Source organism: Phaethon aethereus, assembly GCF_964289735.1.
Source record: "Phaethon aethereus genome assembly, chromosome: 13".
Lineage (NCBI taxonomy): Eukaryota > Metazoa > Chordata > Aves > Phaethontiformes > Phaethontidae > Phaethon > Phaethon aethereus.
The window spans coordinates 11,660,026-11,804,204 of NC_138589.1; positions in this window are offsets into that span (position 1 = coordinate 11,660,026).

Here is a 144,179-nt window from a genome sequence, read left to right on the forward strand (position 1 = left end):
GTGTGCATTGCTTTCTGACTGCATTTTGAAAGAGTGGGGTCTTCTGATTGCTGTCAGGCATGGCTGAGACCATCTGGCAAGTCGAGAGGCTTTGATGGGCGGGCACTGAATTCTTGCATCCTGATCCAGATCAGTGTTGTATAGGCACTGAGCAGAACTCAAGGAACAAGATGATATGGTAAAAATTAAGGGTTCCTCTGGAATTAGGGCATATCCAGATGAGGTATCAGGTTTTTGTATCATAGTTTTGTACTAAGGTACCTACATTTCTCCTAAATGATACTGTAAAAGGTCTGCATCTTTCATGAGAGTTAATCCTTGTATCCCTATACATTTTTTGTAAAGTGGCCTGTTATTCAGAATGCTTTTATCTACTGCTTTGATTTACTTCAGTTGCATTAGAATGTGCACAGGACACAAAATACCTTATACTTTCAACTTAGTTATTGCAAAGTCTTGAGTAACAGGCTATTGGTAGCGTTGTGCCATGTCAGAAAGGCGGTGTGAAAAAATACAAGATGATGATAGTGCAGTCCCTGAACGTTGGCTGTCAGAATCCTGAGAGAAGCATGTTCAGCTACTGTACATGACAGCATGTTAACATTGTTCCACTGGTGCTTAAGGGTAAATTTTATAGGATTTCTTGTGCTGTCTGAACCGATTTGAGACTCTACAGAACTGAAATATGCAGAATAAGTTAGTGTGAGACTTCTTTACCCTGAATTAGGTGCTATGACAGATCCCACAAATAAAACGCAGAAGGTTTCATTTTGTTGGCAACAGGAGATCTGAGCAGAGCAAAGGCCTTACAGAATAGTGTGATAACCGCTGGAGAATCCTTGGTCAGAGAGGACCAATGTGCTGATTCATGCTCTGGCACTCAGAGCAATTGTGCTGTTTGTTGGGAATCACTTCATTGTATCAGTGGAACTGAGGTGGAAAAAGTCTAGGAATTCATTCTGGCTCTTCATTAGACTTCATGACTCCTGGCTCTATTTTACATTGCAGTATCTTTCTTCTGCCAGAGAAGGTCTGAAAGAACCGTGTGGCAATGTTCCCTGCCAGGAGTGAGCCTGATACTAGATTGCTGGTGGGCTTCTATCCCATCTCCTCAAAAACACAGATGACCTTCAGTTCCCCTTTCTTTAGTAATTCCAGGCAAGTTAATGGTTGCTACTGGAGGTTAATTAAAAGGTGGAAAGACGCCAAGAGAATGGAAGGAATGTAGTCCTGGTGAATAAGTCATGGAACAGGAAATATGAGAAGACCTGGGTTCCAGTACCAGCTCTTTGGCAGAGTTGGTATCTGTTTGCTGTCTGTCTTTTTGCTTGTTTGTGACATAAAGCTAAAAGTTTTTCCTCTGCTTTGAAGTATTTGATGTTTATGGATGAAAAAGTCTACGTAACTGCTAAGCAAATCTTATAAATTGCTTTTCATATTGTGGGACCATCTCACTTCAGATATAAGCTCTGAAAGTCCATCAAAAAAATCTTCACACTTCAGGTGAAATTGTTTGGAAATGAGTAGGAGGATTTCAGATGCAGTGAAGCTATAGCAATATTACAGTGCTGTTGTGTTTCAGTTCCTCAATCATTGTATGAAGAGAGGCCTTAATTTTGAAAATTGCCGGGGGTTGCTAGACAGCAGAAACAAATGAAAACATTATTACAATTAATGGAGGTAACATTATTAAAAGTAATGGGCAATATGATTGTACAACTAGTACTTATGTATTTATCCTTAGTTGTGTCTTTTTTGCTGAGAGGTGGTAAGGGGAGGTATAATGGCTCAGCAGCTAGGTAGAAAAGTACTTTTCTGAGAGTTTTGTCTGATAGTGGAAGCAAAAGCCACATATAATACCAAAGCGTGAGAGGAGGATGAGTTTCAAGCTGGTCCACTGTGTTCCAGCAGCAGTTTAAATTGATATCTGCTATAGTTCTGCTAGGAAAGGGTTCCAACTCTGCTCAAATTATATATTTATTTATATATATATATATTAAAAAAATAAGATGTATTTTAGTAAGCTCATCTTCTGTTTATCTAACCACAAAGATGTGGGTTTCTTTTGCTTGACAGTCAGCGATTAGCTATCTTTGCTGACATGGATTATCCTATTTGAGATTTTTTTTTTCATTGTTTAGTTTGTTTAGCTTTAAAATCTTTTATGCTCAAGTTACCTTAAGGAAAACCTTAAGACAGCAAGTAAATAAATCCCAAATGCTATGAATTCTGTGATGTGTGCTCCAAATCCCAGATGGGAATGTGTCAGGAGGAAAGAGATCAGCCATGAGTGTTTGTATATGAACATTCAAACATGTCTCTTTCCTGTCGACTTTGTTGTCTTCCAGTTAAAGGTTTTCTGCTTGGTATCCTCAAGCAGATAAAGGGCTAAGTATGACAAGGAGAGTAGGCAATTCCTTCTCAGCAGCTTGGAGCTGCTGTGTCACATCAGCCCTGTGACTGCTGGTGTCAAGGAGGAGGTTCTTGAGCTCTGGTGCTAGCATGTCTTGTACCATCTGAGCACTGTTTTATCTTTTGCTCTCTGTGAAGTTTTTCCATCACTGCCAGCAGGGCATGAACCTGCTGAAGTTCCAGTTGAGGGCCAATGTGAGACAAACATCCTCTGAGACCCACGCTACTAGATCCCTGTTGATCTCAACCTGTACTGCTGATTTTCCTTTGCCCCAGTGAAAAGAATCCACACGAAGTCAGTCTGGCTTGTCCTGAACTAGGTTTCCTAGGGCAGTTGCAATTTAGTGTTACTTCTTGGCATCCTTCACCTCCAACTTGAAAAAAGTATGTCTTGGTGATTAGATTTTTTTTTTTTTTAAGCTTTTGAGACTTGCCTAGATAGAAAGGTGATAATAACTGAATGTTGCTAAGGCAATTTCCATTGTTTTAATTACTTCTTTTCCTCTTTCACAGTAAATCCCTGGAAGTTCAGTTTGGCATTAGAGTGAAGAAACACATTAAAAATTCAGTAGTTTAATAGCTCATGCAATAAATAATTAAAACAGATATACCTCTGAATTTCTTATGCAAACATTGTGTGATAGTATATGAATTGGGTACTGTATGTATCTTTGTGTACCTGTCTATGCAAGTACCTTTATTGTACTTGTCCCTGCAAGTAATCTTATCCATATGCAGTATTTGTGTATGCCAATTTGTTCTTTGCACAGAAAGCATTCTTCATTGTCTGGAAGTTTTGCCCAAACTGTACTCTCACTTTCAATGCTTTCATTGAAGATTGTAGAATAGTGAAAGGTAAAGAATTGCTCCAGGAATTCATATTCAGAAAATGCATTAAGATGCAGGCAAAACTTGCATTTTTGTGTATGTGTTAGGAGAAAAGAAAATCTCAACTGTAAAAGTCTGAAGGCAAGAAGCATGTGTATTCAGGAGGGTAATGCTGGTCTGCTGTGGAAGATACACATCTAGCCAGCTGGAGAATAAAACTGTAGCCAGTGCCAGTAGTGTGAGGACAGGGGACAGATCTCAGCTAGCAGAGCTGTGCTGTTCCAACATGTTCAGCATGTCTGCACCTCCTCCAGTAACACAGCACTTGCCTTTGTTGGCTTCCTTCTCAGTTTGTATGATACCCTCCAGGCCAGTCCCTGACAGACGCGCAGCCAGACTGAACTGGACTGTCAGCTGCAGAAAGCATCAACAGAAAGGATCTGATTCTGCAGAACAGGCAACAGCAGTTGTGATGTTGCAGAAGGTGACCCAAATGTGTTTCATGACTTCTGTCCTCATGAGATTTATCTGTCCTTATTTAAAAGTCACTAGTGATAAAATCCCAAAAGGCAGGATGACAAAAATCAAATGACTGGTGTTCTTGCAGGGGTGATGTGTGGCCTGATCTACTTGTATATATCATGTATTGCTTACACCACCATGATGACTGGTTTCAGTGGTACAGGCAAGAAGGGTTAATGTCGCCCTTTGGCAATGGTACAATTCTTAAATCCCACGTAAGGTCCATTTAGAGAGTTTCAGTGAGACTTCAGCAGTGCGTAAGACCTGCCAAGAGTTTTTGCGCTGGAGGAGTACGGGTTGGCAGGATCAGCCCTAACACGTTAAGTGCTGTTTATGATATTATTATTGCTTTGTGAATTCATTTCCCGCAGAGACAGACTAGAGATGCAATGTTCAGATTCAAACTTCCTCTGTGCTCTGGGGTGTCAGCTCCATGGTTTAGATTTGGGCATATGTCAAACTTCTAGTTACTAACAGCAATACTCAGTATTGTGTTTATAGACTATATTATAAACTGTATGGAGAATGCAGACAGTTGATTTTCATGAAAAGGCTAGGAAGATGCTATTTTCAAGAGTAAAGGAAACATAATCACCCTTCATAGGTAAGATATGTTATTTACACTATGGGGATTCATGTCAGTACATTTTAAGTAAGTTGCTTGGCTGAACTTGTTATCTAGCTGCCAAGAACGGAAGTGAGAGAGAAGAGCCAGTGAGAATTATTGGGCTCTACGCTCCAAACTTACATCATGTAAACATTTACAACATGACTTTTATTTTCAGCATTGACCATTCCGGTGGGGGCCTCTGTTGCTTTATTACTGGCAGACTGCTTTTGATGGCACTTTTTGGCTTATTTGTGAGGATGCAGCAAGCCAACAGACCTGGAACTACATGATATTTGCAACATGTACAACGAAAACTTGTAGTCATCCCTTTCTCTCTCCAGGTTCCCAGCCACAGCCAGCTGCTTGGGTTTTTAAGCATTTCCTTATGCCCCTGCTGTTAACGCTGACTTGCAGTGACCGATGGTCCCACCCTGCTTTCTCAGCATATAGTGGTGAAATCGATAATCATGCATGAGAGAGAGAGAAGGAGGCTGACTTTTCCATTTCTCCTTAGTCTCACGGTTACAAAAAAGGATATAAATTCCGAGTATGTTACTTTCCATTAAAGAATAGCAAGAGATAACAACTTGCAGTATACCTGGTGACATTTACCTCTGGACACGAAACAGTCTTTCATTACAGTCCAGCCTTCCTGCTGCTATCAGTAGTGCTTTCCTCTCTCATGGTATCAGGATGTGTTCTTCTGAAATAACTTAAGTTCATGTCGAGCGTGCAATGCATAATTCAGATAAGTTACCAGTTTCTTTCAGATGCATGTTGTCTGTAAAACAACACAGAGCAATGCAGACCAGTGGGGAAGAGGAGAATAATTCATGTTTCTTCCTGCAATGCAGTTTTCAGATTTCTGATGATGCTAGAAGTATCTGACCCAGTGCAGTTATGTGGGTGAACTCCATAAGTTTTTCTTAACATTTGTTGCAGTTCATCAGTTTGTACCGTTCAGTCTGTAGCCACAGCTCAGTTTATACACAAGTTTTGTTTGTTGTTGTTGTTTTCAGAGCCCCTTAATGCTCCTCACTGACCCTTTTATAAGCTATAACTTTTGCTCACACTCCATAAGTCAGGGAGTCTTTAGTAAGAGAGCCTATCAAGAAAAAAAATCTGGGATGCTTTCCAGGGAAAGGCATGTATAATAGAGAATTCTGGCAGTTTTTCATCTGGCACTAATTTATTATTTCAAGCTGGCTTGTTCTTTAGACTATAATAAACAGTATTTTACATCTAACAAATCACTCTTAATATCTCTGACCTTGACAATGGGTATCTAGTATGGGTTTAAAAGAAAAACCTCTAACCAGAAATACAGTGGGTCACAAACTGATGTAATCATAGTTCTTCTTTAAGTTTCAGCATTTCTAGTGAAACGAAAGACATGTGGAAGAATAGGTTGTTTTAATAAACATCTACTATCTCCAGCTATGCCATAGATGCTAAGTTTCGGAGAGTACAGCCTTTATGTTTAGTCTAAAAGGATTTAAACGACGTAATCATGGAAGAAGATATTGGATTCAATTAAGTGAAGGCAGCATTTTGCTGAAGTCAGGAGGCTGCTGTTTGTGTACCCTTAAGAAATCAAAGAAATATTGTATCAACACACTTAAACTGTGTTTAGATGGAAGTTGCATTCATTCTTAAGTTCCTTATTATCTCAAAGAGAAAAGGATTGTTCTTCCTTTTACTAAAAAGTACACATAAACCCCAAAAGAGAACAGTGTCAAAAGGTTCTCTGCACCACTGGGACATGTTGCATTTCTCTTTAAAGACATGTGGTATCTAGGGAGTTGCTTGTCAGGTCCCTGGATGGGAGAAAGAATGAGAAGTTGAAACACATCTTGATTAAAGAGCAGAAGATGGCTTGCTTCATGATCCAAGCAACAATTTGACTCTGACTCTTTCCTGTTCCTTACTACTAAGTGTCTCCCTTGAATACTTCAGATTTATTGAACCATGATACTGGTCACTAGGCAGAGGTTTTTCATCTTTTTCCAGTTTACATAATCTGCATTTTTTAAGTCCTAAACTAATTAGGGTAAATGTAACACAGGTAGATGCTTTGCATAATGTACAAGCAGTTGCTACACAGGCACACACATACACGGAGCCACACACAAAGTGTGTCAGTTTACATTGTGATTTGGATTGTCTTAATCACTTCATTGATAAAAGAAAGCTGTAAGCCCTAGCTAGTTATGACCATTCAGGTTGTAAAGAAATGACTTCTTATTTGTGTAATACTATTAGTAAACCTGCTCCCGGGAATGCTAACCCACTGTTTCTCTTAATAGCCTGCACCTGACTTCAAAGCTCACTGAAATTAAGCTTATTAGTTCTACTCATGTTGTTATTATGCAGACACCTGTTCAATGATAGTTCTTGTACTCTTCTCCCTCTCTCTTCCCGCCCCCCCTTCCTTCCCTCTCCAACCCTTAAGGTGAAACTTGGCTTTGCTGTGAACTCTTTTGATTTCAAAAGTTAGGAATTGCTAGTTCTGTTTCTACCCTGCACTACTGGTATTTTTCTAGGGCATGAAGATGGCAAGTGGTTCTGAAAATAAATGGTAAATGTTTGTTGCAGAATATTAGGCAGCCCTTTCTATGATGTTAATGCTTTAGTGATTAGATTAGTTTGGTATTGCTACTCCTTAGCATTTTCTTCCAACAGCTTAAATGTGTGTGCATGTGTATTTAAAATAATGTTTGCAAAGATGTTTTTGATAGCAAACCTGCATGACATAAGAAGGTATCCTTGTTTTATAATTCTGGAGGGTAAATAGAGCTTTCTAACAGTGTAAATTTAAGGTTGTCTGGATGTGGTATTATTAGATTTTAAGATGACAAGAAAAGAGAAGTTGTGACAGTTGGTAATAGCTTTCCAACTATTAACCATTTTCTACTTAACCTGTGTAACAGAGAACTAGCTGACCTTTTCAAGCTCTGATATAGAGGCCTCAAAAGTCTTGCTCCAGCAACTCTGTAGTCAGGGATGTGTGCACAATATGAACACACTCAGAGAATTTAAAGAGCAGTCTATTATGATTTTTTTTTTTAATATGGATGTTGGATAAATCCTGTGTGTCTCATTCATGCACACACTCCTTTGAAGCCAGAAGATTGATTGTATGAGCAGAAATTGGTTGAATGTATACAAAATGTCATGTAAATTTACAGTGTTAAATAGAAGAATTAGAATAATTGTAAAATGTGCAGACATCCAGTCACGTTGGGTAGCCCCAGTCTGGTCATTGCAGCAACAAAATTAGCTTTCTGTCTCAGCTGTTGAGCTAAACTTAGTCAAACACTTGTGGTATCTGAATGCATGGAAAAAAAAATAGCTTTTTAAAGAAACAGTTTAGCTAAAAATGTGCCAGATGTTCAGATTAAAATACCAGTTATCCAATTTTCTTGTGAAAAGTTAATCTCCTCTTACATTTAAACCATGCTGTGTTATGTGAGGTTATACTGGAGTACAACATGAAGGGATGGAGCATGCCATATTGTCAGAAATACAATGGAATAGCTTATATTTGAATGGAGAAACACATTTTCAGATTTGTTGCCAGGAAGATTTGCACATTTTATGTTTCATCGGGTAAGTCGACCAGATTTCACAAGCCGTGCTGTTGAAGAACAAATTAACACTGACTGAGGCCAATGCTGTAATATTTTCCCTCAAAGTACAGCCTACATATTAATTAACATTTGTAAAGCACTTTGAGGTGCTGGATGAAAGGCAACGTAGAGTACAAAGTTGTTGCTATGATTAATTAGTTATCACATTGGACATGTGAAGTGCTATATTAGAGTGTTGCAGACTATTATTTATTAATTGTTGCTTTTGCCTGTGGCTGCCTTTGTTCCATCCTTTACCTACTGTGTTACTGCCCTTATTAATCACATTCTTTGGCCTGGAAGGGAATGCTTTGACCTGCATGGCAAAGGCCATAGACTTTCAACAAGCGATACCTGCAGGAAACCGGTATCTTCTACTTGGGTACCAAAACATCTGACCTTGATGTAAAGACTCCAGTATCACATCCTGAACAACTTGGTTAATCACCTGCACTATTAAAAATGCATGGCATGTATTTTCCCTGTCTAAAACTCCTGCTTCCATTATGTCCTTTTATGCGTTTGTCTGTACTTCTATGGTAATACCCAGTTAAAACATAAGAAGCAAATTTTCCAATTTTTCAAGTGGGTCCCCATGTGAATGCAACTGGTCATCAAGGGGGTAATAATCTGCTTTGTATGGATGAGATTGGATCTCATTGCTAAGAACAGGGAGCATATTCATTGAAATACAGCCCATTCCCATGACCCTTGATCTCCACACTAGAAAACCTCTCAGTAGCTCAGTTCAGCATGTTTTCTTGGCTTTTCAGGAAACTAGATTATGGATAGAAAAGCCCAGTCTATGTTCCCATTAGGCCTATAGTTTTTCTGAAATGACCTTTGGCAGAAATCAAATCCAGAGTGTGGCTTGGTGTTTTCAGGGCTATGAAGTAAATACTGCTACTTGTTTTGTCCAGTGTCACTGGAAGTTGAGAGTGGGTACTTGCTTCTCTTTCTCCCTTACTTATTTCTGTGGTTTGAACAATAAAAATAGAAAACCTGTATGCACTAAGATCATTGATTAAAAAAAAAAAAAAATTTGGCCCGGAAAGGTCCTTTTGTTGCTATTCCTCCTCCAAGACAGAATCAGATCTGCCTAAAACGTTCAGAGAGCATCTTCTGTAAATGGTCTCCAAGGTACTCTAGTGCTCCAAGGTCACTCTGTTCCCCTGCTACTCTATGTTAGAGAGCACTATCTATTAGTGAGCTGCAACGTTGCTTGATACTTGTCCAAGCAGAAACCTTTTACATACTTGAAAACTCCTTACCTAGTACTTGATTTTTTTTCTTGCTTGGAGACAGCTTTAGTTCTCTTGTTTTGTCTGCCACAAATCACAATTTCTAGCTCACTGAATTCCCTCTTTGCTCCACATCTGAGCAGAGCACTCTAAGGCTACCAGTTGCCCCGTGGAAGGAAGTAACTTTGTCTTCTATGTGTAGTACTCCTCCTCACTTCTCAACCTGATGATTTCTCACTTTGCAACAGCAGAGCATCGTTCAGACTCCCCTTCAGCCTGCTCTTCGCAGGTCTTTCTCTTCTGTGTCTAACAGTCATTGTCACATGTCACCCATCTTGTCCTTCTGGAGTTCCTGACACTTGCAAAATATTAATTGAAGATGCTGTGTAACAGTAAGCCTCTCTTTTGAATAACAGCTTCATTTTCTAATGTTTTTGACCAACACAAGCCTCAACAGAAAAGAATTTCCTTGTGGTAGTGAGTGCTTGGCAGACTGTGGCAGCAATGGGCATAAAAGTCTTGAATTTACACAGTATTTTTTTGTCTTAAGCAATCCGTTATTACCTTACTAGGTCATTTGACTTATACACAATTTTAGCAGTGATATTTTTATAAAAAGGGGATCCATACACTAGATTTTCGGTATGAATGGCCATCTCATTGCCTTTGACTATGCTATCAGTTGACAGAAAAGGTATGGTTTTATTTTTCTTCCGTTGCTAAGTTAGTATTGCCAGTTCGCTTGGGAGTTCACAGTAAATATACATTCCGAGTAAACAGATGAGTAATGGGTTGCTCCCGAGTTCTGTTATGGACATATTGCATTATAGATGCACACTACAATTAATAGTGACTGAATTATTTGTTCAGTATGGGTTGATTTTTATAGCTTACACTATGAATTTATCTTAAAAACAGTTCTTAGGCTAAACAATTGTAATACAACCTAGTGTAGTTTGAGCTGAAAAGAGGCAAGCTTAATGAAGTATTATTAATTTGTATTATTTGAAATAAATGTGTGTTAATTCAATTAAAATGAAAATATAGCAAAAGCAAAAAATCCATTAGTGCCAACAGTATTAAAAAAACTTATATCCTGTCACAAAAACTTATTTCTTGAAGAGATGGGATAAAGTTGTTTCCTATTTTTTAAGCTTGATTAAGGGTAAAATTCCATTGGAAGGAAACAACACTGATTCAGTGCTGCAGAAATGCCACTTTCAAATTGTCTAAATGGATTGCAGCTGACAGTCAAAAGAAGTCCATGTGCCTACTATGGTCACTATATCAGCACCAAATATGAAATACGGGGGCTGGCTGTAGCAGACTTGCTTTGTCTGGGTTCTCTTAAATCTCTCCTGCACTGAGGGCAGGCTTCCATTGCCCAGTTGTTCCTTACCTGTTCCTAGCCACTCTTTGACCCACCGAAGAGACTTCGAGAGATTAATTTAATTGAGAAATGATTTATTATTAGTGTCTGATAGGCTTCTGTCAATACTTACTTTCTTTGTAGTACTCGTCCTTCATTGTATGTCATGTCTGCATACTTAAGCCTGATGAACCTTTAGGACCATTGAGACCCTTCTACACAGACCCTTTGGTGTACGCTCCTCTTTGTAGATGTACTGAAGGTCATCAAATCAGTTACCTTTTTTTACCTGCTGATTCAAAGGCTTTTCCAAAGTCTGATTTCTCTGATAATTAGAAATGGTCTTTCAAATATCAGTTGACATTATTCCAGGCCAGTTTATGTTCATTTGTCAATGGGTAAACACTGTTTATGTGTTTAAATAGATTTTCCTTCTTTAGAGCTTACTCCTGTGGCTGTACTCATAAACAATGATTTTGTCCCCTCTTAGCTTTTGCCAGGCAAGCCAGCTATTTTGCTTTCCTTTTTGTGAGGCTTTCTCTTTGCACCTTTTGTCCTTGTGACCTTCTCTGCACACACATCCTAGTTTCAAATGACATATTGAACAAGAGGGACTGGAAACTAGAGATTTTTACATGGCGCTGGTGTTTTCCTAACTGCTGGAAGAGCCTTTTTTGATCCATTCTGGAAATACAGTTGCCTTTTTAATTTTGGCATCGTGTCATTGCTTCATAATCATTCCATGGGCCAGGTCCTAATCTTTGTTGTTGCAAACTGATAAGCTCCTGATTTATTTCTTTGGTTATTGACCCAGTACTGCATGGCTGGGCCTTTTATGACTTCCAGATACAAGATTTTTAATAGAGTATTCTGTGACCTGAGGAAGTAAAATGGAAAAATAGAATATACCAACTCTCAAAGAAGACTTATCTGAGGCATGAATACCATGTCATTTATTATGCTCCATGTTCCTAGAAATGACCAGAATACATTATGGTGGTGATGTCTTACATGTGCCAGGCAGTTAGTACACTACACTACACTGAATATTTTAAAATATTTTCTTTAGAAGTAATTGGTTTTTGTTTGCAGATTACTATGGCCTTTTTTGAATACATTGTTCTTGATATGTGAAAGCTACTTACCTAACCTGCAAGTTTTGGACAACCTATGCCTCTGCCTTGTGTGTATATGAATCAATAGGAGAGATCCGTACAGAATACAGATTTGTATACAGAGTATCATTAGAGAGAATAGGAGATGGAGGAGAATAGTACAAAGATTTTTACTGGCATCTACTTGAGACCATTGGTATTACTCACTCTTCAACCGTTATGAGACTGTGTGGCTCTCGCAAGCTCATGCTGATAAAAACCTCATACCATTCCATAGTATCTGATAGTTACTGTGTCTACACCAGGTATTATAAATACAGACAGAGAAGAGAAAAAACAATGCAGTGCTAAAAGATTAAACAATGGCATAATTAATTAGTTGCAACTGATGAATTTGATCATGCCTACAAACACCTTTAATTCCTTAAAAGCTGTTACACAGACAGATGTAAAAGCTCAACCTGTGGAAATGGAGAAAATTCTTGGATTGCCTCACCCTTGCATACATCTTCAAAAGCTATTTCTAATCTTACACAGGCTGTTAATGTGGAGATAGTAGCAGTTATGAAACCTGGGCTAGATTCCAGATATGTTGTATCAAAGTGTAGAATGAAACGGAAATCAATAGTCACTCTTCAAGGAAAGTTATGCCAGAATTGTCCAGTATGGTCTAGATTAATCAAAGCCATAACAGCTTTTTTTCATTAGTAGAACATTAACAAGTAAACAACATTCCTGTTTTGTTATTTAGTTATACTAACCTTTTTCAACAGCTAGGGCCAGTGATAAGTTTGGATTTTCTCTGTTTATAGAAAACTGGTACATCAGCAGATAATAGTGCAACTCAATATTTATGGAGTGCTGGCTTTCTGGAAATGGAGGAAACTGGAAGTTATTACTAGAAGAGTTCATTAAAATGTAAACAGGAGTGAGGAGACAGCACTGACAATATTTATTTATATATTTCTTTATTTTTGCTATTGTCTGGTTATACAACAATGTCATGGCTATGGTGTGAAAGTGGGAATTGTTTCAGGCAGAAGCTTTTCTGCTGACCCCCTGAAAGGAGGTGAATGCCAGCAGTGTGTAACATCTCTGATTCAGTGATGTATTGGTGTACAGATGTGATGTAACACATCACAGCATCTGCTTGAGCAGGACTTGTTTTCTGATTATGATATATATCTGTATTAAAATTAGAACTGTTCTATTCTTGTGGTATCTGTTGTGGTATTTTAAAAAAGTTATGACAATGGAGAGGCTGAACAATGTGTTTTGTAAATGACTGGGAGAGTTCCTATCGAGTTGAACACTTCAAGGTTACTTTGATTTAATTGACTAATAGCTGGTTCTTTCTGAATACCAAATAGACAAGTATATTTTAGCTGTTATGTAAGCCTAACAATACATATATTAGAAGATGACAAACTACTTGGCCCATAACAGTGCGGGGAAAAAAAAAACAATACTTGTTCTACAGAGTTTATTATCTCAATAAGTGAGAGAGATCTTATTCATAATTAGATAGTAAGCCATGTGTATTTCAGTTACCGTTTTTAAAATTAACTTCCTCTGAGTTGTGTTGCTCAAGCCTCTGTGAGGAAGGATTTGAATGAGCAGAAGATGGCAGAACAGCACAGATAAGCAAGAAGTGGGAAAGTAAAGCTGTTCTTAGCATAAGGGGGCAGCATGGAAGTGATAAAGGCAAAGACTGGGAAAGGTGTGCAACTCAGTTGATTCAGAAGTTTGCGTATTCTTAAACAGAATTGAAGCATCAAATGTGATATCTAGCATTCTGTATTAACATACTTGTAAGATATAGCAAGATTACATTCTTCCAACTAAGAGAAATGCAAAGTTTCAGCTTGCTCATTGTTAAGGTAGAGCCTCTCTCTGCTTTTATAAGAATTTTAAAAGTCCTGTGGTACTTTTCCTCTATGGCAGGGGTTGCCTTGGTGCCAGTGGCTGAGAGCTTTTATCCCTATCTGCTGAGTGCTTCCTGGGACTGGGAGTTCTTGCCCCAGGATTCTAGAGCTTACAGCATTTCTTTGGTATTCTTTGCATACAGCTTTCAAAGTGCTTTTGGATGAAAAGTACTATGCAAATATGAAAGATTAATAATTAAGATTGTGTTAATGTGTAGTAATTGTGCATAATGCTGTACACCACAGGAATGCCTCTTTTGGGCTGTCTGACTGGTCTATCTTTTTTTTTAAGATACAAGTTAATTATGAGATTCATAACTGTAACTGTGCAATTATCACAGGATAGGCAATCCTATTGACATGCATTAAAATTATTTAATTAATCACAATGACCTTTGGCTTATTTAACCCATCATGAAAACTCAACACAAATGTTGTGTTTCATAAGTTTGTACTTCCCATGGGTCACCACAGAAGTGACATGAATATAACGTACTGCAAAGGGCTCAAACCATTCCTCAGCTGTGTGGTTGTTACTGGTGATGCTCTGTGATATGTTTCAAGAGAGCACATTAAAACACATTAAGGATAAATAACTAGAAAAATCCCAATTTTCTACTGGTGATGTAAAAGAAGCAAGAGATGGTTTAAAGCAATTAATGAGCTATATATTTTATATTTGCTATATAACACAGACAACTTGAAGTCCTGAAGACATTACTATGTTTACTTTGCACACAGGAGCTCCACTGTGCTAAAGATGTAAAGATCCACACTCTCACACAACTGGTCCTCTTGAACTACCTGAGCTGCTCATGTGCATAAGGCTAAATGGGCCTGGGTCCTCAGAATGTTTCTCTGTCCCTCAGTTGAAGTGTTCTTGATTATTAGACAGAGAACTGTACTTTCACACTGAGAGTCACGACTTGCTCAGCCTAGCCTTTGAGTACTTTTCAAGTAAACTAAACTATACTGGGAAAAAAAAAAATCAAAAGAACTGCAAGTCAGTGTGGCTCATGATTGAACTGTTAGAAATATTAGGTGTGTTGTTTTTATACACATTAAGAACTTAAAAAGTGGGCCAAAAATTGTAAAGAAGATCCTGAAGTTAACAACTAAAGTATTTTCTGAGTGATATTTCACTGCAAAGTCCCTGAATGGTTTTACTATTACAATTACTTAGACTGAATGATTTTGAACTTACGTATGGATGAAGAATGAGATGAATGAATGAAATCATGCTTGCATCTGCCTAACTATTTTTTTTATTTTGTAAAAGAGAACTACATATTTTTATACACAGTTGTGATGGAATAACTGAGCAGTGCTGAAGAACCTGCTTAACCTAAGAGTATGCTCACAGTTTGAACAGGGTTTATGCAGACATCTTCAGATCTGGTTCAGGATCAAAGCAAACCCTGGTAACCCCAGCACATTCAGACTGAAATGAGGGAGGGACAAGAAAATATTGCCAAGAGAGAAAATCTGAATTCTGGCAATTCTGAATCTTAAATGTAGGTGGCAGGTGGTAGATAAGAAGAAGGTGTGGTAGAAATCAAGTGAGTCCTCCTACTCCTGCAATACAGTGGAAGAAATCATGTGTCATTTAGTCTGGATGCATGTGGTGCCAGAAAGAATAGGGTGGGGTTAACTCTTCCTCTTTGTATCTTATTTTCCTTTTTCAGCTTTCTTGCCTTTGATTTTGGCTGCTCTTTGCAGCTTCCCCACTGCTGGTGCCCAAATTCTCCTGAAAATTCCTGTGTCTCACAGCCAAAAGACCACTGTTTCTGTTCCTGTCTCTCTTTTTTGGATCTGTACAAGAAATAAATTTTTGGCTTGGTCACCAAGCTAAACAACAACAACAATAATAGTAATAATAATAAAAATAATTCCTGCAAACCATTAAATTACAGTTTTTCTTTACCAAATTGAAAACCACATGAATCATTGCTGTTTGTCAGGTGAAATTCTCTTTTTGTTCCAAACATTTCAAACAGGTTTTTTGTAAGCTTTTTTTATCCAGTTGCCTAGCAGTTAAAGAAGTTGCTCTGGATTACAGATGTTTCATTCCCATTCTGCCTGAGATGATTGGAAGCAACATCCTCTGAGAGCAAGCAGCTGCCCTCACTGGGATGTGAGTCCGGGCTCCTTTGATTGTTCTCAATCTGTCCTTTGGTCACTGTCCCACTTTGCAAAAATTCTTAAATACACACTATTCAGCAACTTCAACCTTTTCATCTATCTTGTCAACAACCAGGTAATGGAGTAATTTTCTCCTTACTCCCTCATCCTTCACACATGCTGAATAGAAGTATTTAATACAGAGTGAAATAGCATTAACATGAGAGACTGCCCCATCTTTCTCTCCCTGCTCAGTACACCCCTCCAAATGCCCTAGGGCAAGGCAATTCCAGAAATGTTGGTTCAGATGCTGTGAGCCAGAAAAGGCAACTGATCCCACACAACCTGAGTGAGCATGCTGACAGCCAAGCTTTTGGCGATAGGGGGTTGACACTACCACTTCCTCAGGCGGTTTTGTGAATCTACTCCCCCTCTGTCCCTGCTAATTCTCTCCAGATGAAACCAGTTGACCACTTACCAGTTTCAGGATGACTAAAGCAGCATTTCCCAGTAAATTCACCCTCCTCCACTCTACTGCTGACCTTGCTCCTTTGTGGCATTCTTGTTTCTTCAACATGTCTCTCCATTCTTTCTTCCTCCTCTTTATATTCCCTTTTCCTGGCTATGCTCTTCCCCATTTGTGTGCTCTTTTGAGTTGCCTGTTCAATGTGAGACTGCTTTTTTTTTTTTTTTTTTTTAAGTTCCCACTATCATGGCCCAAGTCACTATCATGGCCCAAGTCACTATCATGGCCCAAGTCACTAGGACACACAGCACTTCAGGGTTGGGCCCATAATACCTGAGAGATCTCCGAATGAACACCTTTAGTGATAGAAAACATTCCGTGTAGGCCACTTAGCAGTTAAATTTACCTGGGAAGATCATTTTCCTGTCATGACTGTTCTGTTTTGCATTTAGCTAACATCACACCTGCCTGGCTCTGTGATGATAGTGTGGTAATAGTACCCTCAGTGGCTCTGTGATGTAGTACTTAGACATGGATTCTGTGGGGAAGATACAGCCTGACATCTAATTCCTTCTATTGTCTTCTCCAGAGTGGTTCATGGGGAATACTGTCAAACAATTTCAGTGTATTAATAAGAACAAACAATGGTACTGCAATGTTGTCTTCCCTTTCAACACTGGCTGTTCAGGTTGCCCAGACCTGTCTCTGCTTAAGTGTGTTATAGTGAAAAGTGATTCTTGTGCTGTCAGAATAACATACGTGAATATGCTCCCCCAAAGTAACTAATTCTTAGGTTCAGCTTGAGCAAGGAAACAGCTAATGCTGTCATCTGAGCTTACTCTGGTGCTGAGCTGTTGCAGTCCCTGGGTTATCTAAGGTCCTGCTTGTGTAAGGCAGAGCATCTTGTGACACTGCAGTGAATGAAGAGTGCACATATTGGGCCTGCAGTAGTTTTAAAAGATACGTTCCCTCTTCTCCCTGCTCATTCCCTACCCATGCTGAGAAACGTGCAACTCGGCAGTCATTTTGCATTTCAGAATGTTCAGGTGCTGCCCTCAGGAACGATGAAATACTTAACACTAGTTGTCAATACAAAGTTGGCATAAAAATTATTTGAGGCTTTTCAATTCTTTCCTGAATTGTCTTTAAAATGTTGTTTTAAAATTGGTTCTAGGTTTGGGCTTTGGAGAGCAAGGGTAAAACATACCTATTTTAAAGTCAGAGTTACTATGTGGTTTTGGAAAACAAAACAAAAGCAAAGGATCCGTTCAAAAATGTTCTCCTTTAATCTGTGCCAGCAGTAAGGAGTCAATTCCAAGTTGTACAAAGCAGGAAGAACAAATATCTTGCTATTGATGTATTAGCTGATCTTGCAGTGATACCCTCCCATCAACAGCACATGTTGTAGAAGTTAAAGATGAACAAGCAGAGCTCAAGTCTGCTAGAATTATTCTATCCATTTCATTAATTAACTCCTGTAGGCTGGGATTATTTTTCTTTTGTATCTGAACAGAGCCCAAAACAATCGGGTCTATTTCATAACATGTGCTGTCAGAATACAAACATGAATGAATAGAATTAAGAATTTATTTCACTTTGTTAGCTTTCTAGGTACCCTAACCAACCTATTTTAAGGGAAATTACCAAGCTTGAGGTGAGAATTTTGCTGAATAATACAGACTTCCTTTCTTCCCCATGGTATTAAGTGTCCAGGCTTTCTCAGTCTTACAGATTTGAAAGTTTAAGTTTTACTGGCTAGCAGAATACCATTAGATTTAACATATTTTGCACAGCCTCCTTTCTATATGGCATTGGGAGGACTGGAATCTTAAAACTAATGTATAAATGAGCACAGTTTCTGGGGAAAGAAGAAAACACACAGAAGGAGCTTTAGACTTCATTTGCTATTTCCCTTATTTCTTGCACAACTAAAATAATGACATGAAATTATTTAGCAGTCTGTGATTACTACAAACAATGGAAGGAGATTGTTTATCTGCTTGTTTCTACAATGAAATGTCAATGCTATGCAGCTGACTACTCTGATGCTAACAGCCATGAAATCACTTCTCCCTTACTCTGTTCAAGTCATTTACTAAGGGAAATTTTTCTAGTTTAAAATTTCAGCTTTTTTTCCCCAGTTTAAAAATCATAAATCACTCTAATCAAATTTATGACCAGTTAATAGTTTTTAATTCAATAGGAACAAAAAATACAGAAGTAACTTTTACGATTTTTAGTGACTACTGCTGTCCCTGAAGATTCTGCCTCAGCCCCTTTCTTCAGCTCCCTCTTCCCTGTGCCCTGTCTCTGTGGGAAGAGAGATTCTCTCTCTATGCAGCCAGAAGCAGGTGCTGAGGGAAGAGAGAAAATGCAGGCAAATACAGGTGTTGCCCTCCAGATCCCCTCCTGCCTCCAGCTGTTCGCAGCTCAGCAGCTTCCACCATTCTTCCCCGGGAGCTCTCCTGCAGAATTAATTCTGCACACTGCAATCTCTATCCCTCTCCTTCAAAACTGTCACCTATGAATTCTGATATATATAAATTGAAAGCCATAACCAGGCAATTTTCACATATTAGTGACCCCAAATGAGACAAGTCCAATTTTCATGAGCTTGATCTGTTTAGCACTCATGGCATTACTCCTGGGATGTTTCTAGTATCCTGGTATAATCTAATGACCATTAAGAGGAGAGTTTGACGCATGGACAGACTTACCAGGCATGGTAATGACACAGATACTAGCTAGCTGCTCATCTCTCTTTTGTTTAAGCTTTTTCACCATCTCAATTCTACCACTGAAGGGAAGTGAAAATGTAACAATTCCCTGCAAGCAAGCGAAGGTGATTGCGATAAAGGCAAACAAATTTCAGGCTGGGTGTTTCTGTAAGCCAGTGCTGGCAGCAGAGCATATGAGAGTTGTCTTCCTTTATCTTTTTTTCCTTCTTCTCTATGCTAGTTCCACTTGTCAGTGAAAGAAAATAGGTATGGGGGTGGTGGTCATTTCGATATCTGCATCACAGGCCTTGCTGCAGTAGGAAGGTAGTCAACTGATGCGTGCGATACTTCAGAGCGGGAGGTGCAATCTGAGCCAAAGGTGCATCAGGGTGAGGGTACCTCTTTGTAAGACCGTCCTTATTACACCCAGGTGTTGAGCTGCTGCAGCTGTCAGTGTATAGCGGTCTGAGGCACAGAATCTGCACTGAGGCTTGTAACTTGCAGATACGATCTGTTCACTGCCATGGGATTTGTAAGGGAAGTAGCAGAGGGTGGCTTAGTCCCATCTTGTACTAAGTATGTGCTGCCAAGGGAAGAATGGGGGACAAACATCTCTCTTTTTAAGCCAAGAGATTATGTCCTGGCTATCTGCATTCAATCCAAGTCCAGCATTGCTTGAAATGGAAAAAACCCCTTCGTGCCAGGGAGATGGTGTCATATCTCCTGGTACATATCTAATCCTGCTGCTAGGCCCCTTGGGTTTTGTTTCAAATTGTTAATGAAATCAAAGCATATCCTGGGCCTATCCAGGGAGTGGCTTAGTTTGTGTAGCTGAAGAACAATCACAAGACAATTTTCTAAAAACAATAGGAGATGAAAGAGGAAGTTTAAACCACTTCCCAGTTGAGAAAACATAATTCTGCTGATTCACATCTGTGCAGAATGATAGCTTTTTTTCTTTTGCCCAGTTGTTCTCAGATTGCCAAGATTATATTAATATGAGAGTGCAATAGGACACTCCCAGATGGAAAGCCCAGTAATCAAACACAAATTCTTTAACTATAATTATCGCTTCAAATTTCATCTTAGGTTTCAGTTTTTAGCTTCCCTTCCTGCCATATTCTTTATACAAAACCCCTGGTGTTATTCAAGGATGCTTGGGCAGAAAAAACACATTTACTGATGCACCACAGATTCTGAAAGGGTGTATCAACAATAGCACGGATACCATTCATAGTTCAGAAATTCACCCTGTGCAGGATGTGAATGTTTAACTGAAATAACCTATTAGCTAGGTAAATTGAACACTGCCACTGTGAACAGAGGGATGTTATAGCCTTTATAAGTTAGCCCTTGAGTCCTTCATAAAAGCAACTGCTGGCCAACCCTTGCCCTTTTAACCTAAGACGACAGATCACAAAAAGAGAGTTCAAGATGCAATGAAAGCAGCACTTCTTGTACAACATATACCCTCCATAAAGAGGAACTTCAGACATTTTCACTGTCCAGTTTCATAATACTAAAGGAGATGAGAAAAAAATTTCAAATACATGTGACCTATATAAAGGAACTGAGATAATATATAAGCTTTTAAGTAACATTAAGTAACATTAATTGACCACTTAGTATTTGATGTGTATAGTTTGGAAGAAAATGCAATCACATACGTTGGATTTGCCTTCATTGAAATCAAAAGTAAAAATCGCGTTTGCTCTGTAGGGCACTGTTACTTAGTTTGAATGAAGCGCTTGCTCAGCTCCTGCTATGACTGGTGCAGTACCAAGAAACAACACAGAACAGAAACACGTACTGTGTGTCCTGTTTGCCAGGAATGGCAAGAGTCTGGACAAGGAATCCTGAGGAGCAGCTGAGTTACTTCAGCAATGGTGGTTGTCTCCAAGCAGGACAAAGTACCTCTTGGATTTCCTCCGAGTAAGAAAGAGACTCTTGTATAGACACTGTCTTGATCATCTCCCATGTTTTGCATGCTTATTTAAGTAGGAGTTGAGCCACTCTTCCATAGCTGACAGAGCACGAGCTCATAATAATGACTGTTGTTTTGCACAGGTCTCATAAATAGTCTAGGATTAATGGCATAGTGCAGTTTCCTGAGTCACTGGACAGACTTTTGACTTCTCCACAACCATTTTGTGATGTGAGAATGATCACAGACCTTAATCCTGTCCCTAGATGTGTCCTCTCTTAGGTGCTTCCACAGTAGGACACGTGTATCTGGCTTTCTCTCAGCACAGGGGGAACATGGGAAGAAGAGTGGCAGGATGGACTCCCACTGTAGTGCTCAGGACAAGATTAGGGGGATCTTCTTCCAATCAAAAAGACCATCCAAACAGGCCAAATACATAAAGCTTCAAAGTGATCACTGGCTGTCATTAGTATTCTAGCTTTAGCTTAATGTTTCACTATTTTTCACTGAAAGTCAGGGCTATTTCCACGAACAGATCATGGCAGTAATAATTTGTTAAAAAAAACAGTTAGACTTCTCATTACTTACTGGGATCTCAGGTTCTTAAAAGACACAATTTTTGAGAATTTTTCTGTTTTTATTCAAATTACCAAGTAAATTAGAAAAAGTCTTAATTTATTTTTGTTCATCTACATCTTCATTATTCTGAAAAAATCAGGTTTTATAGCTTACTACTCTACTATTTCTATAGCTGTTAGCTATAGAATAGCCCCACATGCAGTGCACTTGACTTGCACCTCCATTGCACGCGCGAGCTTTCTGTATGGATGCTAATCCAGATGCCAATGCAGAAATACAGACTGTGACCTATCCATTAAGATCTTTGTTTGCGTGAGTGTATATACCTCTGCTGTTTTTTTAAAAATACAGTTGCAAATTAGTTGAAATGGGTTAAAGATTAAAACTTCTTCATGTTAAAAATGGTCTTTTAAAATATTAACTTTTTCATCTCCTGCTTTCTGTTTTCTTTTCCCATGATACCATGACTGCAGAGATGTGGAAACAAAAGGGAGTAGGAGGGCCCAGAAATTAAGCAATGGAAAAGTTGAGAGTACCAAAGTGATTGGTTGGCTTTAAATATTTACATTGTAAATAATTCTATTGCAATTTTAAGTAAAATACTATATTTAAATTCACTTATAATTTTTTGTCATGTTTTGGACAAGTTCTTACTAGTGTGCATATAATATTTAAAAAGGATTATTTTAACATAACATTATTATAAAATTTGAAACCTGTTTGGATAGCATCATTGAACATCAGAACACCTCAGCAATTACTGAAAATCTACAGAGACTGAAAGATGGGACTTGAATAGTCCTTTCTAAGAAGCAGATTTGAAAGCCATTGTATTGGTTTCCATGGGGACTAGCAACAAAAATATTGGCAATGAACCTATCAGGGGAGTTTATGGGAAACACTTGATATAATGGACATGACTTCCTTTTTTTTTTCTTAATAATTGCAAAAGCAAAGCATAAAAATACATATCTCATGATGAACAATAAAAGAAACTGTTTGCATTTATTTTAAGTTACATTATTGACTAAAAGGACTTCAACAGTCACTGCAGGAACTTAAGAGTTTGTAAAGCTGCTACTTTTGTAGGCGTTTCTTAATATAGCTGTCACAGCTAATATTAACGTTGAGGGTAAACATGAATCAGATTATGCAGCAGAGAATAAAAGTCTTCATTAACTTGCAACATTTCATTCAGAAAGAATTTTTTTGGTTCATATCAATAGGAATTACAGTAAATCTCCAAGATGTGTAATATTACAACCCTGGAACATTATACAAGCTTGTAAATTCTTATACCCAATACTCAGAATAAAAGACCAATTGCATTGTTAGTTACTACTGTGCACTCAGCACAAACTCTCTGTGTTTCAATGCTGCCAGATTGTACAGTATTGTGACATAAATAGGGCCAAACTGAAGGTACAGCTTTTACAAAACTCAGATTTGGGAATACTTAATTCTCCAGGAGTTCTGTAGAAGTTGAAGGAGCCAAAATAATTTCTGGCAACATAGATTCATCCTGACATAGAAATGATGTCATTAGCTTGAGTCCTGGGAGAGATTCTGTGCTCCATGCTCTACTATTCCTGAGATTCCTTTACAGATACCAGTTGTGCAGAGAGCCAGGAAAACACAATTTAGAACAACTTGGGTCCTCCTTTTGCCTCAAAATATGTGTCTCTCGGGGGATATACATACATGTCACAGATGTTAATCAAGATTTTTTAATGCAAAAGGCTATTTGCAGGATCCTTTGAAGGTTTCCAGTGTGTGTGTAACTTTTCTGTATCTCTGTGCTTCATTATCCAGGCATTATTCTTCCTTTCTTCACTGAATTCCTACATAATGGTATGGGCTGCTGCTAGTCCTTACTGTCCCTTTTCCTCCCCAGTGTTTATCAAAGCTCATGAGTCCTGTGCAATTTGAGTTGAAAGATGGGAAGCGTTCTAGTGACTCAGTTGGTGTCCTGCTACAGCCAAACTTCATACACATCCCAGGAGTGAAAATCAGCAGTTGTTGATCTTCTCAGGAGGCAGAAAATTCTGCATCTTTTCCTGGGTGAGATAACTGTTTTTTGTGTGACGTTTTGCTATTTCAAAGAGAGCGCGTTTTTATAACCTATCTTATCTAATGCTAGTATTAGCTGACTAGCCCTAACCTAACTAATAATTTGTGTGGCATTAGGGTAGAATATTTTATTTTTTGAGAGTCTTTCAATATGATATCCTGAAAATAATACGTGAATCGTATTATATATTTTATTGTGAGTGAAATATTGTGTTGTTGTGTCCTTATTGTAGAAGCAGATTTCTTTTTTTTTTTTTAAAGAAATAGGAAGCTGTAATTTTTCTGGTGAAATTCTTTGGGTAGATACCCTGGTTTAAAATAGGATTTTTATTTACTTTTTTTAAAACTACTTGGATATATCTTGGCTCTTATGAAGGCCTTCCAGACTGACAGATCTGGAGAGCAGGGCAATGCAGGCATTGTCCACCACACTACCCATCCCATTTGCACCCCACCTGTGTTGGGAAAGACTTCCAGTCAGTAAGAGACTCTTGCACCCATTGAAACCTTGGAGTAATGGTGTTTGTTCAAACTGGCCCAAAAGACTGCAACTGAATAGTGGCTTTGCGAGAGATGCTCAGGAGGATCCAAGCTCAGCAACACAGAGGTTCACAATGTTTTTCAAAGGAGCTTATCCTATCTGAGCAATTGAACTAGAGTAACCTTAGCTCACTCAGTGTTTATACAGCACCAACACCCCTGGAGACGACTCTGTGTGTGTCTATGAATATCTACTTAGAATAGTAATGTAAAGTCCAAAGCTTTTGAGTTTGGATAACCAGATTGTTTTTCTTACCCAGCTATGAGATATAGTGGATTCTCTCCTATTATGGCATGGATTCCCATGCTTGCTCTAAAACTCTTTGGCAATACTGCTCTTAAAAGGCTCCGACTACCTAACTGGAGTATCTGAGCTGGAAGGCAATTGACTCTTCAGCACAAAGAAAGAGCCTGTTGCAGGAAGTGATTCCAACTTAGAGGAGGTTGAATTGTCCATAGATATGTCTGTCTCTTGTCACTGGTTTTTTAAATGTCTCCATTTTAGAATGGCTCTTTTCAACTCCTCTACCTCTGCTTTGAGTACAAAAAGTTTGGGCTTTAATCCTAATGGTTTCCTGTTTGGACAAATCACTTGTCCTGTGCACATTTCGTTTTGCTTTTTGGTTTTCTGCCTTGTTTTCTCATTTGTAAGCAGTGCATGTTTATCTCCAAATGGTACTCTTCAAAGTGTAAAGAAATTTCGGTTTCTCAGATGAAAGATCCTATATAATCTTCAAGGATTGTATTTAGCAATTAATAAAGTCCACAGACAGGAAAACAACTTTAAACTTTTGTATGTGTAGTTTCATATAGCTGTTGTAAGCCCTGCATTTAAAACAATGGGAACTTCTTAGTTACTCTGCCATTGATTTTATTTGAATCTAATCAAATCCCAAAAGGTGTTCGTAGCTCACTTACCAATGTTTTCATACTTTCCCCTAGTTGCATCTCAGCTTTCCAAGCTCCTGTGATCTGCAAACTGAAACTGTAATTCTCTAAATAGAAGTGCTTTGTGTTCCCATGTGGTCTGGAAACTGTGCGAAAACTGTGCAATATTTCAAGCTTTTTGCAAAGACACTTAGTAGAAACACTCGAAACCCTAGTAAAATTTCTTATTGTGATCTGCTCGCTGTCTCCACCTCAGCCTTAGTTCTTGAATTCGGAGCTCAGGCAGTAAGTCCTGCTGTCCTTACGTGCACTTTGTCCAGGACCAATTCCTACTCACAGCAATGACCCTTTTGCTTGCAGAAGGGCTGAGGGACAAAGTGTTAAAGCCATGAGAGAGATCTGGTTTGCAATGACATTTTTATGGATCCTGGCACTTTGTGACAGCAGGTCACACTGCTTGGGCTCTGCAGATGTATATTCTACATCCTACCGTTGTACGGCAGTTTAACAAAGCTCACATAAGTTTGGCAGTGAGATTGTTGTCATTGCTTAGATGATACGCCGTATCTTTCTGCACACCCCAGTTCTTTGGGAAGCATAGATTTCCCTTCACTGATGTTCTAGGACTAGGGAGAAAAAGAGTAAAAATGCTGGAGAATGCCTAAGCCCTGGTTTAGATCAGTGCAATGTTCACTAACTTTCTGGTCTAATCCAGGAGAGGGAGCTAACTTTCTAGCCATCACAACGGGCACACTGTGCCGGAGGAGGTTTTTTCACAGCTGATATCCCATGTCTGACTGATTATTCACATATGCTGTCCCCGAAGGAGAGTCATCTTGGGAGTGCAAAACCACCCTCTCAAAACATTTGGTTACCTCTGTTCAGTGCAGTAAATATAATTACATGACATATTCTTGACAGGGGAGTATTTATTGTTAATGTACTTTACTATAATTTAAACACTGTTACATATTGTTTGCTCTCTTCCCCCACTCTTCTGCCTTTCGCCTATTAAGGAATATTAACAGGATCTGAATTTAATAGTTTCTCCACTGCGGTAAATGCTGCTCCCTGTTGCACTGCGGGAAAGCAGGGCAATAACACTCCGCAACATGGCAGCGGGTGTGTTTGCAAGCTGCTATGCGTGTAGCTTGCTGCCAGCCTTGGTTAGTGTCCCAGGCACAGGGCAAAATGTGCGTGAAGCAAAGGGCGCTCGCACCAGCCCCCTTCCAGCGAAGGAAGCTGGAAGCAGCTTTATGTGGTCCAGCCAAAAGAGCGTGTCCATGCTGCTAGGCCCTCCTGCCCTGCGCCTCCTCGCAGGCTCCTCTCTGCAAAGCTTCTGCCTTGGTCAGCTGTCACTGCAGCACCCAGACTGGGCTGACGCAGGGCAAAAAAACCGCGTATTTGTTGAAATAAGTTAATGAGTTAGAGAAGAGCACAAAAGATAGAAGGGAGATGGGCCGCAGTGTTTTAATGGGCCCACAGAGGGGAAATGTGCAGGCAGTTGTGCAGAACATCTGCCCGTGGGCTCTCCTGGGGAGTCGGCCCCAGGCGTGCGCCTTGTGCCTGTGCACCTCCCACAGCCACATGTCCCCAAAAAATGGGAAAGCATGAGGCTGAGCTCGCTGCCTGGGCACGCTGGGGCACTCTGCCAGGCGCTGGCCCAGCCACCCATCTCTGGCCTTGGTACCCCAGTCCCCTCCGGGGCAAGGAATACCTGCTGAGTCAGCAGTCCCATGGCTTGCTTTCTCTCTCCCTGTCTTTCTTTCTCCCCTATTGCTCTTGGGCTCTCTTTCTCTCTTTGTGTCTTCTCTCTCACACACGAGTTTTAAGCTGTAATTGTTAAGCAGACGACTTTGAAAATCTGCCATGTGTATAATGGAAAAGTTCAGACCCTAGAAAGAAAATGGAAACTAAAGCACTGGGGTTTTTTGTGTCTGGATGACTTGATGAGTTTGATTAATAATAATAATTAGTTTGAATCTAGCCTTGTGATTTTGGGTGCTTGAGGTTGAGAAAATTTGGACTGGGAAGAGTAGCTCTGAAGCACTCTATTTGCTCTCTGCACAAAGCCCAGCATCTCTGAAGGCATAAACAACTGAGTGCAGAGCAGATGGAATAATTTTTCTGTGTTAGTTATTTTAATAAAAAGGAACACAGGGAAATTAATATGGAAAATTAAAAAATAAATTTACCGCATATTTAAAATGAACAGAAGATGAAAGTTCAAGAGAAAGGGAAAGAACTGCTTAAATCTTTGAACATTTTTCTTGTTTGTTTCACAATAGGCTGATGTTAGTAAACAAGAAAAAACAAAGGCAAGAGAAATTCTCCATGGCATGTTATCTAGCAAGAAGTTTTGATCTAGTTTAACGAGGAGTAAGTAAACACTGTGGGCTTGAATATGACAGGGTGGTATATTAGCACAGAGGTGTGCGTAAGTTAAGTTGATAACATAACCTTGAGCTATCTGCGGTGAGAAAATATATGGGGAGCCATCAGTGCTCTCGACATCTTGAAATGGTCTGACTTGTGACAGTAGTCAGCTCAAAAACACTCAGTAATACTTTAATAGTCCTCTTGGAAACTGTATCCATGACGAATGGCCCTTTAAAGCTTAGTGGAGTTAATTGCAGCAAACAGTTTATTGAGCTAATTAGGCCACTTTTTGTGTTAATTATCCATGAAGATTGAGCATTTTGCTGAATTATTTATTTGGAATTATTTGATGAATACAGTGTGCAAGCATATTTCAACCTCGAGAGCTATCTGCCATGGCTATTACTTAGAATTGACTGTTCACGCTCTGTAATTAGCTAGATAAGTCATGTGGGTTTGTTTTGCTGCGATTGGACGTCTCCCAGATTTATAGTTTTCAAGAAAGCTGCGCATATACTGAAGTGAATACATTTTGCCTGAGTGATCATTCAAATTCCAGAGAATAACATACATTTAAATTAGAAGAGCAGAACAAAGAAATGAGCCTATCATGTTTACTGTCATATGTTTTGTGCGCAGCTATAGACAGGGGATGTCTGCTGACCACCGTTGCAGGTATGCTTTGTTGTACAGACCAGAACAATTCCTCCCCCAATTAGAACATTGTACTTTGCAATTATTTTATCACATGCATCTGTTTCATGAAGCCAATATTGTTACTCTGTTCATTGTTTGTCATGTTATGTTGGAGTTTGTGGTAGATGTCCTTTGCTGTGGAGTTTTTTACCAAGTGAGGAATAATAATGAAAATTGTTTATTATGAGAGTGTGACTGTAAGAACTGTCTAACACTGGAAATCCATGACCACCAGTGCCATCACAAGACTACCACTAGCGTGTAATACTGCTTTTTAGGTTTGACCAAAGTAGCAGAGCCTGGTCCAGGTTTGTTAGTCTGTGTTGTTATCCCCCACATGGCACTGTGGGTACGCTCTTCTACCTGCTTTGAAAAATCTGCACCTTAGTGCTTAGCAGCAGGTACTAACCAGAATTTACCAGATTTTGCTGGCAGTGTCACTACCTCAGTATTCTGCGCACTGCATCACAGCTATGAGGCTAGATGGATATTTTCTCAATTATTCACAGTCACATAACTGGCCCTTTAAATTAGGCAATAGGATTCCAGACACCAGTTATGGCAAAAACGCACGATGTTCATCTCCATTATCTCTGTTATTTAAGGCTTTCAGAAAACCACTAACCTTAACTCCTACACTCAAACAAGCACACACTAGCACACAGAGTTAAGCCAACTTTTTAACTCCCAGTCATTAAGGATGTCAAAACATTCTGATATATGATATAAACTCATTATGACTGGATTTTGTTTTTATTAATGTGAGGGTTAGGTTGTGAAGAACAGAAGATTTTTTTAAGCCTCTTATTCCTTAGAGACAATGTGATTTGGTGGTTTAACATTGTAACATTTTAAAGGGCTTGTTAAGCCCTAATCAGGGCACATTAAGCACTAACATTTTTAAAGTGCATAATAAGACCTAAACATTTTAATAGCATATTAACTTCTAACATAAACCAAACACAGTCACAGTGTTGTCTTTTTCCTAGTGTTTTTTCTATAACAAGTTCAAACAAGTAACCAATACTTAACAACTATTAGAAAGTTGAGGTTTTTTTGTTGTACTTCCTGTTTAAAAAAAAAAAAAAGCCAGGAAATTTCTGTGTAAGAAATTTTGTTTAGAATGAAATTTTAAAATTAATGCAGAGAAATTTGCTTTGAGCATTCCCATCACTAAATGTTAACAAATAGAGTATGCTGCTAGAAGAAAGGATTGTTTTCAGTGAAAGGACGTTTTGTACTGGTAAAATGGTTTTGCCTGAGAAGTTTTACTCAAATCTGATAATTTTGGAGTCATCTGTGAATAAGAACCGTGGGATGGACTCTTACCAGTGATAAAGGTTCATGGAAAAATCTGTGGGTTTGTTTTTTTTTTTTTTTTTTTTTTAAATAATCTCCTGCATGTGATTCCGGAAAAGAGGTACGAGTTCATTGATACCGTGGCCCAGCAATTAATTTCCTTGGAGAAAAAAAATAAAAGGAAAGTACAACGTAGCCTGTGAGCGTCTCTTCTTAATTGGTTTGGAACCTCTTGATGAGTGATTCCAGGCGCACCTTCCCTCCAGGGAGCTGAGCGCACCACCTCTGCAACTATCCCAGCCCCTCCCAGGTTATGGCAAGGCATCTAAGCCACTGTTTGGACCTCAGTCTTCCCCATGGTATTGTGAGGGGAAGTTGTGGCTCAGTCATTTCAGCTCAGGTTTGGTTGCAGCTGCTCCTGCTTTCCTATAGTGGCTGTGACCCCAGTGCCTTCTGTGGTGGTGGTGGGAGGAGGATGACAGTGCCTTTGGAAAGCAGTCTATGAAATGAGTTTGGAGACAGCTGGGCGAAGCTGACTCAGAGCTTTCCGCATAGCACTCAACTGATAGTGGGCTACAGCCTTCCTTGATTTGGACAGTCACAACAATGTGGAAATACACTTGTGGATTTGGTCCATAAGCTGTTGTATCCATGTAGCTGCTTCTGCATTACTGTCCTGTTACCATGAGAGGACAAGGCACCCTAAGTCAGTGGCCTGAAGATGAACACCTCTTCAGAGCTGTGCATTGCTACTCTGTCGCTCCAGCGCAGGCAGTGCCCCTCAGTGGCTCCCTGTCTGGCAGGCAGTGAGCAGGCTGCTTGCAGTGTCTCTCGTTAGGACATACTGAAACCTCAGCATAGCTTTGGCAAATGCAGATCAGCTCCCGTCTAGATCTGGACAGGTAAAGAGTCCCAGAGTAGCTCTATTTTGAGAACTGGCATATGTTTGCTCTTCATAGAAAATGCTCCCTTTATTGCAACTCCGACAGGGCAGCTTCTGCAGTAGGATGTTTTGTCATGCGAGTAGAGCTGCTGAGGGGATAAAAAGGCCCTCCAAAGTAAGCACAGTGCCCCACTGCATGTGCACATCGGCCTTAACTCCTGTGGGGATTTTTCTCCAGCAGCTGGGGAAAAGCTGTGCAGTGCAACAGCAGCAAGGGGCTCATCTGCAAGGGAACCATGTTCCCGTTGAATCTAGCATGCAAAGAAACTAAGGGAGAGATACGGATCTTGTCTTGTGTCTGGGCATTGTTACACTGATACAAGAATGCCTGTTGTTTGTTTATCCCATGTAATAGTTGGAAGTAGTTAAAATAAAACACAAAACCCCATCCTTATTCTGGAGTAAGAGTGACCACAGGGACGAAGAAGTAATTCTAGTATAACTATAGAGGTTTAACTACACCAGTGTAATTGTACCATGTAACTGGGGAAGCGTTGCTGTGGACACAAGCTCCAGTCAGAGACAAAAATCTTAAAACGCTGTAGATGTCATCCATAGAAAAAACCCTCTGTGATCTCAGACTAATGATTCTTTATTTTTAGGTAATAGCTTAAGTCAATAAAAGGAAAGGGCTTCATGTTTGCATGAGCTGTATTCTGGCACTAACACGACTGATCTTCTGCAAAACGTGGGACAACTGAGGGGGATGAACCAGGGCTGAGGATGTTGCTGTACTGATGCTGTTGTAGCACATGATTTGAGGAATGATGCAGAGGGTGTTCTTCAGGCTCTTAGCTCTTTGGCATATAGAACAACAGAGGGGAAAAACAGTGCAGAAAGTCTGCCCAGAGAGCGAGCTCTGATTACACCTTGGGCTACATCTAGGAAGGTCTGGCCCTCCATTCTGTTTCTCTCCAAATCCTTTTCTCAAACCTCTATTTGTAAAAAAAAATAAAAAATAAAAAAAAAAAAATTAGAGTCTTAGGTTGACTATGACTCCCTTGTGAGATTCAAATATTGCAGTTTCGACTAAACTGGCTGGGAACTACCAGCCTAAGGTCCCTTGGTGCAAGGTAGATCTCTGTTTGGACAGATCAACCTATTTATCTGCTGCTCCTGATGTCCTGCCAGGGGAGGGGGAAGAGGAGGTTGCATGCTGTAAGGGATTCTGCTCTGCACAATCTTGTTTGGCAGACGGTCACCTACGTTAGTGGCACCATAGGAAAGCGCCAGATGGGCAACTTGAGTCATCAAGGATCGGCACTTGACTGGTGGCTAAAGGGAACTGATAAAGCACTGATGAGGGAGTGGCATGTTGATTTCCCAAGTGCCACTGCTAAAATGTGATAAAATCTGCACTTAATATTTGTCACTTTATGGTCTTAAGTAGTGTCAGTGGGGAGCAGTGGATATTATCTTCATCTCTCTGGGAAGGAGCCATGTCATTCCAGAATTACAAAATGGTTGCAGTATGAAGCAGCCTGTGGAGGTCACCTTTTACAAACTCACTGCTCAAGCAGGTCAAGTAGAGTAGGTCTCCCAGGACTATGTCTAGACATCTTTTGAATATCTCCAAGGATGGAGATTCTACAACCTCTCTGGGCAGCCTGTTACCTTTTATGAAAAACATCTGAGCATACCGTGTCCTCTGACAGCAGCCTAGTACACAATATGTTGTTACATCAGCAGCCACAGTTCATCTAATTCCTGAGACCTGGTGGCTAGAAGGATGGCACTCCTCATATCAGCATTAACCAATGGCAGTGTTACATTGCTGCTGCTCAGCTTCCCCCACGTGAGCAGTTTTTTAAAGCATGTGTGTTTTCCCCTATTACTTTTTTGTTTTTAAGGAAAATATCTGGCCTATGCTAGGGTGGCATTTGTAGACTCATTCTTGAGATCATCAAATACTTGTAGATCATCTCTGTGTGACTGTAGGCCTGCTTTGGTGACTTACTCTTAAAGCAAAACCTTAAAGGATGAAGCACACAGGTTCTACATTCTCTGGCATCTTAATTTAGCATATTACACATGTGAACGCCAAGAAATTTACCTTCATGGTTCCTGAGAAACTGCATTTTTAGTTTAGAAAATGACTTGGGATAGACTATGCAAAGACAATAATCTATAGACTATGTGAAGTGTATTTCTTTTAAAGGTGGGAGATGTGTCTGCATGAAATGGAGGGGACTCAGTTGTGAAAAAGTATTTGTGAGTTCCTGGGAAAGAAGGCTTTAAAAAGGGAGGCTGTGAAAGATTAGGAGAACCTATCTGAAAGCCCAGCTCTTTCTATATGGTATATGCCATGCTGAAATCATAAAATTTCTAAGCTGCTAAGTTGAGTGGAGTACCTGGAGTACCTTCCAAGTCCGTAAAAACCATCTAAGAAAATACTTTAAGTGAACTCTACAGGGACTGTGGAATAGTATTGCACATGGTGCATGTACCTGGATTAACTGTACTCTTGAGGATGAGCCAATCTGACATGCTCATAGCCCATCTTATTTCAGTAGGAGTATTTGTGGATGCTGAATGTTCAGTCTGTGTTTTGACAGGTAGTGCTTCTATCTCATTGCATAGTTGCCTGCAGGTTACAGGTACTGTTTTTGTAGAATGTAATGGATATGTCTACCAGAGAAGAAAGGCTCACGTGCTCTTCTGCTTGTACGCTGAACTGACTAGATGCGAGTACAAACATATTAGCACAGTACTAAGCCCAAGCTAATATACCTGCCTCATTAGCAAGGCTTATCAACTCATATTCAGGACTGCGCTGAAGACTATGTGGATTCTGAAGTTCATATAATGTCTGGCCAGTAAGGAGAACTGACAGAAAAATTGTCATGCCTGTTAATCTATGAAGACATCTGCTGTGGATAAAACACATTAGGAGACTGGAGTAGTGTTATTGAGACAATATTTGGGAAGCTTTTTTGTTTAAACTTGATTATTTTATTTATGAGAATATGCTTTAGGGTATTTGATCAACTTGACTGCAAGAATTGACGAAAAGGAAAAATTTGGAAAAGACCTATATAATTGTCTTGCATAAATATCTTCAGGAACCCAGTAGTAGAACCTAGCTTGGCACAGACTTTAGAACTTTCAGTGGTGGAAATGTAATTGAGAAATTATTACGTTTTAACAACATGCATGTTTTCAATTTATTAGTATAGACAAAAATCACCTTTGGATATTTATTAAATTTGGCAAATGAATCTAACCTTTACAGGTATCACTTACAGAGATAAAAGCATGTGGTCCAGGATAAAAAGTGATGAGAGTGTGGCATGATGGTAAACCCTGAAACTTATACACTAACTTAGAAGCACATTTCACGCCAGGGTAAAGGGCAGGTTTGAATCTCTTCCAGTACACTTAAATATATAAAGCGTTTTGAAACAGTTGATGGGTAGAGATGGAAGAGCATCATAGCTCCTAAAATATATAAAGCATTTTGAAACAGTTGATGGGTAGAGATGGAAGAGCATCATAGCTCCTAATCTGTGTCAACAGCTTGCTTCTTTTATAAAAAGTGAGTTTAGGTGAAGTACATGCCTTTTCAGGCAGCATATAGAACTGTAACAGCTTTTAAAGAGAATGCAAGTTCTCTTTTTTTCCTTGGAACAAAAATGTTGATGTGAAATTGAAAACTCCTTTCAGATGCCTGCTGGGCTGGCAGGATGTCAAGTTGTTTGTCTTGACTGACTGTCTCTCTCACTCTCTTCACATTGTTTACAGACAACATACTCAACTCCAACTGACTGTATTTAAATATCAACTAATTATGTGCAAGAGGATTTGGAAAAGGGCACCATACTAAAGAATCTCCATGTCTTAGACTGGTCAGGAATAGACCTTGCTGCAGGCAAATCACAAAATACCATCCTAAGCAAAATGTGTGGGACAGAGAGAGAAAAAGGAGGTAGGAAGAGACAAAAAAATGCTTTCAGCCAGTGCTTTCTGGCATCTGATTAGAATGGAGAAAGTGGGTGATTCCCAGCTTTTGCCTCAGGTTGTGTACACTGATGTGAAAGGTCTTCTAGATGCACCATATTTGCCAAACTAAAGAAGGAGGGGGCACTTCCCACAAGGTGCATTTTAGTCAGAGTACACCAATACTGCACGGCCAACCTGGATCTTAGCTGGATTCATGACTACCAAAGACTCTTTGGTAGCCCTCTAAGAGTTTCTTGGTTTAGGTATCGAGGCGGTTTAAGCACAAATTTTGCCTCTGTCTCAGCCCAGATTTGCCTGTAACATGGACTGGAACTTGTTCACCTTACAGTGAGACTAAATCATTCAAGGATTTTTGCCTTGGTGTTCTTGGACGACAGGCAAGTTCTCCTGCAGCTGGGCCAGCTGTCTGGAAAAGACCCCTAAAGCATCTCAACCCAAAGTGATGTAAAATATGATCTCAGACATAGGTAACTGTGAAATTGAAAGGGTGAAGTGTGTATAGTTTTGGAGAGAAGAGGCTCACATCTAGCCTAAGTAGTGTTGTTTACATAAATACCTGGGTAGGTCAGCTGTGGAAGTGATGGTGTATGGAAGCTTGTGGGAGATTCTTGGACACTTATAGGTTAAGAGTTATTGTATCAACTTTGATGGTGCAGCCACCACAGGGGAGGCTTTGTTTTGCTGTCAGCCAAAGAACTCTTGATATTTCTGAATTTTTAAAATCTAGAAACTTTTCTCATATTTACTACATTCTCTTTCTTTTGGTTATATGCCCTTTCTTGTCAAATTTGGTTGAAATAAATAATGTGATACAAAAGGTAAGTAACTGGGAGTCTGTTGGGCTTTTATCTTCTCTTATCTATGTGATGTGGAGTTTTGCATATACAAGGATGATTAGTGACAGAGTGTGACCTGGATTTTAATGTTCTATCCAGAAAATTCGCTCAGCTTTGCACAGATTCATATCAGATTCTCTAATTGTTTGGAAAAAAACCCCACCTAATGTTAAAAATCTATGTCCAATAGTTCATCTGCTTAAAAGACCTTATGTGATAGGGGAGGGAAACTAGAGGAGTTGGATCCTGTTATGACTAAGGAAATTTTCTTCGGGAGCCTCATCTACCAAATGTGCTTATCTGTTCTCAGGAATTACAATGTGGTTAGTTTACAGTCTATTATGCAAAGTTGCATGCAATGTGTTAATGATATTGGTAATTTAGTAACTATGTTCTGCACTAATTAGTAAAGCTGAATATTGTATTGCTCATCCTGGATCACTTTCAATGCTGCTGCATATTTTTTCAGTGTGTTTTAGCTCTTGTCATTAAAGCATGTATGTACAAGCCAACATACCTTGTGAACTTTGGAAAAAAACTTAAAGCTCCCAGTGTTTTATTATGTCTGTCATATTAAGCAAGAAAACAATCTGGTGTTTTTTTAAAGAGATTATTGTGGAGGGACAGTTTCTGTGATTTAGGGAATAGAACAGACTAGAATCTTTTTCCATCACCTGTGTCAAACATAGGGTGAAGTATAGCAGATAGGTGCTTTAGATTGGGAATATAGCTGAAAGAGAAGGTTTTGACCCATTGAATCTAAATACACGCTCACAATTAAGTGTTTTGGTCAGAGGCAGGTAAAATTAAGGGTTACACACTATAAGACTTCTGTCATGTTTATTCCTGTCAAATATTTTTTTTTTTCTGGTGTTATCATCTGCAACAATTTTTTAAAAATTAAGCATACCTGTCTTCTGTGCAGTGACTGAGTGGGAAGGTAGGAAAAAGGGTTAGTATTATGGTAAGAAAAGGCAGCTATTTGGAAATGGTCTTACCTCTATATTAGATATACAACCTAGTGTCAAATTGGTTATGTGCTGGGTTCTCTCAAGACCACTGTGAAATGCAGATGTATTAGCAGTTAAACATCTTTTGGGAGATGGATGGATGCTTCACTTAAAGAGCTAAGAGGAGACCTGTTGCCTGTTCCAACAGCTTGAATATTAATCTAGACTCCCCAGCCTTTTATAAAGTACACAGGACAATCTAGTGTAAGGATTGAATAGTCCTCTGGGAGGAACCCTAGAAGCTGAGAGAAGACTTGAATTGATGTTTCAGATTAACAAACCAAACTGGATCACACGGAGACTTTGAAATATTTACAATATCCAATGCCAGATCTTCATGTGATACATACTGTACTACAGTACACTAGTACAACCTTTTTGACCTCATCATGTAGCCATATGCATAGGAAAAACACATCAACTTCATTGGTTCTGAACTAGTTACTCGCACTTGGATAGAGATTTGGAGGTTTTAGCAACCAATTCTGTAACGATGCCAGTGTCAGAGTTCAGGAGCAGTTAAAAAAGTAAATGAAATATAAAAATTTAGTAGAGAGAAATAGACAACACATCAGAATATACTGTTCTGTCACTGTGTAAATCCTTGATACATCCACAGTTTGAACACTGTGCAGTGTTCACTCTCATCTCAGGAAGTACAGAACAGCTGCAGGCAACCAAAGGCAGAGAACAGTTTCCATACACAGGAGAACCAAAGTGGCTGGGAATTAGCAGCCTGGTTGAATAAGAGGCAATCGAGGTCCTGAGTGGCCTGTAGAGGTGATTAGGGGCTACCAGCAAGTGTTACAGAATGTGACATCAAATTAATTATCAAGAGGCATGTTCAAAGCAAACAAAGGGGTTTAGCACAATATGAAACCCACTGATATGAATTGTGGTGGATGCCAAATGCTGACAGGTTTAAAAAGTATGAGAGAAATTTATGGAAGGAAAATCAATCAAAGACTATTAAGCAGAAGGATACTGCTTACGGTTAGGAAGCTGGAGCAGTTTGTAGGCTGGGGGGCTGTACTGGGGAAATGTCACTGTGTGTTGGTCACCACTGCTGAAGCGTGGATACAGGACCTTGGTTTGATCCAGTAATGTTTTTCGTAAGTCTCTAATGAAATGACCGGTTCCAGATCTGCCTCCATTTTATTGATCTTGAACCAGCCAATGGTACTGTACAAATAGGGAGCGTTGACGAGACTCTATTGATATCTAAGCTGGGTGGAAGCAGTTACTGCTTAAAAAAAATCCTATAGAAAGTAAACACCCTTGCTGTCATCTGCTAGACTGCAGTCTTTCCTGTGATATTATAAACAAATAATATTTGTCTGCTGATAGTGGAGATGACTGGAGATTTTTCAAGAGCATATGTCAGGTGTTAATTTGATATATTACCAAAAAAAAAAAAAAAAAAAGTCAAGAAAAAAAGAAGAAAAAAAGAGGTTGTAGCCAAACAGGAAGGTGACTTGGTGAGCTCAAGTTGATATGCTGCCTGGCAGCACTGATTGATAGGTTTGTCTGTATTCTTCAGTATCTGTGGGGTAATCAGTTGTATGAATTTCTCCAAATATCTTTATGTTAGAAGATAACTCTCTTTTCTTTCTACATAAATTTGTCTGTGGTGTTTGGCCTCTTCAATGAGACTATTCATTTTGATGAGGTTAAAAGAAGTCAGGTGTCTGGAAAGATAGAGATCTTAATTCTTTTTTCTCCCATTACATCTATTGCTCTGAGTGGGTAAAAACTGAAAATAGTTCCCCCTAAACAATTATAATGCACATATGCTGTGTTTCTTGACATTCACAGACCTGATATAGTGCTTGAGAACTCCAGTACTGTTAGGATCAAATTCAAGCTGCAGCAGAGCCAGAGAAATGTATTTTGCATCTGACTATCTCTTTCCTGAGCATAAATGCAATAAAATTGGGGGGGGGGGGGGGAAGGGAGGGAGAAGTAAACCCCAAACATTTCCCCTGGTAATACAAGGGAATTCAGTGTGAAATGGTGTCACACAAAATGACTACTGCTGGTGTATGGCCCAAGGTTAAACAGTCATTTAATTTTATCTTGTATAATAAGTTACCACATAGCAGTTAATAATTGAAGAGAACCCCATATTTCATAGCAAAAGGTTTCTATATTGCAAAAAAAAAAAAAAAAAAAAAGTAGAAATAACTTATGGGAAAATTAGTCCATCTTTTTCTTTGACCTGTGAGTACATAAAACAATGGCTGTTGATTCCATATGTGTAAAATCTACGGAACTGTTAAGAGACCCATCAGGAAAAGGAAATAATGAACAGAATAATGCAATAGAGTATGCTGTGTGGCTGAGCCCTAAGCAAAGCAGTTCAGTAGGGACTTCACCGAGGGAAGGCTGGGCTGGCCCCTAGTGAAATCCATGGCAGTTTGTCAGACAGTTTTGTAATTCCCTCCCCCACAAAACTGGTATAACTCAGTTATGTTTCACACTTGCTGAGCAGAAAAGCAGGCAGCTTTGTTGGAACTGAAGCTGTTTTTCACAGCAGCCTTCTCGGTGAGTTTTCATGGTACAAAAATAGGAGTGGGACTATACTCAGCAGGCTCAAGCTCTGCCCTGCAAATAACAGGATCTAGCTGTTGTCTGGGGCATGAGGGCGCTGGGTTAATCCACCAGCTGAAGTGCTTGGCATCTTCATCTGAAAAGGCCCCAACCTACCTCCCAGTGCCCAGCTGGTACTGCCTTTCAGGGAGTTGGCAGAAAAGGGAGGAGATACAATTTACTCTTTACCCTGCTCTCTATGCCTCAGGGATGCTCAAGGGAGCCTCCATATGTATCCTTCTTGCTCCTACAGTGTCTTTTCCATGACTGAAAGAGTGTTGGGACAGTCCATATTCTGTTGAAACCTTTGGCAACCATCTCTTCCTTTGTCCTCCTGCTCTGGCTGCTGCTCAATAAGTCCTGCAGAGCACTCAAATGTGTATTTCCCTCTGTTTCACATGACAAATCCTGTTTCCCTACTGCAGAACAGGCCTGTCTTGCATTTGCTAATGGTGTCCTTCAAAGGAGAGAAAAAAAAAAAAAAAAAAAAAAGGCATCGAGTTTTTACCCATTTTCAAAATGGATGAATAAATCTAGATTCTGGCAGATTTTAAATATCTGGAAGTGATTTTTCATATCAGAGTTGTTCCTGAGTTTTGGGCTTTTTTTTTTTTTCCTTCACACAAATATATCTATTCCAGTAAAAATGTCATCAGATCCAGGGTGGGGTAAAGCAAGAGGAAGAGCTCCACCCAAGCTTAGTGGTTAGGACACTCATCCGAGATGTGGGAGATCCAAATTCAAGTCAGTGTTTTCCTGGTTCAGAGTGGGGACTTGAACCTGAGTCTCCCACAGATCAATGAATGCTCTTACTGCTGGCTATTGAGTTGGGGATGCTGGGCTTGGTCTCCCAGGATATTTGAGAGTGTTTGTTTTTATTTTGTATTGTGTTGAAGACGAATTTCGAACACTGAAATTATTTTGCATGAAATGGAATAGCTCTTTTCCAGCCAGCCCTAATTCCCTACATGGCAAAGCCGGCCAGGGGTCTGAGAAGCAGACTTTTGCTATGGCTTTGGAACTGAACATCTGGAGGCAGAGCCATAATTGAGCCATTGTACATTATAAGAATGTACTTTGGACCATGTGGATGGGTGTGCAAGCAAAAGCAGTCAGTTGCTTGCCTACTGCACATGGACATCACTCGAACGAAATGCCAGACATTCATGGACCAGAGGTTGCCCCCAGAGCACTTACCATGTGGATAAATAGAAGAAACTAGAGCTGTTTTTCTACGCTGAAAACAATATTGATACTATTTCTTATGGCTTCGTGCCCTGTCCTCTTTCTCTGCATTGATTTCATTCATAGAGATGGAAGCTATCTGCAGCACTTTGAGACACAAGTGTACTTAAATGGCCATTTAAGTAGTTTTGCTTAAAGATTTCAGGCTAGCCAACAAATAATGTAAGGAGCCGATTGAAAGTTTAGCTGTGTATGGAAGCTAAAAGCAAGCTCTTTGAACAAATATAGATACTACCACATCTGAACATTTGATCTTTGACTAGGTCTGTTTAATGTCCAATAATGTGGTTCATTCTTTAAAAATAAAAATCCTGTTTCATCCTGGTGTGTCCAGGCATTTTGGTATATCTAGGCAACCTATCACTTCAGATGAGCTTTCTCACAACGTGTGACTATTGACTTTTTTGCACAATGAAGGAAAATTCTACTTTATCTTTACTGAAAAACAAACTTGCATGAGCCTGTAACTACACCTGGAGTATTTTCTAAGGAAAAACTTTCTGTTTTGGAACTACGTAAGATTTTGCTGAGCTACCACTCCCCAGTTTAATGTGTGTATTTTCGGTACTTGGTTAGTATTTAGTAAGAGAAATTGTTTTGGTTTCTGAAAAATTGTAAGAGATGCCAGGTAAAGAGAAAAGAAATTATAATGTGATGAGAGACATTGAGAAAGCACATATAACTTCATGTTTGTAAAGCTGAACTATAGAAACTGAGTGACTACTTACGTAACAGATCCAGACTCAGCTGGGGATTGGTAATCCATGCCTGTTTATCTTGAAGATCTATCACTTTTAATGAAGGATAATAGCACTCACAACAGCCACATACATGCCTGGAAAAAGCCCACGTGTGTAGGTGCAAAAATTTGCCTTGCCTCAGGCAAATATACTTGAAAAATTGAATGCTGTGGTTATAGGTTGGTTTTGGCAGAATCATGAAAAAAGACACCACCAAACAATATAAATATATTGTCAGTTATAATGCTGTATCTCTTTAACCCTTTGATTTGTTTTTTCCTAATTTTTTATTGTGCACACCACAGTCATTTTCTGAGTGACATATTAAAATTAGAGCAAGTTTGAATAACTAAAACCATCTCCTGGTACTATTTCATTTTTGTGCTGCCGAAGTTGAGTGTATGCTTGTGCCATAAGCTGCTTATCATTTGCACTATCGGAGGCAGCACCTGAAACCCCAATGTGCTGAGAACTGGGCAGAGGTTGTGCAAAAATTTTGTAGCAGGATGTGAGTCTGGCTGGACAGCTGTGCTGTCCTTCCTTGCTGAGAGCATTGGCACTGAGCCTTGTGGTGGCTGGAGCAAACAGCCTTGAGGAAAGAAAAGGAGAGACAGACACTTGTCAGCAGCAGCTAACCTAAGGAATCTCTGGTGAGAGGCACCTCCCAGACTGGTTCCACACCACCTCATTGGCATCATATGATCATGAGGCCTCTGAGCACACCTGTGGCTGCTCAGACCCTCCATCAGTAGCAGAAAGGCTACGAGTGTACCTGTCTGATGAGATGCTAAGACATGGAGAGAGAAGGCTGATGGTGAGCATGAGGCTATGGCTTCACCTCAGGTGGCCAGCAGACGGACTCCCAAAACATCAAACAGCAAGGTTTTGCAAGGCGATGCAGCTAGGTCATTTTCTTCATCACACCTGTTTGCCCAGTCGAAAGGCGACAAGGGAGAGCTGGCTGCTCTGTGCATTTGAACTCTCTAGCCTTGATCTTGCAAAGAGACTGTTTATTTTACTGACTTCAATGGCAGTCAAGTTATTGTAGGTTTCCTTGTAGGACTGGCATTCTAGTTGACCCTGGTGAGCACAGCTACCCAAAACAGCTGTTGTTACTGACTCTGTGGGTTTAGCAGGATGGTGTTCTAGCACAGCATTGCTAGGGAGCACACTCTCTTAAGTTGCTGCCAGTTTTGCTGATTATTTTAACTGAAGTACCTGCCATCTCAGTTTTCTACATTGACTGTCTATTACTGGTTAAGTCTTAATTCAGACCAGAGGTCGCTCACATGGCAAACAAGGTGCAGTGAGTGTCCATTTTGCACCAGGCCTGTCCCCCACTCATTGCAGTGATCTCGACCCCTCAGCCCCACGTACAAGATGCAGCATACGTGCCGCTCTGCGAGCCAGCAACTAGCTGCACCTGAGCTACAAGGTTGCAGCCACTGCACTGTAGATGGGACGCCAGAGGGTGGGCACCTACAGGATTCTGTCTTGCTCTACATCAGTCTTCACCATCATGTAATGTAGCATGCAAGTCCTGCTGCCGTGGTACAGAAGACATTTAAGTGCTTAAGGTTTGGTTGCCTTGTATGTGTCTGTTTATTCCACAGGGATTTCCTCTGCCTGTAGCTAGATTGATGCTCTAATATCCAGAAAGGCTTTTTTTTTTTTTCTTCCCCCAAAGCTACCCTGTTCTATACCCATCTGAAAAGCAAGTGAGTTTTTTGCCTCTTAAACCCAAAAAACTGCTAAAGCCCCAGATCAAGCCTGAGTGTTTTAACAGCAGGAATTAAGAAACAGGCTGTTGTGAGCCTGTTTGCATTAAGAGGATGATGTTCCCAACTGGGCTATTTCACATCTGATACACTGCGGCAAAGGTTTCCTGTGACAAAATTTTCATCCGTGCTGGGAGGACAGACAGAGATATGTGATGGGAGACATAGCCTATCCAGGACATTTGCCTGCATTTGAGACATGTTTTAAGCTGTTTCCAGATCAAGTTTCTCATTTTCAATTGAACATATCTTGCTTTTCAACCTTTCTTCTTTTTGTCTCAGTTACTGTACTTTTCTGTGGAAAGATCAAGTAGAGAGATCATGTTTGGTCTTAATATACCCTTTTCAGGACAAAAAAAAATGCCATCTTCTGAGGATTACTTCTTATTTCTTGTGTTAGAGGTATCTCGGGAAGAATCCATACCTTTCAGTAAGGACAGCTCATCCGATAATCAGTCCAAAACACTGCCTGTGACAATGGCAGGTGAAGGATAGCTGTATTCTTGGTTTTCTTTTTTGCGTATCTGTATTTAAGACAGCTAATAATTAACTATCTGTGTCTCAGAAAGCTACTAGCTAATAATTTTTGCAGAGCAATGTGAGAACAAAACACAAGATTTGTTAGTATGTGGTTTTAGAGGGAAGAATTTCTTTTGTGTGTGCTGCTTCTATAAGCCAGAGCAGTAGAAAGCTTTTCCACTCAAGAGCCTCTGTAAGTACATTGTATTTAAGAAGGTTTTGTTTTTGTAAGATGGTTAATTTTTATTTAAATACGTAAACAATTTAGTTGGGTTATTTAAAATCCATTTGCTTTCATTATAGTAGATATTTAGTTCCTTGCCATTTACAATGTATTTCTCAAAATTGTTTTCTCCTTTCTATCTCCTTGCCAGCTGGATCTTTATTCTACCATTGCTAGCTGGCTTTTTTTTCTGCCAAAATCTGAAACATTTTTAAATTGCATTAAAATGGTTTAAAATTAGACTATATGAGTATAATTTGGAAAATGTGTTAGATTGACTTAGCCTAATGAGTCAGGCCTATTTTTTAGATACATTGAGTATATTGTAATATTTTATCTGACTGTCAATAACTCAATAAAGAAAAGAAAAGAGGAATGAAAACAAAAAATGCTCCAGCAGAGCAGAAAAAAATCAGAATAGTATAAGTATGGGAACAATTAGGAGCTGATTCTGCATCATTTTTGCACCTAAATTCCCCTTTATTTTGCAAAGATTTTTCTAGTTACAGCTTTACCTGGGTAACATTCTCCTTTCAAGCTAAAGAAACATAAGTTTATTCATTAGGATTTCAACTCAGAGTGGAGATTTCCATTCCTTAATACACACCAAGGAGCTATGCTCATGCATTCAGAACTGTTTACAAAAATGGACTAATAAGAGAAAACAGCTTTATCATTGTGGTTTTCCTTGTGGTCAGCATCTGCACGAGAGAAGGAAGGGCAGTCACATTTCAGCAAAAAGACAAGAGGGCAAATCCTGCTCTGTTAGGCCGTAGCTAACTGCCGATTTTGAATGAGTAGTTACGGAATCATACTGCTGTATACAGAAAAGAAGATTTGGCATTGTATCAATAAAATTATTCCAGGGAGGTGGGGGAAAAGCAACACATACTGTTCCTGCTTGCAGATTTAATCTGCTCTTGCAAGGTATGTCCTGTAAGAGACAACCTTGGGGATAAATCTTCCTATGTGACTCTCTTTAAGCCTGCTGAAGGAAGATTTACACCTCTGTAGCTGATCCAAGGCTTGTGTTCCAACTGCCAAGCCCTGAGCAACCTCCTCATTATTTTTCAGCATGGGTTTATGCACCAGTTTACCATTACTTGAGCTAATGTTATCAGATGCATATTGGTCTGGATAACCTGAATCACGACACGTGTATGATCCTAGGTCATTGCTATCCATATAACTTCTGCTCTGGCCCTTCCTCAAAGGCTCCTTGGGTCAAAAGGTGAGGAACTAAATGTAAGGGTCAGAAACGAGACAATTCTGTGGCCCGTGCAATACGAACTGTATGGGGTCCCACCCATTTCTAGTAAAGGGCACCACAGAAACTCTGTCTTGAATGCAGTCCTACACTGAGCTGAAGTCACCTCTGCTAACCACAAAGTCTGGTGGTTCCAGCGATGCATGACAGGTATCAGTGAGAAGTGAGGCCTTTTGCAACCTCCTGTTTGGATGAGCATGTGCATGAGTGAAGCTCTGGGGTGCTTACGGGGGCAGCTAGCAGGTGCTACTACTGCCTCACATCACCCCCAGTGTGCTGTGCAGACATTATAGGGCCAGTATCAGGGCACAGCGGCTCCTGCCTGAGTTTGGTGGAAGCAGGTGGCATCGGCTGTGCTCTGCCCTTGTGTGCCCTCTGATGGGCTTGCATGATCAGTATAGAAGTATTGATACATGTGAAATGCCTGCCATTGCAAAACATTAAATTGCATGGTACTAGGATCTTTTGGATAAATAATTTGCAATATTTTTTTACCCAAAGGGCCCTGTCTTGAGCTCTTTTACCTAGCTGAGGTTCCCACTGACACTGAAATAAGAGTTGAGGCAACTGTGTTTGGAAACTTTACAAAGAAAACATATGTATCCAGTTTGCTCAACATGGGTGTCTGAAGAAATGTTAAAAGGTGTCCAAGATGCAAATGTTTGTTTATGAAACACTCAGGAGAATTTCATAACGACATATAAGAGCAACCTAATTTTCCATTTGAACCCTTGTACATCAGATACACGCAATGTGGATATCCACTCAGCACTTGTCCTCTCATTTCATTCCCACTGGCTGCTGCTTCGCAAGGTTAGCATGACAGCAGATCCTCTTAGCCTGCAGCATCATGACTGCTTTGTGCTAATCCAGGTGTGGGCTCCTCCTGAGAAAGGTGTCTCGCTAGTTGTACTGCCCCAGTTGTTCAGCACCAGGGCTTATGGAGTGCTGTGGAGAGCACAGGCTAGCTGACAGATTGGGTTGATTTTCATGTGGATCAGTTCCCAGGTCTGGCTCCCTGCACAGTCACACAAGGATTAGTGCTTGCACAAGGGAAGAGATAACGTGGTCAGACCTACGCCTTACAGCAGCAGCTCTCACTTAGTGCAGCTTGAAGCTACTATGATGTTGGCTCAGCGTCAGTGCAGGTAACACTTCAGTACAATGTGTGGAACTAGGTTTTAGCACTGGAATGAGTGCATGCAGGCTTCCCAGGGTACCAAGAGGTGGTTTCCACTCTAATGATAGAGACTTCAACAGTCTAACTTCCTATGAAGTGTCCAAAGAGGACACAATGGCTTTCTTGCTCCACCCTAACTTTTTCCCATTGTGAAGCCCAGGATGATGGCCAAGAGGCTGGGAAGCAGCTGTCTCCAAACTTTATGTAAATTCTCATAGTTCTCTGACATATTGTAGGAGAACTATTTCTTAGTTTATCTCAGTTCTTTTTTAGAATGTGAATCTAATTGCAAAAGTATGATAATGCACTTCACCATGTATTGCAGAGTTTCCGGGATCACGTGTAGCTGCAAACTTTCACTTCATGTCAATGTACTGCACTCTAATGGGTGAACTTTCTAAACTCAATGTTCTGAAAGCATGGAGGTGTTTTGAAATAAAACCCCAGTGGATGAAAATAATCCGCTACTATTTTACTTCCAGTTAACCTTTTGATAAGAGAAGGTATAGACTTGTGCAGTAAAGCTGGAAGTCCAGTTAATCTCAGTGGGACTATTCATGGAATAGCTCCTCTTTCATGTTAATGAACAGAAATACACAGAAAAGCCATCAATACTACGCAGTCGTAGCTCAAGGAAAGAGGACATTTTGTGGTGCTGCACTTCATAATTATTGAATTGTAGCTAAAGTCCTAAGCTTGTGGATGCAGCTGAAGCAGGAGTTCATACATTCTGTAGGCGCCCTCATTTTTTAACTTTAGAAATAGTCTCTTTCTCTGTCTCATCCCCTCTTTCTGGCTCAGTCACTGTTTAATGATTCGGTGCAAGGTTGAACAGTGGCTCCCAACAGCTGAGAAAGCCCTTCCTCGAATGCCTGTGGGGTAGCAGGTATGTCCCTCAATTACAGATGGGAATTAAACCCGTTTCCCTTACACACTGCTATTTTGGGTGAATGCTGTAGCCACTGAGCTGTTGGTGAAGGTGGGGGGTGAAGGCAATAGTCTTGTAAGAGGAAGGTGACCATGTTCTGTGGGGAAACAGCTCTGTTTGCAGGAAGCACTCAGTTTGCTTGCTTGCTTGAGTAGTGCAGGAAGATTGCAGGCAGTTCCTGCAAGTCTGCTGCACAGAGCTAGGTCTTGCCTGTGCCCACACCAGGCATGTTAGCATGGGGTATTCAGACCAAAAGCAGCTGGGGCTTTGGTGCTTATGGCCTTTTGTGTCTCTAGGCAGTGAGTTCAATCAAACATATCATTAGAGTAAGATCTGCTGCATCAAGCAGAGAATTTCTTGACCCTAATAAAATGGAAAGAATAAAAACATATTAAATTCAGTCCTGATTCATCTCCTAATCAAATAAATTTACCACCAACTTACTGTGCAACTGTATATCTCAGGTTGTGGCAAACTGTGTGGACATCTGAGAAATTGGTACAAATGGTGGAATTTGAGTTCTAGATCCCTTTGTAGGCACAAGGCTAAACTCTCTTCTTTTTGACCTGATTGATGTTTGCTAATGACAGTTTAGAGGGTTGGTGGTGTTTCAGTATCGTATGAAAATTAATTTTTATTTATAAAACTCTTACACGAGCTGTCAAAGACTCTCTTCTAGGGATGTTCTACCATCTCACTGACTTGAGCAGGAGTTTATACATGAGTGCACTTTGAAGGACCAGATCCTGAACTGGCATGTATTTGCAGGTAGATGTTGAACCCCACTGTTTCATTAAGCTTTTTGATGCTTATCCAGTGTGACCTCCAGTGAACTGGGGTGGAAACCTCCCAAGAATGGGTTTTCCTGGGAGCATTTCTGGCCTTTTGGATACCAGTAGAGTCTGAAAATGTTAGAAGCAGAGCTGATCCTCTTGTCTTGGGACAGCTCAGGGGTTTGTTTTGGTAAGCTGGCTGTAGGAGGTGAAGATGAAAAAAGCATTACAAGGGACATGGTGAGAAATCAGTTCTGTAAACGTGGGTGAGCACTTTTTTCTCCATCAGTTTGCTGCCCCTGCTATTTGTATCAATTAATGCAAAATATTCCTGAGAAGTCTTCTGTTTGGTGGCGAAGAGAGGATCAGGGAAGTGCTTTGCTGGGCTCCTAATTCCCCTAGCTGTTCTGGTTTTGATATGACACCTGATGTACCAGAGCAGCACGACAGTTAAGATCAGCACTCACAAGCAGATAATACCTATTTCCTATTCTAATCAAATGTGGTATCGCTGATATCTGATGCCAATTGCTGTTCTTTTAATAATCCCCACTGTGGAAAGTCTTGAATACTCAGTTATAGTTGCATTCCTGGAATCATTTATTCTCTGCATAGAGATGCCGTAAGATGTTTGCTCCAGTTAAGCCAAGACTGAACTGTGCCCCAGGGACTCAACCAGCCAGCTACTGAATCTTTATCAAACTGACACGAATGTCCCTCATCCCTGGTAGGAACATGATATTCTTTCAGCCTTTCAGCATCACAGTGTAAACCAGAGCATGCATTGGCTTGCTGGCTGGGCACGAAGGGAGGGAAGCCTGCAGCCCATTGCCTCTGCCCCCACCAGCTGTGGCAATGAGACTGTGCTGCAGGTTCCAGGGGGTGTGGGGATGTATTTGGACAGCTGCAGAACATGAGTAAGGGGAAGAAAAAAGGCTGTCTCCAGGCAAATATGCCCTGATTTATAACGGAACTATATTTATGTTAGTCGTAACCACATTATTCAATGTAATAGGGGTCAAGAATTGAATGAGTCTACAAGAATGCAAAAAATAGTTTCAAAATTCCTATTATAAATAAAGACCTGGTTTAGAGGTTTTGTGAGAACTCCAGAAGTTGAAAGGGTAGCAAAACCCCAGTGTTTTCCAAAAGACAATATCAGAAAAACCACATGAAAATTCCTCTCAGTGGAGACTGACTGCTTTCCTTTTTTTTTTTTTTTTGTACTTGTCAGTGTCTTATGCTGCCCTTGCTGTCATTTTATTTCTGTGCAAGCTGACCAGTTCAGCATTGGTGCATTGTAATACTTGTCAAGAGCAGAGACTTGCTGTTCGTAATTGCCAGGAGTGAATTTCCCTCCCCTCCCCATGCCTCATGGTATCAGCAGTTGTCAGTCAAACAAAGCAATGGCAGTACCTTCCAGTCTTACGCTGTGCTTGTTAGATTTTCAGCTGGGAAATGTATGTATTTCCTCCCAGTGGCATTTTGGAAGGCTGGCCTCCGGGCTGAGGCACTACGTTCTGGTCTCCTTTACATTTATGTGCTACCCGAGGGAAACATTTGTCTGAAGACTTCCTACTATTTGCCTAATTTTTTTGCATCTTGCTTCTTTGCTTATGCTCTGTCTGGTAGGACACTACTGAGCCCATAGTGGAAGCTGTGCCTGGGCACAACTTTTGAGACATGAATTTTACTGTGTTTAGCTCTGTCTAAAAGGATGTTTCTTCCTTCAACAAGAGTTCTCCTGACTATTGCTTCTCTTCATAGTTTTCAAGTGAATATGAAGTTTCCCCCCTTGCCCAAGTCTTCTCTTTCCACCTACTCCTGTCATCTTCTTCCATGGTACTCTGAAGAAACATTGACAAATAGTTCTCTTCAATCACCTCTTTATGGCTGTGTTGCCATAATTAAAGCAGTTGTCTTCAATTTGATGAAAAAATTCAGAATGTGTCTTGTAAGCTATGGTAATGCTGACATTTTTTCTATTACAGTTAACCTTTGCTCTTCTGTTAAAGCTGTATCTCAGACCTAAGCCAAGGGTCATAGATAAAACATCCCTAGGTTTTTTCCCACCTCTTAAACTGAGTTGCATCAGTGAACCATTAACTTGGTAGATTATTTACTGTTACCTTTATGGAAGAAATGCATACTGTACTTTTCCTGCATTGCTCAGATTGGATTTATGTATGGCCTCAGTTGTATAGGTTCCTCACTGAGGCAGGACCTTCATAACATACCAAAGTAAACAAGCAGCTGAAACTTGCCTGAACAGTAGTCAAAGCTTACAGTAATTTACACACTTTTGTCCTCATATCTTTTCTATTTAACATGCAGCACTAACAGTCCTTGTTTGCACTGGGGAAAACCTAATTACAGCAATGTTAGATAAGTGTTAGCCTCAAGTTAAACTGCAAAAGCCGGGATCTGAGCTGTGCCCAGATCCTATGGGGAGCCATAGCCAATTAATTATAGCTCCCTGATCTGAGGACAGGTTACAAGCTGTCCCCAGCACTGATTAGAGCAGTATTAGAGAACAGATTACAGCATCTTGGGGGCTGCTCTAATCAGGACCAGTTGCTGGTGGCCATTGGGGCCTGCCAGAGCACGGCTTGTGTTGGACTACACCCCTCTGTGCCCTTGCTGTGGCCTTGCAGGGGGCTGCAGGAACCAGTTGCACCAGCTGCAGGATAAAATATCTGGGCTGAAAACGAGTGAGTTCTTTCAAAGGAGGCAGCATGCGGAAGTGGGGAGGCCATGGGCTGACTAAATCTTCATCCTCCCATTGGGCAGCTAAGCAGGAAGAGATAAAACAGGAGACATCCGCTGGTAGTGACCAGCTTTTCTGTTCTCTGACTAGCAAATGGAGCTTTCCTGGCATGATGATTTTCCACTTCCTCCCAGTTTCACCAGCCTATCTTTGAGAGTCAGATTTTAGGGTAATTTTTGGGAGGTGGACTTCCCTATTTTTTCTCCTGCACGCTCATCTTTGCTGTTGCCAAATGTTATCTCCCCTCCCAGCATGTTGGAGCTCCCCAAAGCAAAGGGAGTGGAGTGTGAGGAAACTAAGGGATTTGTCTGACTCAGCTTCATTTGATCTTTCAATCAATTGAGAAATAAATGTGATATGTCTCTCCCCTCCCTATCGACTGGGCCTGTGCATGTAGGTCGGGCATCTGGAGCTGGATTTTCCAATGGTTGGGAAAGAGCTTAATCCTTATGAGGAGATTTGTAGGGAGGTTGGAAGAAAAGGGCTAGGTTCTCAGTGCCCTTACAGTGAGCCAGGAGGGAGGTGATTCACTCAGCTCTACTGGTAGCCTTCTACAGACACCTTTTGAAGGAGGCCAGAGCTCCTAGAGAAGGGCAGTACAAGCCAGCTACAGATGCTTTTATGCTGTTTACATTGACTTCAGCTGATTTCTTAACAAAGCAGGGCTTACTGCTGCTTTCATTCTGTATTGTGGGAAATGATAGGCTTAATCTATTTTGTCAAGCAAGTTTAGTTCTGCTCAGCATTGCTGCTTTGCTAATGGGGATAGCTGGGTCTGACAGTGGTGTTAGGGTTGCAGGGTAGGAGGTTGACTCTGCTGCTCTGTAGCACATGGTCTGATGATGCCACAGAAGCCCTACATGCTCTGAGCACCCCCAAAGGGCTCCAGTCCTGACTGCTTTCAGAAGCAGATTCCCTGTGGCAGTGGACAAGTCTGGGGACAGCACTGCCAGCTACGATCTTGCTGCATCTAGCATGCCAAAAGAAGCACAATTTCTGGGGGCAGAGGGGAAAGAGATGACAAACAGAGAAATTGTTTGGATTTCACTGTTTTGCTCCTGCACACAGCTGCCTTATAAGCACATGGCTGCTCTGCATTGTGCAGTACTGTTCAGCTTGAGCCTGGGGTGTCAGGGCTGCCACTGGCCTTTAAGCACCAGACTATACCACAGAGTTCGGAGGCTGGCAGCAAGCTAAGCCTGGGCTGCTTTCCCTCCAATGCCAAAGAGTACACCATCCTCTTGGATACAGGTCCAAGATTTCACATCTCTCAGCTGTGATGTTTTCTTGCCCCCTGGCCTGTGACTACATGGTGCTGCCCAGACCACTCAGCAGCTGATTTGTGAGGCCTCATGCCCTTACACCCTCCAAACATCCCGGTACCCATTGAGTGCTCAGGACACACAGTACCCCTCTTGCAGAGCCTATCTCCCTCATCCTGCACTGTCAGGACATAGGCATGCACAGGTAGGATACCCCTTCCCATGTCCTGCAACCTGTGTCAGCTTTCCAGGCCCCCTGCTAGCAGACCCCATCATCCCCACATACCCTGCCACTGCCTGTCTGCCACTTTTGGCACTATCCAAATGCAGCCCCAGATGCTCCTTCCAGACAGCTTAAGAAAGTTGAATGGAAGTTTATAATCTGAGGCTAACTCAGAGTACTGTATACATTTCATTTCCCCACCTTCTCCAAAGGAGTATATAGGTATCTGTACCTGGCTGCGTGGGAGAAAACATTGTGCTCTCAAATCCCAGTCTCTCTTTGGCCACCCTGGGTTGTGCATGGAGATGTTGTACGTGAGGCAGAGGAAACTGTCCAGGAAAGGAAACAAGAGCTCTTTGAGTGTGTGAGACCCTCATTCAGTACAGCTTGTTCCTAGTCAAACTCAAAAGTCCAATTTGTTGAATGGATGTAACACCCTTCTCTTTCCTCTTTCACAGCCTATATACTTCACTCGATTTAAAACAGCCCATATCAGTGAATCTTAATGTAGTTGGGTGCCATGAATTATGCTAGGTGAATTTTAAGTAGTCTTAAAAGCACTCACTGAATCAGCTTTAATCTAATTTTAATTAGACCAGAGTGTCTTTGTGAATTGTTGATGCATTTTGGTCCAAGCTGTGCTGTGGTTCTGTGCTTCAGCCCTGACCTTGCTCTAGCCGTGCTTGTTTGTCCCTTTTTAAAAACTCCTCTAGATGTAGCACTCTGTGTAGCACAGCATGGCTTACGGTAAGGTCGTAGAGGAAACAATTCAGTCCTATCCTTCATGCTCACAGTGTTGTTCATAATCAGTGTCAAGATAACCATCTGCTAGTGTTTTTCCAAAGGAATGAAGCTATAATTTTCCTCTGCATGACTTTAGCTCTGAAGAGGAGTTTGTTTTGCCCCTTATTACAATACGTGATTGCAGGGTTGAGCAAGATGATGAAAACATTGAGGTTAAGTAAGGTCAGGAAGAGAAAGCCCATGCGGTGTTAAGTGTGCTTAACAGGTGAATTTTAAGTACCTTTTTCCTTCTCTGGAAGACACGAAGAATTCAATCCTGCTTTTCCCATGGCTTAAAACTTCTAATTATTTCCATTATTATTGTTTTATATTTTCTTCTATTCTGTGCCTCAGTGTGTGCATTATTTTTAGCTGCTAGTTGCTCTCTCTTGTAAGCGTACAATGGCATGAAAAATTCTTCAGCTGTAGGACAGGATTTAGAGATGCAGTAAAAGTAGAATCTGCATTGTTAGCTCTGTTCATGGTGGTACTGTCTTCCGACAGCTCAGTTCCCTGGGGTGCCTGTGTAAGAAGTTCTTGAGACTGCAGGGTATCTCTTGGGAGAAAGGCAAACTAGTGTTTGGGTCACTCTTCCTGTGCAGGATTCATGGAATGGCCTACATTTTTTTCAGAATTTTTCTTCCAGAATTTTATGAAGGGAGACCATTGTTTTTCAGGAAATTAGATGTTTCATGTTGACCCTCACCTCCCACAGAAGATTGGGCTGATCATATTAATTGCTCAGACTCTGCAAGAAGCAGACTTCAGCTGTGTACCACAAACAAGCAAACTCACACTCTTTAAAGCTCCTTCTTATTATATTCATTGGTATTCAAACGAGTGAGGACATAAATTCATATTGAAAATACAGGGATTAAAATTCTGAACACAGCATTTTTCTTCTGTGGGTTTAGATCTACTCTCATTCATAATCTAGCAGTTCCAATAAAGTTGTTAGATTTTACCCTACAGGAAAAAACGCACAAAGATTCAGGATTTGCACAGAATTCAGTCCTCTGTAGTTTTTGCTTTAGGGATCACAGTGATCTCTCTCCATGTCAAAGCCAGGAGCAGTGCACATCACCCTTCAAATACCTACTCTCCTAAAACAAATGTCATTCTTCCTCTTGGAGGCCAATGGGTACCAGTGGTTCTAAGCTTTCCTCCTCTGCTGCAATTTCTGTAGGTTTTCCTCTGTGAAAATTCATTATTTCTAAGCTCACCATTTCTCACAGTCACTCACTGTCTGTCTTTAAAAATAGCTTCACTTACGCATTGCTCAATCAATGCTATTCTTATATTCTTCTATTTTTGGAGCTGGAATTTTAGACCTGTAAGATGGCTCTGAGTAGTGGCAGAACCAGTGAGCTCCAAGATCTTCAGAAATGGAGAGCTGTTGGGGTGACTCTTGTTTGCTCTGCCTGCCAGACCTTGCAATAAGCGAGTTCGCTCGTGCCCCAAAAGCAGGCTTAGGTCAGGTGTTAGAGGCTGAGCACCAGCACTGGAGCCATACCAAATCACCTGAAAATGTTGGCCTCGATTTTTTCAACACGCGGGTATGTTTTTCTATTGGCTTCCATTTTTTCCTGGGCTTGAAACTGGAAATACGGCAGAGATAGTAACTGGATGTAAACAGGATGGTGGGAAGCCTCAGACTGTGTGTGTAAAGGGCACCCAGCTTGTCTGTGCCTGCTGTGGGAGGCATGTGTGCACGTTGAAGACTTGAAAGCAAAAGTCCTTTTGCATGTGCGTGCAATGTCTGGTTAGCATGCAGGATGGGCATGAATGAAGTGCGTGCACTTGTATGTATGTCTACTGGTGCTCTGAGTTCCAGGGGTCGTGTCATTTAAAGTTTAAAATGGTTAATAATGTTTTCTATTTTATTTTGGTATAAATAAGGAAGTGCAGTGTGCAGCCATCTTTACAGTCAGCCATTTTCAGTTCCCCTTTTTTTCTGATCCGCCCTTGGACACGAGAACTCCTGTGAGCACATGCAGCTCAGAAGCAATCCATGGTCACTTCAGAAGTCACATGAGTCATTTAGTTGACTAGATTTTACTGGAAGACACTGTTCTGATTTCAGTAACAGAAGTATGCAAATAATGGAAGTAATACAGATTTGGAATGTTTGCTTTTTTAATTTGATTAACAGCAGGATACATTTTTTCACACAATACTTTCAAGTAATTCTTTGCAGTTCTTTAATTGTCACATTTCACTGCAAATTTGTTGCTATAGCTCTGATACAATTACATTTGAAATCAGCATGTTAGACAACGATAGGATTCCATCAATTATAGCAGAGAAAAATCATTACGCTAGACACAGTGATGAAGGGTAGAGTAGGAAATAGTGATGAAAGATAAGCTGCACCACGGCTGGTGCAGCAAGACAACTGCTCAGTTACTGAACAGTTGAAAATTATGGTTAGGAAAGATGTATTCAGTGATTGAATCCCCCTCGCTGCTTGTGTGATTTTAGAGCTGAAGTAATAGACCGCCTTATGTGGAATGCTTTTTCCAGGATAGATTGTGCCTGGTTTTAGTGAGATCTACGTAACAGGTGTTTATCCTATACTGCTGATACTGAAGAGCAACCTGCCTTTAAGACACAGGTCAATGACCCTTCATTTAAAGTCAAAGGTCCCAGGCAGGAGAAGGGCAAGTGAGGTCATGAAAAATGACCACTGCTTGACTTGAATTCTGGTGAATTCAGCTGCATTAGCATAACGCTTCTTCTGAGGGAAAGTATGTAACATCTTTGCAATGTGTTGGACTTTCCAGTAGCATCCAGTTGCACAAGACGAGATCTACTGCTTGCCTCCTAGTAGCATTATGGTGTTGCTAATAGCATGACTCCTTCAGATCATTTACTAGAGGCCCAGATTTTTTAAGCTAAAAATCAGGGAGTCAAACCCAGTGAATAAACCATCTGCTCTTTCCTCGGGAGACCGCATGAATAATCAATGTTGTTAATCATGTGAACAGATGCTGAAGGAGTAGGTCCCTTCCAAACCAAAGATTCTATGATTAGATTTTTTTGCTCTGGCAGTATAAAGAATCCTTATCAGCATGGCAAAGTGGTTTTATAATGCCTTTATCGTGCCATTTTATAATGCCTCAGAATTATATGAATGCCTCATATATATAATGCCTCAGAATTATATGAATCATTCTTCCCACGCATGGTGAGTGTACCTGCCTACAGGGGCTGTCTCAGTATTGCACCTATTGAACATCCTATTGACTTTTTCTTGTTAAAGTATGTGCACGGTAGTTGTGACATTTCTCAGCTTCCGGTAATTCTGGGCTAACTTTGTTAAGAGTCGAGCTAAATTGAATCCTGGCTGTGTTTCTCTCTGTATGTGTTTGTAATAATCTCTTCCTCCTCTCTTTGCCTGTTGTCTCCTTGCAGTCTGTGACCAACAGCCTCAGCTGCTTTAGAGACCATTTATTGCAGTTTTGCAGCTCGCTGACAGGCTGGGTACAGCTGCAGACTGAGAAAATATGGCAAAACTCAGAAGAGCAAAACCAGGTTTATTTGTTGAGCTCCTGACTTTAATATATTTAAGATCAAATATAGTTAAGAAAACTCAAGCTATTGGCAGGACAATCCATGCAGAAGATACTCTTGCCACCAACATAATTTGACAGGTTCTGGTCATTTTTGGTAACAAAAATGGATCTATTGGCTTCTGACTGAACAGACAATAATCAACAAATAACACAAGGGCTGAATGTGGCTATATGGTGTCTTTCACGAGGATGGAAAGTACAGGGAGTTTTTAAATGTTTTTATTTTTTAAAACATTTTACATGCATTTTCTTCATCAATCTGGGCCCAGAACTTTCTCTTAAGAGGTCCAAATGAATCGTGCATCTGAAAAAGGCACTTGTTAACTTTTACAGGGTCTTAATAATATTCTCAAAGCAGTAGCCACTGATAAACAGGACCTACACAAATGAAGTATAGACCAGTGTTTAAAGTTACACTGGCTGTGTTTTCATTGATTACGCAGCCCATTCAAATCTACAGAAGGTCTGCGTTCATTAGCAATTGCTGTCTAAAGTCAAACAACCACAGTAGCCCGAACTTCAGATGCCAGAAGTCAAACCACAATCAGACTTGAGAACAGAAAGTACAATACATAGAGAGGGATTTTGAAATGCTGTTTTAGTGAACTTTTCATAGCAGTGAAAATGATGTAACCATTTAAGGAGTTTGAGGTACAGTATGTCAGTTGTTGAAATGCTTAAAAATAAACCACAGCACACTCGTTTTCACAGACTGGGAAATCGAAGTGCAGAAAAGTGAAATGACTTGGCCGGGGAAGCACAGTAGCCTCTAGCAGGTCAGGACCATATCCCAGTTGTCCAAGGCCCAGTGCTGGTGTTAATCAGTAAGGTCTGCTGCTTTCTGTGCAGCATTATGTCTTGTATAATAATTGCAGTCTGTCATTTTTCTGCTTTTTCTCAACTGGGAGGGCAGTAAGAAATAGCTGTTTTGCTCGTTAGGTGACAGTTTTCCTTACTTCTCACTAGGAGAGATGAGTTACCAGAAGTGCCCTACAGAGAGAACAGTACTTGTTGCTGGGAAGTTACACGTTCAAGTGTCCAAGCCCAAAACCACAATGTACTATTTGCTTTAGACAGTCATGCGATAACGCGTTTCTTTCTGTTGTAAGCTGTTAAAAATAAAACAAGGATGCAGAAAATAAATGTTAGAACAGAAGGAGCGCCTTGACTTTCCACATAGCTAAAACAGCAGGGTGGCAGACCTCAGAGCTGAACAGAAGTGTAATTCAGGGAGTGATTTCTTTTCACCCAGATCTAAAGAAATCACGCAATTTCCCTACCTTTTTAAAATGAATTTTTAAATCATCCTTGTTCTGAGTGTCATGTCGGATGCTAACTAGGAAGCAGCGATGCAAAACTAGATCTGCTTAGCTCATGTCTCCTATTTACCACCTCACTTTTGGTCAGGTTGAAAGCTGAGAATACAGTGAATACTGTGTTATTGGGCTTGATCTGCAAGTTCTTCAGGACAGTGGTGCTGGGTTCATTGTAATTCAAGCAAAGTAGGCTGGTTAAGGGCAACTGATGATGAACCATGTCTTCATCTGTTATGGCATGCTTTATGTGACAGTTACCATCCTGGACAATTATATACTACAAGCACTGATTTCTTCAGCTAAAGTTTGGTGATCCAAGCAGCCGCCGTGAAAGAATTCTACCATCTGTGTGCTGGAAATAGGGAAGGAGAGATGGGCAGCAGGAAGGGTCATAAAAGGTACATTTTTCCCAGGATTAAAATAACTCCTCTTTAGGTATTGTAAAATAAATCATATCTAGTGCTGGTTCCCATTAAGAATGTAATACAGTGAATGGTTGTCAGTAATTTGAAATAGGAATGATTGTCACTAATTAGCTCCTGGCCCCAGCATAGAACCTGTCTCCTCAGGATAACAGCTGTACACTGTAGGTACTATTTGTTTTGCATATTGGAAGTACAGTTCCAGAAACAGGCAGGTTACCTCCTCCTCGTGGGGTTTATATGAACACCTTTCCAAGGCAAATGACTGAAAAGCATCTAGCTCCAAAGCGGGCTTTTAAAGGGTTTTCATGCTGTTTGAGCAGATGGAAACCGCCACTGCTACCACTTCTGCTCTGTGGGATGGAGCGTGTCGATCTGCGCAGGGACAGAAATAACTATCTCTTATCACCATAACTTACATGTGACCAAGAGGGCGGATGCTGCAGCCCAGCAGGTGCAGATGATCCCATGATGTGTTATCTCTAGCCACGGACTGTCCTGTTTCCAGGAACACTCTTCTGATGGAGGAGATAAGAGCCTGCCAGTAACTTCTCTTATGTGAAGGAGTCAGCAAAAGTGTCTTCATCAAAATGGCTTTGTAATTGGATTAGTTTCTAAGAAGCACAGGAGGAAATATAGATACAGCTGTATGTCATATCCTACTTTTTTACATATTCTTGTTAGGTAATTGCATCATATTTAGTGTGTAGCTGATAAATTAAATTTACTATGAAATGGTACACAAATAAATCAGTCCTGCAAATGAGCAAACTTGCTGATTTGAGTGAGATACTAGCAGGTGTGAAGATGGTCACTTTTTCTCAGGGCCGAAAGGATCAGCTGCCAATATTTCAATTTGTGCATGATTTGAATCTTTTTGGACAGGATGGGTGGAAGGTACCTTGCAGTGTATAGCAATCAGCATGCATTAGGAATTCCCCCATAATTGAACACAAATCAGTACAATTGTACAGAAAGATGCATTTAGTCATTATTCTTTAAAATAATTCAAAATGAAGATGTTTTTCAAAATTTTTGCTCTGACTTTTAAGCCCCTCTCTTTTGTGGTTAGCTCTAGATCTCTGTCATCTCTCCAGGCTGGAGCTGAATGAACAGTTTGGGGTTTTGCAAATAGGCAAGTATGGAAACTAAGGGGTAAGGGCCTGATCCAAAGGCCATTTTTTCCATCTGTCCTGGAACATTTCCATTAGGCCAACGTAACTAAGGCCATTATACCACCCTGCAATGTCCAGGCAACGCTGAGATCTTGCAGCATACAACTATGCTTTCAGCTCTTAACAGCAGCAGGTTTTGCCCTGTGTTAGCCAGCAAAGACTTTCACTGCTTTTGTCGTTATCTATAGCATCCTTCTGGGGACTATGGTGCAGACAAGCATAAAACGAAGAAAAATCAAGGAAACACGATTTGTAAATGAGTTGGGATCCATGCAAGTGAAATGAAGGTCATTGTTTCTAGACCACATTCCTGAGCTCCTCCTAAGCAGGCTGTGTTTGGGGTTTCTGGGATTCTGTGGTGAGTGAGGCAGGTGATGTGCTGGTATGTGAGGACAGGTAGCTGTGGGCATTATAGTGCGCTCAGAAAAATTCTAACAGGTGTTAGAATTGCAAATCGTAGTGTTGCAAATTGGTGTTTAGGCTGCCTCAACACTACTGTTGGTTATCACTCCTTATCCCGCATCCCTCTCTCAGATTTAATTTCTGGTATTCCCTCTGGAGCATATCTCCTAGAGGCAGAGTCCGTCCGTCACTCTGGCCCCTAATGGGAGGGGGAATTTGCTATCCCCATCTGTCCTCAACTGTAACACCATGACTTGGACTACGTACTGCTTCTGCAGCTCTTGAAAGCAGAAATCCGTCTTGATTCTGGAAATATTGCACTCCTGGGCCAGCTCTTGCAGAGGATTCTTGCTGTCATGTGGAGTAATGGGAAGGATTGGAGAAATAGCCAGGGGTCTGAAATACACAGCTGTGAGACTTGCCAAAATGCCTGACTGCTCCGGAGGGACAGGCTAGTCCTTTCAATGGCTGACACGTCCTGAGTGCCCAGACATTCACCCCATCCCAGAGCTGCTGGAGGAGACCCTACAGTTGCTAGAGCCTTGACAATCAGCTGGTTCTGTGGAGGACAGCCACAACCCCCAGATCCTGTTCAGGCCACATACAAAAGCTCTGTGTGTTGCAAGAGGGCTACAGACCACCCTTGGGAACCCTTGATGGACAGCTTCCCGGCCTCCTGGCCCCACAGCATCACCCTGAACTCATCATTTCTGCTGGGCCAGAGGCCTTCCATGAGTTAGCCTGAAACGCGAATGATTGTTTTCCTCTTGCACTAAGAGACTGACAATATCTAATTGTCAATACCCCTCCCTTGAGAGACATGCAACAGCATTGCTCCTCAGGGCATATTCCCCACTGCTGTATTTAGAACAGTTTGAAAAGACCAAATTTTAAAAATAATAATCTTTCCAAAAACTCCCCACCCACCAGCACTCTTCTGCCAAATTTTAGTTTGGAGAAAATGAAAAAGGACAAGTTTATACACTCTCATAAACGGGAGTTCAAAATGGAACCTGAACATCATAATTCTTGCAAATGTACGCTGATAATGGAAAGCAGTGGTGATGATGGCATCGTGCCCAGAGGGGCCCTTTGTTGTAGATGCTTGTGGTGTTGCTTCTTTTTGCAGTTTATATTAAAGGTGAAAACATCTGTTTTCTTCAGTGTTTAAAACTATTTTCCTCCCTCTCAGCTTATCGGTGGAAATTTTAAATAAAGCTGCATGTCAGTAAGTCTGCAAAATTGTTAACTGCAAATCACTTGCACAGTGAGTTTAGCTATTTTTCTGTTCATGAAACTCCCACTTTCTGCATATGTTATTTCTTAGGGTTATTTGTGAACATTTGCCACAAAAGACCAAGTGGTTGTCAGCCTTCTGCTGCTTCTGTTAAGTATTTGTAAAGGAACGGTCACCTAAATAGATGGCATCATCTCTGTTCCCGGCTTTTGTAGACAGTATTTGCCCAGTGTATGCATGCTAAGTCTAAAGTGAATGATAATATCAAATAATTTTATTGGTTTACAAACAATTGCTTTAGAAAATCAAAGGAGGCTGAAATGTCATGACTGGATGTTTCTTTAAAACATACATGAACAGAACTCTTTTGTGCAAGTTGTCTCAAGCACTGTGTAGGGTGCTTGAAATTGGGTAGAATAAGAATGGCTTTGAAACTGTAAATACGGGGGTGGATGCTGGGTTGTGCAGTACTCACACTGATCAAATGTAGTGATGTGAATTTTGCAGCTTGGAATCAGTCGTCTTCGTGCAAACTCTGCTGTGGTACTCTAATACTTACTCAGCTCAGGTCCAGGCAGTCATTTCTAAAGGTTGTAAAGTATGTTTGCGCCACTATGATTTGACATCCAGTAATAGGTATTTTGCCTAATCTCATGGCTAAACCATTACTGTAGATGAATTCTGATACAATTTAATCCTCTGCAGCACAAGTGAAATCGATGTAATTAAATCTTTAGATTTTAGAATGTAATCTTTAGATTTTATAAGGGTATAACAATTACCTTTTACCCATGCACATGAAATACTGCATCAGGCAAATCTATAATTAGTTAAAACTAAAACAAAGTGCATTTCTATTATTAACAATATTGCATAAAAGTCTTAGTGCCACAGCTGAAAAATCAAAGCCAAGTAACAGTTCAGAGACAATTGCTGCTATAAAACTTTTGACCTTAGTTACCGAATGTACATACAAACAAATAAACTAACCAGACAGAGATAGTCCCCTAGGAGCAATCATGATTTGCAAAATTTTGGGGGCTTTTAGCCAACCTGTAAAGTCAATGGAATAAAAAGTTTGCCTGTATATGCCAGCTCATTAATCAGTGCCCCTTTTCACTAGCTGAAAGGCTGGTTTGTAGATTTGCTTCTACTCTAGGCATCCGTTTTTACATCCTTTCCAGTAAATATTGCTGACTCAAAGGATCCAGGAGTCACAAAGTGTTTTGCTGAAACATCGTGGACAGCACTGTGTATCTTGCGGTGATAGCTTTGTGGAAGTCTCTAAGTCCAGTCTTGCCAGTGTATTCTTTAGATACAGCTATCCCCTTGGATACCTATTGCTCCATGTTGGCTTAAAATATTGCTATGCTATATTGTCAAATCTGGGACCCCTTGGATAACCATTTCCAAATAAATTTCTTCAGTAATGTTAGAGGCCTTTGATGGTAAGCATTGTTTTTTCAATGGGTCTCTAATATGCCAAGTTAGTTCTCAATATTCCTATGTTGATTCTCCTGCTTATTGTTAGCTTCTGCCTTTGGCGCATCTCACTTGGAGTCCTGCAGATTATCTCGATGAGGGTTTGTATTAGTCTCCATCATTCGAGTCTTCTTGCAGTCAGTTTGCAATCATGCTCCAGTGATCAGCAGAAGTGGTCATTATTGTACCTTACGTGTTTTTTTTCATCTTCAGCATAAATTTTGCTTTGACAGCATGCTCCATCCCTAAAGCCCCTTAAAGTCCCCTTTGAAACATGTATTAGAGGCTTAAACTTATTGTCCTCATTTTACATACTGGAATATGTACTGGTGCATAAAGGGGACAATTCAGGGTAGAATTTTAGAAAGTGGCAACTCTTTCTTAGTGTCTGTGAGGACACACAGGGCATGTTAAGCTTGTTTTCCAGAGCTTTGTCCCCAGTTAGCATGACTTACCAACTCTGAAAATGGGGCTTTGTATCTCAGGCTGAGGCCCCTAAGCTAGGGGAGAGTTATAAATATGAGCCTCAGTTATCTGCCATGCAGGAGCTACATGGTGCAGCTGAAATCAGAACTGTGGTGCCTCTGACATCCCTATTCAGGACATCTGTTGGAGTATGTGTTTGAATAGCTATGTAACATGCTGATCTTATCCCACTTCAACACACACCTACTCAAAGAATATTGCAGTTGGCTTACGTAAGAACTAGGCAAAACATTGCAATTTAAAGCTCATTCACATTGTTAAAGCATGAAGAGAAAGATCCCTTTATTCACGTTTTGGTTCAGACGCTGTGTCACAGTGAGGCACAGGCAGTAAAATAGACAAGTGGGTGTTAGGGAACCAGCTCAGCAAAAACTTACTTAAAAGTTTACAGAAGGTCTTCCCATGCTCAGGTGCATGGAGGATGGTGTGAGGATGCACAGCGTGTGGCTGCCTCTGGCTTTAGACCCTAATCACTGGCAGTGGAAGGGAAGAAACATAGTGAGAAATGGAGTGACTGTGGATACCCACTGGGAGCCACAGAAAGGTGCTGAGTTGTAGCTGTAACCCTGAATGAGGTGCCAGCAGCAGAAAGGTAACACAACAGAAGAAACCATACTACAGTTTGGGGTTTTGGGGGTTTTTTTTTTAGTTTTTGGGGGGGCTTTTTTATTTTTAAGTACAAGGACACCATTTCTCTGTGTTTTGGGCCAAATCCTACCGTTCCCTTTGCCAAGCCCCTGAGACTACTCCTGAGAGAATAAAGGGCTTAGAAAGCTTGGGAAAGTAGTCCCACATCCTTGCAGCTAGTTACTAAATCCTGTACGCAAAGCTAGAGAAACACAGGCTTTGCTCTGGAGCAGAAGCAAAGGGCCATCTTCTGCCCTTTACCCAATAATGTTTATTTCCCAAGTGCTAATCTGAATTAAACCTTTTCACAAGCTATTTTTGAAGCCTCACCAAGCTTGGATATGGGAGTCCTGTGAGATAGGCTTTGAAACCTGTTAGAGCAGATTGCTATAACTAAAAGTTAATGTCACACATAAAAATGACCCTTTGCCTTCAGAAAAAGGCCACACAAAGCAACCTATGTTTTGTCCACCTAGTAAGATACACATGGAGCTTACATCAATAAGCCTTTAAACGTATATGGGTCTTCACTAGCTGTGCTGTGACTCATTTGGGCTGTATAAACTCTTCAGAGCCCTGTCCTTGTGTTTTTGTGTGAAATGTCTTGTGCACCTACAGAGCTGTATATAAAAAATAAATCCTAATCCTCATCAATAATCAAAGAAGGGAGCAGCTGCAGGCTGTACTTTGGCTGACCCTGGCCTAAGTGAGCTAAAGAGAAGAAAATAAAAACCCTGTGAAGCAGTAGACAAGTGTCTCAGCTCCTGTCTGAAATGATCTGCATACCTGCAATGCTGCAAAAACACGGAGGATCTTTCTTCCCATCAGTAACAGGGTGTTGCACCAAGTGCCCCCTTGGTTCTGCAGGTCCTTGCAGCCTGCACAGCCTGTGAAGGGCTGCGACAAAGCACAGGCATGGATGGGTAGGTCCCAAGGCTGGGAGGACAGGCACTGGGACTGTCTCTGGCCCAGGAGGGGAAGAGGCAGAATGATTCCGGGAGTGCACCTGCAACCTGACACAGCTCCGAGGATGTGAGTGTCACTTCTTTCATATGGGCATCGCTTTGTTGAAGCCAAACTTCCCATACAGCCATTTCCACAGGCTGCTCTGTGTGATGCTGGAGTTCTCAGGAGGACACAAGGTGTGAATTTGCTCTACTTTGTGTCCACTGCCTGCCAATCTTTTCTGTTTTCAGTCCTCACAGGGATAGTGGATATGCACAATTTCATGTGTTCCACCACAGCTGAATTTTCCATACAAATCCCCACTTTACAGCTCTCCTGTGCTCTCCAAGATGAGAAATGATGTTCTTGCCAGTTTAACCCATGTAAACTTCATCATAATCTGAGTTTGGGAGAGAATTAATAAATCCCAGTTCATGTTTCCAGGGAGGGAATTCTGGTCTGTTTTCAAGGCGATGATGCAATCTCACTGATGGAGTGAGAATAGCTTTTCCTTCAGTCCATACCTTGGGTTGCACATTAGTTACGTAGAACAACTGAAGTATTCCCAAGAACACCAACAGAAGGGCAGTAATTTTCTTTCTCTCCTTTTCCCACCATTCTTAAATCTTCCCTGTTCTCTCTTTCAGCTTTTGAAACAGCATGTACTGCTTTTTTTAAAAACTTAAATCCTTCCATCCAACTTCTTCTGCTGGCTACATGCCTGTCTTCCTTCCGCCTGCTGCACTAAAAATAATGCTGTGATCATGCCAGCAACAGTTGATGGGGGACCAGCTGACAGGACTGGCTGAACTGGCAGTATGGGGAACACCAAAGTAGCACTGTTATATTGCTACCTGAGAAGTGATGCTAACTTCTAGCTCTTTTATTTTTAAAACTTTGCTTTGCCTCTAAACAAGTGTGCAGTTAATATCTGTCATGTGGAATAGCCTTTCTAGCAAGGAGCAGTTAGACTTGCAGAGAGTTTCAACATTTACCAAGTTTTCTTCTCCCCTCTCTGCCATATTTTTCCCATGCCATTGTTTTCCTTTTTCCCTAGATAGGAAGTAATTCAACATTGACTTCTTAAGATGGCATCCAAAATGTCACAGATCTTTCAGGATCCATGGCCAATCCATTTTCAAACTATTTATTCCCTGGAGCTGCTTCTCAAAGACTTAAGGCAGTGGTTATATGAGAAAGTAGGTAACTTTTGGTCACTTTGGTTAGGGAAGCAGTTTGCCCGTAGCATTTTTGCACTATTTTGGGGTTTTTTTGTGCTGTAATTCACTATTAAAGCTAGAAAACTATTTCCTAAGTGCATAAGCACTACATGACATCTCTTCATATGTACCGTGGTGCCTTTGTTAGATGACTTTTGTTCTCTTTACTGTTTCTTAGTCCTATCTATGGACTGGCTCTCACTTTGGGATAAATCTGAATCTCAGTTTTAGAACATGGAATTAAATTCTGTGTTTTGTTTGTCTTATTTCTTTGTTGTGAAGCAATCACTACCTCACTCATGCTGGAAATATTGTACTCTATTAAAATCTGTGTTGAATAATGTACAATTTAATTACTTTTGAGATCAATATTCACCCACTGGTCTGTCCCTGCTGCCTAGTGGTCTTCAATTGCTCTTCGCTACCTAAAACCCCATTGAGTCTTGCACTTTTGCCTTTCTTATATAATGTCCTCGGGATGCAGGTGGTCAGTGAAGGACAGCATAAAGCCAAGTCTAGCAGAAGACTTCTTTGGCGCCAAGACAATCTTCAAATCTTTGCTGCCATTTTTCTAGAGTAGCAAAGGCCTTATGGCTAATTCATAATTTAGCTTTTAGAGAAGCAAGGAGGCAGACTCCTGTTACGTGGAGCTCGCTTTATCTAGGAAATACCGTAATTTTTTGAAAATAAGTGGAACATAAAGAATGCAGTTGAAACTGATTTGGAAATGAAACGTAACTTCATTGTTAATTTTGTATAAAATGCTGCCTGCAGCATTGTTTGAAGCAGAGTCTTCTGGGGCTAGCCTAAATCAGCTAACAGGCCTAATCAGAATGGGCCTCAGCTAAGGCACAAAATCTGCTTTTAAATTGAAGCTTTTACTGATTTAACTGACCCAGTACAAGTTTGTGTATGGATGAATATGGAGTAAAAGTACAAGACAGGACATCTACTACTGCTATATGCATGCCATCACTGGTAGTTTAGATTGCGTGAGAATAGATTTTTAAAAAGCATGTCTGATTTTTACCTTCAATCTTCATATATATTGCTTTTTCCCTTTACATGCCAATCCAAGCTAACAACCTTAAAAGAAAAAATAAAAGGCCTTTGCATGAAGTAACAAAGCTGGACAGCCAGCATGCCTTGGATAGGCCACTGGGTTGCACCCCATAGCTCATTAGAGTTCAAATAAGAGGAAATGAATTGAAATGGAAAATACATTCCAAAATGCTGAGAAGGAAGGAGTTATTTAGACTGAGTTATGGGGACAGCTTCATCTGGTGGGTGAGTGCTACTAATAAAAATGCTCACAGCGTATAGCTCTACTGGAAAGAAATTCATGTTGTTTGTGCCCTTTCTGTCATTGCACTGTATGATTAGGCTAGTGAATAAACGTATTTTCTTGGCATTAGAGCTTATGAAAACTGTAACTGAATGTTTGGTGATTTGCTAGAAGTAGGTTTCAAAGTGAGTAAAATTAAAATTAGGGTGACAATGGGACTGTGAATCTCGCATTGTGTGTCTCACTTTGGATAGGTCCCTGGGAATGTATAACGCATCAGTGACAGATCAGGACTAAATAATCAAATTAATTTGCCCAACCTCTAAAAGCTGAAATCTGCAAATCTAATTTCCTGCAGAGGCTTTCACTATTGTTTACAGCTGTACTGTAAAGCATATATGGATGTACAACAGGAGAGTCATCTGGCCTTAAATGCAGTTGATTGTTTGGCTCAGAAGTGTAATAAAACTGTCAGCCAAACTCTGCCATTGAACACCAAGTTATCTGTACTTGTGACAGGAGCTTGTCAGTGATTTCCAGTAAAAACTCCTGGAGGCCTAGTAATTGTAAAAATGCTGAAAGAGAATTTTCATCCTCATTAAGAATCAGAAATGGGTTGTATATTAGTGGGCTATAGTCAAGCTACACACACTTGAACTGTACAGAGCTGCCCCTCTGCTGTGCATACTGCTTGCCTTGCTTTCCCATCCCGTCCCATCCCATCCCTCCGTAGTGCATGATCCACTCTTGACACCACCATCTCGCTGCTGTTTCAGCCAGGAAGGTGTATTGGGAGCTCTAAGTATCCTTATTTCAGCTAGCAGCGGTGAGAGCTGTAATAAGTCCCCCGGTATGGCTGTGTTACCTAGCACAGGCATGCTGCTGTTCCTTACAAAGCTCTCAGCTGAAAGGACACCCCAGAGGAAAGCAGGAGAGAGAGCTGGCTGTGCTGGCTCTGGCATCTCTTCAGGAGCATGTGCAACAACCTGCACTCAAGACCACCAGCTTTGCTTCTGGGCTCACAGCTTGCTCTCCCAGGCTCCCCCAGTCACCTGGGAAGCAGGTGATGGCTGCATCCACAGGGACAACTCCCTTCCGGCAGAGGAAGGAAGTGACTCCAGCCTCCCACATCTCGGACAAGTGAAGGGAAAACCAGATACTGACCCTGACAGGTTTGGGAGAAAGGGGTGGTGTTCTTACAGTACCAACCCACAGGCAAGGATGCGGGCAGTGGGCACTGTGTCTTTGCAGCCCAGAGGAAAGCATGCAACATGATTAGGGCCAAAGATATGTCTTTCTTCTTGACATTTATATAGGCTAATTTAGATGGTTGATTTCCCTGCACACCTGCCTTTCCTTGGTGTCTCTGTCTCTAGAGGCATTGCACAGGGCACTGTACTCAGGGTTGCAGGTTCTGCTGGATGGTTGAGCTCTTAAAAGTCAGCATTACAATGGTCTTTTGGGGATCTAATCCTTGGGAATGCAAGTCTGGTCGGCAAAAGTGATTTAAATGTCAAGTGTCTAAGAGTGCTCCAAACCACCAGAAGAAATACTTCTTGCCCTGAGCCTTTATGAGTACCTGTAGCAAATTCTCACCAGGGGAGGTAAGAGTATTCCCTATGCCACAGGGCTTAGTCCCAGCAAAGCAGACAACAGGTGCTCAAGAGATCAGAGAGGTGAATCAGAATTTTTTATTTATATTTATTTTCTTTTTGTCTACATCTGAGTGCCTCTCAAAAAGTGCATTATTTAGAAAGATATCAGTGGTAGAAGTGTACCAGTACTGTAACAGTTGTTGTTTTCATGTGTTTCTCAATCCTCAAAACTCCCTTCATACTGTTCATTCAGCCTCTGAAAATAAGATTTTAAACTTGACCAAAGAGCTTATGAAGGAAGCAAATGCCTTCAAAAGAGGCTGAGCCCTGGAAGTGTCAGCTGCGATTCATTAGTGTCGTAGAGACACATAATCGAGCTGATGAGGACAGGGAAAGTTTCCATAACAGCAACAGTACTAAAATGAGACTGGAAGAGTTGTCATCATTGTTTGAAACAGACACAACCCCTAAGCAGATCACTATTATTTTCTAGACTCATTGCAGTGCTCGAGGCATTGTGCGACTCACAAAGCCCCTCAGCCACCTCTTTCCCTTCAATTTCTCCATCACTGTGGAATTTAAATAGCTTGTTCTTCTCAGACAATAGATTTGTCTTTCTTCCACCAATACTGTATTTATTATAAATGACATTTCTGCTTAAACAGAAGAGTCTTGATTCAAAACGGGCAGCAGTCAAGTTTTCTTTACCAGGCAAAGTAGAATTCCTTTTAAAGAATTAAACTGGGTAGATTTCAGATATTTGCATAACAGCCAAACTTGCGTTCAGAGGAAATTCAGTAATTTCAGGAGCAAATGAGTTTAAATTTAATTGCTAGCCATCTATCTATCTATCTATCTATCTATTTTAATTACAAAGGATTTTCTAAACACAACAGGATGGCCACAGCCTTTATGACTAGCTTTGGCTGCAGGAACAAGTCACAAAGTTTAGTGGTGGGCTGATAAAGACCATACTTCTCAATCTGGAAGTGTTAATCTTATTTGAGACACACTGGTGAGTCTGCTGGGAGCTACTCAAAGTTCTTTTTTTAAGTGCTAATTGCATATATTCTCTTGATGTTGTTTCCAGCAAGGAAACAGTTAGGAATCTTTTGTTGAGTTGGGTATAGTGATGAATTGAGTTAAAGTCAAGATAGTGTTTCTGTATCTCTGTTCTTACGTGTGTTGGCTAATGCACAAGGATGGAGAAATGGCAGTATGTACTTTACAGCCAGCAGTCTGTGGTTTACGCCCCATAAGCTGTAGATCACCCACGTTTCTCTTTGAGGCAAGCCTCAGCAAATTCAGGCTTGCAGGATTTCTTTGTATGGTTTGCAGTTCCAACCTGTTGAGTCCTGTTTGGGTGTTCAGGCTCATGTGAACTAGGAAGTGTCCAACTGATGTCAAAAGGAAACAAAAATAATTCATTTGGAATCTGATCCAAAGTTTACTGAAGCTGGAGCTTCATGACTTCAACAGTCTTTTGGTCAGATGTGTCTTCTGTAATGTAATCGGTGACGTTCACCTCCCCTGTGTGCCTATCTGAATACCTTTCCCTCACCTAAGATGAGCAGGAAAGATCCTCCCAGGACGATCTCCTGAGTTGTGAAGGACTGCAGTAGTTTCCCTTTTCTATTAATTTTGTGGTTACCAGCATTGTAGAGGAACATACCAGAAACAACCTGTTAAAACACAGGCTGAGGGCACCTGAACACAGTGCTAGCTGGAAGAGCAAGTTGAGACCAAGACCCCAAAGTCTCCAGCACTGGTAGCAAAATGCCACCTAGACACAGGGCAAACATAACAGGAGCTGACACTTTCACTGGCAAGTGCAGAGTGAAGGTGCTGGCTCAAGCTACTCATCGTGAACTGGGGCAACTGATGTGCCTGACAATGTGGAAGAGTGTTTGAAGAGGGGCTTAATGCTGCTCCAAGGTAGCAGGCAGGAGTAAAGGTTTAGGTACTTGTGACTAATCCCTCATTTCTTAAAGCTTTTACATGTAAACATGCTTGTTGGTGACTGCTCTGAATTCACTCCTGGTAGGTTAGTTTGGGAGAGGTTAGTATCTGTCCCACCTCCCCCTCCAACAGCGCAGCTCTGCACCGGCACGCTGCAGGCCTGTGGTTAAGTGCTGCAATCTGGTCCTGTATGAAATACTCTTTAGGTTTGTGGTACAGTAACTTGAGCAATCCCAGCTATGTGCACCTTGTCACATGGCACTATAAAGTAGGAACACACTTTTCTACAGTTACTAATTTTCTCCTGCAACATAAAAAATATGCTAGATCTGCCACTAGAGTTCAGTGTTTTCAGGCTTCCTGATGCTGAGGGGCAATTCTTGAGGGGCAAATGCATTAGGTGAGGAAAAGCATTTTGTCTCCAGCAACATTTCAAGGACATTTTTCATGTATTTAACATGCTGACGGGATACATAGGAATACCTGTAATAGATACCAAATGGAGTAGTCTTCTCTAGAAACTAGATTTTTCTCTACCTCCTTCTTTAGTCTGTCTGTAAAGAAAATTATTCTTTTTGTATCTGCATGTCAACTTTGGAGAGACTGATCATACTGCACTGTAGAAGAGATCTGAGTGAAACTGTGTGTATTGATTTGCCTCTTGCTCTTTAACATTACGGATGAATTCAAACAAATATGAAGAGATGAGCAAAAATTTCTGTATAATCTTTGTCAGTTGAATATGAAGCGTTAATGTTTGTTGGCTTGCTTCTCTCTGATCTGCAAAGAAGGTTAGGAAATATCTTTGGTCTCATCTTTCCTGTTATGATAAATAACTGATCTGTGGTCAGAGCTGTAAAGTTCATAACCTACCCAGAAAAAACTTAGGAACAAACCACTGCTGCTGCAACATTATGTAAAGTGGAAAACCTATTTTCCTGGGGAGGGGTGCTGCTTAAAGATGATTTCACAAAAGAGGAAGCCCTTGCTGTTTATCCTGCTTGATCCAAATGTGCAACATTTCCTGTGGCCAGATCTGCAGTAAAATCAAAGGGGGTAGCCATTTGCTGTGGTCTATTGCTTCCTATAGTATACCCATATGAGAGAGGAAGAAAATTACCATTTGTTATAAAACTACCCCTAACTTTCCTTATCTGATTAATCAACTAAAAACAATGATGCATTGGTAATAACCCCACAATGTCCAACTGATAATCTGTTTTTCACATCTGTCTGGCAGAACCACTGTCTATTTTAAGGTGACAGAAAGCAGTTTTACATACTCTGCAAGATGGAATTTATCCTTAAGACTTTGCAAACACAGAGGGTAGACAGCTGATAAAATCTTTGCTTGCAGGAGGTCATCAAGTGTTTGATTGTGCAAAGGTTTAGAAAATCAGCATGACTATTTAGAGCAATCCCGAAATTAAGACCCTTGTTAATAATCAACAATGTATAACCAAATCTTGCAATCCTGACACAGGCATAATCACTATTGAACTTGGGAATTTTGCATGTTCAGGTACTGTGTTATCTTAATTTGTGTGTATTTCAGTTATCCTGGAAGGTGCTTAGGGAGTCTATGGTAGGCAGCTTTATAAAAACAGAGAACAAGCAGAAGGGCAGACAGACAGACTTCAGGCCTTCCGTCAAATGCAGACAGACACAAATGCCAGCAAGCCACTGGCAGAAGTTGTGTCATTCGAGGCCAAAGGTTAGTGCATTGACTAACACACTCGCAGAACATTTGCAGGCCTGAGAACACACATTCCTCATCCAGACTACTGCAGGGACTTAATTTAGCTGTATACAAATATTTGCCAGTTACTTACAGAAAGTCTGTGGCAGATGAAGAAGGCTATGCAGTCTTTCAGGAGTGCATGTAGTGCTTACCACACACACAAAATCATATTAAGAGAAAATTATTTAGGTTACAAGGTCAAACACAGAGCAGATAGCACGTGCCATAATTAAGATTACCTGCGCAACTTTGTTTCAAGTGCCCAGTGTATCTGAATAAAATTACAGTCTTTAATTGCACCCTGCGCATTTTAGCTGTGCTGGCTCCTACCTGGGCTAAGCAGTATTTGGCAAGCCTGGAAAATGCAGAGTGCTCTCTAAATGGACTTACTGGAATACCTCTGCAGATTTTACCAAGGAAACAAGCCATGCCCAGTGCAGTAGAGAGCTGGCTTTCTCCTTTGTTTAGGACTGAAGTTGTAGTCTGGTGAGGGGGAGTTTCTTTAAAAAGTCTACGTGTGTGCACAGTTAACCACAGCCATGCACGGGGAATGCAGTTCTTCCCGTTTTCTTAAGCACTGAGGTAACTATGCCTCCTGGATCCTGCAGTGTGGTGACTGGCAACCCCTAAATACTAAAATGATTGATGAAATCAGTTGCCAGCTAGAGTCCTGGGTGGGTAACGCAGGAGACAGAGGTAGGATTCCTGGATTCCACTTTTGTCTGACTCAGTGTGTGATCTTCAACAGCAAACGTAAGTCAAATCAGGGCATGCTCTGATCTGTCACGGAAGGCAGTTATGGGATTAACGAATGTTTGTCAAAGCTAGTTTAGTCAATACTGCGAAACACAGGCACAAGTAACTCTCGGGTGTTGGGTCCCATTTTATCAGGGACAGGCTGACAGAATTGAGGAGGATGCTGCAGTGCAAGGCAACGCTATTGTTAGTCTGCTGAGAATATATGTTCCTTCTCAGAACGGGGCTTGCAATAGTGTTTTCCACCCTCCCTTTCACTTAATTGGCCACTAGCATCCATAGTTGCCTGAATTCATTCATTGAACCCACGTACCATTTCAGCTGCATCCTCCAGAGTTCCCCTCTCTTTGCACTGGTTCTGCAACCCTGCTCCACATCTCACACAGCAAAGGACAGACCCAAATAATCCAAGGACAGAAATATATACACATGCACCAGCTACTTTGTGCTAAGTCCAATTATTTTGGGACAGGTCAGATTTACTTTTCATGCTCTGAACAGCTTACAGGACTCGCACCACATTTCTAACGTTTCCCTGAGGCATCAGACTGACTGCCGCTGTGCAGAACAATGGGGTAATCAATGCAGGCACAGTGGGGCTGTCTAATTCGCCTGGAATTGGGACAAAATCCATGGGAAGAACTGGGCCAAAATGCACGTTCCCAGAGCGAGTGTCTACAACATGCAGTCGGTCTGATTCTTTGGGAGAGCAGCAGACTTGCAGAACAGCCCAGCACATGGAGCTTCCTCAGAGCTCCTCCATCAGTGGTCCTGTAGCAGCCAGGGGAAGGTAGCAGGATCCTCAACGGTTCCAAGGAGGAGAAATAGAAGAAAATGCTCTTTATTGGGTACTGCCTGCGCAGTGGTACTGGGAAGAGTCTGAAATACAGAATTTAGTAATGAAATGAGTGTGCAGAGCACTCCACAGCCGGCTTGTGTGCATCATTGGCTCCTAAAATCCAGGTGCCAACTTCCTGCCCAGAAATTAATATTGTCATTCTGAAAATATCAAAATGCTGAAAGCAAGTGTCCCAAATCTGAGGCAACCTAAATGCGGATACATTTTGCACATTATTAAAGAAAAAAGCATTTGGGTGTCATTTAGATATTGACCCCTTATATTTTAAAATAATTCTTATACAACTTTTTTTTTTTCTCCCTTGGTAAAATGTTTTCAAATGAAAATGAAACATTTAGTTCCAAAAATGTTGGCATGGAAGTTTGGAAATATTAAAACATGGAAATATGATAGGAGTCATGAAAAATGATGTAAAGTATTCCTATAATCGAAACTATTCCAGAACTTTGTCCGGTGTCCATATGAATCACAGTAAAACTGAGCTATTTCTGTATGCTGCTTCCCTGTCTCTCTCTCTCACTGCCTTTGCTGAAAAGAAGTTCATCAAGATGATTTTGTGTTACCTATTTTACAGTAGTTAACTCATCAGTTGGAAGTTAGTCAGAGATTAGGAAACATTATAAAGTTATCAAAAAACTGGCATGTTAGGATGAAATCAGTTAATCTTTAGCCTCACAGGATAGAAAGAGGAAATGTAATTGCAACACTGAATTGTGTTTTACAGTCATTATCACTTAGAAAGCCCTTCAGATAATTCTATAATTAGCATGGGACATGTAACGGAGGGAAAAATACCTGACACAAGGGGAACTTAGTGAACGTTTTCATTCGCAAGTGGGATTTAGCTGCTACACTGGTGCAATCTGCTGAAAACAAAGCTCCTTTGAGTAACAAGTCATAGTTTACAGTATCTCAGGGCAGCAGACACCTGGACCTTGACTGAGTGGCATGGCTCAAACAGCTGCTTGTGCTCATCGCTAGATAGCACATATGGTCGGTCGGGGCAAACTGTAGTCACCAAATGGTAAGCGAGACTTTATCCCAGTCGGGCAACTGACTGCATTTGTCTGATTCTCAAAATACCTTTCAGCACAATTACTGCTTCAGTCAGATCACTGAATTAAAACCAACTCAGTTTATAACACTTGTTGATGTTTATATAGTACCTGTCATCACTCACTTAAATGGATAAGAATATGGATAGAGATTAATTCTTGCTCTGTATTTTGCCTTGAAATATAAACAGTGTTTTTAACTACTAATTCCTGAAGTGTGACACTTTGTAAAACATCTACCTAAATCTTAACAATAGTTACTGGTGCTTAGTTCAGGATTGATTTGCTCCAACATTATTTATACAACGAATAGAGTGTTCAGCGATTTCATCTCTGCTGAGGAAACTCAATTAAGTTTTCAAGTGTTCAAAATCCAGGTTCTAATGTTGAATTGTGTAAATAAAAGATGAGAAAAGGTGGGTTCATGATCATTTTAGCAAGGTAAGAAAAGTACATTGGGTTTCTTCTATCGTTTAAGACCAGTTCTTCAGAAATTGCCTGCCTATGGTTTTTGAGTGGAAAACTGCTGTTCAGTTAAACTGTTGTGGGAAATTGTTTGTCTTTGTAGAAAATGTATTTTTTTAATTGGGGAAAAAAGAGAAAATATATAAATGGAAAACAATTCTTTTGTCTAAAGGATGATAAAAATAATTTTCAATGTTACTACTCATAATATGAACTTGAGACCAAGGATATGCTCATGGATATGGGTTGAAGACTGGGCAGCTCTGGGAAGGGGACAGTTTAGTAGCACCGCCACAAGCAGTGGATGATACATGGAGTTGTATCATACTAATGTACAAGCCCGTATTTCCAGAGTCAGATACCTTAATAAAGGCTTCTGATCCCTAGGCTGTGAAGAATGTGTATAAATGCCCAGTTCAGACTCCAGATCATCACCCTAGTCACAGATCTGTGCTTCAGAGATGCAGTTGTAATCAGGCAGCCAGAAAACTAGAACCATCCTTCTGAGCCGTGTCTGGGCAATGCCTCTGTTTTCCATGTCCTGTAGGATATATTGGTGGGAAAACTCTTCAAGTCTAGTTTCCAGCTTCTGCAGGCAACTTTTATCTTCTAATCCTACTCACATCTGAGACAAGCTTTTTCTTCACCCTTTTCTTACTAGAATCCTGTTCTGGCTCTCATCCTTTCATGACCAGAAGCTTTCCTTCAGTTTCTAGCCCAAATATATTAATGGATATTTTATACCTGTTTTTTCTTTAGTTGTCTTTTAGTTTCAACAGCTCTTGTAGTATCTCCCCCAAGTACCTACAGGGAGCAGTAGCTTTAATTTAGCCAGGGGAAAAAAAAAAAAAAAGAGTCAAACTCTGCTCAGAAAAGAGAATATAATTCAAAATGAGGCAATTTTCTCCTCATCACCACCAAGCCTCAGTCATTTTGCAAAGTGCTGTCAGCTCTGCTAGCTGCACCATCTCCTGCTCTACAGCAGTAGTGGGGATCCAGGTTGGCCAAGGAGGTGGTATTTCCTGCGTGTGAAACATTCCAGTGTAAGGAGGGGGCACTCTCACATAGTCTCCTCTTTAGCGAGTTATATCAATAAATTCCAACCAGAAAATGCCAACTGCATACCATTATGACCACAATTGCTCCAGCTAGAATGCTTCACATGCTGCCAGAGCTATCAGTGGAAAGGCAATGCTCTCCACTGCTCCATCAGCCGTCCTTACAGAGCTGTTCACCGGCATATCCTCTCAAACACTGATGAGGCGTGTTTCAAACATAACAGAAACCAGATGTTGTGTATTCGTTGTATAATTGCCCAGCTGAAAGGAGGTTACGAAGTGGCCAGATAGCACTAAGCAGTAACGGCGGGAAAGTATTCTGTGAAATCTCTGCAGACCAGGCTGGACGTAGCCATTCAGTGCTGTGGATTTAGACATTTAGGAGAGGTTAACCCTCATTTTGACTCACCTGTAAATCTCTTGAGGGATCTGTAGAGTATGCCCCTATGAGACGTGACTTGACTCTCCAGGTTAGCTGCATAGGTCCCACGCCTATTTACTCAACTGACCACGGCTGGCGTAGCGCCTGTGTGGCACATGAGCATCTGTGGTGTGCTGAGCACGCATTGCATGGCATGTAAAGGCATGAGCTTTGGGCATGACTAGTTCTGCAGAACAAACCCCTCCAAGTGTTCTGGTCACATCTAACCTCTATATTTGTGTTTTCAGTTTGTGCATTCATGTGTGTATTCAGTGGGCCAAATTTTGTAAACACACAAATGGTTGCAGTGCTTACATCAGATCTGCGTTTGGATGTGTATGACTATTCTGCCAAAATAATAGTTTGTCACCATTAGCAATTGCTGACAGTATCATTAGTAATCTAACATTATTGGGTAAACAGGATTTTTGATTACAGGGGGTTTTTTTTCTTCCAAAGATTAGAATTTCAAGAATAGAAATAGTTATTCAGCATTTGATATCCAGCCAGACCAGTTGAATTTTCACTAAAAGAAATAAATCCAGCGAACGCAGGGAAACTTTGTAAACTTAGCCAGATAACTCAAAACCTTGACCGGTCCCAAAGTGCAGATAATTTATGATTTGAAACCTCATGCTATCACCACAGGACCCAGGGAAGAAGTTCAAGGGATACAACATATTTCTTGTTAGAAGCAGTATAAAATGACTCTCCACCGATGACGTTCTGATGTTTGTTACCCATCCAGATAATTCCATGAAATCTTTGCTTGAACTTGTTGACAAAGTTGCTTCAATATCTTCCTGTAATACTAATTGGACAAAGTCAGGGCTTATGCTAGTGAATGGTCTTTGTTCGCTGCTAGTAATTAACTAATTCTTAACTGGAAGCCTTGGGGTTTCACACCTTCAAGGTATATGCTCCGTGCAACTGCTAGATTTAAAGGTTAGAATAGCCAGAATTATCAGGGAAGTGTCAGCAGATTGATTTCCTTTAAATTTATCTTGGTGGGGGAGACTGGCAACTAATAAGGTTATGATTGTTCCAAAAAACAATTACATATTGAACATGCTGCCAGTTGCTATAAATCCTGGAACCTTTCAAGAGATGGCTCCATTATTAGCTATGTTTTTGTGGAAAAATGAGAACCACAACATTGGCATTAGGAAAATCCTGGAAATTGATAAAAGCAAGCTTTGGTTTGGAGGCAGAGCATCATTCTGGTTCTCACCTCCTGAAACTGAAAGAGTCCCTGTGTGGTTTTACCCAGAGGAAGCTCAAGCCCAGCCTTGTTTATTAAAAATTCGAGCTACAATGTTATCTTCTCTGAAGAATCAGGTTCCACACTGGCATGATTCACCCCAGCTGGAGCCAAAGGGCTTGCTGCTGGCCTGGCTGGGTGTAACTCTGTTTTTGATGACATCGGCAGGGAGTGAATCTGCCCCGGTCTTCCAGAGTTTCATATCCATAAGGACGTAACATGTATCAAATACGTCCCAATCGCAGGGCAGTCTCTGCTGCCAGCAGCAGCTTTGGAAGCAGACCTGAATCTCAGAGCTGTCCCAGGGCCATATAGAGAACAGGCGCTGAGCAAAGGGCAGAGACCAGCTTTGGCTCTTGCATCTTCCTCCCCTTGCTATTCTGTTGTCGAGAAGCCCCTCTGCATGCCTGTGGTAGCTGCAGAAATGCTTTCTAGAAAGGTATTTTGGGGGACATTCAGTAATAGTAATTACAGAAAAAAACTCTAAGACCACATGAACTGTGTTCCCAATCCCTGAAAATGCCTGTCATACAACAGAGTCTTTGAAGCTGACGAGCTATGAGAAGTCTCTGCAGTATATTGCATTTTCCCATTATGTCATACGCACAGTATTGATTCTGAGCATGTTCTCCCACAGGTGAAAATGGTCTTTTACTTCCATATGCATAAGAATGCTGAGAACATAGGAGAATGAAAAGCAATAAATATACTAACAAGCCTGGTAGAACCATGGAAAAAAAAAAATCTAGCAGTAGTTATTCTATAAAATTCCTGGCATCTCTGAGATGACCTCATGCTTTTGTTGTGCTGGAATGACCTGCATCACTTGCTTCTGGTTGCGCCTCTCAGAGTAACCTGGTTTTCTCAAAACCAGCACCAGATCAGAGAAAAATCCTGGCTCCATTGAAGTGAATGGAGATTTTGCTACACACAGAATCTTATCCCCAGATTTTCAAATATGAGGAGATGAAGATTTGGCTCTTAACTCTCCCTTGGGATTCTTGAATTAGTGGTTCAACTTCCAAAAGCTCTGACACCCACTGATTTCAATAGGAGCTGCTGGAGCTCTGTGAAAAAAGGCTGTTAATTTCCAACACTAAATATGGATGGTGGAATCTTAAAATTAGGCTCCTATTTTTGAAAATCTTGGCCCAAACCTTTATTAATACCACACTACCATGTGTCCTGCATCTATTAGAAAACATAACAGCATTCAGATCCACATCTGCTGTGTTCGCTAAACGTGGGAAACAAAAATGGTCTTTTAATCAGGTTTAGATGAAAAGCTCTCTCTGAAATAATGATAGCCAGTTATGGATAGTCCATAATTTGCTATTAGTTAAAATATTCCCAAACAGCACAGAGGACAAGTGGTATGTGTATATACTGTTCCCAGAGAGCTCTGGTAATTGGAGTAATTTCAGCAATTTCCAATTTTAGAGGAAGTAACTGATCCCAAGTTGTTACCTAAAGTAATTCTTACTGACAGTATTATAGGCTTGAAACATTTTCTGCTATGCCAATACCACAAACTAGCTGTGCAATTACAAATGTATTTGTCACTTCTGTATTTATGTTATTAACACTGCTAGTTTAAAAAAAATGTATTACATAGGGCAGTCTCTGCCTCTGTTTCCACACCTCCCCTCCCCAATCCCCCGGGTTTGATATGTTATTAAAATCAGCATTAAGTCAGATCTCCTCTGATATCATCTCCCCAGAATTAACCAGCTACATAGGGCTGGCTCTGGTCTGAATTTGAATGGGAAACCTCAGTGTAATGTAAATGCTGGGGGAAGTGGTATTACTAGTTCTGTAGGTGTCTTGAGTCAATAGCCCTGCATTGCTTTATATTGTGTTGGGCTGTTGGGGGCACTGACTGTGTTTTTAATAAAAATTCTATGGGACATTTTCCAGAAGAATTAGTCCAGATATTTTAGCTGGATTTCAATTTGGCTATCCTCTGCTTATCTCTCTAGAAACAGCAAGAGTTAGGGTTGCAAAATATTTTCCATTACAATCCTTGCTTTTAACAGGCTCCTAATTTCCTGAACTGTTGTACTTCTGTTTGCTGAAACTTCTTGAGTTCGGCTTCTGTTGTGCAGTGGGGTACAGCCCTGTCTGCACTATGGTTGAGCAAGACCTCTTCAGCCACTTCTGTGTGTAGGAGAGGAACTTTTTACACATTCCCCAGCGCAAATTGAACCACCTTGCTCTGAACAGAGCTCTGGTAAAAATCTCCCTCCCCCTAAAATGGCTGAAATGTGACTTCAACCTGGCACAAACAAGACAGTTGCGGCTAAATGATGATCTTTATACCTCTCATTTTATATGTGCGTGAGCAGCAACCCCATGAAGATGACAGGGCCCGCTGGTAATACAGCATACTGCTGAATGTGACAGGGCTATTAGGACCTGGCTCCGGCCAAAGGAGGCAGGCGCTGCCTTCGGTTTCTGCTGCCTTGAAAATAGGTCCCCTTAATAGTAATATTGCAGGGTAGTACCAGGACTTTGTCTCCTACGTCCCCTAGGAAGCAAGAGACAGAGGTAGTGAGAAGGAAACCACACAAAAGCCTTGTTGCATTGCTACATCAGCTTTCTGCATTTTATTACTGGAGGCAAGGTCTGGCTCCTCATCTGCTTTTCATCAAGGCTGAACCCTGTGGTACCCTTGTATGTTTGGGCCATTTGAGGCTACCGTAATAAAAACAATAATAAATAACAAATAAGCAACCGGAGTCTAAAGCCGTAGGATGAACTCCTTCCACGTCCTAATGGAGTGAGCGGTAAAGTCCCCATGGACCAGCAGAGCTTAGTCCAAAAGGCCAGAGCTGCCTGCAGGACTCTGTCGTGGGATGCACCGAAGCACACCGTAGTGCTGTGTGGTTTGTGCTCAGCAACAATGGCTCAAAGCAGGATCAGGCCATTGCTCAAAGCCAGATGCCCTACCAAATCCTGTGGCCCCACTTCCTACCCATAGCTTGGGCCCACACATTTCAGGAGATCTTATCTTCTTGAGCTTTCTTTCATAAGATTCTGACCTCTTTTGTCTTTTACCTTGTCCCTGGCTTGCAGGGAACTTCCAGTGTTGCTGAGGGCATCCTTTTGTATAAATAATGTATATGCCTCAGTGGCTCCTAAATATTTCTGACATCTTATTGTTGTGGGGTGATGCAGAGAGGAAGCATTTACAGCTCAACCTGTATTTCATTTCAGGGCACTGAATTTCCCTGCTGTTTTGTAGTGAAGTGAATTTCAGAGCACAGTGTGGCACTGTGTGTGAAGATGACTGTGACAACAGTCTCTGCATTGAGGTGTTGGATTTGTCTTCCCTTTGGGACTGAGGATCACTTCAGTTCAAAGGCTATTTTCACCAGCACTGTAGCAGGGAGCACTTGAGCATGGTCCAGTTCTTGCCCTGGTGCTGTGTTAGCCTGTCAAGCTGTGCTAGCCAGAGCTACACGTGACCCAAATGAAAACAGGACTTGAAGGGTACTTGACAGGCTTTTCCCTTGCTGCTCAGCAGCAGTCAACAGGATGTAGCCTCCAAAATTTGAAAGATATTTGGTAGGTTAAAAAACTGAAAACCAGAGGCCACACCTTTAATGCCAGTTTAGAAACAAGTATAAAGCATCTGGTTACCCCCGTCTGGGAAGCTAATCCACAGAAAGCTGAAAGTATCTGGCAAAGAAACACATTTTGCCTTGGGCTTGATTTGGGGAGGGGAAAAAAAAGTAATATTTCCAGTTTTTTAATTGGTCTTTGGCAGCCGTGGAGCACTGCCTTGCAGGATTACTATGATTATAGGTTACAGCATGCACTGCAAATAAGGGCTTTTGAATACCTGCTCAATGCCTGGTTGGTGTTTGGCTGGTGGGGACTAGCACTGTGTTGAGCTTGGGCAGAAATGGGGGCCACATTTGTCTCCCAGCTTTTTCAGGTATAAAACATTGACACGCTCACGTTACATCATTATGTGCCATAGTAACGCGCTATCCATTACATGACCTCGTATTTTAGATCCTGTTACCAAATTCATCATTGGTAATAGCAAGAGTGAATGAAGAAGATGAGGGACTTGTAATATATCCAGATGGTAAATAGATAAGGACTGCGTGAAAGATGGCTTTTCAATTTCTTCCTACTTTACCAAGGCTGATTCCTTTTCTGAGCTTTTTACATTTTAGAAGTCTGTTATTGCTGGATTTTTGCTGATAGAGTATCAATGTATTTGAAGGTAGTTCTATTAGGATTCAATTGCTTGTGGACAGTTTCACACACACTTTTAAAGTTAATTATTTAATACTGTAGAAAGTTTGTCTTATTTTAGGTTTCCTGAGAATCCAAAGGCAGGACCTTAGCACTCAACCACTAACTTTCGAAAGGAGCCTGCTGTTGACACAACCCAAGCTGGTTTGTATGTTCTGGCTGTAGAATCCCTATAAAGAAATTTAGGAGGCTGGACAGGCATTCTCTCAGGGCTTTGAATTGACTCCCTGTTGAAAAGAAATTGGCACCCAGGTCCCATCAGTGTCCTGAACACTGTCCCCTTAATGTGACTCGATGAACAGTCCATATTATTGAAGGGCCCATTTTTCTGCTGCCCACATCAGCATCTCCCAGGGACTCCCAAAGGGAACTTTGTGCAGGGGAAGATGCAAGTGAGATGAGTCTGACATGTAAAACCAGAAAAGGTTATGAAACATAGTTTAGGGCCTCTGAAAGGTTTCCTCACAGAGAAACGCAAAAGCAGCTCAGAGTGGTAGTGTAATCATAACAGTTGATTGGCCGTAAGCCACAGCTCTGTGCTGTTGCAATGTGTATTTTCTGCTGTTGAGACATGCCATGATAGGAAGCTCTGACATAGCCACCAAGTAACAGCAGCAGACCTGTATCAGGGTCCTTCCTATTTTTGAATGTGGGGTAAAAACGGCTGGGGGCAGGACTGGGAAACAGAATTGCCATAAAATACAGAAGAACAGGCACCTGGAATGAGAGGGACTGTGGCTTAGCAGAAAAGGTCCTCCTGATGAAAAAAAGTAATAATGGACTATGAGCAAGATTCACCTCAGAGACACACAAAGTGTCCACAAGGCACTCACTGATGAAGCACACATTCGTGTGCCACATGCCCAATTCATCATTATTTCAAAGCTATTTCACCATTGTTTCTATTATAGCCCATTGTAATAGGCTTAGATGAGAATTATGTATGGTATATTCATGCTTAAAATGACCTGGGGAAAGAAGACCGTTGACATATTACAGTGAGAGTATAAGGAGTGCTATGAACTCCAGGTGAGCTGGAGGGCAATATGGATTTCTCTTGCAATTGCAAAGCTCAACACGGGTAGAAGCAGTGTCAAATCTTATTTTTAGTTATTTTTTTCTGGGAGGATGATTACTAAAGTTAGTATTCTACTGAGGTGGGCAGCATTTCACCATTTGAGCAGCCCATTCTGCTTGCATGTATTAGCACTTGGGATTTATTACTTCCTACTGTTTGTAGGCAGTAGTACCATGTGTTGATGGTTGCACCCAGCCTTTGAGGAAGATGTCAAAACATTTTAAAAAATACTATTAACTTCTAGCTCGCCCTCACTCTTATTCCACTTTGTGCAAAAACCCAATTAAATACCATTAGCTCATGTCAGGAAAGACATGAGAGCTCGAATTTGCAGCCTAGACTGAGACAGACTTCCATTTTGTGGTCATCCCAAATTCTGGGTCCAAAAGCTTTGCAGCTAAAATGGAGATTAGTGTCAGTAAAGTTGCTGTAAAGATGCAGAAGTGAATAATCTCATCTCTAGAAATAAGGACTGAAACATATTTAGGAACAATGCCTCTGTATGCCTTCTACATATTTGGTGAACACTGGGCTACCAGACTGTTAATCAGGGATGGTTCTGGAGTAACTGATTTACTTAAAACATCATGACACTTACTAATGCAATGCAGATCCCCTTTAAGGCGTATGATGTTTTCCAGAGCTGTTGAGCTGCTCTAATTTCTCAATGAAATCAGAGAGATGCGGGGACCTAGCATTAATTTCCAGCACTATATAGATGTATCTTAATACAAGGTTTAATTAATGTTCAAATTAATCACCAAGTACTTTGTTTTTTCATTTACCCATATGTATTACATTTTGATAGTACAGCGGGAAGTGTTCTACTTTGTTTCTTGGCAATACTGTGTGTTTTTATTGTCTGTGATAAAAGCAGCTCAGCCTCATTATTATCCCAGGATTTGGGTGACAGTAGAGTATACATCACAGCAAAGTTAAAGCCTAGCAGAGAGCAATTTTACTATTACAGGCACAATTACTGTCCATTACAGATTCCAGGAATGAGCACAACCAAAGCTTTAATAGGTGACTGTTGCAGCAGCATAAAAAGAAAAATGGCATCCCTCCCTCAGCTCAGAAGAACAAAGAAATAAATAAAAGACTTTTGGTTGCATGCTCTGTATTAAACATAGGCAGTCCTGAAGGCATTTGGCTCTTCAATGGAAAGCAGCCCTGGCTCCTCCGTCTGTTGCAGTTTCACTTGATTTAGGAGACTATTTAGGGCCCTTGTCCTGCACGGTTAGAAAGAGGCACCTGCGCAGAATGCTGCTAGCTTCAGTCAGTCCACTTGGGATCTCTGGGACCTGCTCCCCACAGAGGTGCCCATGCGCCAGGGTTGTGTCTGATCCTTTGCAGCCACTCTTCTTGTCCCAAAGAAAGGATGGGCATTCGTGTGAAGACTTGGATAGTTCTAGGCCCAGAGTATAACTGAAGTTGAAAGGGATTTTCTTTTGTTGCTGTTTAAAAAGCAGCAACTGAAGCTTAACTGAAGTTGTTTGCATTTAGTTTCTTTTCACAGTTCAATTATTACTGCTTTAAAGAAAGCATTTTTTCACTAGAACTGAAACTCAGATCAAGATCCCATTTTGGGAGAGCATTTCCCTATCCAGATAGCACTAAAGTAAATTCCTAATTTTAAGCAACCGCCCAAATGCTGTTGACTTTCCGTCTCTTAATTAAGAGAATTTTTTAGGCAAGTGGATGAAGCAGGTCAGAAACAAATATGGAGCTGACAAAAACCAATCAATTTAGATTGCCTATAACCAGAGAACAGCACAAATGCTAAGGAAGAGAGAAAGTGCTGAAAGTTAACTGATCTTTTTTTTTCAGCAGAACTCTTTAATTTAAATAATCTCAAAGTTGCAATTAGTATAAGAAGTATGGTCACAATAGTGTTCATGTTGCTTTATTAATATCTCCTCATACCACACTTGTGTGCATAAAAGAGTACTGAGAGTGAGTTACTCAGTGAAAACTCCTGAAGTCTCTGATACTTACTTGACAAGGGTTCTCATTTTCTTGCAACTTCAGTAATTAATCCAGCTATTGTATGAAAAGGGAAACTGTCTATACAGGTTCTAGACAACATGATTTCCATGCCTACATTTTGTAACTTTTTAATTAATTTGTGTTCTTGAAGTAACAATATTAACATAATTTGTTGCAGAGATTTAATCACATATGACACTTTAGCTACCCAGACATTTGTATTTGAATAACTGTATAAGGTTATTCATTAGAGCAGAATCTCCAAATATAACAGACTGGTTTTCCTTCCCAGACGTCTGTCCTTGAGTAGCCTTTTGTGATTTTTCGGCAGTGTGTTGAATTTATGGAATTATGACCATATGAAATGCAACAGCATTTCTGAAGGAATAATGGGGAAATTGCCTTCTGTGTCTGATTTTACAGTGGGGGACCATCAGCTCAAACATGCCTTTTTTTCCCCAAGGCGTTGTGGCTGTGAGTGACCCTGGGCAGGGGTTGAATGCGCAGCCTGGATGGGCTCAGACAAGGGGTTGTGCCAGGGCATGGCATGGGCACCAGCACTGCGTGCTTCTCACAAAGATGTGCCCTGTCTGGATGTTACCACAGACCTCTGGGCTTGGAAGTCAAGTCCATGGCCACCAAATACCATTCATGAACAATACAGGAGCAAAGAGTTGATGGTCAAGACTCCTTACCAATGCCACTGACTTAGGCACAGTTCTGGCCAAGTTACCTGTCTTTATACAGCTCCATTTATAAATCAGGGGTAACTGCAGTCCAAAGTGTTTTACCAAGCTTGGCTGGAGTATGGTGATGTGCTAACGTTAGAGAACAGGGTGTATAATGCAGTGAAAAAAACCTGTGCAAGTGCCAGGGGTCATTACAATAGGCTTTCGCTGAGTAAATGGCACAGAGACATAAGTGGTGAATTTTGATTTGTTTTTAATTTAACGTACACCTATTCAGTGGATTTTGTACGAATGCATTTGCAGGCACTCTAGCTGTTGTCAGCATTTTCATCTGTAAATGTAAAAGTCCAAGGCATAATTCAGTGGTGTTAATTCTTATTTCACTTCATGGGAAAAAGAAACAGAACAAGGAGATAAGTGCCTTTTTTTTTTTGTCTTTCTGTGTCAATAATCAAACCAGTTTAAATGTATATTTATTCTATGTTTGAAATAATGCAAACTATTCAGAATGCTATGAGAGCTATGAAAAACACAGGGCTTGGAAAACTGGCAGTTTTTGTGGTTTTGGGGTTTTGAGTAAAGTTTCACAACCAATCAGCCCAGAATAATGTCCGGTAAAGGCATTTCTGCTTGTTAGTCTATTTATTTATTTACTTTGGCATTGTGAGCCAAGACAAGACACATTTGGAGGAAGGTCAGTGAAAACACACCAGATCTGTCAAAGAGTCTGATCCTGCAAAGTGCTGAGGACCTGCTGTTGTTGCAGAGGTGCTCAGCACCCCTCAGAGGTGGTGGTGCTGGCTCAGGACCAGGCTGGAACCCAACCTGCTTGCTCAGGCAGTGTGGGCGCTCGCAGCCTTCCCGAGGAGTTTGCACAAAAAGTAAAATCAATATTGGATCCGTTTGACACTTACTTTGGCGGCCACTGGTTTCTGTGTGTCTCCTCCTCTGCTGGTGGCCCTGATCTCATCTGCCTCACTGGAGATCTACCCTTTGCTTGATATTGTGTGTTTTCCAGCAGCATTCCCACCCCAGTGCCCAGCCTGCCCCAGTGGCGACGCCTGAACTATTAACCGAGGACTGGTGGAGACTTTGAAGGGAATGGATACAGTCAGTGGTTCCTTGTTCCCCCCTCCCCAAAATTTGCTGAGACTGTCATACAATATTTTGCTCTTGGGTTTAGGTTCCTGGGATATTAGGGCGACTCAAGTTCAGGAGGGGAGATCTCCCTGGGGAAATATGTTTGCTCAATGGTTTGCTCAGCTCATCCTGGGAATTTCCAGCAGGAGAGGCTCCCCCTGCTCAGCTGTCACCAGGGTCTGCCCAGGGAGGGCTGGAGGATGGCTCCAAAAGGACTTAGGTGTTCCGTGGAGAGTGCAGGCAGTCCTGGGGCTCGGGGTTAGTTGTCCCATTGTGCTTCACCGCCTCTTGTCCACAGCAGTGCCGAGGCCCCAGCACTGTCCTGCCAGGGAGCCCACCAAGAGCCTCCTGACGCAGGCTGTGCTTCAGCATGCTGGGGCAGGGACCCTTGCGTGCAAGGTCCAAACCAGGGGTGCTTCGCTCTGCAGCTTTTGTTTGTTTCAGACAAACTGTGTGTGTGACAGACAAGTTGCAAATCTCTGCCACCAGGTCTCTGGAGAGGAATAAACAGTTTTGAAAAGTAAAGGCTGTTTCTCCATGCTGCGCAGTCCCCCACTGGTTGGGTCCCCGCGGGCGTCCCCACAGCCATAGGCTCAGGGAACAGTTGCATCCCAGTGAAGAGTTGTCGTTTCCTTGCGGCAGCCGCCAGCCTTGCCAACTGGCCTTGTGGCACACCCGTGCACGTGTCGGTGGAGGGGCCTGGCCATGCCGTGGCCATGGCATGGCTGTGCCGTGCCAAGGTGGCAAGCATCAGCAGCCACCCTGGCTCTGGAAGATCCCAGAGGAGAAGCTGTGGTAATTTTCTGAGAGCACTGCCACCTTGTGTCGGTCCATCCCGCGCTGTGGTAATGCCATGTCCTGGCGTGGATCGGCAGATGTACTGTCTACAAGAGGACATTTCATGGCCCGAGGTAGCTGTTTGACGCTGCTGACTGTCCTCTTCGGTGGCATTGCTCGGGCAGCTGCAGGAGCAGCGCCTGCCTGTGCAGCACTGTGCATGACACCCCCACGCGTGAGCCAAGGGCGACGGGGCAAAGCAACCGTTTCCCTTTGGATCCTGAATGTCCATAGCACAGGCTGGATGTCCAGGCAACAAAACGAGCCTGGAATACCATCAGCAGTTCTATCTAATAGCTGATTGCTCTGTGCAACATGGGAAGAGAGGCCAGAGGAATTTTTTCTTGGGTTTTTTTTTTTTTTTAACCTGAAAGGTCAATTCTAGTTCTCCCCATCCTTTCCTCTGTGCCCAAACAGATTGTTCAGAGCTGCATGCTTCCATTGCGCACATTCTGCACTACATTAGTTTAATGGCACTGTCACTATGAATTGCAAACTTTCTCAGCTCCCCCCTGTGCTGGTGAAACATGGCAACATAAGGAACATCTGTTCTCTTACCCTTTGCTGGAAATGGGAAACATCATACCGCATTTTTGTTATTAGCCTTATTTGGATGCCAGTGGTTTTGTTTCTAAACACATCAAGGCAGCTGAATAACCTTAATTGAGTACTACAGAAAAAGCATGGTTTCATGCAAATACAGCTGCCAGAATAATTATTAGGACAATACTGAACTTCTATTCCTGAGATCGGTTCCAGTTCCTTGGTTTTTATATTGCTCCCTTGCTGCTGAATTTCATTATAAACATCTCCACACAAACCAATCTATAGTTAGGCAGTAAACAAGTTAAGTCCTTAATTTTTGACATTAAAAAGCCAAACAAACCTAATGATTACAATGTGCATTTGGGCCTTTATTTATACACAAAATTAATTACCTAATCTTCACTAGGAATACCGACCACAGGTAAATCTCTGTCTTGCATGACTTCAAACAGTCCCCAAGATTTCTAGTGCAATTTCATTAAAGTCAACAGATTCCTGCAGCTCCTATGGAAGATGACAGTATGTGTAAATGGAATCAATTAATAATTCCCAGATTTAATTATAATGGATTCATTGTTATTGCATGATCGACCACAGCATGCAACGGGCAATTAAGCAAAGCACATATATACAATTCTCTAGTCCACCCATTATATAGAATCACTTCATTATTAAGCTTGAGGGCAAGTCAGAGGCCAAGAATACAAGGGCACAAAAAGTGGCAGAATCTATTCCAACACTTTTGTCAATGTCTTTCTACACTGTAAGATCCACACATCCTTTATGATAGGTACACTTTTAATTAGCCTTCATGAAAATATTTCACTTTTATCTTATCTCCTCTATTAGCCTACTGGACCATTCCAAAAAACTGTTAGCCAGGCGTGGCTTGCTCAGTTTTTGGTAGGTTTGCCTAGTTTTGGAGAGGTCTTTGGTGAAGACTGAATATCAGGCTTCTTGTGGGAATAATTGGTGGGCTTTTTACCCTGCAGATTTAATTAGGTTTTATTTTCTTTTAGACCCACAGCAGAATTCAAGGCTGCTTTGGATCGCCCATGAAGTATGTTTGGTCTAATTCCTAGGAGAGATGTGCTCATTGTCACAGAACAATTGGATCTAGTGTCACATTAGCAACAGTTTCTCTTTAAGAAAGGCAGACTGTAAGACCAGCAGAGGTTTTGCAGGTCAGGATTGTGTTGTATCAGCAAAACTTTTGTGGGGAAGCTTGCACAGCACGTGCCTGCCCTGTCTGGCTCAGTCCCTTGTCTTCACAACTAATAACATTTACTCCAAATTTAAAGAGGCGCAAAGGTCAGCAAGCCAAATTTAGTCTGAGGGTATCTTTACTGAAGTCAGTAGAGCTGATAAACTTGGCCTGATATTTGCTGTTGGAAGAGCGAATACGAGAACAATTCTTCAAGTGTTTATTTTCATTTTTACAATCACAGAATAAGGCAATTTGCAGCAAAACATTGCATGCAACTCTGCGCTCAGAGCATAAGTCACAAAGGATGCCAGAGTCAGGTTTTGATTTAACTAATACTAGAAGTTTCTACCGCGTTTGTGCTCATTTCCGTCTTCCCCAGTACCTGCTCTCTGAGAAACAGTCGGTCTGGATACTATAAACTGGTCTGGCTGGTCATTTGAAGTGGGAAATCTGTACTGATGCTATGTACCATGGTAGAGGTGGTATATACTTAGGTTTTGCTTTGTAAAACTCATATTCCCCATAAGCTTTATTATGTCCCCTGGTATTATTGCACAGGTCTCCCAGTTAGTGTAGTGTAATTCTCAGCTGATGAAATAAGCACGTGCCTGGACCCCAATGCAGTCTTGCCTATGCCTCTAGTAATTAAAACAAAGGCAAAACCGCCTGTGAATTTTTGGATGCGTTGATATTAACCAGGATAAAAGTTGCACATGCAACTGAAAAAAGCTTGTGAAAATGAAGAATGAGCACTGTCCTGTCAAGGGAAGATTGATACGGTAGGGTTTGTTTGGAGCTTTGCTTGACCTATTTTATTCTATTTTAACAAATCTGCATTAGTAATTTTGCAGCGGTTTGTATTTTGAGTACAGTGTGTACTATGCTATATTTGTGATTTGTTATTAGTAAACAGTCCTGAATGCGCTATTCGCGGAGCCTGAGCCGAGCGTTCGTTTTCCATGTGTTCAGCGTGGTATGTTGCCCATCATCACATTTGGAGCTCTGATGAAGAGAACAGAGACCCAAGCCCTCTTGGAGTTAAAGTGCGTTGCCATCTGTTTCATGAATCGAAGAGGGAAACTTAAATGCAAGTCAAGCACCCCAGTGTCCTGAGACACCGAACTGTTGGAGAATCCCCATTCTTTAAATCTTTCCAAATGGATTCATGTCTTGGGGATGAATCTCAGACCCTCCCTCTCCTCTGACCAAGCCAGTTCCTGGGAGTTTGCCTGGGCTGTGACTCATGTGCTTTGAGGCCAGCATCACTTCTTGCTGTATGTGACACCTGGGACACCCCTGACTTCCCCAAGCCAAGCAGGGGTGACAGGAGTCTCACGGAGCAGCTTCCCCACACTGTGACAGGGCAGTACCCTGGTGCCATGCAGCTCCCTTCCCCTTTGCAACCCAGAGCAGGGGTGTCAGGCTGAGACACAGAATGCCCTGGCGAGGGTAGCTGGCACAGCCAGCACAAGTTGCTCCATCGCAGAGAGGGGAGAGAACAGGAAACAAGCGGTGACTCACAGTCCACACTCTCCCCACTTTGTTTTTGAGGCAGCAGAGCCACGTACAGCCCCTCACTTGGAGCAGGCAGTTCAGGCACAGGCTAGTCCTCAGTGAAACTCATTGCATCTGGTGCTGTTCGTTTCCTTTCAGTTTTTATCTAGTCTTTCTGGGCTTCCTGTTAGCACCTAATGCCAGTCGGGACAGCACAGTGCCTGCTGCCCGCTGAGAGTTTGCTGTGCAGAAACCAGCAGGAGCCAGCGGGTTACAGCAAGGGGCTGTGATTCAGCTGGCATGAGTTTTGGTGCATCCTCTCTGTGTTTTTCCATGTTCTTGCTCTCCCAGGAGGTGTGGTGCCAGAGATGAAGAAGAGCTGGGGCACTGAGGGACCTCAGTGAAGTATATGAAATGGATCCTGTGTTTCTGCCAGAAAGGGCTATGGGAAGCAAGCAGCAAAGACAAGAAAATCACCTGTAAAATGTGAATTCTAGTTTTTCTTCTCACTTGTCTCCCCTTTTGGTTATCTTTTACTTGTGCTGATATAACCATTTACTTGAATATTTTCAGCTTTTCTCAGGCCTGTGAACTTTTGTTTTTATAGGGTGAGCTTGTTTGCCAGGCAGGTTTTCCTCAAACTCTCCTGGTGCCAGTAATTAAGGGATTATCATAATTACCTCACTGGTGCAGATATTGAGTATTAGCGCTTAGGCTGAATGTGCCCACTTTGATTTCTCTACAGTGACGCTAGGTAGGCTGTGGCTGAACTCTGCTCTAAATGAGTACAGTGTCATTAATGACAGCACTCTTACAATGGGCACTTTTGTGCTTAAGAAGCTTTCTATACCTTAATCCAACCTGATGCAAGCTGCACATGCAAATGTATTACAGGTGCAATTTACTTCATGGCATTAACAAAACATAAAAAGAGATTCAGACTGCACTGTGAAGTGTTTAATGAGCTGTGGGTCAGATCCTTGAGGCTGGCCGAACTCCACTGGCTGCAAGTCAGGGCGTAATGCTTTCCTTTCCCTGTCCTGTGCCTGGCACTAGCCTGAATACTCTGCTCCTCCCAGGCTTGAGAGTTCTTCTCATTTACACTAGCCTTCAGGGGTCACAAGGAGTTGAATAATATGGTAGACTCTTTGTGGGTCCCTTTTCTCCACGCAGCTGCAGCAGGGATGGTGTGGCATGCTGCTGACTGCCACCATGACGTGGTCCTGGTGCAGGGGAGGCCACAGCCAAAGCGCAGGCATCTTCCACCCAAGTGGACACAACACACCAGCAAACGTGCTGCTGTGAATCCTGAGCAGAGGCCTCACCTCAGACTGAGTGCTGGGAGGGAGTGAAGCAGCTCTGCTGGAACTGCTGCTCTTGTGGTTCAGTGTATCCAGCACGCCCGCCTTTCCAGGCCTGTTCTCGGGGACTGCTGTGCCTTCCCACATCTGGCTCTTTCATGTTTGGCCTAAAATGGCCTTTCTCCTAGTGGCAGCTTTTCCATTGCACGCAGGCTCCTGAGGTGATGATAACGTTATGTTTCCCTGCAAGCTGTGTCTGAGAAGCCGTGTCTTGTTTTGCATTTCATCTGCTATAATTAAACTGGTGATGAAACCATTCAGGACCTGAATACTCTTCCACTGTGGTCAATACAAAGCTCTGACATTCATGGGAACGAAGTCTGATCCTCAAGTTCCCTTGCAGATCATTATTCTTCATTGTGCACTTTGCCCTGCTCCCTTTCTAAACCAGCTATAAAAAGCATTTGTGCTGTAAGACAAACTGTGCCTCATCTGTGCCGGGAGACAGCCCATGCTCTAAGTGCATGCTCCTCATTCACAGATGACCAGCCCCAAGCAATAACGATGCCCATAGAGAAATAATCTCCACCATTTCTACAGCCTTTATTTTTTGTTTGCCTTTCTGCCATAGAGACTGTATGTTATGTATGCCATCTCCCCTTGCTTCCTGTTCCTGGCCAGCTGTGGATTGATGATAGCATCTTCAAGTTGTTGGACTTCCTCTTCTTGTCTTTAATCTCTTTTGGTTTCAAAATGGCCCCCCACATTTACAGTTACCAACCACAGCAGGCAGATAGCAGCAGCTGGTAGCCAAGCGGACAACACCGAGTACATTTTAAAAACAAAGAGAGATCTGTTCTTTAGGTTATGTAAGAGGACTTAGTGCTAAGATTTAGTGAAACTTTGAGTAATTTCTGAAATGTTTGGCAGTTAATGTCTTAAATGTGCTAATTCTTGACATTTTCAAATTCTCCTTGGTTATAATTTGACACAGCTGTACCTGTAGGAACAATGATATCCGGTAACACATTCATGCTGCATAGTGTACAAATTCAAAATGTAGCAACTTAAAGAGAATTTTATACTCCATGAGCTTACTTGACTTTCTTGCAATAGACTCCTTCCTATCAGACAATGCATTCCTTGCCGTAAATCTATAGGCTGCAGATCAGAAAAGCAACACATTTTCTTTAGTTAACACCTGTGCCCAAAGCCAGACTAAACCAAGGTTAATGTAACCATCCAGTTCTTCAGAAGCAAAGCCACAGGTGATTTTGCTTCCTCTTCCTTTCCTTCTTCATTAAAATCTGGTTTCACAGGGCACAGAGCCTGACTGAGCTACAGAGCAGATGTTTTGAAGAAAGTCCTGGCCAGAAGCCACTTCATCTGTTTCTGGTTGGTTTTGTTTTAAGATAGAGAGGGAAATGTACCTTATTATATATAGGTGTTTCTTCCAAGATGTATGAAAAGCAAGAACAAGTCAAGAAATGCAGAATTTTTTCAGTCAGGTGGACAGACCTCCTCAGCTGGGAGTACAGCCAATGTACAGCTTAGATAGCTGGAGCATCCGCATGTGTCTAGATCATGAAGAAAATAGGAATTGATCAGTTTGCTGTTACTATGCTCTATTAATAACAAACTGTTTCTTGAATTGATTTTTATGTTGCAGTTCATGTGATTCTGCTAATGCAGTTAAAATTCTACATCGCTAGCATCACCGTCTAAACCTGGGGTGGTGGTAGCAATTTTTGCTTCTGAGATTTCTTCAACCATATCCATGTGCCTTCAAGACACTGCAAGCTCTTACTTTCCTCACTCCAGTCACTAAGTCCAGTTTGCAACCTGTTTTATATAAGTGTTTTATCGTAATAGTTTTATTTAAGGCTGTTATTTTCTGCTCAGTGTTTCATTGCGAGGGAAGTTGTGTTTATCATTGGGAATCATAGCCATAACGAGGAGATCTATATTCAGTTCATGATGTTTCCCCAGATGCTTTACCTTAGGCCTCAACCCTGCAGGGTCTGAGTGCCTTGGGCTAAAGCCACTTGGAGGCTGGTGTGATCATTATCATGGACTGGTGGAGGACGGTAGAGGGTTTATCTTCTCTAATCTACCTCCTCTTATCTCTTGCTTCATTTATAAAATGGGGACTGTGTTGTAAAAGTTACTTTATCAGCTTGGCTTTAGGGTTGTTCGAGCAGCTTTAGTCCCAACCCTCATACCTTCTGGGCTTGATCCAAAATCCAGTCAGGACAAAATGTCCTCAGATTGCCCCAGAGCTAACTGGCAGCTGTAGTTGGACCTCCTGCCCCGCTGTGCTTGCAGCATAGCCAGGCTCCCAGGCTGAGAAGATGAGATTCATCCTGTGCAACTCTCACCTATCTCCTCTTTTTTGACTCCGAGAGCCAGGATGCAAATTTTACATCACACCACGTTTTGCATCAGTAGGTACCTCTTGTCTGATGCTGCTTTCTGACAAAATAGCTCCTGCATCCATTTCAGCTGGTTTTGCAGAGCAGCCCACCCAGCAGGGAGGACACTCTGCCAGGCCAGTGTGTGTGGTGAGCCCACACCATTCACCTGAAGCAAGGTTGGCCACTGCAGTACACCACAATGGCACCCACCTCCCTGGCAGACTGCTGAGTGGCCTTTACCGCTGTGGCCTCAGTCATTAGACCTTTTGTAGAGTCTGCGCAGATCCTCTGCGCACCAGGACAGTAATCCAAGAGGCGAGAGGCCAGTGCCAGAGCTGCTGTGCCCTGCAGTAGCAGTGGGGAGATCGATGCGGTATTGTTCACGTGGGCATCATGGCCACCATCTCATCTGTCTGGCCTTTAGCAAACACCCTGCATGTTACACAGTCGTTTCGTCTCCTGGCTTTACAGAATCCCCTGACTGCCCAGGAAGCACCTCAGCTGCCAGCCAGGAGCGGCCAGCAGCTACCTTTGAGTACATCTGGGTTTTGTTTTTCAAAGGGTTACTTCCCCCCACCCACCCCCAAACTCAGGACAGGGAGGTGCCAACCAAAGGGGAAGGAGACAGTGGACAGAGAGCTCAGCCTGGTCTCATTGGGCTGATACATGCACTCCCTCTGCCCCCACCTGATCTTTGTGACCTGCTGATGCAGAAATCAAATTGTCATTGGCAACAACCCATGTTGGCCTGAAAGCCACAGATTAGCTTCTGAGAAAGCCTGACGTAACTTCATTCTCATCACCAAGTCTAGAGGGAAGACACCCCCCATACGCCTCCTCCCTCCCCTTGGTTCAAGGATTTCAATTTCCGTGAGGTAGGTGGTGGTGGTGGACATGATACACGTGCTTGAATGGACACGTTTAGATGTGAGCCAGGGAAGAGCTGGTCTCCCCTCCAGGATGCCTCATCCTTATTTCCCCTTTGAGATTGTGCGTATGCACAGAACTGACTTTTCAGAGATGCTGAACCAATGGGAGCTGTAAAACCTCAGCTTGTACTTTGGTTGCCACTGAATATTGCATCAGAAAAATATTTAATGCTAGGAAAAGAAAGAATACCCATTCTCTGATAATGAGCAATGTATTCTCAAGAGCTCAAATCTGCTACCTTTGCTTAAGCTAAACAATACTGTGTTGTGTTATGTTGTGTTGTGTTATCAAAGGCTGAATACTGATTTTTGCCAAACTGGTTTAAGTCCAGCCTTTCACTACTGGCTTCAGGGAAGGCAATCGGGATTTATCCCATTGATTGAGAGTTTCAAAGCAATCATGGCTTCACACTTCCAAAGCGATTACATTTAATCTCATCAATATGAACTGAACACGCAAGCAATGTAAGAACACTAACAAATAGGGAAAGTCTGCTCTGAAAGCCCAGCAAGACCTGCCCTTATCAGCCCAGAACATATAAATCACTTTCTTTTCCAGCTCATTTAACCTTGGCCAGTGGCTTTATGCCTCAGTTTGCTCCATTTCCAAAAATGTGTCTAGTTCTTCTCTTGATGCATGGCTAAGGTTCTCTTCTATCGCTGACTCTGTCAACTGGGTAGTATCCCAGCCCCTCCTAATTGTGTAATTCTGCCTCAGTTTCAATATATTATTCCCCTTTTGCTGCTTTCCAGTGAGTTATCTCAGAAACGGCACTGGCACTGAGAGGTCCCTTTAGCTTTCTGGTTTCTGTGTTCCTTTCCTAGAGGAACTCTAACTTTTTACTAATTTATATCTCCTTTGCACTCTCCAGCATCACATATGCAGCTGTTGTCAGAGTCCACAAGACACACATGCAAGAGGGAAGGAGAGACCCACTTGCTCTTTAATGTGAAAAACTCAGTGCTCAGCTCAGTGAGTGGTGCTAACACTGAGAGAAGCTGGAGAGATGCCTACATTTGGTTCTGTGGGTGCGGGGCACCCGTGGGCTCCTGCAGCTCATATCCCTGCTGTGGTTGAAGTTTGGGATTGAAATGTGGCAGAGGCTCTGCCACTGCTGTCACGTTTGTTCTTTGGTGGTAGCTGAGACCTCTGAGCTGGAGCTCAGAAGTGTCCAAAGTACGTTTGATGGAAACAGCAGGAGGGTGAGCAACCGGAGAAAAGGGTCTGTGACCAAAGGGACTTCTGAGACAGGCTGCTGGCATTGGTACTGTAACGACAGCTTGTCTGAGCTAGGCTGGTCTAGGGGTGTGAATGTTTCTGTATAAAGCTCTTAAAGGGACTAATTACCATTAAACCAACCAGATTGTTGAAAATTAAACCCATGCGCTGTGTATAGTAATGTTACCTCCATAAGAAGATAACCTATGTCATGCTGAGTCTCAGGTCTGCTGTGAGTGGGACACGATCCTGCTGTATAGTCTCCCCATGTGCATGGGGGGAAGGCAGAGCTATACATTCTTCCTGGTGTTTATTCTAGCATAGGAAGTGTGAGAACATGCCATGATTAGTACTAATGTGTTTTAAACGGAGCCCACTATACCTTAGGTGATCAGTGCACATATTCCAGTGCAGTAGGCTGTATGGAGTAGATGGCATCATGTAGAGTGCAATTATGCAGATGTGCAGTGTTTCTGTAATGTATTGCTGTTCTAGAAGACATTGTATAAATCTCCGGATTTGCTGCAAAAATGCCCATTTTTGCTGTCACTGCCAGCTTGCCAGACTGTTTTGTCATCTGCTCAAAGCTTGTTAGGGCTTTGGAGTGCTGTGCAGGGAAATCTCTTGGTGCGATGCGTGTTGTGAATTACAGCCCTGACAACTATCAGAGGGTGCATGCTGAGGTGTAGCATTAATATTTATTTGGGAACAGATGTCCTGGCTACTAGCCAGGGCACAACCTTGTTGTGTTAGATGTTGGGGTGTGGGGAAGAGATCCCTGCCCCTAAGAGCTCACAGTCTCTATGTGGCAACTATTAAAAATATTGAATAAAATTGTAAACACATGAATGATTTAAAGGAATAGGTAGCAGAAAAGTGTAGGTAATGCTGTAGTAACATTTTTCCCCTGAACTGAGTGGAACATTTCCAACCAATGGCTGATATACATATTTACATTAGTTGGGTTTTAAGTATTCTTTTTTATTCCAACTTTTTACACAGATAAACCTTAGCTATAAAATAAGCTTCTTTTGCTTATACACTGATAAAGATGTTAAGTAAGAATTCTTAAAACATTTTCCTGCTCTGTAGAGACATGGGGATGTAGTAACACCATATTTAAAAATATTCTTTCCTCTTCCTGGCAAGATTTATAATTCCAGTGGAGCATGACAACATCTCCATCTGCTTTGATAATGTCATGCATGCATGCGCCTGCTGTTAGTTGCAGGACAATGACTTCACACCAGACACAAATGGGCAACAACTGTCAGAGCCAAAATAAGACTGTTTATGTTGATAATAGCTTTCCCCAGTGCTTTGTGTGCTCCTTCTAGTGGAGGAGCTAACTCCAGCTTTGTACCAGTTTGCAGCTGATCATCTGCTTAGGATGGCTTTTGAAGTCATGATGTGCCGTGGGGTTAGAATATGTACAGATTCTCCCAGTGCCATTTGCAGAGGTGAGCAATAGCTGACTTGGCAGAGGTTTGACACTCCAGAATTGCTCTGATGGCTCCTGTGCCAAGTCCTTACAGTGAGCTTCCAAGGGTTAAAGCTACACAATTTTCTACATTCTCTCTTTTCTTTGAATGTGCAGCAAGACGAAGCTTGCCTCACTATTTGCTTTCTAAATTAAGATATCTTCTGGCAGGGCACCACTCAGGAGCTCACAAGAACACTACTTGAAATGATACACACTTACTGGCAGTGAGAAGCTGGAGACTGATGGGCATTAAAACACGTTCCCTGCAGGTATGTAGACATGGTCTCTACACCTTAGTATCAGCGCAGGGGAAGGTGGAGGTGCTTAGAAGAACCCTGCCCAGAGTGTACCATTTCTATGAGCAATGGACTTTAACCTTGTGAATTAGAGGCCAGACAAGAAATTAACTCTTTATAATGAGTATCTGTGGAGCATGTGGATGGGGAGAAAAACTGCCCAGAGCCCATGAGGCTCAATCCTTCACTTTGATTACTGGTGAGGAGAGAGTGAGAAAAATCATGTGACCTTCCTTGACCTCCTCCCTTTCCGCCAGGAAGAAGGGGTGAGAGGAATAACAGCCCTCCTTTGACTCACCAGATTAGTTCATCTTCCCCAGAAGAAGAAAAGTGCCATTTTGAAGCTTGTAGCCCTCGTAAGGAAGCTCCAATAGTTTTTTTCCCCAGTCAGAGCAGCAGTGGGCTCTGCGTGTCAACATTGATGACAATCCAACAGAAAGCATAGAGAACAGAGGCCTGACTCATTGCCATGGGTGCAAGAGCCGTTCTTTGAACCCACTGCACTCATGGGAACAGCTTTCTTGCAGAGGTGATTCATCACTGGGAAAGTCCAGGATGAAGTATGGACACCGCCTTCCCAAAAGGGACAGCTATGATCTCTTACACAGACTCCTCCCCTGACTGTCGTAGTACTGAAAATGACTTGCTACTTCTGGGAATGAGCCACGTGGTGCAGATCTCGAGGACTTGTCTCCTCACTGTCAGTTCTGAATTACTAAGACTGGGCCGCTACATGTAGTGTCCCCTCAGAATGGGGTCTTTGCCAATAAGGGCTTGGAGACAGTTTAATGGGTCTTTCTCAGCAGCCAAAAAAGGCTGCATGGGGATTTCTGGAAAGACTGAAGGCTTTTGTCTTTTTCACACTTTGCAGAAATCCGATGTACATTTAATCCACCTGGTTCAGGAGTGTCACACATGCCATGGCCTAACGTTTGTTACACAAGGTGACAGCACCAGAAAATTGGTCCATCACTTCTCATCCACAGTTCTGCTACAAATAAGACAAAAAATTTAGGGTGAATTCCAATAATCCACAGAAATTTTGGGAGGAGCACAGGTAAACCTCAGAGAGGGGCACCAGCCCTGAACAGAGAACTGCAAAAATGAAGGGTCAGAAAGAACCAGTGAGGGTGAGGAAACATGAGACAATATGTGCGTCCTGGGACCAAAAAGTTTTTAGAGTTTGTAGCATGGAAGAGTCAACTTTCAAGTGATGGACAGTCCCAGTAAGTGACTTTGAGCTTTAGGCATCTTCTTTATCAGTTGTGGTAAATTTTGAAGGATGGGGAAGAAAGGAGGATCATGTAAGATTAAGGGTGGAAAATTCACATGAATGGTATGGAGAGGCATACATCCAGCATGAAGAGGGTGAAGAGTATCTGGAGAGCAAATAAATAAGAGATCAGAAAGAATAAGTCTTGAGAAAGCACAAGGATTAAGGGAAGCACAAGGTCTGTTGAAGGATACAATCCAGGGCAGTTTACAGGGCTCTAAGTACATAAAAACATACTTGGCTCCAGAAATTTCTAATCTGGAGATGGTTGGCGGCTGGGAGAGCACTCAGGGGAAATATTGTATGTGCTTACCCTGTGCTCATACTTTTCCCCAGGCATTTTGCTTTTGCCCAGTGTTGGAGACAGGAGCTAGATGGACCTTTGGCCTGGCCCAGTGTGGCTACTCTTATGTTCTTGTGCTCTCGTGTTGTGAAAGAGTCGGAGTCCTTGTGGTAAATCTTGCGTTCTTTAGCACAAGCTGCAGGACAAACCGCGCTTATCACAGCGCCATTGCTGAGTCAGGCACAGAAGGCATCTTGCTGACATTCCTCATTGCTTTGCGCACGACATGCTGAACATATTGTGAGAAGACTCTGTGTTTCCCAAAAACAACTGGGCTCTTCCCCAAGATGACTCTTGTGTAGGTACAGCAAACTGCTGCTAGCATTCCCGTCTCCTGTAGCTGGGCTGCTCCAGCTCCAGGCTGCGGAAGGGTGGCAGCAGCAGCTTTCTGTCTAACAGCTTTTGTTGCTGTTTTGGTTTAGCAGACAGGCTGTTGGGTCACTGAGGCTGCTTGGGCAGCCTCTCCTGGGGCATTCCTCTCACCTCTGATCCACTGCGGCCCAGTAGCCTCCATGCTTCGGGCTGTCCCCCGCAATGTGCTTGTGAGGCTGCTTTTGTTCCCTGAGGGCGTGTAGGTGTTGGTGGATCCTGTTGTTCCTCTCTCTTTACTAGCATCTCTGGTGACAGAAGAGCTTTCTGAGCCTCCTCTCTGGGCCTTTTGGCTGCCTTACTCCTCCCCCACTTCTTTGGCTTGGTACTCCCAACTCTCTTGAGGTTGTAATTATCTCCCATGAGTAGTTGCTATCCTGTTTTGTCGTTTTGTCTATCAGGGCTGGCATTACCAGGAGGGGTCTCCATTTTTCCAAGAATACCATGGCATTTTTTAAAAGTAAGTGTCTCCCAAGGAAGTGAAGGTACCTTTAGAATCTCCTGATAGCTACACTCGCCGCCTTTTTCCTTTTTGCTTTTCCTTGTTTATTCATTCCTATGGTGAGAATGACAATAGTTCTATCTACTAACAGGTAGGAAAAAGGGGAATCTGCTTCCAGGGTAAATGGGAGGACAAGGAAGGTCAGAGGGTCAGAGCAGTGTTTATACACATATACAGTAATTTCTCGCTTTATATATGCATACATATGTACGTGCACTACATATATTAACAGTACATTTTTTCTAAGGTCAGTGTTTTTCTCTGCAAAGCCCAGACCCCACTTAGGGAAGAAACAAGCCTTGCCAATAACTGGATTCAATTTATAAGAAACTAGGTGGAAATAATGATGAGGAAATGAGAAAAATAAGCTTTTGATGAAATAATTAATGACTAGTTGTGACACAATCTCACAGCAGCAATCCAAGGCTCAGGGAGATCAGAGGAGCCCATCCGCTGCCAGACAATGCTTACCATGCAAAGCCAAGTAGCCTCCTGTTTGCAATTTAAAATCATAACCATATACATGAACTGCAGTTGGTGGCGGCTTGTTTGTTTTAAGTTCTCTCCTAACAAAGTAAGAGCACTCCCTTTGCATTGCATCTGAAGGAAGAACGGACCGGCGGGTTCCAAGCAGTTTATGTAGCATGTAAGACAGGTCCAGCTCTAAAGCAGCTAAAGCCAGGAAATGAATGTTTCAACATGTGTGAATTATTCTACTGCCACCAAACTGAACAGAGCTCTGCTGCTCGCAGTTCTGGTCTAGAAGACTGAAATCAGTGACTCTCAGCTGGGGATGTCTTGGGAAGGGAGAGACTTCTGATAAGTTCGCAAAAGGTGCAAAGGAAAAGCAAACCTTTTGTCAGCGGGCTTGTATTTGCTATCACTGCGTCCTTACCCCCACTGGCGATATTTTTATGAACCCACAAGTGGGCAAAGTTGAAAAACACTTGGCCCAAAATATTTTTTGCAGAAGGCTCAATTCTGCCCTCACACCCAACATTCCTTACATCCACTGTGCAGAGCTTGCGGGTGAGCCTGTGGCAGTGGGTTGGTTCAGCTCAGGAGTCACTTTTGAAGGGAATCTCCCCATTGTTCCCACTCACCTCATTCTGCTCGCACTGCAGTGTGGTCTCAGCTATGCAAACTGGATTGCTCTGCCTGAGAGCAAATGGGCAGAGGCGCTCCAGGAGTGCACCAAACAGGCTCTGACTGCTGCTGGGGGTGGTCAGTCCACATTGCCAGGCTACAGCTAGTCTGAAACCCCTGAAATCGCTGCGATACAGGAACAAGGATGGCCACACCATGTATTTCAAGGCATTACCTGTCAGTGGCCACAGAGCCACTGCCACCATCCTTCAGTCTGCACCTGAATCAAAGGCAGGCTGGCTGCAGAGGTGCAGAGCCGTCTCCCTGCTCGGCTCTGGGGTTAGCTCCTTTGGTTGGGCTGCTCTACGCATCTACTGTCCCAAGCAGTTTGGTGGGGGAAGGCATGATGGGAGACAGTCCACTCCTAATCGCTTCCAGAGGTCCTGTTTCCAGCTTGGTCAAGGCACTGCTGAGTCATTTTCATGCAGAATGAGTTATGGCTGTGTTTAAAACCTCTTTATTACCCTTCAGTAATCCAGAGCTCAATCTTGCATTTTTAATGTTGCTCTTCTAAAGGGCAGATTTATATGTAAAACACTTTACACTTTGGTTTCCTCCTAAATAATAACTAACGTTGTTCTTCTGAGTGCTTTATGACATTAGCTAACTAGTCCTGACAACACCCTGGTTTTCCATATGCACAGCAGAAAGCTTGGATGAGCTTCTTAAGTCTGGTGTTTCCAATTCTCATGATTTTATTGTGAGTCTGGGGTGGGCTTTTTCTTCAAGTCTCAGCTCCTGGAAGCACATGATCACATGACTCTCTCACTTTTTATTTTTTTTAACAATAAATTTCTAATTCTTCCAGTTGCAGGGAAAAGCCTGGAAATGTGATCCAAATGCACTGCAAGGCTCAGAAACCAGATGCCAAACAGCAAGAAGCCAAACCGTGTTGCCATTTTTAAATCTCTGAAGTTTTAAGGCAATCTAAGCATGCTCTGGGTCTTCACCCGTGTTTTCTGAGTGTGGAGGGGCTTGGCAGTAAATAAAGCATCACATTACAAAGAGGCAAAGGCAAATAAAGTCTTCAGGGATACTAATATTCTCCATCTCCCCTCCTTTCTTGCTTGTTTCTGATTCTCGTCCTGCATGTGCTTTGCTTTCCACATTGTGAGTAGTCACGTTCCTCACAGTGGTAAAGAAAAGCACACAAATAAATCTTTGCTGGAACAGAGCAAATTTTAAATCAAATCAAAATTTTACAAACAAATAAGATCAAGGTTTTAAACTCTTCCATCTGGTACTGTGTGCCTGTAGAGTGCAATGTGCAGCAGGCCAGGACATACAGTTCGTGACTCTCAAGGCTACTGTAACACAACAGTCATTACTGCTGCTGATGCTACTACTGCTAATAATAAAATAGAATTGTTAATTGTTAAGTAGAATTTGTGATTATAATCATCTGCTTAGAAAGGTGCAAGAAAGCATGCAGTAGGCTTTTCTTGCACTGTGGCACTGCAAACCAGCTATTTCCACATTGTGAAAGGAGCTAGACAACAAAAAGTGATCAACATATTGATTTTGTGTCACAGATTTTGTGTTCTTCTACTTCCTTATTGGTTTTATACTGACCCTTTTAATTTCCCCCATTCTTTCCTGCTGACACAGTTGATCAGAGACTGTAGCTGACTAACTATGAGACAGCAGTTTAGATTTGTGTCACTAGGTTTTTAGTCCGGTATAGTACTTGCTTCTCTAAAAGTGCTAGTGCTATTTCATGTATACATTCTGCATGGGAATCTAATACTATTTTAATTACTCTATGCATGTATTCATTCTTTAGCTGTTAGAAAATCTCTGTCAGACTTTAAAGTCTGGAGCTTCCCTGAAGGAAATATTTCCCAGCCTCCTAGATCTTAGTGATACAAGATCATCTTGATATTTATTATAAAGCATACTTTTCTTCATTTTCTCCCACGGCTTCCAGACAAATCTTTCTGTGGCTCCCTGAACAAATCCCTTGTCCCTCTGAGTTGGATAGTTGCCTCCCTCTCACTTCTGCTCAGCCAAACATCATCTCCTTTAAGCATTTCAGTCATGCTTGCTGCTTTTTAAACTGTTCTCCCTGTTAGCTCACGTGTTTACACACTGAGTAGAAAAAAAAGTATTCCAGGTAGAATCAAAAGAAGCAGTGGTTTCCATCTTGCGTTGCACAGTTAATATATTACCGCACCTTCACATGTCAGACTGCCAGCAGAAGCCACGGAGGAGCTCTCCATGCCAGCCGCGTGGAGCTCTGCCATAATCGGTCTGTTGTAAGAGCTGATGGGAGGGCCAATTGCTTGTTTTAAGTGTTGACCACAAACTCATTTAGACAGGTTTTGTCTAGGAATCTAGGGATTCCTGTATTGTGATCTTCCTGGGACCAATTCTCTGCCCACTTCCCTTAGAATAAATCTGCATGAGTAAGGTTGCTTTAATTTTGTAAATCTTTATTTTTGTTTCAGTTTGGAGCGTTCAAAGGCAGCCAACCCAGGTTTACATTTGGTCTTGTCAAAGGCAGTCCATGCTACGGGCAGAGCAGAGCAAGACCAACACAGAGTGCTTCTGGCAGTCTCCTTTGGAAATACTAACAGAGAGCAAAAATGTAAGAGAGCAACCACAGCGTCTAAAGGCAACTTTTCCAAACACAGGAGCAGAGGTATACTGGAAAGAGAAGAGCCTTAATATGTGAGTAAAAATTAATGAATTATTCTAAAATGGCTGTACTGAAATTTTACACTGAGGAAAGTGACAAAGATTCCAGATATGAAACAAGTGAATTACTATGAAGCACATGAGAAGTACCAACGGGTCCTTCCCAGCAGGGAGCTGAGTCCCTGCTAGACCTTTTCCTCTTCACTTCCACCACTAACAGCGCTCCTTCCAAGAGGGAAAGAGTTGCTGTTGAGCTGAGCTGCAGCGCTGGCGCAGTTACCTGGTGGCGTGTGACCGGGTGCCTCGGCAATGCCTTTGCAAAGTCAGCCTCCGAGCCGGAAGCAAGCTTACATGTTTCTTGGACAATACAAGGCAAGGAAGGTGTAAATTTATATTGGGATTGTTTAACATTAAAATTAGGTATCTGAACAGATAGGCGTTTTTTTCATGTGCATTCTAGCATAGAATGAAAGATGTGATATTAAGTCAAAAGGCTGTGGTTACATCATGTGGACCCATAACAAATCTATGAACTGGTAGATGGATGTTGATATGCATCAGATGACTCATTTTTATATTTGCATATTCAGTAAGGGGTACACAAATTGAAAGACCAACAGATGGAAGTGTTCTTCTCCAGAGCCAGACAAGCATTCGGTCTTTCAAGAAGGAAATACAAAGGGGAAGGCTCAGCTGGAGACACGGCTGGTGTTTAGCTTCCTATATTTTGGCAGCTTCCTAATTTTAGGGCTCAGTTGCCTATATAAAATGGGGGGTAGTGGCACTTCTGTACCTTACAGAGTTTCTAAAGAGAACAGCATTAAGGGGTAAGAGATGCATGGGCAGTCTAGTAAAGGAGGTGGTTTATATATACAAAGTAAACAGCTAACTCAACAGGCTAATGATTCCAGAAAATGTCTTGCTAAACTGAGGCATGGGAAAGCGACACATACGGTACTGATTCAACTGACTGCGCTCCTCTGTGTCATTCCTTGATAGATTTACCATGCAATTTTGGTTTGTTTTCCCCTCTCTGGTCCTTCCGAGAGTGATTCTTGTTGTGATGATTTAGCACACACCTTACAATATAGCAACTCAAGGCAGTGGATTGAAAGATTTATGTTGCTGATTCTGCAACAAATGCATCAAGTACCAAGTATGCTTTCAATAACTTCCTGCGTTATGCTGAGATAATTGGTCAAAGGCATCGTAGTGAAAGACAAGGACAGCTCAGAGTCATACGTGGGCATGAGTTTGATCTGCTGTGTTTCATGCACTTTTATTTACAGCAGAGGCAGTTTGTTTCACTTACAGCTTTACTCCTCCAACAACTACTGAAGCAGTTGAAATAAGCTGCACTCCAGTATTTGGACATTGACCTGCTTCTTACTTGTTTGTTTAGTGAAACTGCCACATAACTGACCCAGCAGAGTCAGGAGTTATAAACAAACTTTGACTGCAGATTGTGTGTTCAGTTCAGCTTTCACCTTGACACAAAGCCTTTGCTTTCTGGAGGAGCAGAGACACTCTCCACAGTACATCAGCACAGTGCACACCAGCTCCCCTCTACTAAAACACGACTAGAAAAAGGCAGGAAAAAACCCTATGGCATGCAGGGTTTTTTTAATACAGTGTGTGATTAACTTACAATCTATTTATGTTAATTCATTTCAGTATTAGGCTTCTTCACACCTTTGTGATATATAAAGCTGCTGTGAACAGATTGGCCTATGATCTCATTTATGTCACTGTAAATCCAAAGTAAATCACTTGAAAACAGCATTTAGAGTAGGTCTCTATCAGCATCCCTAATAATTAATTTGTCCTACGGTAGGTTTTTGTTCTTTACCATGAAAGTGCAAGTTGTCTTGTTTGTAGTGTGTGTGGGTTTTTTGAGGCAGAATTATTTGCTAAGGCTGTAAATATTTAAATCCATCTAAATATCCTAGAATATAAATTCTGTTCTATTGAATATTTTAATCTGAACAGACAGCACCTACCTTGAAAATGTAATATAGAGCTTATAATCTTCAGTTTACACTATTAAAAGCAGTCCAACTAAAGTTGGACAAGAAAACAGTTATGGTATCAATTCTGTGGTCTGAGGCAAATAAGTGGCAACTGTAACTGAATGACTAATATCAATACCAGGAAGTGACCACCATCGACCGTACAAAGTTAGCAATGTCTTTCAGAAATAAGTCTTTCAGGAACTTGTGGAGGCTTCTTGTGACTTGGAGGAGCTTTCAGCAGTAAGATGTCTGCTTGGGCAAATAGACAAATCTTTAAAACTATATGTTTGCACCAGTAAATTCATTCAGAGACGTTTTTCCTAAAGGGATTCCCTGCAGGGGAGCTATTATAGCCTGAAACTTGAGCTGGCCAGAGAATGGAAATTGTGTTTCACAGACGATTTTGAGATTTTGAAATTTGTTTTCATTCCAATTCAGAGCAAAACCTCAAAATGTTGAAATTCTCCCACAAAGGAAAATTCCACAAAAATAAATTGTTTTGGCTTATTTAGATCATTATAACTTTTAAAAACACATATATTATATAAAATAAAAAATCTAAATGTTTTATTCCAAAAATTGTTGACATTTTTTTTCCTCAAAAAAAAGTTGGTAAAAATAATAGTTTTATAAAGCATTTTGATTGTGACAGAATGACATTTTTGAAGGAAAACTACTCCATTAAATAATTTTCCATCTGAAGTTCATTAGAGTTCCTATTGCCACGTTATCCAGACCTTTTGCTCCAAAAACCCTGCAAATAGTCTAGCGCCAGGATCATGATCTACGCTGCTGCTACTTGTGGGCTTCTTATTGCATGTTTGTGCTATGGCAAGACCTCGAAGGTCCACACAGATGTCTCTTTCTCCTTGGCAAGGTGTGAGCAGGAAGAAAAGATCATTCTTTCTGAAGAGAGGTGCTCCTTCTCCATCACTTACAGGGCAAAGTTCATGGTGAACAGACTCTAAGACACTTTAACAAATAGTAGTGTCAATAGCCTGTATCCCAGAGCTCGAAAGAGACAGTGGTGATGTGCTTTCAGTGCCTCTGCTGAATTTTGGAAGACTTTTGCTGTTCCAGGGTTATCTGAACAGAAGGGAATTTCAGTTTTCATCCATGTGCAAGTATGAACTATCTGACGCTGTGAACAGATGGAGGATGTATCTCTAACTGAAGACTACCCACAGAGGAGCTTTAGAAAAGATGATGAACATTGGCCACACTGCATTGCATCAGTACAGCAGCAAGGGACAGAAGCAATGAGGATTGCACTGTATTCAGTCCAAAGGCAATGAAGACAAATACCCACCTGTACTGGCTGCCTCCCCACCCCTTCTTAGGGGCCTGGACAAAATGGATGGTGCTAAAAGACTTTATGGGTGCTGCTGCCTCTTGGCTTCTGATAAAGGAAACATATTTGTTGTGTGTCATGAGGAATGACAGTGGCAAGTGATGAGGTTATCGGATGACAAACCTGGTCACACAGGTCTAGTGAGATTCTTGCCTTGCATGCTGTGCCCAAAGAGGAGGAGCAGCAGCGGTTGGGTCCCTGTTGTATGTACACAAAGCCAGCATGTTGTCTGCAAGTGGGACGTTTGGGCTTGGAGTGTAATTCTGGAATATGTTTTTCTCCTTGGGATATTTCTGAACTGCAGTCAGCGTGCTCCCCACTAGAAAGTGACATGTAGGAGCCACCCTCTCTTGTTGAAAACTTGGTAGAATGTCTGTACAATGTTATGGTCACCAAACTATGTCTAAACCTAATTGGTTGCATGTGGGATTGATTGCTTTAATATAAAGAACTGAATGCACTGAAGACCTGCCAGAGGTTTTGGAAAAGATCAAAGAAGGTCAGATAAAAGGCCAAATGTAGCTTTAGTGAGAGCAATTGTAATTGCAGCACTTCAGTGGAAGGGCTCCTGCCAGCTCTGAGCTGTGGCTGTGATCTTTCGTCGGGTGCATGGAGATAGGCCTCGACAGGGCCTGCACTTGACAGCCATGTCCATCCCCTCATGGAAACATTATGGTCCAGGCAGCTGCATGGTTTCGTCTTCAGCCGGAGCCAATAATTCAGTGTAAAGAGCTCAAAATGTTTCAGTCCTCTGGGAAGTAAAAATCTCTCTTGAGAAACTTATAAATTAAATGTCTTAAACAATTGTCAGAAACTCCATAAAAGCGTCAGGAAAGAGGCACCAACCTTCCTGGTAACACTGCAACCCTCCCATTTCCCCAAAGACTGTAACCACTGTAGAGCTGTTGCCATCACGTTGTGCCCCCACACAACACACCCACTTGAAGGCCAGACATTCACTGTATTGCAGAGAGAAACTGTTAAAGTTCAAAAATAAGCCCCTAGAGCGTAGAGCCCTTGGGGCCTTGCACAGGACCTCACTTACCTTCAGAGCCCACTAGCATGTAACTGCATGGCGCAGCTCCACAGCACTGCTCCATCAGGTGTAGATCCATTTGGGGAACAGACTCAATAGTCTGTTAGGAATAGGAATCCTGATAGAATATTTGCGTTAATGTGAGATGTTTCTAGGCCAAAAAAATGCCATGAACTTATTTTTCCATCAGCTAATGGTATCAGCTGTTCTTTGTTGGTTTGCTGCCATCTCAAAGCATGTAGAACAGTTCTGCTCGGTGTTCAAAAGCAGTGAGTGTTGCTGAGACTGGAACAAGGATGATTTCAGTGTTTCAGTGCAGAACTTCAGCAAACGTCATGAAGGAAAAGTAAAACCTCAGCCCCTGCTGGAGGCACAGACGGGAGAAGCTGCCCTTTCTGCAGGGCTGCACATTATCTGGCCAAGGGCTTATACAAGATCCAGTAAGCTTTTATGAGGCTCAATCTGTGTGATGAAAGATGCAAGATAGAGCTTATTAGACAACACAAGATGTTGCCATTAGGCATAGACAAGGCAAAGGATCAACTCCCACACTTGGGCTTGGTCTTCATTTAAGTTTTTGCAGCCATAGCTACAATGATCAGGAAAGAGAAAAGTAGCACAATGTAGCTATGCTGGCAAGTAGTAATGTGTAAATAGCCGAGTCTCCTTCCTTGTGTTGTGCGTGCCACTGGCAGACCGGGGATGGTTGCACAGGAGCCCTTTCCAACATGGCTGGCTGAGCTTGTCCTTTCCAGGTTGGCACGTTCCAACTTGCCAGGGTGTACCTAGCCAGGGCAAGGCAGGGAAGAGGGGCCACGCTGAAAACTGAAGTGGCACTGGGCACCCTTGTGAGGGAGCTTCCTTCATCTCTGCTCCCACCTCATCAGCAGTCACCAGTGAGACTGCAAAGAGGAAAGGGCAAGGTGTAAAAGCAGAATCTTGCTAGACATCAGGTTTGATCTGCACTAGATTTCCAAAGGCTTTTGGGGCTCTTTCCATTGGTACAAAGGGCTCTGTGTCTGGCCCTGGACAGTTTAAGCTGGCCTTCCCTTATGGGCTCTGGATGAATTATCCTCTCTTATTACATGTACAAGGAACTCTTGAGATATGCCTAAACACAAGCCCTGTAATTATGGTGCGTGTGTTAGCAAATTAGACCAAACTGAGCCAAAGGGCCTTACCAAGGTATTAGATGACGCTGCGTTGCAAGCTTGCTTTCTGCAGCTGCCTGGTCGGAGAGGACACTGCCACAAAGTGAAAAGCTTGGCAGCGTGTGGGGAGAGCAGCTGGCTGGTCGCAGCGTCTGCATGCCTGCCGCAAGCCCCTTGAGGTCCAGGGAGATAAAGGTTGGATGGACTAAAGTCGTTTAAACACAAGCACCCCTGACTGAATTCATGAGCTCATTTTAAAGCCTTTCATTTCCTCAAATAACAGTGTGTATTTAGACACCTGTAAAAGGGCTATGCCCACTTGGCACTCACCAGCCTGCTGCGGCTCATTAAGGGCCTGCCTGGAGTCCCGTCAGAGGCCAGGGCTGGTGCCAAGCGCTCCAGAAATTCCTCTCCAGCTCCAATTCTGTTTGTTTTATCATCTTTGCAGAGCAAGACATCTAAAAGCCACTTTCTGAAGGGCCCCATATTAAAAAACACCAAACACTCCATGGTGCTAAGTGGTGACTCAAACTGGTGTTATTTTTCCCCCATGAGACGCTTGGGGAAGCTGAGGCAGTGTGGCTGGAGTGTCCCTGTGACCTGTGCTTGTGACTTTGAATGGCTTCGACCTTCTCAGCACAGGGCAGAGATGCCAGTGCCTCCGAAGTGCTGAGAGAGAAGTCCATTATGAACAGAAGCCATGAATTAGTCAGGCTTTTTTTTAATTAGTGTTTCGTTAGTTAGTACTAATTTAGCGAATGAGTGCCATGATTAGCTTGATTAGGACTAGAATGTAGGGGAAGGTGTGGAATATTGAGAGGTCTGCTCCAGTTTAAGTGGGGCTGGGGAGCTGCCGTCCTGCAGGGAAGGAAGATGCAGCTCAGTGGCTCCCTTGGGGAGCCAGGATGGGTGGGCAGGCTGCTGCTGTCTCTGCAGAAAGTAGCCGCTCATCAAACCCCCAAAGGCAGTGTATGTCAGGCTGCCAGCCCCTGCCTGCGAGCAGGGAGGTCATGATGGCTCCGTGTTGATATAGAGCGTGTTGAAGAGGCTGGCAAAAACCTGATGGAGAGCAGGAGACTCTTGCTTTTTATGGTGGGGCTAAGGGAGCCTGAGACACTTTCATGGAGCTTGTGGCTGTGGTGTCCCCTTGCAGACAAGCAGTGTGCACGACAGACATCTTCAGAGACTGTCATGGCAGCTGCAGAGCGTCCCGGTGACATTCCTCATCCCCAGCTTCTACCTGCTGCCATCAAATCCCTGCATCCACCCTCATCTGTGCCCTTGACGCAAACACCAGGATCCCCCCTAACTCCCAGGGTAGAAATTTAAGTACAATAAGCAATTTTGCAATGGCCTCTTCCCTCTGTGGTGCTGCCTGCCTAGAAAAGAGGGCGAAATCTCTGCACGGGAGCTCGGACACATCCCCTCCAAAATTTTGCCATGGTAACCTGCCCCTGCGGGTGGGGTGCTCCAGGCACCAAGCAAGAGATCTGAGCACTGAGCTAGCACCCTGGTACTGCTGCCTGTAGGGTGGCCCAGGGCCCTCCAAGACATACAGCTCCTCCAGTGCCACTGAACCAAGTCAGCTCCCCTTGAGCAAATTTTCCTGTTTGCATCACGAAGTGTTATAGCAACTGAGAGCTGTTCGGTTGATGCTGCATGTATCTTGTGGACTGCTGTGAAGTCCAATTAAACTAAGAAATTGCTAGCTGAAGTAGTGGTCCAGGGGAAGCAGCAATTATGGATCTATTGTCTGACTTCTGCTTTTTTGCAGCAGGGATGACTCCTTGACATTAGGCCTATGGAGTCTGCCCGTTAATAGTAGTTTTAAATGGTCAAGAGGTTACAGCAGTAAGGAATGTTAGTAAAAAATGTCTCTGTGGAGTTTAAAAAACCAGTATTTTAGGCAGGGCTTGGTGGGTTACTGTCCCTGCACAAACAACTAGAATGTGAGAGTCTGGGCTGGGAAATACTTAAACTGTTTGGAAAAACTTGTTTTGTGCAGCTTGAGAGTGTCCCTGGAGGCTGTGGCCCAATGCCATGACTCCTGGTAAAGGCTGGGCTGCAGTAACAATGAAGCTTTTATGGGGAAGCTGGAGTACAATCAGAAACTTTTCGGTCCCGAGGGATTATGGGGAGGGGAGTTCCTGGGTTCAAGATGTCTGGCACATTATGCACATTTCCACCAGGATTTGGGGGTGTTCTATGGCATGCAAGGTATGCAAATTGCTAAATGTGTTTTCAATTTTACTGTGTTGTGCTGTCTTTGTTGGGTGATCATTTTCTCTTCAGTGTAGCCAGAAGACAAGATGGGTTCATAGCACGAGAGAAGTGTAGTTGTCTCACAAGCAGTATTGACCTATGAAAGGCTTGTATTTTTGATTCTCCAGCATGCTTCTAACTGGGTGGCTGCAGATTATTCACTGATTAAACTTCCTCTAGTAAGAAGTGTCCTGAACTGAAAGGCATCTTTGGACCACTCCTTATCAAAGTGATCAGAGGTGTGTGTCTCATTCCTTGTTGCTATTACTTAACCTTAGTCATGCGCATGCTGTACATAGAAGATGTCAACAAGAGGTCTAGCAAGTTACCGAAGTATCCTCTCAGCGCTATAGCATCAATTCAGATTTTCTTCGAAGGCTTCATACTGCTGCTAATTAATTTGAGGGCTTTGTTACAGGAGAGAATGCATTTCCTATTAGACATAGACTTCCATTACTAATGGTGTTAACTGCTAGAAAAACAGGGCAGGATAGACCCTGCAAACCAAAGGAGAAGATAAGAGGCCATTCCTGAGGGCTAAACTAGCGCTGCCACCATACGCCTGTTCCAGGGGAATCTGTTTTGGGAACATTAAATCTGATCCAATGCCCATTGAAATGAGTGAAAAGATTCCTGAAGATTTTGGTAGACTGTGGAAGGGACCATCCAGAGGCTGAGGAGCAGCTAGCATTGCACGGACAGTGAGCTCCTCATCAGCCTGCGGTGTGGGATGATGGCCGTACCCTGCGCGCTGCACACACTGCACATGTGCCGCACGTGCCAGGGCAGTGCAGGGCTGGCCAAACCCTTGTTCACCTGGGCAAGGGAAATGGGCCTCACACGAACAGAGCCTGGGAGTGGAGAGGTTGGAAGTAAACCTTTTTTTTTTCAATTACAGAAATGTAGTTACCAAGCTGAGGCTGTCCAGGATTGTAGGATTTAATGTTTTTTATTGCTGCTGTCTTTCCGTTCTCCAGACTCTCAAGGAAGCAAACCAGTGACAAGGGGACTGGCTTGCTGATGGGGTTCCCCTGCCAAGGCTCCCTTGTCTCCCATTTTGTGCATCTTCCCCCTTCATTTGTTGAGGTTTAACCTCGGGCCTGCCTCCAGTTTGGAAGCACTGAATGGCCCTTAATGACAGCAGCACAAAACAAACCCTATAAAGGCAGGATTTGTGATTTACCTGGGGTTAATTACCACAACAAGCATGTTTATTCACTTCTCTAATAAATCCTTAAGACAGGAACAAGTACTAGCTTGACCATATTAATCCTGTGCATATATTTTTCTTGTAGCCATTTTTGCAAATCTGTATGTGCAGGATAGAAAGACACAAAAGATCTCCCATCACTTAGACAATAACTCATGAGCTGTGTGCTTTTCCACCTATAACAGCATCAGCATTTACTTCAGATCTGGTACAAAATAGACTTTATCGTGACTTTTGCTGCCTTGTCTTTTTTTTAAAGGAAGTGAGTAGATCATAAATGCATGTTAACTACAGCAGTGTGATCTATTGCTCTGACACCTACTTGCCACCGGAGGAATGTGAAGCCTACTTTTGTTTCTGCTAAACTAATAACACCTGATCATTATATTCATGAGATTAAAAACCTGCAGTGACAGGTGCTGGTGCGTGTCCAGGCCCTGCAGTTTGAAGCTCCGCTTCTGCAAGGGTCCTACGAAGTCCATCAGTTGCTTAAATATTACTGATTGTTGGCAAGTTGAAGATTCACACCATTGAATAGAATGAATAACTTGGTTTCATCAATCTGATTTACGGAAGAGGTGACTCATAGAGAGAGGTGACCAGTGGCTTTTGGAGCCTCTGGTTTTAGATGATCGATAACTTGAATCTGATATACACAGGTTGAAAAAAGTTTTTTTTCAGCTGTTGATTCAGCTTAGTTTTAGCCATCTTCTAGGCTTTCAGTGGCCACACATGTGTGGGATTGACTGCAGTGTCCCTGGTTTGCTAGAAGAGTATTTGCAATGGCTCAGCGCTGTACCGGATGGGGCCCCCCTGCCATTCCTTAGGAATTTGTGTCAGACAGAACATTTTGTACAATGCAGAAGATTTTGTCACCTTGATTCGAAAGATGTTGTTTGTGTTAATGCTTAAAGGTAATGTGAGACAAGGCAAGATCTTTCCTTTAGAACACATGTTGTGCCATTGATGTACGCAGTACAGTAAATATAACAAAGAGTCCACTGTGGTATTTATACTCACCGCAAATGTATTTGCAAAATAGGATTATTTGCAATCCTGTAAACTAGTACCGCTTTTAGGCAGAAACCCTGTGTGTTCAGTGAAGTGCGCTCCTCAACTTTTCTTACCATTTATCAACGCAACACATTCCTCCCCATTTTTTTAATGCCTTCCATTAATAGTTAAGAAAAACCTAGGGAAAACAAACACTCTATTCCTGATTGTTTATTCACCAGTCTCTTAGGAACCATAATTACGTCTCCCAGGAATTGTGTGTTTTATCATACTGTATATCTTAAAGAGCCACTTTAGGTAAAATAACAAGGAGTGCCTTATGAAGGAAAATTGGATTCATTTTAAGGCTTTTTTAACCCTCCAAAGAATGGCTCTTTGTTTACTTCTTTAGTGCATGTGGCAACTTGCCCAAGTAAATACTATGCTGCATAAATACCAGAGATTGGTATTTATGATATTACATAAACATACTCTGAATAATGACTCATTGTTGCAGTGAAGAAGAACACAAGCTATATGCATTGCAGTCAATGCATTATTTCTCATCACAGTATTAAGTGGCAGTGAAATGATGTAGTATGAAATGATACTGAGATTGGAGAGGAAAAGTACTATAGCATTGTTTAGCACATCTGAGTTTACTAAACAAAACAGAAAACAACCAAAACAGGAATGTGATGAGGATAAGAAACACAGCAGGTTAGTCATCAATATGCAGGGGTGAGGAATCAGTGGTTAGGTATATTTGGGGGTTGATTGGCGAAAGGTTTATTGCTCTTTAAACTGAAAGCTCGTGCAGTACATTCATACTGCTGTTACAACAAGGAGCTGAGCCCTCAGGGTTCATACTCCTGGCCTGCAGTGATACTGGGGCCCACTTAGGCACTAGGATGTTGATACCAGTTTTTCACTCGTGGAGCCACACTTTCAAGTGATTTTATTTCTGAGAGTCTTAATTTATCCAACTACAGTTTCATTAAACGTTTGCCTGCATTTCAGCAAAATTCCATGTGTGCAAGGATTTGTGTGAACAAAAATCTCACCGTGCCACACTTTGCATTACTGCCAAATGATGGCCCCCCTGCTACCTGGGGTGCAGATCTGAGAAATCAAAATGCCAAAGGAAAGATGTGTATGCCAAGCCTTCTCATTTAAAGACAGTGGGGTATTAACAAACTTTATTTTTCATATCCATGGATGTAGTCTATCTTGTCCAAACAGCAAAAATAAAATACATTCAAATCCTTGAAGGGCCACTGAACCACTCCTTTAAAAAGGTTGATGAAAATTGTCACCCATAATAATGCACTAGCTTAAAAGTGTAGTTTTTTTAAAATTCTTCTCTTTCTCTGAGGCAGCCACAGTGCTTCAGGGGCAGCAGAGAAATCCCAAAGGCAGAGCATGTCCACAAAGCGGGTGGTTGATCCTCCTAAACTGCAGAAGTTTGGGGGTGCTGTATGCTGGGTGCACCTTACTTTGTGAATGCAAGTTTGCACATTGTGACAGAGGGGTGGCTTCTTGTGTTTGCTGTGGTTTATTGTCAGCAGAAGACATTTTCTCCCTAGGTATTAATAAAGGGATGAATTGAGGTGTACCTTTTCTTTCCTCCTGCTCACGTACCTGAGAAGATAGCACTGGAATTTCCCAGCAACCTTGCAAAGTTCATGGGTTTATGGAAACCTCTGCACTACTGCATGGTTAGTAGCTGTTTATAGTGGTTATTAAACTGTGCCTTATTCCTCTAATTTTTACTGGTTCCTGGTTTTACTTCTTTAGTCAAAACCCACTGTGTTTAAGCAGAGCTCTGTTTTGAAGTTGTCCTGTGTGCCATGTGCTATTCCACCTCATATGCAAGGTCTTACTGGGTAAGTGTAATGCTCATTGACATTTTCTTCCTTGTGCTTCACATTTTTTGTACAGAATAGGAGGGAACACAAATGATGGGAGAATATAAGGCTGCTGGTCTGCAAGGAGCAATGTTTAGAGGATGTGTCCTGGGCCAGGACTCAAATGCATGGCAATAGCTTGCTGAAGCTCTGCTAGCAAGCCTGGGAATGACTGTGATGCCCTCTGTGCTGTTCTGGATGACAGAAGATTTATGTCTGGCCACTTGCAGACAGATGCCTGAAGTGCTGCAGGTCCAGGCAGAAAGCTACACCTCCAAGGTTTGTCCTTATTTCCTATTTTCCCAGAAAAAAATAGAGCAGTAACGTATATGAGCAAAGTTGAGAGAACAAGAGATACGGTCAAATTTCAAATTAAAGCACAGTTCTATTTATTTTTTTTAATTATTAAATCAGCAGCACTGCCCAAAGTCTCTAGTTTTATGGTGTTTGGTGCTCTTCAAACACATGCTGGCATATCATGCTGGGACATCACCCCTTTACTTGGATTTTGAAGCCATGCCTTGCTACCAGTTATCTCAAAGCAACTATTGAAACCTGTCCCAGGCAGCTTTTACCTGAATTCTTTCCTCACGTTGGTTGGGGTCTGCTATTCTCTTCTTCTGGGGGCCTGGGAGATGAGATGGCAGACTAAGGTCAGCACCAAAGCTTGGTAATGAGCAAGCCCCATCCAAGCCCCACAGAATTCAGTGGGAGGGCTTGGGTGGACAGCTGTGGTTTTGACTCAGGCCCAGAGATACTAGAAAATAACAAAGGGGACAGAGGAAATAGCTTGGTCAGCCTTGGAGGTTAGTTCTCTTGTCTTTTAAAAAGAATAAATATATGTTTTTTGTTATGAATTTCTCTGAGAAGTTGCTTGTGCTCCCAGTCAGCTGTGTCATAGCAATGTGCCTGTGTGAAGAAGGCAGAGCAATTCTGAACTTACAGGTTTAAACATCCTTTTTCAGGATAGTTCTTTGCAAGGAACTGCGAGTCACCAGTCTTCTCTCTAACATGCTGGCCCGCTCCTCATAAAAGCATTCATACCCTTTACATAAGCATGAGGATCACACTGACAAAGAATGATAGCATTTAAATGTATGTGGATCAAGACATTTTTCTGTGATCTAAAGCAGCTGACAAACCTCCTATTACTTTGTAACTCTTATTGTGTCTTGGCTCATTCTTTTGTTTCACACAAAAGGGTGCAGACACAATTTCACTGACAATTGCTTTGAAAACGGCAGCCCTGAAGTAACACCTCCTGAAGAAGAAAACAGGCAAGAGACTGCATTTCATTACTTTATTTCTGCATGAGTGAACTGCATGCCTGTGATCTCAGCACTCACTGTGCCTGTAGAAATGCACAAGAAAAATACCATTCTAGGCAAAATGTACATATGTGGGCCTAGGCCACAGGCAGCACTTACAAATCAGGTTAGGTTTTATGCTTTTCAGAAGTTCAGCTATCTAAACAAGGCAATTATGTTTTGGCTCCTTCCCCTAACTACTGCTGCACAAGTGAGTACCCACGTGACTGCAGAAGGTAGCGAAGGATGAGGCAAACTCAGCATATAACATTTGTTGAAATGACTTAGAAAAGGATCTCATAACTTGAAGATGATATCGCAGCCATTCAGCGGTGCTGCTTCCTTCTGCCACTCCCCACATACGCAAACAAAGCAAAGTCTGTCTCCCGATTTCACCCATTGTTGTTTGTACAATGATTGGCATTTTTCAGATATCTTTTCTATTATTTTTGTTGATCCGAAAGCAAAAAGATAAATAAATCTGCAAACCAGACAAGGTTAAGTGTTAATTAAAGTTGTCTGACAGGCAGGAAGTTGACATGCAGTTACCAAAGCAAGAGATGCATCTCTTTTCTTGGCCAGTTCAGTGTCAAATCTTTTGGGGTCCTGAAAAATATAACTGCTGTGCAGAGGAAGATATGTCTCCCCTGCATCTCAGCTATCCTGAGGGGTAAGAATGGTTCAGAGTAAGGATTCTCTACTCCACAGATAATATTTGTTTGTGAAATGTTTTAAGATTCGCAAATCAAAGGGATGTATGGACCATATCCACAAATATATTACATTAAGACAAGACACATAGCTATAGATATAAGTAGACAGGAAAAATGTGTAATTATTTTATTGAACTTTGTACAGTTCTGCACAGTGTTAAACCTCATTAAAATTCAAAATTGCATTTTAATTCTACAGTTCAGTGAATCACCAGCAAGGCACACTCTGCCAGCACTGTAGTGTCACCAGAGGAGCTGAGAATTATCCCAGACAGAAAGTGGTGGCTGCAAAGTACTGGTAAGTCAGATGGTACTGAGACTGGAAAGTGTCCACATATGAAAATGGGCCCAAACAGGATCCTTACCCAAACACATGGGACCTACATCCTTCTTGCCTCCTACCTCAAGAGTCAAGGGCAGGACCATCACCATTCCTGCCATCCACTGCCTGAGAGCAAGGAGGGGCAGGGACAGCACCAGTCAACATTCAGGTTTTGTAGTAGCATCACCCAGTTGCCACCTGCCCTACGCCAGCTGGGACAGGAGCCACTGAAACACAAGCACTTTCATGATCAGCATACTCCTGTTCTAGCTGGTCCTCTCCAGGGTGCCCCATCCACATTATCCCCCACAGCTCACTGAGAACCCTTGGCCTTGGCTTCACATCTCTGTGGTCTCTTGGCTCCTTTTCTTTCAGCCAGATGTCTGCTTGGATGTAGGGATCAAAGTGTCTTAGACTGACTGTAGGTGAAAAAAAATGCACAAGAGAAGCTCCCTGAGAAGGCAGACTGATGACTATGTTGTCTGTTGTATGTATATATATATAGCTTTTCCTGGCATTCCTTTCTAACTGCTGGTTTGTGGTAGGACTGTGCTCTTGAATTTCTAAATAGAAATATGCTGAAAAAATTGCTTTTTCACCCAATGCTGTCCTTTCTGATGCAGATATCTATAAAATGACTTATGTATGTTTTAGCATAAGACCAGATAAAGGTATATGATTGTATACTTTCACACTCCACAGAAGCTTCTGTTGCTCTGCACCATTCAGGATTTGCCCCATCTCTATGATGCAGCTCACCTGTCCAACTTCAATTCATGGTGAGAAATTTACTGGAGAGTATCTGAAGAAAAGTTTAGTACTAGGGCAAAAGGTACTCAGTAGCTCTACAAGAGATGTGGTGTCAGAGATGTCTAAGAGCAGTCACAGCTGGGTAATAAACTACAACAATGGCCTGGATTCCCCCATAGTTGATACAGTTGATATTGCTGAAAACAGCAGAACCTACAGCCTTTGGACAGCTGTACTCAGGATTTAGATGCGACATCATGCAATGCGACAAGTATCAGTGCGTTTAAGGATAACATATCTAATATACTTAAGTGTGTTATCCACAGAATATTTTCTTTCAAATCAATAGTATAGAAGAGTTTATTTTTATTTTAAAAATTTTATTATTTTTGTTTATTTTATTTAAAAATAAATCTCAATGTTCTTGTCAGATACCTCCAAGTGAATCACTAGTCATTGCTGCTCACTGAAGTCAACTGATTTTTTTCCTATCTGCAAACGCTCTAAACTCAACCTGTGATCTGAAGAAAACAGGCAGTGTACTTTCTTTCGTTTGCATCAGTGTGCTAATAAAGATTCTGCAATTGGATTTTATCTGACAAGATGATTAATTGTATTGCTGCACGAGTGCAAGTGGAATTCAGGTACATTTCCCATCCCTGCATTTGGCTCTCCATGTAGTAAAGGGGTTTTGATTTGGTTTTTTTTTTTAAAAAATGGCTTTTGTCAAGCATGCAGCTTTGTCTTGAAACTGGTTCTGTTGATCAAGTTCCATTTTTTACTACTTTACTCCTGTAACCTTAACTACCTTTTTTAAAGAAAACTGAGATCAGCCTCACTGATGATATGATATGAGTCAGAGACATGTCAGAGACTCGAAGTGTGATAGCTGTTCTCCTGCAACCACAGGCATCCAACTAGTAGTATTTATGTACCATCGACGACGGGACATGCTCAGACTTGAAGGACTAGTGCTGACCTTCCCTTGCTAATCATTTATACACTCCTTGTTTTGAGTGCTCCACCTTAAGGTTTCTCATGACTCACTTTCTCTCTGGAGTGAACAAATAAATCCTGAAGGACTCTGAACACTTCCAAGTGTGCAACCTGTCCCCTCGTACTCGCCTTGCTCTCAGCAACAGAAGCTCTCTAGGTAGTAGTGCTATTTATTATGCTGTGACTTCAGAGCCGTAGCACTTAGAGAGCTGAGAAGATGGTGGTGTTCAGGTTGTTTTAGGCTTCTCCTGCTGAATGTCAACCCAACGCTCTCACAGGTGCTATGAGGAAGGGATGAAGCTCCTCTGCTCTCTGGCGACAGGGAAGTTGGACCTTTATAGTTCACCCTCCAAACAGGGAACCTCAAATGTTCAGATAGATACCTTGACCATAGTCAAGGGGTTATTGAAGCAAAATAAAACCTGATTGTAACTCATAGGGATGTATATATAATATAGTATATTAAATATATTATATATAATATCTACAATATAATATATATAATAATATATGTTATTATATATTTGTGGTTCTACCTTAGATAGACATTATGCATTGCATGGGTATATATGTATGTATGCCCATATATAGGCATGCATATCCATACATACATGTGCATATATATACATGCATATGTATGTGCATATGTGTGTGTGTGTGTTTATAAACACACATGCATTTTTTTAAACCATTTTTGCTCATTGTACGTGGCTGAGAGCTTTTAAGTGACCCACTGAATGGGCACTTGCAGACACTTTTTTCATCTGAAGGGAACAGTAAACTGAGGAGACCTATTTCTGGGTTGTTCAGACCAAAATATCTCATGCTGGACACTCAAATGCTGAGGCTGCTGCTGCTAACTCTTATCCTCTCTGTATTGTCTGGTCCACCTTCTAAGTGGGACTGCTAGTGCTGACATCCCCACTTCCCTTGCACTGCTTTTGGGAGAAATAATCAGTAAATAGTTGCAAATGCTTTGAACATATAAAGAGGGTGAATATTATGAATAGTACAAATATTATGGAATATCGCAATAATGGAAAAGCACCAATATTGTCATAAATGAGACATGCAGTAGTTCACAAACAAGACAATGAACTTGAGAATCTTAGCAGAAGCAGAGAGGAGAAGAGAGGACAGAGGTACAAAAGGGTGCAAGGAAATACCATCTTGCCTTTGTCCTTTCTTTGTGTAGCTCTTCCCCAAGAGGCATTGCAGGGAAGTGGGGTGGGTGGGAAGGACCTCCCCACCGAAGGTTTACGGGGAGCTTTGGAGAGAACTGGTCTGCCTGGAGCAGGGTTGGCTTGGCTGTGGGGTCAGAGGTGGAGGGAAGGGAGGAACATCTTTTGGCTTATGTTCAGCAGAGGCTGTGGGGCTGGAGCTTAATTGTAGGGGCTTAGTATAGGCCAGCAAGGGTGGGACATGCATCAAAATGTCATCGGAAGGAAGGAGGGAGGTTTGGTCTAGCATGCTAAGAGCATTGCTGCCCTAATGGTCCCTGGTCGAGGCACATCTAATGGGATGGAGCTTCACCACAGCAGTCACAGGGGAGCAATGTTAGAAGTAGGGCACTATGGGTTGGTCCAGTGTGAGGGAGTAACTTAAACTGCAGGACTGTGATGCAGAGAAGGATGTGGTTCTTTTAATTCCTTCCCCTTGTCCCATTGTTTCCTTCCCAGGCGCACACAAAATCTTCCTCTGCCCCTCCCTCCCAGCTCAGCTTTTCTCCTCTCCTCGGCTTTTTGTCCTTTCCCTGCTGTAGAGCCAAGCTCACCAGTATATACCCACACCCAGTGCAGTAGGGACTTTCCCACATTGAGTTAAATTTGCCTTCTTTTGGCTATTTCTCCCTATCTGGGACCCATATGTTGAGCAAAACAATTGTAAATGGGGTTAGTTCATTACTTTGGCATGGGGTGGCAGGAGGCAGGGCCAGGAATGGGTTCTTTGGAAAAGGTTGTATTTCACAGCTGTACCCGTTAGTTGTGCTGGGGGGAATCGTTTTAGTGAATTTACAGAGCCCGGTCACACCACCAAGCTGTACCTGGGAGCCCAGGTTATGAGTATCTTCCCTATCAGACAGGAAGATGCTAGGAAGGTCTGGGAGTCATGGGCACGCAGGCAGGTCTTGCCTGTCGGGGACGTAAAGGACATGACCTTTCCTGCCATTAGCTTTTAGAGCCAAACTCTCCCTGGCTTCAGAGGACGCTTTATATGTGTGTAAGGAACCGCAGCAAGGTCAGGGCTAGATTGCTTCACATCACCAAAATACGAATTCATACATTCATCCTAGAGCAAGGCTTGTGCAACAAGACAAAATGGAATAACATAAAAGCTGGGAGCCAGAGCATGCTGTCACTGGAGAAAATACCCCGACAGCCCCGCAGGAAGGCGACGCTGTTCAGCATCAGATTAATCAGGGGTTTTTCTTTTTACTACAGACATGACCTTAAAGCTTTCCTCTGCATGCTGAAGATGCCACCTTTGACACTGAGAGGTGCAGTGCAGTAGAACTACATCTTTTAATGGAAGTTTCCAGGCGACATGCCAGTACTCTGCAAACAGATAAATTTATGGTCTTTCAGGTACAAACAGGCATGATTTTTGATTCAGAGGAGGATGTGGCTCTTTCCATTCCTTCTCCCTGTCTTCTTCTAAGCCTTCCAAAGCACACGTGAACATGGCCTGGCGATGTAATCTTCCCAGGGCTGCTAAACAGTATTCCTATTCTAAATTACTTGAGTAACTTCACCAAAAATTAGTAAAATCTCCACAAGCACAGGCTATTAATCATTCTGCAAAATACTAGGCTAGCTTCACTGGTAGAACTCAAGAAGTCCAGCAACTGTAAGGCTTATTCAAATCTCTGCTGCTGGATCTGTGCTCTTTTGTTACTGACTAATTTAAAACTTTGTAAACATTGAACAGTTTGTAAACTGGGAAGCATTCCTCTCTCCACATTTGAAATATATTTTCCCATACTGATCTTGCACCAAAATAGACATTGTTCACACTGGAAAAGGACGTGATTCTAAGTTCTTGTGCTGTGCTGAAAAAATACATCTCCCCAGACAGGTGCAGACAGCCCTGAACTTGCTTTGCTCGTGCTCTGTGATGTTTGGATGTGTGCCGGCTCTACAGCCATGTTACACAGCGCAGCGCCTGAGCCTTGCCATGTGCTCTCAGTAAGACCAGGCAACTGGCGAACAACATTTTTCAGAAACCTCCTTGGGTCTGACAGTGAAGAGCATGACTGCTCTGTGGTCTTGTGGTACATGTGACAATATGACCATGCTCAAATGTGCTAAGCCAGCTGCTATCCGGGTTGCAATATTAAAAAATTAAAAAAAAAAAAAAAGGCACATTATGTCCAGCAACAGCTCCAAGGTGTGCTGGAACAGGTGTGCCAAATGCAGTGATTTATAATGAAGCAGCAATTTATAGCCCTGTGCTTTTGACTGTTTGCGCTCAGCTAGCTCAGAGACAAGTATTTGTGGCATTCTCATTGGGCCCATAGTTCATGGAATCATTTCTCAGGGACTGTAAACAGGGGAGTGCTTTTCATATGAGTGTGGCTACTATCTATGTTTTTTTCCTGTAGTAATAATATAAAGCCTCTGTGTATCAGGGAGGGAGGGAGGGAGCTGGAGAAACTGCTGTACGAACAATAATATTTACGAAGTCTTGTGCTTAGCTATTTCTCTACCTGACTGGTAATATTCTGTATGGTTTTGTTTGCATCCTCCATTCAAGGATTGTCTCATTGCTGCTACAGCGAGGCAGACTAAGCACCGAGAGGTGGGTTGGCTTTCTCAAGGCTGTGTGCCAGTTTTGGGAGATTGAGAAAGTCCTGATCCAGGACTCCCAGTCTTTACTAAGTCTGTAAAACCACATTTTCTCCTCTTGTGGCCAGTATTGTCTCAGCAATATTTTTGATTGCTCTTATATAAAGCCCTTTTTTCCCCTGGGATGTTAATGTTGGCATATAGGTGTTTTCTATCAACCTTCTCCAGAAAATTTAAGTTGTCCTGAAAAGGGAATTAAGTAAGGAAGATTTACTACAGTTTTAAAAAGCCAGCACTTCAATGCACATCCCCAGAGGAATGCTTTATGATCCAAAGTATCATTGCCTATCATTGGATTGGCAATTCTTCCTTAGTCAAAGCCTTTCCATGTTTCTTCCTAGAGTATTAACACAGATTTAATAATCAGTTAAAACACTGAGTAAGATAAAACTTGCTTTTAAAAATGGGTTGAAGGGACATCAAGTTATTTATTTTGCATTTTTAGTGGTATTTTTTTAGAGCATTGATAATTATGCAGGTTGTTGGTTTTGCCTCCCCTCCAATAACAAAGACAAAATTTGGAAGTGTTTTACAGTGGTCTTGGGAGAACAAGAACAGGATGTCCTTCCCTGCATAGGATTCATTCTAAATTCATTGTTATTTCCAGGTAACCTCTTCATCTGGCTGTTTGTCCTGCTGTCTCCCTGGCTGTATGCTGTTAACCTAAAGATCATTAGAGATAGTTGTGAGGTGGCTCAAACTTTTTCCATCCTAAAGCTGAGTTAATGGAAGTAAATGACATGTTTTCCAACTTTCTCAACAGGAGTGCTGCTTACCATTACCACAGCTGGCTGTGCCCTTAAACTGCAAACCAAAACGTTTCCAGAGACTGGCCTCCTTCTCCAAGGCCTCCAGTGCCACAGCTGTGATGGCCAGGGCCATTGCTTGGTGGTACCAAGCTGATGAAAAGCCACCAGTCATTATCCTGCTGTACAGACACACCAGAAGTCGGCCATGAACATGGGTGACTGTCTCTGTGACCCCAACGAGAAACGTGAGTTTTGTGCAGGTGCATGTCTCGGCAACAGCCACACATCAGAGGCCTGCGGCCCCCTTCCTAGCAGGGCATGGGGTGCCCTCTAAATTCAGGGAACTTTTGCAATCCCAGCCAAGATGAGGTTTTTAGAGATGCAGGTGTATTTTAGGAATATGGTTTCAAATTATTGATTATCCCAAACTTATTGCCTACTACAGACAGTCCTAAAGGATAGGCAGAGCCTCCTCTGTCACTGCCCTCTGAGTACACAAAGGAGCAACCCTGGGTCACGCACGGCACTGCCCGTGGCACAGCGGGCAAAGCTCTCCTGGGCGGCAGAGCAGGGCTCCTCTGCCCGAGCTTGCACCGAGCTTGTGGAGCAAGGTGAGCTCAAATGTCATTTCAAGGGACATTTTTATTTCTAAGTGACCTGCTGTGGCAGCAAGCTGTTACTTGCAAAGCAAGTTTTTTCTGTTACAGATTTTTTTTCCTTTCTTTGTAATTTAGTTAAAGTAATTGTGGATGTGAGTGTACAGCTGGCTTCTGTATAAGAAAAAAACACACACTGTCTTGCTGCAAGAAGGAGGCTGCCCTGTTAGTGCTGCTACCCAATGCAGCCCGGGCTGGCTCACCCGCAGACTGGCGAGTCCCCGTCCTCAGCCTCACAGCGGCGGAGCTGTCTGGGGTGCTCTGTGCCACCCCCGGCTCCCTTCAGCCGCTGCCAAAACCCTTGCAGGCCCAGCGTGGTCCCGGTCTCACGGCGGGAGCCCTCGGGGAGGTGGTCTCGGGTCCTTGCCGAGGTAGGCATCACCTGGCCACCCGCCTTGGCCGCTGGGCGATTCCTGGCAGAGGTGACTCACCGGCAGGGAACCCTGCGAGGGCCCTGGCACATGCCTGCACTGAAACACTGCCTACAGCCTCCTGCCTCTGCCCAGCTCGCCCTTCCTGCCGCCTTTCCCCCGGGGTCCTAACTCCCGACTTTGTTGCTCTATAAACATAATAACAATAATTATTCTCTCATTGGACACATAGCCATCTTCTTTGTTTGCAGGCTTAGATAAATATCATTCAAATCATGGAGTCTGATTCATGAGTCAGGACGATGGCAGCCCTCCAAAACCTCCTTGCCCATGGAGAGTGTGTTTGTGTGGGAGAGATAGAGAGTTTCACTGTATGAAGAGTAAGAAACTGGAAGCCAAGTGAATTAAATACAAAGCAGATAATTATGTGTAATTCATTTACTGACTAATGATTGCACCTGGTACGGAGGTTTATGAATTCATTTGACTCTGCACAGGTTCTCAAAAACAATCTCGCTGCTACGAGATAAAAACTAGGCTGACATTTCTTAACAGACCAGTGTTTCCATTAGTGTTGTTGTAAGATTCCACCTTTTTGACTGATTTCTTATTTTATCGCATGACATTTCACTTTTCCTGGGTTCATCTGGTGTCTCTTTGACAGTGACAATTGCTCAGTGCTGGTCGAGGCTGGGTGTCACTGCAGAATGAAGCCACCACTCTGCTCCTGAAAGCTGTGCAGTGCAATTAGACACAGTTCTTATCTCCCATCTGCTGCAGCCAAATCTTGCCACGGAGACTGTGCCTTTGGCAGAGGAGCGGCAGGTCACGGCCCCCCTTCCCTCTCTGCTGGGATCACCAGCAAATTGGCACTCTTTTCATGGTGTCACCAGTCCTCACCGCAGCCTGATGCCATCAGCTCCTTCCAGCTGAACACCAGCAGACAGTACCAACCTTCAACTGCTAACACCTGGGTTGATTTCAGGTTGAAGACCCAAAGACAAAGCCTTCAACAAAAAAGGTTAGTGAATAAGCTTGTGCTAACCCAGTGAAACCCAGCAGCTGTATCTCACTGTTGATGTCAGCCTGAGGACCACAGCCTGCGTGACATGGCTCACGCCTGGCGTGCTTAGCCCCCGGTGACCTGGGCAAGCGGAGCCTGGGCACTGCATCTGCCATTCCAGAGCGGAGGTCTGGGCCACGCCGGGCAAAGCAGCGTGCCCGAGGCCTCGCTCAGTGCCTGCAGCAGCGGAGACGCTGCCCGGGGTGATGTTCTTACCGAGTGGAGGGAAGAAAAGAGCTTCCCAGTTGTGTTCCCCATGCGATCGCTGGGCGTAAGCTGGAGTCCTCTCCCAGCCTGCTAACATGCTAAAGGCAGCTCACCTTAATCATCCCTTCCTCCCCCCCAAATAAAACTATACACTGGGTTAATTGCTCAGGTCCTCTATGATGGTGGTTCAGCCAGTCAACAGACATTTGGCTGTGTTTCCCGCTGAGACTGTCTGGACCATCATATAACCCGGCTCCATTCTTCTATTAGTCAGTTTAAGCACAGGGTGCATAAGCGGTAAATGTACAGCGTTTGTGTACGGGGGAGAGGGCTACGTCTGCAGGCCCCAGATGAATGCACATCGCTGTGAGGTGCCCTTTAAGACTGACTTTGGGAAGGGATGAAAACAAGAATGACATATAAGGGAAAGGGGAAGTTATTCGGCAGTTTGATTAGAGACTATTTAATAAATCACGAGATGATGACACTGAAGGAAGAAAACCCAACAAGCGTGGTGACGGGAGAGAGCCACCTGCACTCTCTGCGCACCCAGCAATCCCTCTGCACGGCGCCGAGGCCTCGCAGCCCTCTTGAGCAAGCGGCGGAGGTGCTGCTTTCTCCATCCGTGGCAGCCAGGTAATGAAAACATCAGCAACAACAACAAATAACCCTATGCTCTACTATTTTTGATTTGAGCGATTTGTAATTAGAAAAGCCAAAACCAGATCATCTTGTTCACGAGTATTCCCACTGACTAAAATGCAGTCAGCATGTGCTTTAATTTTGAACCTATGCAATCCTTTTCCGATGAAGATCTGGCAAGCCAGAACAGATTGCAGTCTGTGAGAGACTTGCGGGATGATAGTATTTTACCTGTAGGTGGATCCTCATTTTAGATAGTGAGATGCAGAGCCAATGAGCCTGATTCACTGCTGCCTTGCCTTACTCCAATTTTTTCAGTGGAATAACACCACTGAATCATCGGCAAAGTTGAAATAACAAATGATAAAATGGGAGCATTGTGTCTAAGTTTGCAGCATGCGTATGGAAATGACTAGCTCCTTCTTGCAGAACCATTAACCTGTATGGATTTTTTTTCTGTTCAAAATGTAACAAGAATGTGACAATGTGTCTAGGCTCAAGTTTTACATATCAAAAACCCAATTAAAATCTAATATAACAGCTAGCGTGGGACTCCCTCAATTGTCTATGAGGCGATTAATTTTTTTTTTAATTCAGAAAATGAGGATTTTTTGATAAAAGAGCTTAAACAGCTTCTGAAAAGACGTAATTTTTAATGCAGTTCATGTCTATGCACCAGATGGGCACTATGTTAAGCTTAAAAACAGGATAAGTTAAAAACCTAGTCCTAGTTTCTTTTCAATTTATGAAAATACTCACTGAGCAATTGAAAAGAACTGAGTAATTGTCATCTTTTTGCAAGTAATGCTCTGGAAAAGCCAAGTAAAGGCAGTAAGCAAGCTTGCAATTAGTAGTTCTAATTATAAAGTGTATACATAAAACAATGTAGCATCATAAATAAAGGCTAAATTCAAATGATGCAATAGGAACAGTAGAACATAATATAATGATGGACAAACAATCCATCAAGGGAAACACTTCTAAATTATTTATATTTTTCCAATAATAGCAACAAAAAAAGGTAAAATAATAGCAGTGCGTGTTTTATTTAATGTAACTTCTGCAGTAACACCCTGTCTTGGTGCCACCTGATGCTCGTGCTTCTGTTGTAGACCAGAGTCTTCCCTGGATGATGTTCACAGTCACGGTGTCAGACTTGGTAATGAGAGACTGTCACAGGCACAAGCTGGTCTGGGAGACTGTGGCTCAAACAGCGGGCTCAGATCTTCTACGTCATTTGTCTTTATCAGGGGACCGCTTCATGACTCACTTCCATTTCCATCACTGAAAGCAGCTACCGAATGCCACAGCTTTTTTTTTTTTTTTTTTTTGAGCTTGAGCCTGGATGCTTTCTAGGTAAGCCAGATTTATGTCAAATGCAGGCTATGGATCTTGAACAAGGACTAACTTAAGTACAGCGCAGGGGACTGTGCTCAATTGTCTGTGGTATGTTTAAGTATGTGCACACCTTAAGCTCCACCAAACTATGACAACGCTTTATGTACTACACAGAAATGTGAAACACCACCGTTTTGGAGCAGCATCACTGTAGCTCCCCTCTAAGGAAGGGTGTGCAAGAGCAGAGCAGGAATTCATGCTGCGCTCCTTGCAGAACTGCTCTCAAAATAGTGTCCTGGATGCAACTAGAGAAGGGGAAGAGACACAATACCTTAGGGAAGTGTTTTTATTTCTTCTCCTTGGGTGCATATATGGCAATCACCCATGCAGCATGATCCAGGATGTTGAAAACCATTTCATTATGTTCTATAAATAAAGGACTGATGTGGTTCAATTGTATCAATTATGCAACTCTTCTAAGTGGTGTAGTCAAGGGTAAACGCAGGCAAAGGGCACTCCCTTTGTACCCACTTCTACTCAGGCACTTCTAGTGTTTCCCTGCTCCTTATATACCACAAGCAGATGAATCTACCCACTTTTATTTACCACTGTACCACGGACTCCTCTTTGGTCAAGAGTTTTTCCTATGCACAGATGACACAATGAAATAGAAAATGGAAGTCAAGACACTGCTATGTGTTAGTCTGTTGTGCAAGATGTAAGTGTGGCTGTACAGTAATTTCGAGCAAAGATTCGGTTTTAAACAATGTTTAAACTGACACCATTATTATGCAATATAATTAACTATGGCTAGAAGGGCATTTGAGGTTAGTTGGCGCTACCTTTGTCCATTTTATAATTATACCAAGAAGAGGATGACTAAGTTGTGCCTAAGCTAATTGTATCCATTTGGTTTTATCCCTCCTCTTCACCATTGTAAGTCACTTGGGTTCTGAACTGGAAGTTTTTTTGAGAGGTCTGGGTGCATTTGTGCCGAATACAATGGAGCTCAGTGCTGACTGGGCAGCCTCAGGTAATATTGCAATAGTAGCACTAACAATAGCAATAATAATTACAGCTAGTCAAAGTGATAAGTACAAAACAAATGTCAACTTTTTCCCTGCCGCTGTTACAGTTACCTGCAAGAGATTTATCCTTATCTGCTCCTGCTCTGGGTGTTCTAGGATGTGTTTGTGCAGCTAGAAGATAAAGCTTCGCAGCATGACATGTGTCCTCCAGGCGTGCTGTGAACCCAGCAGACACCTCCAGAGAGCAGCTGAGGACCAGCCACAGACCGATGTAGCAGCACACGCTGTGCCAGCCATCTTGCCAAATGTGCTGGGGGGCTTCAGTACCCACGGGATGCACAATACAGCTCAGCTGCCCGGGCTGATGGAGCTGGGCACCCCAAGTAGCAGGCAGCCTCCTGCTCTTCTGCCCACCCCAGCCCCCACAGAGCCAGCTCAGCGCTTTCTGCACCGGGCCTGCCCACGGTTCGCAGCCTGGGCCGGTGGCTGCAGCGCAGACATAGCACTGCACGAGAGCTGCTCCTCTGGACTACCAGTTTGCTGCTGTCAGAGCCATGGTGTGGACATGAGGTCACCTGGGCTCTGGCTGGCCAGCTGCATCCACAGAGTGCTGTGTTTGAGCTAAGAGCTGCTCTGGAAGGGAGCTGGCAGGCCTTCGCACATGTGCCTGACAAGCTGCCCACAGGTGGTGGCGCGTAAACTGTCTCTTTTGAATGTTACCTGGCAGTGTCAGGACTGAAAACAAACAAATAAAAAACACCACCATAACCCCACTGACAATTACGCTGGAAAGGAATTTGGTAATGCATGGTCTTGTTTGGCTATGACAAAGGGCTATAGTCTTCAGCTGATAGCTGGAAACGGGATTGCATTTATGTAAAATAGAACTGCCTGCAAGGGTTGAATGCCATAATTAACAGACAGTTTTAGAAATTATTGGCTAATGCCATTTAATAGAAATACTGCCAACTATTGTTGTAGAAACTTGGTTTGTTTCTTCGGTGGTAATATAAAATGACTCAGCACGTCTTCACTGGGAAGAGATACCTTTGTCTGTTACATATCATTACCTACATTTTGAGAGTGGTTTAATAAGACAATAAAAAAATTAAAATTTAAATATATTTCCCAAAACTAACTCGAGGGTGAACTGCCTCCTGAGCAATCACATGTTTATTGTAATATGGCATTACTGACCCAGTCCCACTCCCATGGCAGCCAAGGTAGCTTTTGCTTTTGCCACTGATAGTGTTTAAGCGGTTTAAGTAAGTTTAGTAAGTTTAAAGGGGTTTTTAGGGGGTTTTTTTAGTAAGTTTAAAGGTTTCTGTAACAGGCAAATATGTTCATGTAAGCCTGAGCAGCTCCATCTGGAGCATTTCCTTTGCAGTGTGTACAGTAGCACTCAAGAGAATTAATCCACATTTTTGGTAACAAACTCTCTGAGCCATACTGGACAATACAGGTAGCGCTGCGATATTGTGCTCTGCTCGTGTGATGCAGCTGTTATATCACCTAAGAACATTTTCACAATGCTGCAATAGTGACCAAAAGGTTATTTCTCAAACCTTGTCACCCAGAAGGTACCAGCTGAAAAGTTTCTGTCTGATTGCTAAAGAGTAGAAAGCAACAAATGAATATTGGCAAATCTCAGATGAGGCATGATGTAGATGTTGCACACCTCATCCTAACGCCCACCTTCACTTCAGGGAAAGGAGAAATCAGACCTGCAGACATGCTAATCGCCTCCTCGTTTGAGCGTTCCCACTCACCTGTTTGGAAATGAACTCCAGAACCTCACTGCTTTCTATTTACTGCACCGAGAGCCAGTAATTGCATAGTGCTTCCAAAGAGTCATTAATTGCACCCCTATTACAGCATTTTGTGATGCCTTTTAATGTATAGATGTAAAAGAAAAGGCAGTCCATGCAGAGATTGACCTTCCTGATACAAGAAGGAGAGGTGAGGTCCTCTTTCTGTGCAGTTGGAAGTAGCACAAAGGTGAGGCACCACTTATGTTTGGGAGGGCTCAACACCGTGGGTGTCTGACCCGCCAAACCAGGGTCACCTCACCTCAGTGGCAGCACTGGGCTCTCAAAGGCAAGGCTCAGGCAGTCAGATGGTGTCGGACAAAAACAGAGCTCCCAAAGCCTGGTTTCTGGCTGCAGCCACTGGCGAGCTTAAGCACAGAGGCTCTGTGCATCCTTCCAAGGGCAAAAGGTAATGCCCTTCCACTGTTTCTAAAGGCAGGCACTTTTCAGAGCACATGGGCATCAACACTCAGAAATGCTAGTGGTTGACACCTTCCAGGCATGCCTGAAGTAAGCAAGGCAGGGATGTTGACAGCACCAAAGGGATTTGGGGACCCCATCCCACAGAACCCTGTGAAACCCAGCCTACCATCTGATGCAGGTAACAGGCCCCGCAGGCTGAAATGCTGGTTAACATGTATGTAACCTGCACTGCACTTGGGGCAGCTGTTACGCAGTAATCCTGGTCAGCAGAGCACAGTAACTTCCCCCATTCCCTTTTGCAGACCCACATACCGGCCTGTGTACGGTCTCAGTGAGGGGCAGAGCCTCAGAAGATGAAAGCTGGCCCCAAAACACACACATGGGTCGGGAGGCTGGGTAGTGCTAGTGCTGGGGTCAGAAACGAAACATTCCAGTGTATGGCATGACTGTTGCTAACCTTATCCGCAAGCGTCCTTGTCAGCAATCTCCCCATTAGTTGACACATTGCATGCCTGTATCAGAGGACACATTATAAATTACAAATAATACTTAGTGAATTGATTTTGCCTTCCTGCATTGCTGTCTCTGCTCTATTCCCTCCATTGATCTAGGCATTAAAAGACAATGTATTCCCTTGTCCAGACCCTGTGTATCACTGCATCATGAGAACTCTTGTCCACTGGCTAGAAACAGTGAAGATGTGAATGCACTTTCTCTTGTGAAATGTTACTCCATCCTCCCACACCTCTTTGCTAACTCCAGTCAACCACCCCCAGGACCTACACCCACTCTGATCCCAACTCACTGATGAATGTACATGAAAACAGACCTTGCTGAATAGATTGTGGCTGCTGTTCCATAGCTGTGTTTATGGGATCATTTGGATACTGCATCTGATCCATAAAGGAGAGCCCACTGGTTGGGTAAAGGACTCTGGGGTTTAGCACTCAGCACCTCAGCTCTGAGGTGCTCCAGGACCTCAGGACTGAGCCAGGTGGAGGCTACAGCTGGTCCTGATGAGGTGTTTGGGAACATCCCCCTGTGGGGATGAGCTCTATACAATCTGAACAAGGAGATGGCTGAACTCCCCAGGAGACCCCTGGTTCTACCCTTCTGGACTCCTGTGGGCCTTCTTGCAAATTTGTGTCTACTCGTGTTGTGGTTGGAGCATCCAGCTGAGCGGCTGAAGGTGCACTAGAGCCGCTCGCCACACTCCTCCTGCCCTCCCTGCCAGGGAAGGCCCTGCACACTGGGGGCTGGGGCCCTACAGGCTTGGCCTCACTGCTGTTCCACTCACTTTGTATGAACAACCTCCTGCCAAGATGGAGGATGCCAAGCAATCCTCAGAGAAAGCTCGGTGTGGGGCACTGCTGCAAAAGAGGTTTCAAAAAGTGAAGGGAGGAAAAGGTACCTAGCACTGGTACTATAATGGCTCAGCACTGATGCCATAAATAAAAGGAAGTGTGTTGGATGTTTTATTTTGCTTGTGTGGTAAACTGTACAGTTAGAGTCTGAATAAACCTCTTTTGTCAATTTTATTAACTTTCTGATATAAAAGTAAATAAACTAAAGCAAAGAAGGAGTGGAGACCTGCCAAGCCAGCCTGGTTCAATAAGAACTGCACTGACAAGGGAATACTTTTGTCCTAAAGCTGAGGGGATAAAATGATAAGCTTTCAGGAGGGCAAAGCCCCTCCAGAAGGAGCTGTGTTTTATACAGGAGGATCTAGAATAAAAGAATGAAAAAGGAGACTCTTCCAAAAGGAAAAAAAACCAAACAAAAATGCCATAAAATTTTTGCTTCCAACCAGAACTGCTTTCTAGTTTGATGGGAAGGCTGCATGCAAATAGCTACTGAGAAACAGGAGTGTGGCAGGGTAATAGCAATTAGGAGCATTTTAACGATCATTTAAAAAAAAAAAAGTAAATGATACAGTGTATTAAGTAACTTTTACTAGGCTGAATATAAAACAGGCATCAAGAAATCATGCTTTTGCTTTGCAGTTAATCTCAGCAGTGAGTTCTAGGCTTACCACTCCGACGCCAACATGGGAACTTCCAGTAGGCAGCAACACATAATTACCGCTGGGCAAAGGTGAATCAACCACTCCCTGTCATGAAGCCAAGGAGAGACCCTCAGCCCATCTGCCAAAGGTGGGTGGGTGAATAAGAGTGTTACTTTCTTGCTAGACTCCAGTCAGGGCACCACACCTTGTGATAGTATCTCTGTAATAAGCACACAACGTTAAATGATATTGTGTCACTGCAGGAGGGTGACCCAGCAAGTCGGGTTTCATTAGTGCACAAAGGACTGCAGCACGCAGGTACTCACACTTACCTTGGGACCCTGCAAACCTCGGCCTGCTGAGGAAAGGAATCTAAACTCTGAGACTGTGTCTCCTTCATTAGGGATGCCCATGGCTCCACAGCAGCATTGTCACTACACAAACGTCCTATTTGCCTGTGTGCATCACTGTGAAAAGTCTTCTCATGTGCCAGTAAGGAGATCACAAAGTCCATCACAGAAATACAATCACATTAGCATGGGTACAACAAAAGATGACAGGATTATGTATGTTTCTTCTCATTAGCAAGACTTGCCTGATGCTGCATGCCCAAGTGTTCCTACAGAGCCGTTACCTCCCAGCACTGCACCTGCCTCTTTCCTCAATTGCAATTACATGGTCCAGTTCCAGTCACAGGGGATATATCTGCTCTGCCAAGCCTCTCCAGTCGTGAGGGCCCCAGTGAATCCCACGAGGCTCTCCGTGAGGCTGACCCATCGCTGTACCGACCAGCATTTCCAGGGGTTTTGTTTTCCGCAAAACTGCAGCAATTCAGGGGACGTCACAGATGCCTTGCTGTCCAGGAGCAGTGGCTGCAGCCAGGCCCCTGCGGCAGGAGTGAGCCTCAAGCCACTCAAGCGCATGACAGCTTGGCAAAGCAGCATTTGTCCTGCTCTGGCCCCACAGTCAGACCTGGTGGCTTTCCAACCATTTTTTTTCCTACTTTCTATGGTAGTATCTCCCCCCCCAGTATTGTACGTCAGACCTCAGTGAACCCAAGTTATACCTAGTGAAACTCAACTGTCTTTATGAATTCAAACTACTATAGGCCATTGTGCAAATGTGTATTTTGGCAAGTGCCTGGCCCTTCCTGTTGACTGAACTACTCTTGCTCTCTAGAAACGACCATGCCTGGCCGTAGCACTCTGTGCAGAGATGACCTTACCCTTTCTTATTCCTTATTTTTTCCTTTTACTCAAACTAGTTGAATCCTTGCCAGGTACCAGGATATGACACTACCATACTCTACTGCCCGTTGGCCTGGTAGCCTTATTCCTCCTCTTTTCCCATTGCCCTCCCTTAGGGCTCCTGCCCTGAGGTAACACAAAGGCCATGGAGACAATGCAGGAAGATCATCCTTGCTGGTGAGGCTGGGAAGAAAGGGATTCCCAGTGGAGGAGAAATAGGTGTGTCCTGGTTAGATTGCTTCTGAGTTTGACCTGCTCAGCCACTCCCTACCAAAAATTGCCTCAACCAACACTGTAGGCTCATGCTGAAGGTCTCACAAACTCAACACATGTAATCAACAGGCTTATTCTGAAAGGGATTAGCATTAGCAAAGATGAAGATGTCTTATGTAAGATATCAGTACAATTATTCCTGGGACTATCATGGAGCAAGACCATGCAGAAGCTACCTCAGATACAAGAAGATAGCTAGGAACAGCCAGCATGGATCTACTACAGACAAATTGTACCCGGCCAACATGGTTGTCATCCGTGCTGGAATGACGGCCTGGATGGATGAGGTGGGGGAAGTAGCAGATATCACTTACTTTGGTTTTAGCATGGCCTTTGACATTGTCCCCCATTTGTCTGGCCAAACTGGGTGGCATTGCCTGAATGGATGGACCACAACCTAGCTGAAAAAAAGCTCATGGCTGGGCCATGAAGCTCAAAGGATAATAACAGTCAACAACTAGACATTTAATTGGCATTAACAGATGGCATTCCTCAAGTGACAACGCTAGGGCCAGTCTTCACCAGCAACCTGGATGACAGAGCAGAATCCTCAACCTTGGAGATTTCAAAAATTCAATGGACAAAGCCCTGAGCGACCGAAGCTAATGTTCAAGTTAGTCCTGCTTTGAGGAGGTTGGAGTGCAGCCCTCTAGATGTCCCTTCCAATCAATATTATTTTGTGGGCTGGTTTTTTTGGGGGGGGGGGGGTTATAGCTGTTTATCGGGGAGCTAATGATATTTATCACTGAGTTAATGATTCCTCAAAAAGAATGGAAGCTGTTACCTCTATTGCATCACCTGCCAATTATTTACTTATAATATGAATGAATTCTGAGTATGCATCACAAGTTCAGACAGTCAAGAGATTTCACTTCAGAGTTTTTATGTTTAAGGATCAAAGAACTGAACTTTCTCTCTTAGATCTTCAAATTAAGCAGAAAAGATGTCCTGCCCTTAACACACAGGAGTCAAATTTGCAAAAAACTCCTCAGTTCAGAGCTAGCATGAGAAAGACTATTTCTCAGCTTTGTTTTGGATATATGCAGCTCTTACACATTCTTGTGGTGGCAACTTTAACATGTTGTGAGGCTTTCTGATGAAACCATTGTTTTGGCCTGAAATGAGAAAGTAACATCTGAGATCTGACCTCTAAACCCAACCCCTGCCTCTGTATTTGCCTCCCATTATGAGCTGTTTGGTTCAGATAGAAAACCACGGCCCATCTCTAGTCCCAGATCTACCCTGGCATAGAGGTATGAAGCAGCCTGTGTACTGGGGTGTGCAAGGAACAACCTTCCAGGATTTGACACAATGCTAGGGGGGACACTCTATAGACCAGGACAGATAGACTGTGTATGTGCCCAGTGCAATCCTACAGCACACAGGGGTTGCTACAAGTGCGTGTGGCTGAGTCCCATCCAAGAGGCTGTGCTGTGCACTACTTATGTGCAACCATTTGTCCAGCAGCCCAGGCCAAAAGTTCAGAAAAATAGCTAGCTGCCATGAAAAAAATAAAATAAAATCAAAGTTGGTTACTGAGTCTCAGCAGAACCACGCTGCAAATGTGGGGCATGGGTCCATGAGACCATGCCTCCAAACAGCACTGGATGCAGTGCCAGGTGTGTCAACACAGCAGGAGAAGCAAAGGACACAGCACTCCCTGAGACAGGCCAGGATATTTTTACATGCCAGTCTCTGGAGAGACACAGGTTACTCCTGTGAGTCAGCCCCAAATGCTCCCCATCCCCAAAGCTCCAGACAACCCAGTCCTTCTGCAAGCTTCTTGCTGTCAGAGCAACAACGAAAGCTCAGAAAAGGCACCAGATTTGTCCCCTTCTCTCTGCATCAGTTTTAGGTTCTGTGACACCAACACAAAGCCTAGGCCAAGAAGGAAAAAAAAAAAATTAAATAAAAGCAAAAACCCAAATGTATTTGAAAGTATGTTCAGAAACAAACAAGCAAAACCTCTTATCCAAACAAATCATAGTTAGATCTTGGGTGAGACCATGTTTATGAAGGTTTAGCCAAGAAGCTTGCTTGGAGATACTTCTCCAGCCTTAACATAACACTGCCAGCCTGGACAAGTGCTACTAGAAAACACCTCATTAAAATGCTGTTGTGGTATTTATTTATAGATAATAATTTATATCACACCCATCATACACACCGATCTGGCAGCTATGATGGGCAAATTGGACCGCTTCTCCCACAGCACTCCCTGCCACAAATCCACTCCCTGATGCCCCCCCACTCCCTCACCAACACAACTGCTTCCCACCTGGAATCTAGTGAGTATTCAGCATGACAGCAGTGTCGCTCTGAATAAGCCTCTCTTTGTCCACATTTATCCAGCCCTGCAGCACTCTCCAAACGTGCAGGTGGAGTATCAAAGATGCAATAGCCCCATCAAGAGCCAGGCACACATCTGCGGTGCTTTGCAGCTACGTATTCTTGGTTACAATCATCAGCCACTACAGAGCTCATCCCTGGAGTAGACAGGTAGCTGGAGCCTGCACTTGCTGGAAAGTCCAAGGGTCCAAGTGGCTTTGGAATGCACCAAATATAATACCAGAGAATCTCATCTGCAGGTTGCAGACACCAGTGCAACAGCCAGCACGATAAAACACCTTATAAGAAAGCATATGGTGTGTCTTCAGAGAAGAAAAAAAAAAAAAAAAAAAAGGAAAAAAGAAAAAAAGACTGGCAAATAAAAGAGGTTAGATGAGGTAGCTGGGATTGCCGGGGGCAATCTGAAATCAGTTTACATTAGAGCAGGTTGCTCTTGATTTCGCTACAGCAGTTGTCACGCTTGGTAAGAATAACAAGCTATTCATACGGCAGCCACCATTGTGCAGCTCAGCACATGCAGCCTAGTGGAAACAAATCCAAGCAAATGCAGTGGCTAGGATGGGACTTCTTTTTTAAAAAAGCCCATAAAATGATTATGTAAATAAGTTTCCACTTCAGGAATCTGTGAGAACAATTGTGCCCCTGTAAGAGGACTTTGTTACTGGAGCACCTGATGTTTTCCCTAATTCTGCACTTTAGATTGAAATACTGGCATATACATCCCACTGCAGCTCCTAGGTCCTTCCCACTATCTGGCCTCTTTAATCTCCAACTTTTTTTTTAATACTTTCAAGCTCATCAGCTATCTAGAGTTCCACCTTCATGCATGCCCAGAACTGCCCCGGTCCTGGCAGGGCCAAGCAGCTCAGCCCAATTCACACCTAAGTCTGATCACGATCCAGAAACTGGGCGTTGCTTTGCCTAAATCCCCTGAGGGCTTTGATCGGGGATTATATGTTACCTGGTGACTGTTTCATGTAAAATGCATAAACAGTCCTGGGAGCAGAGTCCAGAATCTCAAACTCTCATGTGAATGCGTGAACCAGTAAGACAGACAGCCATGCTCCCCCCGCCGTGCACTTGCTTTCTGGCCCAATGATTCAACAGCATGTTACTGTAGTACTGCTACATGAACTACTGTAGCAGTTCCTCAGCAGAGAGCAGGCTAGGAGGTCCAGCTCTGTGCCCTGTAGTTTGGGTGCTCTGCTAGAGGTGGCAGATGGGAACAAACAGCCTGAGGAGAACAGTGACCCTGTTTGTCACTTCCTGGCTGCTGGTAATCCATGTTTCTGATTAGACATCTTTGCTGTGACAGAAAGGCTGTCTGTACTCACATTTCAGAGGAGCTGCTGGGATGGGTCACTGCAGCAGTAGCATTTAAGACTTAAAATTTCCCCTATTAGTCTCTCTGGCCACCACGCTGAATGTTTTGGTCCTCATGTGGAAGTGCCAGGCTTGCCTTGGGCGCACTGCAGGGATTGCTGGCTCTAATGTCAGAAGCTGAGCACTAGAAATCAAGAAACACAGGGCTTAATACTGAGACATCAAAGTACTCATGGGTCTAACTTCAAACATTTATAATTGCATGTGCAAATGGCTACACCACATAGTTACTCAGCGTGGGCACTCAGGTCTTGGTGCATAACATGAGGAGATTAATGAATTAGCATGTGCTAAAGGAGAAAGCCACTGGGAAAATCGGTACTGCTGCTATCGCTACAGTGAAACAGTCTTCCCCTACCCCAGCAGCACACCAACTCCCTCCCTGATAATGCTCTCTCCTTAACACACATAGGTCCACTTGTCTCATCCCCATTTGGGGGAGAAAGGAAACACCTTTGTTTCTTCTAAAAAAGGGGAAAAATTGTATTTAGATCACTAAATAGCAAAATGCTTTCTGTATGTTTGCATTGCTCATAGATACTAAAAACATTTTTTTCATGAGCAGAAGAATTATTTTACCATAAAAATGCACAAATAATGACATTTCTCTGAGGAAATAGCCAACTGGACAAGCTTCCATCGGGACCAAATTCATGACAGCATGCAGCTTGGTCTAGTTGTTTTCCAATTTTACTACACAAATTATATTTGCAATGGTAGAAGTTGATAATTCTGCGCGGGACCAAATACACAAACATGCTTTGGCAAATGCCATATTTTGCTCACAAATGCAAAGCAAAAGTTGTTTCTAAAAGTTTCACTTACTGCAGCAACTGTTCCACAGTGAATTTCCCCATTTGCAGCAGTGCTCAGAAAGTTCCTTTGGAAACCACTCAGCACACACTGTACACACACAGAAAACATCAGGAGAGTGCCACAGGCCAAGTCGCTTCTAATAAATGCTCTCAGGCTTCCTTCTGTCTGAGATGCCAGGATAAAGAGCAAAGCTGTTCGCGCTGCCCTCATGCTATGATTGGGGCAATACCTCCTTCTGATCCCTCAGAAGGATGAAAAGAGAAAGCTGGGAAAATGCTTCTGCATTGTGTACTTCAGCCAAAACGAGCCCAGCAGGCTTTTACCACTACAGCCACAGCTCATCTTTGGATTTCCATTGCATTTGCCATCATGGGCAACATTAGGGACTCTCCAGCTAAAAGCAAGGGCACCAACTTCGCTGTAAGGCATTACAGCTGCTGCTCGAAGAGACTCATCTCCTCCACAGCTCAGCACAAAGCAGAGGCAGAAACAGTCACTGGTGGGTCCAACCCTAAGACTACCATTAGCTACACAGGGCTATGGATACTCCAGGGCACATACAAAAGTTTGACACTCATTGCCATGAAGGCCGGTCGGCATTTTTATTCTGTTGCACACATGTATGCATTGGTCAAGTTGTAAGGGCCTAAGGGGACAGCAGACAAGGAGCAGTCTTAGCACTTGACCCCTGAAATAGCATAGGCTTTGTGTGGTGATCTTGGGCAACTCCTGAAGCATAGCTAGATACCTGAGTATCTCTAAATATATGCAAATATGTCAGTTTATGAGCAAGACCTCTCTTTATTACAAGGGCTATGGGCTATACAAACTATACAGAAGGCCAGTGGGTAAACAAAAGGGGCTCACCTCTGCCACAGGCTGAGATCAGCAAAGCACAGCGTTTACGGGAAAACAGAAGAACTTTCTCTGAGGCCAGTGATCGTCAGGTGCATGAAGCTCCGAGGTACAAGCTGAGGAAGCATGTCACCATGCTATTTTCCATCAGTGAAGCTTGCTTGGTTCAGCAACAGCAATGCAGAGCTCTGATTCACAGCACTGTTTGCAGGGTGTTAGTATGCCACCCTGTGCAAATCAATAATGGCTTCAGGGGAAAATTAACAGATGGTCACAGGGGAAAACTCCCAAGGGTTTTTTTTCCCCTCTCCTCTGTGATAATAGGCTACTTATGATTTTCTGAAACCACCTGCATACTTTCCCAGGCATCCTGGCTACCAGTTAGAACAGAGTGTATCTCCCTATAGTGGTGTTTGCGGTACTGGGCTCGCTTTTTATTAAAAGCCTCTCATTTGTGTGCAAAAGACTGTACAGTCCAGAAGCTCACTGTCATGATGCCACTGAGGGGTGACATGGCGGTAAGGACTAATGCTCAGGCTTGAGTTCAGGGAATACTTAACATTTTCTAGCTAACCCCACTGCTTCAGGAGAGTCACCCGACATCCTGGTACCCTGGTTTTCCCATCACTGTAAGGGGAAGAAGTAAATCCTCACTGGTCTTTAGAGGAAGAGTGCAGTGTATCAGTGTTGTTAGAGACTCAGGCAACTTACTAGGCAACTCAGAAACAACAGATGTTACCCCGAACAAAGTGCAACAAGAGGAAATAGCACAACATCCAGGGACAGGAGCAGAAAGCTCCACCACCCTGGGCGTATGCTACTGTTGAAAGGCGTGGATGGGCAGTAAACGTGTATCTCATGAGTAACCAACACGTGTATTTTCATGTGGCATCCCCATTCTGCAAAGGCTGCCAGCTAGTAACACTTACTGCTCTCCTGCCATGACGTGTGATGCATGGCACGGCCACGTGCTCCTTCACAGCAGCGTAGAGGCACAGGATCTAGGACTTTATGCTACCATCCTCTTAACCTTGCTTAAGCTAAAAGATACTTGCCCAAATGCCCAGCTCAGCCAGATTTCATAAAAGTGAGCATCAATTCCACTGTACTCCCTACTGCCCGCACCAGGTGTGCTGGGATGAACATCCTGCACACACCACATCAGTTCAAGGGTCTCTGTGAGCTGTACTGCTTGGCAAACACCCCATTGCAGCCCATCACGCAGGTACAGACACACAGGGCAGCACCAGCCATGCCTGCTTCCCCAGGACATCATGTGTCCTCCACTCCCCTTATCCACACCCCTCCTCCTCTTTCTCTTGTGTCAATAACACACAAGAGTAAGACAAACAAGAGGGCTCTGGAGGATCCAAAATACCCCTTTCCTGGCAGCTAGGAGCCACTGGTTCTGCCTTCTGATGTATGTGAGCACTCAGTTGCATGAATCCTCTTTCCATCCCACTACAAAGAGCCTACAACAGCTCCCACATGTCCTTCCCTGTATACTCTACCATTACGTCACATCAGTGTCTGCTGCTCAGCCTCACTGTCTTCTGCTTGGTGCCAGAGGGGCAGCTCTGTAGAAAGCCATTCCTCCCCTTCCCTGCTCACGTGGCCCTGCCTTGGATGGAGGGAGGCCCTGGTACCCTCTAGGACTACAGAGCTCAAGGAGGCTTTTTGTTAAGGCTCTGGCACTGGAAAGATGCTGTGTGCTCACAGCCAAATGTGACCTGCTCTGCAGAGAAAATCTTTCCTCACCAATTTCTTTCCTTCCCCCTGGGTTAATAGGCAGTTGGGACTGCCAGAGCAGGGGTTGTTGATTTGTTAAAGGCCTTCAAAATTGCATTTCAGGAAGCTAGGAATTGTAGTTTGCAATCTGCATCGTTTCTGTTTCCAAAGGTGAGTTTGTGCGTATGTGTGTGTACCCCTGCTAACTTCCTTCAAGAAAAAATTATGCGTAAGGCAAAACACCCTCACAAACAGGTGTTGCGGGGGCATGCCAACAGTGCCATGCTGTCTGTGCTTTGGCTATGTCTGCTCTAGCACAGTGTACATCACATTCCCTATTTTGAGGACTAGATGTGTGCCTCAGGCCAGTACAGTTGAAGGACATGAACACCAAGGGTTACAAATGAGAAGCTTTGGTTAACTGGCAGCTGGCACAAGTATTGCTTTTTTGGTAAGCACTTTAAAGTGGCTCACTAATGGCAAAATCTTTTCTAGTGCATCCTACCTGCAGCCAGTAGATGAAC